A 121896-nucleotide genomic window follows, 5' to 3' on the forward strand; every position below is an offset into this window, starting at 1 on the left:
ACAACTCCCCTCGTCTTACAGTTTACGTAATGGCGGGGTTTAAATTTTTCTCCATTTGGGAGGATAGTATTTGTGCATTTTTTGATCAAAAAATGCACAAATACTATCCTCCCAAATGGAGAAAAATTTAAACCCCGCCATTACGTAAACTGTAAGACGAGGGGAGTTGTGTATCTTATGAGATGCGAGTGCGGATCTTTTTATGTGGGTAAAACAAAACAGGAAATGGGAAAAAGAATCAATAAACATATCCATAGCATGGAAATTTGTAATTTTCATCTACCCTTAGGCAGACATGTCAAATACACCCATAAAAATAAGATGCCTAAAGTATCATTCATCGCCCTAGAAAGGATGCACATACCACAACGAGGAGGCGACTGGAACAAAAAACTTTTGCAAATGGAAATGAGATGGATTAGGCGTCTCAATGCCACAAACTTTCCAGGTCTAAATGAAACTGAAAGTTTCAGACCGTTTCTTGAGGGTTTCGCCTCAGGTAAAACAGATTAATATCTATTTTATTTTTCCTTTGATATATTTTTCTAAAAAATACCAAATGATAGAAACAAAACAATTATAATTATAACTAATAAAGAGATATCCCATCCATCCATCTATCCACCCCAAAAGCTTGATCCAACAACCTCCTAAATAAAGAAAGAAACTAAAAGGACTATATATGATTCTCCACATAAAGAGTTCTCCCAAAAAACCCCCGAGAAAACATCTTTGATATGCCTGACTATTAGGCACACCAATAACATTCCTCATGGAAAAACACTGTGGGTAATTCTCACATTATTACTGCTGTTAAAACTATTTTCATTGTTTATATTATATATCTTTTATTATATATATATATATAGATTACTATATGTTTTGTAACAATTATTGTTTTTTATTTTCAATATATATACTTTGTTTCAAAAGGGCAAAACATCTCCATCCTCAGATCTGCTCCCGGCACGGTAAGCCCCTGTTCCAATAGACAGGGGCTGCAAATGAGACCGGAAGGGTTAACTGTCAACTTCCCATCTGACCGCGGTCAGACGATTCTGCGCCTCTCTCTCCGTGTCGGCGGCCGCAAGTCAGACTGGTCCATACTGCGCGCGCATCACCCAGGCGCCTGCGCAGTATGGGGATGCCACGTCACTGACTAATAAAGCCAAGTACGTGCAGCGCTAACCGCGCATGCGCGAACGGCTTTAAAAGGCTGGGGAGCCGATGTCTCTCCTCACTTCCCTCCAGGCGAGGGAACAGGACGGACGCCGACCTACAGCTCTGGAAGAAGATCACTCACACCATCTCAATTCAAACGTAAGTTATACGGATCTCACTGATCCATACAAAACCATTTGAAGTCACTAATAAATATTGCCAAAACACCCATTGATGTAAAAGCACTGAAACCATCCACATGTACTCTTCTAGAAACATTTTATGAGGAAAGAGCTGCATCCTACCTGTGGCGCTGAAAAACACCTCTCCTTCTTTTACTTGGCAAAAGTAAGTTTATAATGGGCATTTAAAGACCCATAAGAGCTACCTTACAGCATTGATACAAATTATATTATAAATTGGATGCAAAAAGCATCCTAATAAAATAAAATATACATATGATCCTTCTAGAATGAACTTCCTATGACAGTGCTGCAAGCCATTGGGTTACGCTTACATGGACGTATATACTTAATCTGTGAGTAAATGAACAACTAAAATTATATGGTAGAAAACCCCAAAATACAAACTAAACATATATATATACAATATATATCTTTCCAGACCAAGGTACATTACGGTTCCTTGCTGCAGTTGCTGAGGATACAGAGAAAGCTTTTTTTGCTGAAACAAAGTAAACCGATGTATGTACAAATACTTTATTTCTTTCTAATTCATTCTTTTGAAACTTTATTTATATGTATATTTGCAATAACGAAAATGTTATTGTCTATACATTACAGCTGGGTGACAAAAAACTCTTTGAAAAAGGCGATTAACAGCCGAAACGCGTCAGAGCTCGGATGACCTCTGTGAAATATCCTTTCCTGGAAATTCTACAGGAAAACACAGAGATTTTATTCCGATTTATGTCACAAGTTACCACATATGTCACAGATTCACTAGAATCTCTCTTTTTCTTCAATCACATTGGGCCTATACCCAAACACCAATATTCACAATATTGAGATGTATGTTTATATGTATATAACAGAAATAAACCCCAAATATTTTACTTTTTGAATTTAATTTACTAATTGCCCACAAAGTCCCAAACCTTGGCTTGAGACACCAAAAACCCCCTACATTTCAGTTTTCTGGCAGATCTCCAGCTCCTCAGTTTCCCAGCTCAGTAGCACATTCCAAAAATATTAGAATAGTGGGATTCTCCTAAACTCCCGCTCAGGGTACCATTCCATCAATACATTGTTCAGTTGTACATTCTCCCCTCAGCAGTACTGTGGCATTACTTGGAAAGCCTTCTAAAATGGCAGATAATTAGCAAAACAAAATGGTTGATTCTGACAATTCCATTCCATGCGCAGTTTAGACCTCCCTTCTCTCTCTCTGTCTCTTTCTCTCTGTTCTCCTGTAACTATTGAGAATACAGATAAGTGTGAAACCAGGAATGTTAATTGCCATAGAGAAGAAGTTACAGGCAACATCTGTATAGAAAAGAATATGTATTGCTTGCCAAACTAGTTAGGAAAATATGTATCTGTGACGTAACTGCTGATATATATGTGATGTATACTATATTTGGTTACTTGGCAAACTGACTTGAATTGTTCCTAAGTCTTCTTCGCTAGCAAATAAAAAGGTTTGTTTTCCTGAAGTTTGCATCCAGACTCCATTTCTGGTTTCCAAAAACTGTTTGCTGCTACAGTATCCCTCCATTCAATGGCACATTTTTTTCTCCCCACTGTTCAGTAGTACACCCCCCCATGGTCAGTAGTACCCCATCCGCTCAGTAGTACATTTCTCACCTCCCCTACTCAGTAGTACCCTCCCACTTAGTAGTACATTTTCTATACCCCCCCTCCACTCAGTAGTACATTAGTAGTACATTACCACCTCCCCAGCTCCCACCTCAATAGTACCCAGTAGTAGTAGATCCTTCTGATCCTCAATTCTGATGATCTTCTGTTCTGCTGTTTTGATCTCCTGCTCTGTTTATTCTCCGCCGCTCAGTTTCCCACTTGGTCCTCATCCTGGTCCCTACTCCCTTTCCTGTTGTATCACTCCCTCGCTAAACACCATGTGTGATGTCTCCTGACCCCTTGTTCCAGTTTCTACTCACCTTCATGCTGCTCTATGCTGAACACCAGAGCATGGAGGTGAACACAAAGCACAGCTAACTCTGAATAAGTGCCCCGCAACAGCTGCAGGTACGGTTAGGAACTGCTGTCATAGGCTTTATTTACACTTGCAATTGAGGGCAGTTGAGCAACTGAAGAAATGTAAAAATAAAAATTGTTTAAAAAAGTAAACAATATACCTTCCTATCTATTTACTAATGCTAGCAGGATTAAAAATACTTCATGTTTATCGAGAGAGTCAGGGCCGGCTTGGCCTACCAGGATACCGGGAAATTTCCCGGTAGGCTGGCAAGTCCCCCTGCGCTGAGGCTGCTAAAACCTGTAAAAAAAATGGCCGCAGTCGGCCGACATGCGCACTGCGCATGCACCGCCACCACTCAGGAAAGCCCGTAAATGTTCAGCTATTCCTGGGCAGACGGCGCATACGCTGTGACATGTTGGCACCCGGCCGCGCCATTTTTAAATGTAAGGCGCCTCACTAAAAGGTAAGTGAGACTCCTCCGCAGCCCCTGCATCTTCTCGGGAGATGCAGTGCTGCGGGCATGGTACAGGAGATTCTCTTGTACCATGCCCGCAGCACTGCATCTCCTGCACTATGTCCATAGCCCTACATCTCCAGTACCATGTCCACAGCCCTGCTTCTCCTGTACCATGTCCACAGCCCTGCATCTCCTGCACTATGCCCGCAACCCTTTCATCTCCTGTACCATGTCCGCAGCCCCTGCATCTCCTGCAAAATGCCTGCAACCCCTGCATCTCCTGCATCATGCCCACAGCCCCTGCATCTCCTACAAAATGCCTTCAACCCCTGCATCTCCTGCACCATGCCCACAGCCCCTGCACCAAGCCCGCAACCTCTGCATCTTCTGTACCATGTCCGCAGCCCCTGCACCATGCCCACAGCCCCTGAATCTCTTGCACCTTGCCCGCAACCTCTGCATCTCCTGTACCATGTCTGCAGCCTCTGCACCATGCCCACAGCCCCTGCATCTCCTGTACCATGTCCGCAGCCCCTGCACCATGTCCACAGGCCCTGCATCTCCTGCACCATGCCCACAGCCTCTGCATCTCCTGCACAATGTCTGCAGCCCCTGCACCATGCCCGCAGCCCCTGCATCTCCTGCACCATGCCCACAGCCCCTGCATCTCTTGTACCATGTCCGCAGCCCCTACACTATGCCCACAGCCCCTGCATTTCCTGCACCATGCCCACAACCCTGCATCTCCAGTACCATCTCCACAGCCCTGCATCTCCTGTACCATGTCCACAGCCCTGCATCTCCTGCACCATGCCCACAACCCCTGCATCTCCTGCACCATGCCTGCAACCCCTGCATCTCCTGCACCATGCCTGCAACCCCTGCATCTCCTGCTATGTCCGCAGCCCCTGCATCTGCTGCACCATGTCCGCAACCCCTGCATCTCCTGCACCATGTCTGCAGCCCCTGCATCTCCTGTACCATACCCGCAACCCCTGCATCTCCTGCCATGTCCGCAGCCCCTGCATCTGTTGCACCATGTCCGCAGCCCCTGCATCTCCTGTACCATGCCCTCAGCCTTTGGATCTCCTACGCCCTGTCCGCAGCTCCTGCATCTCCTGCACCATGTCCGCAGCCTCTGCATCTCCTGCACCGTGTCTGCAGCCTCTGCATCTTTTCTACCATGTCCGCAACCCCTGCATCTCCTGCACCATGTCCGCAGCCTCTGCATCTCCTGCACAGTGTCTGCAGCCTCTGTATCTCCTGTACCATGTCCGCAGCACCTGCATCTGCTGTACCATATCTGCAGCCCCTGAATCTCCTGTACCATGTCCGCAGTCCCTGCATCTCCTGCACCATGCCCAGAGCCTCTGACATGTCCTCCTATACCATGTCCGCAGCCTCTGACATTTCCTGTACCATGCTCACACAGCCTATGACCACCTCCTGTATCATGTCAGCACTTTTACACCACTTTTAACTGGAATTAGCTTATATATATATATATATATATATATATATATATATATATATATATAAATAAAAAGCCCTATATGCTTTTATATCTGTCTTATCTATGTATAATACACTCTTCAAATGTGCTTTAAAATGCATGATTTTCCATTTTATGAACAAGAAAATAATGGCGTTATGTTGTTGGGTCGGTATAATAATGCTATGAAGCTGGTATGAAATTTTTTCCAGGGCTGAATTTTATTCCCAGTCCGGCCCTGGGGAGAGTTTAGTTCCACTTTAACCACATACAGTATGTGTCCTGTAGTCTTTGATGTACATACAATTTTCAGCAGTCATTTAAAATATCCAGCAGGAGGCAGCATACATTAACAAACTGTTTATTAAGCAGTAGATTAAACAGTAATATATTAAGCAGCAATAGCATTAGCGGTAAAAATGTCTGTCACATGGTGTGATGTAATTTCATGCTGCGCTATCAAATGCCAGGAGTGATCAACTCTAATTAGCAATTATGTATAATAAAAGTAAGCCTAGCATCTAACTGCACTTAAATATGAGCCTAGTGCCTTTAATGCAATAAGTATATCAACTTGGGCAGCTCACCTGTCAGAATATTGTGAGTTTTTCAGTCTGCTGCATCTAATTTGCTTTTTTGACTGAATTAATTGTGAACATTTTGTTACAAATTGGTACAATGATTTTACATTGTATTGGTCAAGAATGATTATAGTACAGTTTATGATATAGTGACAGCATAAGATCACTGCATCTGTTAACATTCTGACAACTGTTCTGTATATTGATACAAAAGTAGGTTTATGGAGTGGGCATCTGATAGATAGTTTTCTTTACAAAATTAAGAGTAATGAAATACCGTCCTGTACTCCTTTGGAACAATAATTGGAAATTACAACTGTGTTATAATCCAATTTGTCTATCTAGTTATCTCAAGCAATGGTGAAATCCATTACATTGCTTTCCACTATTGGACCACATAGATACAGTTAATGGGATGCATATATTGTAAAATAAGCAATAAACTAAGGAGGCGATTGGGAAATGACATAAATCCAGACTTGTGATTGCGGAGTGTATTTGCTTTGGAGTGGCAAGTCGGTAACTACTGATCAGACTAGTTAATAATTGTGGGTCTGCTCAATAATTTCTAAGAGCTTTTGCTGTTCCTAATGTAGGTGATTATTTTAATGTCATGTTACAGAAAGCAAAATTGTTTGACTGACAATCCTGTAACAGTGAACAGTGAATTGAAGAATATTGGCAAGACGACTGTAAAATTACCACACTGTCATCTATTGAATTTCTCCTTCTAAGTACTTTTCACATAGATTGATGTTACAAAAAACCTGTGTTGTGAGGTTTTCTTGCAGTGACAGAACCAATATTCCAAAAAAGATAAGTGCTGTACAGCACCCCACTCCTGCGCTCAGAACCTGGTCCTCAGGCTGCCTCAATCCCGGAACTAGTGCTAGTACTTGGCATCCATTATGGCTAGGCTTTGCTGCCCCTTACGACCGGGGCGGTCGACCAGACACTGTAGATACAAAACAAAGAAAGGGCTCACCAGCCTAGCGCATTATCCTCAGCGAGTTTATTAAATCAAGATAAATATCAGCTACTCACAAACATTAGTGAAATACAAGCACATCAATTCCATAGAGCCGCCTCATAGTAGAGGTCCGATATCTCGTTGAAAGCAGAGGGCTGCTTTCAACGAGATATCGGACCTCTACTATGAGGCGGCCCTATGGAATTGATGTGCCTGTATTTCACGAATGTTTGTGAGTAGCTGATTTTGATCTTGATTTAATAAACTCGCTGAGGATAATGCGCTAGGCTGGTGCGCCCTTTCTTTGTTTTGTATCGACAGAACCAATATCACTGATCTGCTTTCAGCTGTAAATCAAGATTTTGTAAATTAGATGGAAAAGTTCATTATACAGTTCAGCAACTGGAGAATACATTAAATATTAGTCCTGAAATGTATTTGAATGGTCTCCTGCAAATCAACTGTAAATGTCATCCATTTACCTTGTAGGTAGCAATAAGTGTAATAAACCATGTGGCATAGAATAGCTCTAATTGATCAACAGAGGCAGCTTTAACAAGTAAAACAAAAATGTGATAATAGTGTAAAGGTAATACATAAAAGTAGCTTATGCATAAAACTGAAGCAAAGGAAAATAAGGATGTTGCACTTGGGATCTAATTATGAACAACACCTATACTTTTGTTCAGGGTCTTAACTGACAACTCCAGGGCCCATTAAGTTAAACATTCCTCTGTGTACATGTGTAAATAGGTCTCTCTTCAACCTAGAATTTGGTCCTCCATACAACACTAAACTTTAGGTTAGGTCCATTTTAGATGTAACTATACATGTCAAAGGCTACTCTGCAAGACAACCGATTGCCAGGTGTGTGCCTAGAAGAACCTTATCTTATGCTGTTCAGCCTCCATATCTCCATATCCAAAAAGGACTGAAATATAAGGCAAAAGAAGGGCACTGTAGAAAGAATTCCAGATTATGTTCTCACGCATAAAAACATTTTGATGCTAGTTCCTCAAAATTCTGACTCTGAATTTCTAGCAAAGCTGATGTCAAACCGAAATATGTTTTCTGCCTACAGTAGAAAACTCATTAGAGTATATAATATAAATATATATATATATATATATATACTGTGTGTATATATATATATATATATATATATACATACAGTATCTCACAAAAGTTAATACACCCCTCTTATTTTTGTAAATATTTTATTCTATCTTTTCGTGTGACAACACTGAAGAAATTACTCTTTGCTACAATGTAATGTAATGAATGTACAGCTTGTATAACAGTGTAAATTTCCTATCCTCCTAATCATCCAACACACAGCCAACAAAAGTGAGTACACCCTAAGTCAGAATGTCCAAAATGGACCCAATTAGCCACTTTCCCTCCCCAGTGTCTTGTGACTCATTAGCAGTGGCGGCCGATGCATAGGGGCGCCAGGGCGCCGCCCCCCCTGAAAAAAGGAAGAAAAAAAAAAAAGATAAAAAAAAAAAAAAAGATTGCAAAACGAGCAATAAAGTTTGAAAAAAAAAAAATTGCGTTCGCCGCCGCCGCCAGCCGATGTGGAGGGGGTGGGGGGGTGGGGTTACCACCCAGAAGAGGCGCCGATTGGCTGCCTTCTGGGGGGCGTGGGGGGCGTAACCTGGGCGCAAGGCAGATTCCTTGGAAACCCCCACTTCGTGGATTCCTGGCTGTGATTGGTCCAGCCTCCAGCCTGGACCAATCACAGCATCCAGGACATCCAACGCTGACCCCGCTGACGTCACTCGCAGCAGTGGACCGGACCGCGGGCGATGGAGTCGGGTGGACACCGGACGGGAGTGACGGCGGCACCGGAGAGGAGACCAGACCACCGGAGGTCATCTGCTGGAAGAAGACATCACCACCGGTGAGTCCTTGTGGTCCTCCTGTCAGTCCTCCATGACCATCCATCCAGCTTTTCCACCGCCATCCCCCTATGCTCTGCCTCATCCCATGAGTCATGGGATGAGGCAGAGCAGAGGGGGATGGCGGTGGAAAGGCTGGATGGATGGTCATCATGGGCCATGACCATCCATCCATCCATCCATCCAGCCTTTCCACCGCCGTCCCCCTCTGCTCTGCCTCATCCCATGACCATCCATCCATTCCAGCCTTTCCACCGCCATCCCCCTCTGCTCTGCCTCATCCCATGACCATCCATCCATCCAGCCTTTCCATCGCCATCCCCCTCTGCTCTGCCTCATCCCATGACCATCCATCCATCCATCCAGCCTTTCCACCGCCGTCCCCCTCTGCTCTGCCTCATCCCATGACCATCCATCCATCCAGCCTTTCCACCGCCATCCCCCTCTGCTCTGCCTCATCCCATGACCATCCATCCATCCATCCATCCAGCCTTTCCACCGCCGTCCTCCTCTGCTCTGCCTCATCCCATGACCATCCATCCATCCAGCCTTTCCACCGCCATCCCCCTCTGCTCTGCCTCATCCCATGACCATCCATCCATCCAGCCTTTCCACCGCCATCCCCCTCTGCTCTGCCTCATCCCATGACCATCCATCCATCCAGCCTTTCCACCGCCATCCCCCTCTGCTCTGCCTCATCCCATGACCATCCATCCATCCATCCATCCATCCAGCCTTTCCACCGCCGTCCCCCTCTGCTCTGCCTCATCCCATGACCATCCATCCATCCAGCCTTTCCACCGCCATCCCCCTCTGCTCTGCCTCATCCCATGACCATCCATCCATCCATCCATCCATCCAGCCTTTCCACCGCCATCCCCCTCTGCTCTGCCTCATCCCATGACCATCCATCCATCCAGCCTTTCCACCGCCGTCCCCCTCTGCTCTGCCTCATCCCATGACCATCCATCCATCCAGCCTTTCCACCGCCATCCCCCTCTGCTCTGCCTCATCCCATGACCATCCATCCAGCCTTTCCACCGCCGTCCCCCTCTGCTCTGCCTCATCCCATGACCATCCATCCATCCAGCCTTTCCACCGCCATCCCCCTCTGCTCTGCCTCATCCCATGACCATCCATCCATCCAGCCTTTGCACCGCCATCCCCCTCTGCTCTGCCTCATCCCATGACCATCCATCCATCCAGCCTTTCCACCGCCATCCCCCTCTGCTCTGCCTCATCCCATGACCATCCATCCATCCAGCCTTTCCACCGCCATCCCCCTCTGCTCTGCCTCATCCCATGACCATCCATCCATCCAGCCTTTCCACCGCCATCCCCCTCTGCTCTGCCTCATCCCATGACCATCCATCCATCCATCCATCCATCCAGCCTTTCCACCGCTGTCCCCCTCTGCTCTGCCTCATCCCATGACCATCCATCCATCCAGCCTTTCCACCGCCATCCCCCTCTGCTCTGCCTCATCCCATGACCATCCATCCATCCATCCATCCATCCAGCCTTTCCACCGCCGTCCCCCTCTGCTCTGCCTCATCCCATGACCATCCATCCATCCAGCCTTTCCACCGCCATCCCCCTCTGCTCTGCCTCATCCCATGACCATCCATCCATCCAGCCTTTCCACCGCCGTCCCCCTCTGCTCTGCCTCATCCCATGACCATCCATCCAGCCTTTCCACCGCCATCCCCCTCTGCTCTGCCTCATCCCATGACCATCCATCCATCCAGCCTTTCCACCGCCGTCCCCCTCTGCTCTGCCTCATCCCATGACCATCCATCCATCCAGCCTTTCCACCGCCATCCCCCTCTGCTCTGCCTCATCCCATGACCATCCATCCATCCAGCCTTTCCCACCGCCGTCCCCCTCTGCTCTGCCTCATCCCATGACCATCCATCCATCCTTTCCACCACCATCCCCCTCTGCTCTGCCTCATCCCATGGCCATCCATCCATCCATCCAGCCTTTCCCACCACCATCCCCCTCTGCTCTGCCTCATCCCATGACCATCCATCCATCCTTTCCACCACCATCCCCCTCTGCTCTGCCTCATCCCATGGCCATCCATCCATCCAGCCTTTCCACCGCCATCCCCCTCTGCTCTGCCTCATCCCATGACCATCCATCCATCCAGCCTTTCCACCGCCATCCCCCTCTGCTCTGCCTCATCCCATGACCATCCATCCATCCAGCCTTTCCACCGCCATCCCCCTCTGTTCTGCCTCATCCCATGACCATCCATCCATCCAGCCTTTCCACCGCCATCCCCCTCTGCTCTGCCTCATCCCATGACCATCCATCCATCCAGCCTTTCCACTGCCATCCCCCTCTGCTCTGCCTCATCCCATGACCATCCCTCCCACTGCCATCCCTCTCTGCCTCATGCCCTCATCCCTCCCACCGCCATCCCTTTGCCTGATCCCATCTCTCCCACCACCATCCCTCTGCCTGATCCCATCTCTCCCACCACCATCCCTCTGCCTGATCCCATCTCTCCCACCACCATCCCTCTGCCTGATCCCATCTCTCCCACTGCCATACCTCTGCAGGGGGCATGTACGCTGGTCACTGTATTGAAAGGGGGCATGCACGCTGGTCACTGCATTGAAAGGGGGCATGTACGCTGGTCACTACATTGAAAGGGGGCATGTACGCTGGTCACTACATTGAAAGGGGGCATGTACGCTGGTCACTACATTGAAAGGGGGCATGCACGCTGGTCACTGCATTGAAAGGGGGCATGTACGCTGGTCACTACATTGAAAGGGGGCATGTACGCTGGTCACTACATTGAAAGGGGGCATGTATGCTGGTCACTACATTGAAAGGGGGCATGTATGCTGGTCACTACATTGAAAGGGGGCATGTATGCTGGTCACTACATTGAAAGGGGGCATGTACGCTGGTCACTACATTGAAAGGGGGCATGTACGCTGGTCACTACATTGAAAGGGGGCCTGTATACTGGTCACTACATTGAAAGGGGGCCTGTATACTGGTCACTACATTGAAAGGGGGCCTGTATACTGGTCACTACATTGAAAGGGGGCCTGTATACTGGTCACTACATTGAAAGGGGGCATGTACGCTGGTCACTACATTGAAAGGGGGCATGTACGCTGGTCACTACATTGAAAGGGGGCATGTACTGTGTGGTCTGTGCTAGGGGGTCTGTACTGTGGGGTTTGTACAAGGGGCCTGTACTGTGGGGTTTGTGCTAGGGAGTCTGTACTGTGGGGTTTGTACAAGGGGCCTGTACTGTGGGGTTTGTGCCACTCTGTCAGTGTATCCCATAATAGGGCCCCTGCTCCCTATTATGGGATATACTAGTACTGATGGAGCCCTTAATATGTGATATATTGGGAGAATTGGTTCACGCAAGCAAAATACAGGGGACAAAATGGGTGGGGTCTATAAGGGGTGTGGCTTCTGAGAAATGGGAGGGGCCAAAATAGAAGGGCAGGGTCTTGCGCCCCCCCATCTTAAAACTTCACCAGCCGCCACTGCTCATTAGTGTTACAAGGTCTCAGGTGTGAATGGGGAGCAGGTGTGTTAAATTTGGTGTGATTGCTCTCACTCTCTCATACTGGACACTGGAAGTTCAACATGGCACCTCATGGCAAAGAACTCTCTGAGGATCTGAAAAAAAAAAAATTGTTGCTCTACATAAAGATGGCCTAGGCAATAAGAAGATTGCCAAGACCCTGAAACTGAGCTGCAGCACGGTGGTCAAGACCATACAGCGGTTTAGCAGTACAGGTTCCAATCAGAACAGGGCTCGCCATGGTCGACCAAAGAAGTTGACTGCACGTTCTCAGCGTCATATCCAGAGGTTGCCTTTGGGAAATAGACGTATGAGTGCTGCCAGCATTGCTGCAGAGGTTGAAGGGGTGGAGAGTCAGCCTGTCAGTGCTCAGACCATACGCCGCACACTGCATCAAATTGGTCTGCATGACTGTCATCCCAGAAGGAAGCTTCTTATAAAGATGATGCACAAGAAATAGAAACAGTTTGAAGACAAGCAGACTAAGGACATGGATTACTGGAATCATGTCCTGCGGACTGATGAGACCAAGATAAATTTATTTGTTTCAGATGGTGTCAAGTGTGTGTGGAGGCAACCAGGTGAGGCGTACAAAGACAAGTGTGTCTTGCCTACAGTCAAGAATGGTGGGGGGAGTGTCATGGTCTGGGGCTGCATGAGTGCTGCCAGCACTGGGGAGCTACAGTTCATTGAGGGAACCATTAATGCCAACATGTACTGTGACATGGGATAGGCATAAGGCTATCCTTCATATAAGATAGGGCCAGGGACTATTCATAGGATTCAGATATATTGGGCAGACTAGATGGGCCAAATGGTTCTTATCTGCCGACACATTCTATGTTTCTATGTTTCTATGACATACTGAAGCAGAGCATGATTCCCTCCCTTCGGAGACTGAGCCTTAGGGCAGTATTCCAACATGATAACGACCCCAAACACACCTGCAAGACAACTGCCTTGCTAAAGAAGCTGTGGGTAAAGGTGATGGACTGGCCAAGCATGTCTCCAGACCTAAACCCTATTGAGTATCCTTGGGGCATCCTCAAATGGAAGGTGAAGGAGCACAAGGTCTCTAACATCCAGCAGCTCTGTTATGTCGTCATGAAGGAGTGGAAGACGACTCCAGTGGAAACCTGTGAACTCACTTTTATTGCCAGCGGTTTTGTTGCCAGCAGTTTAGAAATTTATGGCTGTGTGTTGAGTTATTTTGAGGGGACAGCAAATTCACACTGTTATACAAGCTGTACACTCACTACTTTAAATTGTAGCAAAGTGTAATTTCTTCAGTGTTGTCACATGAAAAGATATAATCAAATATTGACAAAAATGTGAGGCGTGTACTCACTTTTGTGAGATATTGTATAATCAGAATTTAAAAAACTATATTCATGGTCACATTGTATTCCAATTATTTCTAGCCTACTCCTATTACTTTGAACTACCTTAAAGTTTGTAAACTTGCTTTGTGAAGATCCCTACACTTTTACTTCCTTCTGGAAGAATTCCAGGCATGGTAAATGTTTACATAGTTAGTTACATTGGTCCAGCTTGGATATATATCATACTTGGCCGATGCCACTGGAAGCTGGAAATCACTGAAAGAGATACTACTACTCCACTTGCCTCTGGATCCTGTACTGAGCGGCCGGTATGATGCATTGTAAATACATGAGGTTGGCCGCTCAACACAGCAGCCATTCAAAGAATGCTTTGCATTTTCTGAATAAATGCAAAATGTTCTCTGATTAAATGAGGTGGAGAGGTGGGGCTGTGACATATCGCCTCTCCACCTCGCCCAATCAGAGAATGCTTTGCATTCATTTAGAAGCGCATTAAGCCCTGGATCAGTCTCATGAGTTGCCATCTCCCAGCATCATAACAACCAATGACACTCAAGGGCCAGAATGCACAGAGTCCTTCTTTTCCATGGTTATGGTTCATCTGCACCATGGCAACACATAACTCTGATCCAGGGCAGGGGTGGTATACAGAGCCATCCCCAGGACTCAGAAGAAGTTAGAAGTCTGTCTCCTTCAGTCTTGCTCCACCTCCTGCCCTCTTCTGCACTGTTGGAGCTAAAGGGTAGGGATCTGATGTGAAGAGGGGACTGTGAGATTGGATAGCTCTGTGATGGGGGGCTGTGCGACTTGGGGTAATTTTGTTGGAGGGCCTATGTAAATGGGGGGGCACTGTGATGGGGGACACTCCTATACAGGGTGCCTTTTATGTATAGGGGTGATTCTGATGTAGGGCTCTCTTGTATAGGGTCATCTCTGATGTATAGGGGGGCTCTGATCTAAGGGAGGCTCTAATGTGATGGAGGCCTCTGATATCAAGGGGGACCTCTGATGGGATTGGGGGCATCTCATGTGAAGTTCATTTCATCAAGGCAGTTGTTTCCATCAATGCAGGCTCAGGTGTGACCTATGATTTTGCATACTTTTAAAGGGTGTTGCAATTAAAAAAAAAAGATTGAGAAATGCTGGTCTATAATAACAAGTAATTCCTTTTATGTTCATGTTTCAGCTCCCAGAGGTTGCATGCCCTTGAAAATGACAAGGAAACAATTATAATCAGAAGTCGCTGAAAAGCATTTTCTATATCACTGGAGATCAGAGTCTAAATTAAGTCTGACTAATCCATTACTGAAGTCAGTTAATGTCATTGTGGATAAAATGATATGAAACGTGATTTTGTAATATTGCTATTCATACTGGGTCATGGTCATATGCTTTGTAATTAGTATTTGTTTTCTTCTGGCAATAAAAAAAAAAAAAAAAACAGGAAACCATTACCTGAGTTTCGACCCCTCAGAACACCATGTCCTAAGAAAAGCTGAGGTGGAATGTTCCCATAGATTGATCTAGGTTTAATGCTGTGCTGGAATTAATGTCTGCAGGACATGTATCTCAAGAAACTTCGAGGCTGACTATAAACTTTATAAGATTTGGGTTAATCATTTCTGGGGAATGAAACACAGCCTATTGTTGATTTAAAATTAATCCCAGTGTGATTCATATAAACGACATATAAACGAATGTCAAAAGACTTTGCAATTAACCTAGAAGCAAAACTGGAATGAAAGCAGTTGTACCTCATATGTAAACTGATGATAGATATCACTACACACAGAGACATCACTCCATTTTCCTAATGTATCAATAAAGGGACTTGTTCCATCATCTTCTTCCTCAGCTACAGTCAGTGGTGTATTTTGATTTTGTGCTGCCCTAGGCAGGACTAAATCTGGGCCCCCCCCCCCCCCCCATCCTATGTAAATTTGCCCCACTCCCTTTTTAACAGATGTGACTCCCTTAACAAATTGAAGGACTGAAAGTCCCAGCATGAACTCCTGAGATCTCACGAGAGGGGGAGGGAGTGGGTGAGTTTGAGAGAGAGGGGGGCGGGTGAGAGGAGATGAGAGGGGGGATGAGAGAGAGGGGGGATGAGAGAGAGGAGGGGATGAGAGAGAGGGGGGAGATAAGAGGGGGGGGTGTGTGAGAGAGAGAGACGGGGTTAAGAGAGAGGGAGGGAGGGTGAGAGAGAGGGATGGTTGAGAGAGAGAGGGGGGGGTGAGAGAGAGAGGGGGGGGATGAGAGAGGCGACTCTAGCAACCAGGAGCCAATAGAGTCTCAGGTGGAGGGGGGTGGCTTTTTTTGCTGCCCCCTGCAAAGTGCCGCCCTAGGCCTGGGCCTTGTTGGCCTAGGCCAAAATACAGCACTGGCTACAGTGAGGCAATAAAGCAGCAGTTAAAGTGACCTGGAAGTCTTACTGTCATACTTGAAGGGTCACAGGACTCAGTATAGATCTTTGAACCAAATCTCATTCACAGCTTTGCTGCAAAGAGAAGGTATAAATACTAGCATGGCCGCAAATTCCCACTTTTAGATCTCTGTCTTCATTCCTTCTGGATGGAGATAAGTCACCTACCCTGTTGTTAATTTTATATATCAGTTTATATATGTCATTACATGAGCCTGAGTAACCAATTGTACACTAGCGCAGTGTTAAACTAATAGTTCTCGTTAGAGTTCCCAAAAGTATAATTTAGTACCATGCTATATTGATCCTGATTTGCCCCAAAGTTCTCTAGAGGCCTGAAATTCATCACTTAAAAATAAATAAAAATGTATATTTTTTGTAGAGATGTTAAAGGATGCAGAAGGAATCATACTTCATAGAAAAGTGAAAATGTAAGGATGATCAAAACGAAGAATTAAAGTAGAATTCCAGCCTAAACCTATCTAGTCTTAAAAACATTCCTTTCCCGTTCCTAACACCTATGCTGACTAACCTGTGTAAAAAAAAGATGTATATATTTACCTATTTTCAGCCCGCTTCAGTCTAGCCACATGACCTGGCTCCCCTGAGTTAGCTAGCGCCAGCTGCAGGGGAAAGGAGGGAGTGCCTACAGCGGCTGGGACATGGGCTAATATGGGTGGCATCACTACTCCCAGAATTCCCAGCCATTGTCAAGGTCCCTCTCTTATCTCCTGCAGCCGCTGCTCACTGACAGAGGGGATCACATGATCGGACCAGAGATGGCTTAAAATAGGTAAGCATGGGGGGGCATTTTCAAGCCTAGTTAGATTTAGGTTGGAATTCCACTTTAAGGTGCTGACAAGAGAAAATTTTACAAACCATTCTTATATTTCAAGTTTTAAAATGCAAAGGGAAAAGGTCACATTCTGTAGCAAACATCAATTATCAGGTGCCCAGACAGGGTCTGTCAGACCTCAATGTCAGGTACTCTCAGTGATGTTCTATCTTTAGTCTCTCTTAGCAAGCTGTTGTCAAAATACGAGTGTAATAAATTAGTTCATAAATCTGCTTGGTAATATGTTCCTGGACTCTATCCAACTCTGCAGACCCTCAACCAAGTGACATCAGACCTGTAAAGAGATCTGATTGTTAATACTTTGTCAAAAAATTACCTAGAAATTCAATTACTGCATTAAAATATTTTCTTGTCATCAGTGTTATTTTGGCATCAAATTTCTACTAAAATGCCAATTTAGTTTTAGTCCCATTTTAGTCATCTGCAATTGTTTTTGTTTTAGTCGGTATTAGTCGACTAAAATCTCTAGTACATTTTAGTCAGCTAAAATGTCCAGTACATTTCAGTCGGCTAAAATCTCTAAAGCATTTTAGTCAACTAAAATCGAATGGGTTTAGTTAAATTGTAACGCATTATTTAAGCGTTTCTCTAGAATTTCCAAACTCATTATATACTCCTGGAGTAAAAAATCTAATATCATGTTATTACTTATGGTATTATTATTTGAAAAAACTCTGGATGGTCTGAGGAGGCCTGTAATGCACAGTGCTCTGGACAGTGATCTGAGGAGGCCTGTAATGCACACAATGCTCTAGACAGTGGTCTGAAGAGGCCTGTAAAGCACACAATGCTTTGCACAGTGGTCTGAGGAGGCATGTAATGCAAAGTGCTCTGGACGGTGGTCTAAGGAGGCCTTTAATGCACACAGTGTTCTGGACATGGTCTGAAGAGGCCTGTAATTCACAGTGCACTGGATGTTGGTCTGAGTAGGCCTGTAATTCACAGTGCTCTGTACAGTGGGCTGAGGAGACCTGCAATGCTGCACAGTGCTCTGGACAGTGGTCTGAGGGGGCCTGCAATGCACAGTGCTCTGGACAGTGGTCTGGGGAGGCCTTTAATGCACACAGTGCTCTGGACATTGAAAATATGAGGAGGAGGCCTGTAATGCATTGCACACAGTGCTCTGGATGGTGATCTGAGGAGGCTTGTAATGCACACAGTGCTCTTGAAGATAGTCTGAGGAGGCCTGTAATTCACAGCGCACTGGACTGTGGCTTGAGGAGGCCTGTAATGCTGCACAGTGCTCTGGGCAGTGGTTTGAGGGGGCCTGTAATGCACAGTACTCTGGACAGTGGTCTGGGGAGGCCTTTAATGCACACAGTACTCTGGACATAGAAAATCTGAGGAGGCGGTCTGTAATGCATTGCACACCGTGCTCTGGATGGTGGTCTGAGGAGGCTTGTAATGCACACAGTGCTCTAGACAGTGGCCTGAGGAGGCCTGTAATGCACACAGTGCTCTGGAAAGTGGTCTGAAGTAAGGCCTGTAATGTACACACTCACAGTGCTCTGCACTTAACGGTCATGAGCCAGGACTTTCGGAAAGCCTGTAATGCACAGTACTGCTTTGGAACGGTCATCTGAGGAGCCCTGTAATGCTGCACAGTGCTAACTGCTAAACTGCTACGAACTTGCTTGCTTGCTGGGAGCGTAAGCACTCACAGGCTCTACACAGATGGAGCTCCTGGGAAATCAGAAGTTCATGTGGGTAAGCGTTCCTCCCTCACATTTTCATTTTGTTTTTGTTCGATAACGAAAACTGAATTGATTTTCGTCATAGTTTTAGTCAGTGGAGGAAAATGTGCTGTACTTTTCATTTAGTTTTTGTCACTGTATAAAGGAATTAACACTGCTTGTCACGTGGTATTCTTTTTTATTTATTCACCCGGGTGCAGGCAGCCCCATTCATGTCCTTAGGGACACAGTGGCTGCACAGACACAGCCGCTACTCCAAATGTGGAAATGCTGCAAGTGCACGTGTGTGTTCCCAAAAGCATACTTGCAACCTGCATGGCTTTAAATTTCAAAAGAGCCAACTTTTCTAAACTGCACTCTGTCAGGTCACCTGTGGCCAGGTGACAACTGCACCCTTTTGGAGGCAGGGGTGCAGCGCAAAGTAGTTAACCCAATAGCAGACTGCTGCGGATGGATCGGGACGTGAGCCCAAGATTCCCCAGGGCGCGGAGTCTAAGACCCAGCAGGTGTTCACCAGAGCCTCTAGTGGTGAGGATGGACTTGGCTGCAGCTGGGCCCAGGTGGCGCTCCATAGGGAGAGAAGGGGAGCAGCCACTCAAGACACACGGAATGGAGATGGGTAAGCCGAGGTCGGGGTACCAGGCAGACGAGGGTAACCAAGGGACAGGCCAAAGGTCAGGGTAACAGGCAAACAGGAATAGTCAGAGACAAGCCAAAGTCGGTACACAGAGAAGTAGATCAAGCACACGGCAAACAGGAAACAGGAAACAAACACTGTTGAAAGTCCATGACACACTCTATACCAAAAGATATTAAATGGGATCAAATTCTAGACTCATTGAACACTGAGGAGTGCTTTTAGATCATAATAAATAAAGGTATCAGCCAGTGCATTCTAATGGGCAACAAATATAAAAGAGCTAAGGCTAAACATGGGTGGTTAAACTTTAAAGGACATATTAAAGGGAATAAAATGGCCTTTAAAAAATAAAAGGCAGAGGGGTCATTGTCGGCATTCCAACACTACAAGGAATGCAATAAGTAGTGTAAGAGTGCAATCAGGACAGAGAGACACATAGCGAATGAGAGAAAAAAAAAAAAAAAGAAGATTCCCAAAAATGTCTTAAATATATTCATAGCAAAAAAATGATGCCAGGGTGTATAGGCCGCATAAAGGATGTGAAACTTGGTTACAAATGACAAAGAAAACCCAACTGTTCTAGATGTATTCTCCTCAGTTTTTACAAAGGAAAAAAAGGGTATAGTAATCAAAACTGAATCATAAGTAACACAACACAGAATGCACCCTTGTGACTAACAGAAGCCAGAGCCAGAAAAAGACTTGAAAAGCCTAATGCAAAATAATCACCAGGACCTAGTGGGTTACATCCAAGAGTCCTGAAAGAACTTAGCCATGTTATAGCCAGACTGTTATTCCTAAGTTTTGTAAAAACAACTTAATGATTGGAATATTATCATTTTGGATAGAGCAAGGGAGGATTATAGCCCCCGTCAGATTTTTTTCACCATCTGTGTCCCATTGCGGTGATTTCCCTTCACTTCCTGTCTCATAGCTAAACAGGAAGTGAGAGAAATCCCTGTAAATCAAGGGAATTCCTTGGTATCCCCCAGGTCAAACTAGTTTACCCATTGAAAGATTTCCCCTCTATTACTTTCCTGGGGACAAACCAAAATTTGGGTAATTTATTTTACTTTACTTTTAATGATAATGGTAAACAGGAATATTAGAGAGGGGGAATCTCCTTAACGGAAGCACAGACAACAATAAAAACTGACATATGTTCTAATCCCTCTCCACTCTATCCAAAACTAAAAAATAAGTTTTGCCTTTAGTTATACTTTAAACTACGTAAGGGGCTCCTTACTGTCAGAGTGATAAAGATGTGGAAGTCACTTGCACAATTGGTGTTGTCAGCACTTCGGTTATTGTGCTGAGAGTGTGCTCTCCGGAACACAAGTGCATTGTGTATACATTTACTTACTGTAGCATGTGGGCATTAAGGTCCATCCACCCTGCTGTCATACATATGAAGTAGACAATTGACAAAGAAAAATATTAAAGGCTCACCTTTTCTAGAAAATACCTTATGCAGTCAAGGGGTCCCTGTAGATATTACAAGTCTGTGTAGCTTTGTAAAATGATCATTCATTTTTTTTTTCTTTACCAATTGGCCATTTAGGTCCCCCTTTAGAAGCCTGGCTAAAAAACTTCTGGTTGGCAACCCCCATGTCCTAATTTGTTGCTGGGACATAAAAAACATTGGATGCTCACTCAGCTTTTCAGATCTGAAAACCAATGGCTTTCGCACTCTGGCAGTGAGACGGGATACGGGGGTTGCTAATTTGTAGTTTTTTAATCAGGCTTCTGAAGTAAAAATAATAATTATTTTACAAGGTGGACATATTTTTTAATAAATACAGGGGCCCCTTGACTGCATAGGCAATTTTCTGGTAAAGGGGAATGTAGCCTTTAAAACAGAAGTCATCCACTGTTCTAAGGGAGGTATAAGGAGTTGCAAGTGGACTGGGTCACCTTCTATTCTGAGCGAAGTAAAAAGGGACAGCAAGGGGAGAGTGTTATAAAACTTGGTTTGGTTATCAATGCAATTATTTTTTAATAGCTTGCCAACTGCATCATGAGAATGTACAGAGGCAAAGCAGCCTCGCTGCTCTGGATCACGCATCTAGGATGTGATCTGCATGCTCAGGCAGGGGGTATGCACGCCCACCAGCCCGGCTGTGCTGTGATTCCTTACAGCACATGCCAGTCCCAGCCAATGATTGACTGCTGGCACCCGGTGACTGGCTCTGAGCTTCCCCCGAACATCGCTCTGTGATTGTAAACAACACAGAGCTCTGTTCAGTGACGGGATTTCATTGTTTGTTCATTCCCTGCTAAGCATTGGATGAAAACAACTAGATCCCCAGTAAAAGCAGCACACAGTACACAGATAAACACTTGCAATGCACACATTTAACCCCTTGATCACCCTAGATGTTAACCTCTTCCTGCCCAGTGTCATTAGTACAGTGATAATCCATTCCAAATTAAAAGCACTGATCACTGTTACAACGTCACTGGTGATGTCAATGGCAGTCAGTTAGTTCCCCTCAGCCTCAGTTAGTGTCAGATTGCCCGCTGCACTATCGCAGTCCTGATCGCTGCCATTACTAGTATAAAAAAAATTCCAGTAAATATCCCATAGTTTGTAGGCACTATAAATTTCACACAAACCAATCAATATACACTTATTGGGATTTTTTTTTTTTACCAAAGACATGTAGAAGAATACATTTTGGCCAAAATGTATTAAGAAATTTGATTTGATTATTATTTTTTTTAATGGTCTGCTTTATACCAGAAAGAAAAAAAATATTATTTTCTTTTTTTTTTTTAATTCTCTGTCTTTTTTCGTTTATATAATAAAAATAAAAAACCCAGAGTTGATCAAATACCACTGAAAGAAAGGACTATTTGTGTGAAAAAAAATAAAAATTTTGTTTGGGCACAGGGTTGTATGACCGCGCAATTGTCAGTTGAAGTATCGCAGTGCAACATAGCAAAAAATGATCTGGTCATGAAGGAGGTAAAACCTTCTGGAGTTGAAGTGGTTAACCACTATAGCTCCGGAAGGTTTTACTCCTTAATGACCAGACCATTTTTTGCGATACGGCATTGCTTTAATTGACAATTGCATGGTCGTGCGACGCTGTACCCAAATAAAATTGATGTCTTTTTTCCCACAAATAGAGCTTTCTTTTGGTGGTATTTGATCACCTCTTTGATTTTTTTTTTTTGCGCTATAAACAAAAAAAGGGCCACAATTTAAAAAAAAAAAAAAAAAAAACAATATTTTTTACTTTCTGCTATAAAACCTACCCAATATAAAAATGTAAAAAAAATGGGATTTTTGACGTACCGTAAAATCAATTTCTCTGATGTTCTGTTGATGACAATTGGCGAGTCCCGGCTGGCCATCGCCACTGCCAGACCCGCTGATTGGCTCCCGCTGTGTCCAATCACAGTGGGAACGGCTCCCCGGCGCCCTCGAAATCTCATGCACTAAATCACGTACGTGTACATGATTTTGTGCAGCCGGCCGCCCTGCCACAGTATATATGCGGCAGGTGGTCCGGAGGTGGTTAAAGAGTAAAATCTGTTTCAAATTTGAGGCAACACAAACTTTGCATATAATGAAGAATTTGCACAGGCAGATGTTACCTTTAGTGAAGCCAAATGTCAAAATAATCAGTTAGTTATTTCCTTACATCAGGATACATAATATAATAAAGTCAAGATTTCAGATATTAGTTTAGCTGTCTATACACTATCTCTGCATCTAAAGCAGTGCTTTTTAAAATATGGCCCTGGGGCCAGATGCGACCCTTTGCTTGCCTTATCTTGCTCTTGGGGTACTATTCCATCCAGTGACACCAACAATGGGGCACTCATTTTCCCACTAACACCAATGTAGGGGAACTATTCCATCCAGTGACACCAACAATGGGGCACTAATCTTCCTGCTGACACCAATGATGGGGCACAATTCCTTTCATTAACACCAACAATGGGCACTATTTCTTTCATTGATACCAACGATATGCCACTATTCTCCCCACTGACATTAATAATGGGGCACTATTCTTTCCACTTACAACAATGAAAGGGCACAATTCCTCCTACTGACACCAACGATGAAGCAGAATTCTATCTATTGACACCAATGATGGGGCACAATTCCTCCAACTGACACCAACAGAGGGGCACTATTCCTTCCACTGACACCAACAATGGGACACTATGCCTTCCACTGACATCAAAGATGAGACACTAGTCCTCCCAATCACACCAAAGATAGGGCATTGTTTACTCCCACTGAACGCCAGGACATTTTCCACCTCCACTGGCCCTAGTCTGGCCCCTCTAAAGTCTGAAGAACAGTAAACTCACCCTTTGTTTAGAAAGTTTGGAGGCCCCCGATCCAAAGTAACATTTGCTTATGCTTTTAGTTTTACCATAATACTCTTAGTTGTGTGAGTTTTTACTTTTATTTGTAATGACATTTTTTGATGTTCTTTCATGGGCCTGCAGGGAAGACAATCAGCTACATTTTGAAAATGACTACACACCGATTAACCGCCTTTTAAAAATATCCTGTCCTGATAAACTCTGGAAATATTGTACCAGTTTCTGTTTGGCCTTTCAACATAAGCAGGGCATACTGTCATTTGTTCTGTAATATGTTTGAAACTTTGTATTAGACAGGCATGTTATTTCACAGCATTGGGACATGTTGGATGCTACTATATTACAGCACAGAGGGATCTCAAATAACCAGTCTAAATCACTTAGCAGTGGGAAATACCAGCTACTTAATATAGCTCCTTGCTGAGCACACAGACGTACTGTGGAGCTCCCATTCATGCCCTGTGACAGTTTAGTTATAGTGTGTTGTTTATCTTATGATGCACGTGGTGAATCTAAGAGCACTAAAGTGCTATTCAATGGCATTATGGCCATATAATTAATTCATTTTTTATGAAAATAAAATGTAATCTGAAGAAAGAGGTAAGTTCCAACAAAATTGAGTTCTTGAACTGGTAAAAGCAGGAGTATTTCTTCACCCACTAAACCCATTTTAACCACATAAGCCCCGGAGGATTTGGCTGCTCAAAGACCAGGGCCTATTTTGCGATTCGGCACTGCGTGACTTTAACGGACAATTGCACGGTCGTGTGACACTGTACCCAAATAAAATTGACGTCCTTCTTTCCCACAAATAGAGCTTTCTTTTGGTGGTATTTGATCACCTGTGCGATTTTTACTTTTTGCGCTATAAACAAAAAAAGAGCGACAATTTTGTAAAAAATCTAAATTTTTTAACATTTTAGGCCAATTTGTTTTCTGCTACATATTTTTGGTAAAAAAAAAATCGCAATAAGCGTATTTTGATTGGTTTGCGCAAAAGTTATTGCGTTTACTAACTACGGGAAAGAGTTACAGTGCTTTTCGAAAGTATTTGGCCCCCTTTAACTTTTCAACCTTTTGCCACATTTCAGGTTTCAAACATAAAGATATAAAACTGTAATTTTTTGTGAAGAATCAAAAACAAGTGGGACACAATCATGAAGTGGAACGAAATTTATTGGATATTTCAAACTTTTTTAACAAATAAAAAACTGAAAAATTGGGCATGCAAAATTATTCAGCCCCCTTAAGTTAATACTTTGTAGCGCCACCTTTTGCTGCGATTACAGCTGTAAGTCGCTTGGGGTATGTCTCTATCAGTTTTGCACATCGAGAGACTGAAATTTTTGCCCATTTCTACTTGCAAAACAGCTCGAGCTCAGTGAGGTTGGATGGAGAGCGTTTGTGAACAGCAGTTTTCAGTTCTTTCCACAGATTCTCGATTGGATTAAGGTCTGGACTTTGACTTGGCCATTCTAACACCTGGATATGTTTATTTGTGAACCATTCCATTGTAGATTTTGCTTTATGTTTCGGATCATTGTCTTGTTGGAAGACAAATCTCCGTCCCCAGTCTCAGGTCTTTTACAGACTCCATCAGGTTTTCTTCCAGAATGGTCCTGTATTTGGCTCCATCCATCTTCCCATCAATTTTAACCATCTTCCCTGTCCCTGCTGAAGAAAAGCAGGCCCAAACCATGATGCTGCTACCACCATGTTTGACAGTGGGGATGGTGTGTTCAGGGTGATGAGCAGTGTTGCTTTTACGCCAAACATAACATTTTGCATTGTTGCCAAAAAGTTCGATTTTGGTTTCATCTGACCAGAGCACCTTCTTGCACATGTTTGGTGTGTCTCCCAGGTGGCTTGTGGCAAACTTTAAATGACACTTTTTATGGCTTTCTTCTTATCACTCTTCCATAAAGGCCAGATTTGTGCAGTATACAACTGATTGTTGTCCTATGGACAGAGTCTCCCACCTCAGCTGTAGATCTCTGCAGTTCATCCAGAGTGATCATGGGCCTCTTGGCTGCATCACTGATCAGTCTTCTCCTTGTATGAGCTGAAAGTTTAGAGGGACGGCCAGGTCTTCGTAGATTTGCAGTTTAAATCCGGATTTGGATACAAAAAGATTTCCCAAGCTTTAAACATCCCAAGGAGCACTGTGCAAGCGATAATATTGAAAAAAACCCCAGTAGTGATTAAATACCACCAAAAGAAAGCTCTATTTGTTTGAAAAAAATGAGAAAAATTTCATTTGGGTACAGTGTTGCATGACCACGCAATTGTCATTCAAAGTGCGACAGCGTTGAAAGCTGAAAATTGGCCTGGGCAGGAGGGGGTTTTAAGTGCCTGGTGAGCACTGATATGTGGCATTGGTAGGTGGTGCTGGTGAACACTAGTGGGCACTGGTAGGTGGCGCTGGTGGGCACTGGTAGGTGGTACTGGTGGGCACTGATGTTTGACACTGGTGGGCATTTGTGGGCACTAGTAGGTGGCACTGGTGGGCACAATTTGCGCTCTCTTCTTCGGGACCGATGTCACTCTGACAGCAGCCGGCGATCATTTTCTTTTTCTCCTCACACTGACACTGACAGACTGACCGCCCCCTTACTCGATCTGTAATCAGGCAAGTCTCATGTACTCGCTGATCACAGAGCGAGCCAGGCCGCTACGCAGGGAGTGCGCAGGCCGCTCATGCACAGAAGGACTTCAATCTCCTAGCAATTTAGATCCGCGCTGTAGCCGGCAGGGGGAAGTTAAATATTTTTCACTATATCCACAAAGGATATACCCATAAACAGGGGCGGCGCTACCTATAGGCAAAGTAGAGGACGGCCTAAAACAGTCGGGGAAGCCGCATTGGCAAGGGTGGATTGGGACAGGGGGCAGGGTGGCAATTTCCCCCCCGGGCCACTCTGAGGCTCCGTAAAAAGGCCGTCCTGCTGCCCTCAATATAGCACACGCTGCACTCATACTTGCTGCAGGCTGCTCGCACACATAGTCAGACTGACACACACTCACGAAGGGCTGAGGCGCTGCAGGGGCTGAGGTACTCATTAGACACAGAAAATATGGGAGGGCACGCATTTCAATTGGTTGGGATGTGGTCTGGCCTGCCTCGTTCACAGCCCGCTTTCTTCTCTGGTGCATGTGTGAGGCGAAGCTCTGCAGACAGAGAGAGTGAGAGCACCAGAGAGGTTACTTGGTAAGTTAACTCTGTAGCGGCCGGATATATGCCAGAGCACAGAGGGGATCCATCATATTTTAGTAGTGGCTGCTGATCTGCTGGCTGGTTGCTAAGGTCATTTCATTTATACATAAGCTCAAATGTTGCTAACCTGTAATGCTCAAGCTAAAAATCAATATACTATCCTAGCATGTCCATATACCTGCAGACCAGCTGGCGTGAGGAAGCGTGCCGCCACTATATGTCTTCAGGCCAGAGGCAGAGGTGCGAGTCTGCGGACAATGGCTGAAGAAATAGGTGGAGAGGCGCCCTAAAAATCGACACTGTATACATGGGCAGGGCAAAGGTGGTGGAGTCAGGTGTGGAGCCAAGGGGGGTGGCAAATAAGGTTTCGCCTAGAGTGGCAAAAGTCCTTACACCAGCCCTGCCTGTAAATCCACCTTGTCTGACCCAAATGACTTTGCACATCCAGTTATTACCTTTGTAAAATATGACATCATCGCTGTGCTGTACATAGCCTGCAAAGAGAGCAGAGCTGTGGGAGGGGCCCAGCACAACCTTTGACTACAGGCTGTCTGCAGAAAACTACAAGAGGGGGTGGAGACAAGACCAGTTACTGTTCACAAAGAGGGAGAGCACAGAGCAACAGTGTCGGGACAAGGTCATCCAGCGCCCAGGGGAAAGATTCCAAACTGTTAGGGTCAGGGTGCCCCCATCCTTGCAATAAACCATTGTGCCCAGGGCAGCCGCCCCCTCCTGCCCACCCCTTGTCCCAGCCCTGCAGAGCAGCAGTGATTGCTTCTTATGACAGAGCTTATGTTTCACACTGAATTACTGAAGAGACCTTGAATACAGAAAGCACAGCGAGATTGTGATAAAAATACACCTTTGTTTTTAGACAACTTTTGATTATCCCGGAGTTCAACTTTACATTTCATTATGTCCTTGAAAAGCCGACAGTTTGTTTTCTAAGTCGTGATTGTAAGGACTCATTCACAGGGGAGCAATAGTCTGTACATTCTGTACATTTGATATTGATTACATGTGACACTATACCCAAATTATATTTTGTTAAACTTTTTTTTTGGGATTGAGTGGAGAGGAAATAAAACCCATGTTAGACTTGTATTGCTGTCTGTGCCCCCGTTAGTGCTGGTTCCATTGGGGCGATGCGGGAACCCTGCGAATCCACTGCGGATTCCCGCATCACACCCCACTCGCAGGCAGTTCACACTGCCATATGCAAACTGCTGGGAGTGTCAATACAAAGTTAACGACACCCCCAGATCAGTTCACATATCGCAGTGCGAACTGTCAGTTCAGACAGGAATTGGATCGCATAGGTGTGAATACCCATGCGATCGGATTCTGGTGCGGACCAAAAAAAGAGTCCTTTGTGACTTTGACCTGAATGCGATGCAAATTCAGCCATGCAATCTGTATGGCTGAATTCGCATTGCACAGACTTCGCATGTAATTTGTACTGCAGTGCGCTGCGAATCACATGCGATGTCTGACATCGCATATGTGTGTACCGGCACTTAAGGAGATTCACACTTCCTATTTGTCCTGTTTATCATTATCATTGAAAGTGAAAGTAAAGAAAATCCCACATTTTGAGTTTCCCCCCCCCTTAAAAAGTAATAGAGGGGAACATCTACCAATGGGGACACTAGTTCTGGTGACCTTGGGGGGGGCCCAAGAGATTTCCTTAATTTGCAGGGATTTCCTCTCAGTTCCCGTTTGGCTATGGAACAGGACGTGAAGAGATATCTTTGCAATGGGGACACAGTATGGCGAAAAAAGACCAGACTGGGTTATAACCCTCTTCTCTTGCTCTATCCAAAATGAAAAAAAAAAGTTTTGCCTATGGTTCTATTTTAATAACCACTGTTTTTTGTTATTTTTTACTGTGTAATAATAACACTGAAAACGAAAAGATAAAAACCAAACAGTATCCCTTAGCCCCCGTTCACATTAGGTCGCTCCGACTTAGGGGGCGACCTGTGAAGTCGCGTGCAGCGCGACTTCGGCGTGACTTGCACGGACTTCATAACATGAATGTCTATGCAAGTCGCCTCCAGGTCGCCCCGAAGTAGTACAGGACCCTTTTTCTAAGTCGGAGCGACTTGTGTCGCTCCTATTAGAACGGCTCCTGTACTACACAGTGGGAGCGTGAGGACCGCGACTTGTCAGGCTGACAAGTCGCCTGACAAGTCGGATCAATGTGAATGGACATTTACTTTCTAGAATAAAACATTGCAAATAAAAATGCCAGGAAAGTACAAACAGCCCCAAATAACCCCTTTTTGGAAAAGTGGACACTTCAAGGTCATCCCACTTTTGACACTTTTTGTTTTAAAATCTCCTCATTTGTTCGTTCAGTTTGTTTCCCCCCTGCATTTGAAAGCAGACAGATTCATAATTGTTAGGCCCCTATCAAACTGGCAGAGTCCACCAGCGGATCTGCCAGCTCAGCAGGGGATCTCTCTGCTGAACCCACTTAGCAGGCAGATGACAGGTCCACTTTCCTCAATGGGCCATCGTCTGCCTTTCCGTTGTCATCTGAACCGAGCCCCCAGGTGATGGGGAACAGATCCTCACTCTTCTGTTTTTGGATTGGATGTCGGCGGGTGTCAACGGACACATGTCCATTGACATTATGCCGTTTCATAGAGAGCAATGGATGGTCCCATCAGATCCGCCTGAAAAACTGACAGGTGGACCGATCGCTCTGTCAGTGTGAAAGGGGCCTTAATGTCCTAGATCCTGCAGAAAAGCCCTGGGATTTTGGACACTGTCCATGCACAACATATTCGCACATTATCCGCTTGCCAACCAGCCACCGTTGTTTTACTGTGGCAGGTCAGCTCTGTCCTGCGAAACAACGTACCTGTATGCTGCTTTGAGGGGCAACTGGTGGGGGCACGCGTGTGCCGCCTGGTCCCAGGGGGAGTCAATTAATGGGTCTGGTGGCCGCAATGTCCGCCGGGCATCTGCGATCGCTCCCTGTGGAGACAGAGTGGCGGTCTGCTGTTGTAAACACGGCAGACAGCTGTTATGTCAGTAATGAATACAGGGATCCTGTGTTCCTCCTTTGTAGGAACACAGGTCTCTGTGTTCATTCAGAAAGCCCATCCCCCACACAGTTATGGAAATTTTTAACCCTTTGATCGCCCCTGGTGTTACCCCCTTCCCTGCCAGTGTCATTAGTACAGTAACAGTGCATATTTTTAGCACTAATTAATGTAGTAATGTCACTGGTCTCCCCAAAAGTGTCAAAAGTGTCAGGTATCCGATCTGTCCGCCACAATGTCACAGTCCTGCTAAAAATTGCTGATCGCTGCCATTACTAGTAAAAAAATAAAATAAAAATGACATAAATATTTCCCGTAGGTTGTAGGCACGATAACTTTTGCGCAAACCAATCAATATACACTTACTGTTTTTTTTTTTAACAAAAATATGTGGCAGAATACAAATTGGCCTAAAATGATTTAAAAATTCGATTTTTACATTTTTTTTATTGGGAATGTTATATAAAAGAAATTAGGGCCGGGCGATATGGCTGAAAACTGTATCACGATATCAGTGTTTCATATCGGTCGATATCGATAATTATTGATATTTTTTATTACCCATTTAAAATAAGGACCCTAGGGTGAGAATGCAGGGCGGCGGGCATGGTACAGGAGAATGCAGGGTGACTGGCATGGTGCAGGAGAATGCAGGAGAATGCAGGGTACTGGCATGATGCAGGAGAATGCAGGGTACTGGCATGATGCAGGAGAATGCAGGGTACTGGCATGATGCAGGAGAATGCAGGGTACTGGCATGATGCAGGAGAATGCAGGGCACTGGCATGGTGCAGGAGAATGCAGGGTACTGGCATGGTACAGGAGAATGCAGGGTACTGGCATGATGCAGGAGAATGCAGGGTACTGGCATGATGCAGGAGAATGCAGGGCACTGGCATGGTGCAGGAGAATGCAGGGTGACTGGCATGGTGCAGGAGAATGCAGGGCACTGGCATGATGCAGGAGAATGCAGGGTACTGGCATGGTGCAGGAGAATGCAGGGTACTGGCATGGTGCAGGAGAATGCAGGGTACTGGCATGGTGCAGGAGAATGCAGGGCACTGGCATGGTACAGGAGAATGCAGGGCACTGGCATGGTGCAGGATAATGCTGGGTACTTGCATGGTACAGGAGAATGCAGGGTACTGGCATGGTGCAGGAGAATGCAGGGTACTGGCATGGTGCAGGAGAATGCAGGGTACTGACATGGTACAGGAGAATGCAGGGTACTGGCATGGTGCAGGAGAATGCAGGGTACTGGCATGGTGCAGGAGAATGCAGGGTACTGGCATGGTGCAGGAGAATGCAGGGTACTGGCATGGTGCAGGAGAATGCAGGGTACTGGCATGGTGCAGGAGAATGCAGGGTACTGGCATGGTGCAGGAGAATGCAGGGTACTGGCATGGTACAAGAGGATCCGGGGTTGTGGGCATACTACAGGAGAAGCAGTGCTGTGGGCATGGTACAGGTAGACCATGCCCGCAGCACTGCATCCCTTGTAGTGTGCCCGCAGCCCTGCATAATGGCAGGTAGTGAAGCTGTTTCACTTACCTGTTCCAGAGGCGCCTTCATTTTAAAAATGGCGCCGCCCGGCGCCGCCACGTCATCGCGCATTTTTAAAGCTTAAACCCGTCGGAGCGTTTATCGTTCACAGTGTTGTATTGCTATCGATCCCCCGACTATCGCGATACATATCGGTATCGCTTTATCGCCAAGCCCTAGAAGAAATTAAAAAATATTGTTTTTTTTTTTCAGAATTGTTTATAGCACAAAAAATAAAAATTGCACAGGTAATCAAATACCACCAAAAGAAAGCTCTATTTGTGGGAAAAAAGGGCATCAATTTTATTTGGGTACAGCGTCGTACAACAGCACAATTGTCCATTACACAACAGTGCCGAATCACAGAAAATGGCCTGGTCATTAAGGTCCAGAAGTGGTAAAGGAGAATGTATTTGCCAATGCACCATTCCTCCAGCAATGTACCAGTTGCAATCTCCATCATTGCTGACATCCTTGCTCTGTCTCCATTCGGGTGCCCTGCCTTCAGTAATCTTGATTGGTCAGTCCATGACAAAGTACATTTTGCACATACACATAGGAGTTTTTTAACCCCTGTACACAAGGCATGCTGAGACTATATAATTTCATGAGCATTGCTGACAGGCAGAAGAGGAGCACAAGGAAATTGCAGCTATCACTGTAATAGCTAAATCTGCTACAGTAATTTAGAGCTTCCACAGGGGCCCATTGGGTATCAAACATGCATACTTGCATGATACCAAACTGGCCCAGAGTATGCCAAGTATATAATCCCTGGGGTTCATCTAGTGTCCAGTACACTGATACAAGACATAGCAGGCAACAACTCCAAGAGGGAACATGTGATACGCAAACTGACCCCACTAGCACAGATCTTCTTCAGTGCTTGGCATGGTGAGATTGCTACAGAAAAAAGAGGGACTGGCAGGATCCCCAGGTGTTTCTAAAGTTCCTCACATTGGAAAAAGATCTTCTCACTTCCTGTTCAATCTACAGGACAGGAAGTTAAAGCGGAGCTCCACCAAAAAGAGGAAACCCCGCTTGTCGTCCTCCTCCGCCCCCCTCTCTGCTGCCGCATCTGGTTTTGACAGGTACCCACTCCCACTTCTGACTCAGTTAGCCACGGCAAACTGAGCCAGAATTTTGGCCCCGCCACTTCCTGTTTCCCTTAGTCAAAATGGCGGGCCTGCACCAAATAGAAAAATCTGCTCGGATGAGGACAACGCTGAATCCCTAGACAGCTAAGTATCCTAATATTAAAAGTCATTAGCTACAGTGTTTGTAGTTGCTGGATTCTAATTTTATTTTTTTTTTTTTTTGGGGGGGGGGAGTTCTTCTTTAAGGGAAAAAGGGAAATCTGCCCAATGAGACATAGATAGCCCAAAAAAATAAAAACCTGACAGCAGTTTTAACCCCCTCCTAGTCTATCCAAAAAAGAAATAATAAGGCCCCTTTCACACGGGCTTTTCTGATCAGGTCTGCCAGTCATTCTTTCAGGCAGACCTGATTGGATCCTCCATGCAGCCCTATGGATCAGCAGATGTCAGCGGTGACATGTCCGCTGACACCCTCTGCTATCCGATCTGATTACTTTTATATTTTGTATCGTTTGCTTCCTGGTTAGTATGGCGGCTGGAGTGCTCCTGCCAGGGCTGGCCCAAGACATTGTGCTGCCTGGGTCCGAGAATGAAATGCTGCCCCCCCCCCCCCCCCCCCAAAAAAAAAAAAAAAAATTCACGCCCTCCAAGAGGCCCCCACATTCTATAGGACTATGAAAGCAGTCAGAGGGGTGTGAGTGTGTACGGAGTGACAGCAAGAGCAGGACAGAGCAGTTGACACTGGGCAGATGAGCGCACCAGGCTTTCTACTGTCTATAATGCCACAGTGCCCTGCAGGGCTGCGGGAATGGTACAGGAGAATGCAGGGCTGCGGGAATGGTACAGGAGAATGCGGGGCTGCGGGCATGGTACAGGAGAATGCAGGGCTGCGGGCATGGTACAGGAGAATGCGGGGCTGCGGGCATGGTGCAGGAGAATGCAGGGCTGCGGGCATGGTACAGGAGAATGCGGGGCTGCGGGCATGGTGCAGGAGAATGTGGGGCTGCGGGCATGGTGCAGGAGAATGCGGGGCTGCGGGCATGGTGCAGGAGAATGCGGGGCTGCGGGCATGGTACAGGAGAATGCGGAGCTGCGGGCATGGTACAGGAAAATGCGGGGCTGCGGGCATGGTGCAGGAGAATGCAGGGCTGTGGGCATGGTGCAGGAGAATGCGGGGCTGCGGGCATGGTGCAGGAGAATGCGGGGCTGCGGGCATGGTACAAGAGAATGCGGGGCTGCAGGCATGGTGCAGGAGAATGCGGGGCTGCGGGCATGGTACAGGAGAATGCGGGGCTGCGGGCATGGTGCAGGAGAATGCGGGGCTGCGGGCATGGTGCAGGAGAATGCAGGGTGCGGGCATGGTGCAGGAGAATGCGGGTCTGCGGGCATACTACAGGAGATGCAGTGCTGTGGGCATGTACCATGCCCGTAGCACTGCATCTTCTGTAGCATGCATGCAGCCCCACATAATGGCAGGTAGTGTGGCTGTGTATGGAGCAGTCTCACTTACCTGTTCCTAAAGGGCGCCTTAGGTTTTAAAAATGGCTGGGGAGGCGGAGCTGGAGTTCAGAAGGCTGGAGGAAGCTGGAGGGGCGGAATCCATGTGTGCTGGGGAGGCGGAGTTCCGATCAGAGCCGAGTGCCTGGGGAAACGAACGTCGGCACAAGGTCCGCGGCTGGCCTGACATGCACACTGCGCATGTGCCGCCCGCCGCCGCCGCTCGGTGAAGTCCGTACATGTTCGGCTATTCCCGGAAATAGCCGAACTTTTACGGGCATTTCCGAGCGGCGGCGGCCGGCGGCACATGCGCAGTGTGCATGTCAGGCCAGCCGCGGACCTTTTTTTTTTTTTTTTTTTAGCAATAGCCGAAGAGAAGAGGCGGCCGGGGGCCGCCCCTCTCTAAGTGCCGCCTGGGTCCCATGGTCCCACCGGGACCCATGGTAGGGCCGGCCCTGGCTCCTGCGTTCCAGACCGTCGCTCTCGGCTCCTTCCCCTGCCTCCTGATTCCTAATTGGGTGTTCAGTGTGAGGCTTGGTTTCCAAGTGGTCTGCGCATGAGCGCACGCCACTTCCAGTCCTCCATGACGCGGCGGCGTCAGGGGGCGTGGCCTTACGGCTCCCGGGAAATTTAAACAGCTGATGGAGCTGTCATTCTTGGGATGTCTGTGGGCTTTTGCGGCGGCCTCCCCACGCTGTGTCTCTGCCTGTGTTTGGTAAGTCCTTTGCTGGGTCAGTCCTGCTTGAATGGGAGAGGGGAAGGGCGGCTATTGGAAGGTAAGATTGAGTTCTTACATCCTTCCTATTGCAGGTTATCTCGCTGTGATTTTCAATGGATACCTCACCGCCCCCCGGTGGCCAGTCCCTGCGCAACAGGTGAGTTTTTAGCTTTAAACTCTCGCTTGTCTGCCAGCTGGCTTACTGTAGCCTGAGCTTTCTTTCCTTTGTTTTTCAGCCCATTTAGGTCTGACCAACGTCCTGCATCAGGATCAAAGGATAGATCACCTTCAGGCCATCACCATGCATCATCCAAATCCAGGCACCGTAGATCCAGGTCTAGGTCTAGGCGCCATGAAGATTGTCCAAGCCGGTCTTCCCGCCATACTGACCGCCCCGCACGCAAATCTTGCTGGGGTTGTAGGGCTGTAGTCCCTGAGGATAGATCCTTGTGTGATGCCTGCTATTCTCAGGCAATCAAGGAAAAACAGGTCCCAGATCAACCAGTGGAAACCCTGGTCAGGCGGATCGTGCAAGAATCCCTAAGGGATTGGGATACCAGCCGGCTGTCTGGTCATACAGCTGATACTCCAGTTCCCCCTCAGAGGGAAGACTTAGAGCCAGGCACTTCCCAGCCGAGTCGCTTCTCGGAAGATTCCTCTGAAAGTGAGGATGACCTAGAAGACCAAAGTTCAGGCTTTGATTTTGCCATGATCTCTCCGCTAGTGAGAGCGGTAAAAGAGGCGTTAAAATGGGAAGAGCCAGCAGATTCCCCAACAAAACAGAAGAAATACTTTAAACACCTCAAGAAAGAACGGGATCATTTCCCTTTTCTGAGTGAGCTGGGGGAAATCATTACAGACGAATGGCAAGGAGTTGAAAGAAAGAATTCCTTATCGTCCAAGTTTTCCAGGTTATATCCTTTTAAGACCGAAAAAGTGAATCATCTTGATTCGGCACCTACAATTGACGCAGCCTTAATGAGGCTAGTCAAACACGTTACCCTGCCTTTGGAAGATTCCGTCTCATTTAAAGATGGTCTGGATAGACGAATTGATACAGATCTCAAAAAGATCTATCTGTTAGCTGGTATGACCTGCAAGCCAGCCCTGGCCCTAGCAGCCACATCCAAAGCTATGGAGGCTTGGGTAGATAACGTGGAGACCACACTGCAAAGTGTCTCAGAGGAAGCAGCCAGAAACTCGGCTGTGTATGAACTAAAGTTGGCAACGGCCTTTTTGGGAGAGGCTTCCATTGATATCATTCGCCTGGTGGCGCGGGTCATGCTCTCTTCTGTCACGGCCAAACGTGCTTTGTGGTTACGTCCCTGGCTGGCCGATCCTGCTTCCAAACAAGCCTGGTGCAGGATTCCGTTTGAGGGTGCGTCCAATTTTGGCAACAAACTGGACAGTGCCATTACCCGTGCCACTGGTGGTAAATCAGGTTTCCTCCCTCAAGATCGCCGTTTGCTTGACCGCAGAAGATTTCAGCACAAACCAAGTTCGGATCGATCCAGGGAAGCCCGCTCTTACAGGCCTGGGCGTGAGTTCAGGAAGAATTGGAAAAGATCTCAACCTACAGGTCAGAAGTTCAACAAGGGGACACCTTCAGGTGGTCGGGAGACCACAAAGTCTTTTTGATATCGGGCCTGCTCAAGCGTTGCAAGTAGGCGCTCGTCTACGTCAGTTTGCGCACGTTTGGGCAGCCTCGATTACAGACCAGTGGACCGTCAAGTCCGTGTCTCATGGTCACGTTTGGTCTTTCGAAGAAACTCCAATTCTGCGGTTTATTCCTACGGCTCTACCTCGCGTGGAAGAAAAGAAGTCAATTCTGTCATACGTAGATTCCCTGATCTCTCAAGGTGCTGTCATCCCAGTCCCGGACGTAGAAAGGTTTCAAGGCCTTTATTAACCTCTATTCATGGTGCTAAAGAAAAGCGGTTCCTGGAGGCCGGTCATAGACCTGACTCATCTAAACTCCTTCATAAGGAAAGAGAGGTTCAGGATGGAGACACTCTTCACTATCCGCCAAGTGGTGCAACCAGAAGATTGGATGATCTCCATAGATCTAAAAGATGCCTATTTCCATGTCCCAGTGGCAGCAGAACTACAAAAATTTCTTCGCTTTGCCGTGGGTCAAGTGCATCTCCAGTTTACCTGTCTCCCTTTCGGGCTTACCACCTCACCTCGAGTCTTTTCAAAGATCTTACTGGCTATTGTAGCCCTGATCAGATCGAAAGGGATCCGACTGTTTCACTACTTAGACGATCTGCTTCTTCTTTCTCAAGACCAAGCACAGATTCTACAACACAGGTCTCAGGTAATCTCCACCCTTCAAGAATTCGGGTGGCTCTTGAATCTGGAGAAAAGCCATCTGGATCCGACAAAATCCTTGATCTTCCTGGGGGCACTCTTCAACACCTCCAGAGGCACTATCTCTCTTCCAGTGGAGAAGATTCCGGTGATCGGCAGCAGAATACAACCGGCATTGTCAATCCCTTATCTTCGGGCCTCACAGTGTCTAAAAATAATAGGGACTATGGTCTGCACGGCCCCCATGGTCAAATGGGCACAGTGGAGGATGAGGCCCTTTCAAATCGGATTCCTCCGTCAATGGAGCTCCGGGAATCCAGACACTCCTGTGCGGATAACATCCTCTATGAGGGCGAGTCTGTTTTGGTGGCTACAACGGGAAAACCTCCTGAATTGTCATTCGATCGTTCCCGTTCCTTGGATCGTTGTAACATCGGATGCCAGCCGGACGGTCTGGGGCGCACACTGCCTGTCAGAGGTGGCCCAGGGCAGGTGGGACTTTCCCACCCTTGGGTTGGTCTCAAATGTCCTGGAGCTTCGGGCAGCTTTTCGTGCCATCCAGGCTTTCCGTCACTTGGTGAAAGGGTCCTCGGTCCTCCTACGGCTAGACAATACGACGGCAGTCGCATATATCAAGAGACAAGGGGGCACCCGCAGTTCCTCCCTTCTGGAAGAAGTGAAATCGATCATGGCATGGGCCCAACGGAATCTTTCCAATCTATCAGCTACTTATCTTCCAGGAGTCCAGAACGTTCAGGCAGATTTTCTGTCAAGAACCAATCTAGACAACAACGAATGGTCTCTTCATCCAGAAACCAAGTGGGTCATCTCTCTGGGGATTCTTCCGGAGGTAGACCTGTTTGCCTCTCCAAACAATGCCAAACTGACGAAATTCTACTCGAGATGGCGTTATCCCCAAGCCTACGGGTTAGATGCTCTGTCGGACCACTGGAAGTTCCACAAAGCATATGCTTTTCCCCCAGTCCCAGTGATATTCAAGTTCCTGCAGAGACTCAGGAGAGAGAGGGTAGAAGTCATAGCAATTCTTCCGTTTTGGCCAAGGAGGCCCTGGTTTCCCCTATTGTTCCAACTGAGCTTTCGGGATCCTGTTTCCCTGCCATTCAGGCCAGACCTTCTATCTCAGGGTCCAGTGCTGCATCCATGCCCAGCGCAGTTACATCTCATGGCATGGTCCTTGAGAGGGAAAGACTAAAAGCTCTTGGCTGTCCAAGTGCGGCAATGTCCACAATGATGAGTGCCAGGAGACCGGGCACCAACAAAGTCTACGAGAGGATCTGGTCTAAGTTTGAGGATTACATGTCTAATGAGTCTGATTCCATCACTAATCCTAAGATCCATCACATTCTGGGGTTCCTCCAGACAGGCTTAGACCTATCTCTGGCTGTTGGCTCTCTCAGAGTCCAGATCTCAGCAATCTCTGCCTTCACGGGGACCTCATGGGCAAAACACCCTTTGGTCCGGCAGTTTTTCAGAGGTGCGTCAAGAATGAGACCTCCCAGGAAACCCAGGTTCCCCAAATGGGACCTTCCACTAGTCCTTGAGTTCCTCTCAGCAACAGTTTTGGAACATGGAGATTCCTTCTTCCTTAAGAATCTGTCTATGAAGACGGCCTTTTTAATAGCCATCACATTGGCTAAACGTGTCTCTGAAATTAGTGACTTGGGTTGCAAAGAACCATTTCTGACATTTTTTCCTGATCGGGTCGTCCTGGTCCATATGCTAGGGTCCAATCCGAAGGTAAACTCAGTTTTCCATGTCAACCAAGAAATTGTTTTACCTATATTCAATTCTCAAGATGACCAGAGTACCCATCCGTTGGATGTGGGCGAAGTCCTACAAACATACTTGAAGTTCACAGCTTCCTTTCGCAAGTCAGACTATCTATTTGTTCTCTTTTATGGAAAGAACAGAGGCAAGAGGGCTTCTTCCAGAACTATTTCTAGTTGGATAATTAGAAAAGATAAATTCGAACTCTGTGTTTTAAACCTGGGATCTTGCCAACATCCCTAATGAATATGGAACAAAGATAACCCCTGGGGATTGGGACTTTCAACGGCAAGACCTCTATGGAATCCAGAACGTGAGACCAAAAGGATGGGCCTTGGTGAAGCGCGCCGCCATTACTCATACGCACAGACCTACACAGGCTTGACATATTTCATGTCAATAGGGATGCATGGCTGGATACGTCCCAGCATCATAAATCCATCGGGCGACAGACTCATTCTACTACTATTTTACAGATGACCTGTGTGTTTTTGACCTGACTCTGGAGATCCTCGTGGGATTTTCTGTCCGTGGAGCTCCTTTCTCACTGTCATTTGCCATACCATTGTGTATTTGGCTTACAAGTATTGATATTCCCCTTGGAAACAAATATAAATATCAACATATTGCTTTAAGTCTATCCTGTATAGATCTGACTTGATCAGCATATACTTTTTGCGGCCATAGTCAATTGAAGGCCTTTTTTTCATTCACCAAGGCCCATCCTTTTGGTCTCACGTTCTGGATTCCATAGAGGTCTTACATATCTGTCTGAGCTCTGGTGTTTTGTGGACCATTGAGAAAGGCATTTGGACCGAAACGCGTCTAGTCCGATCCAGACACCTCAGACCCTCCTGGTTCCAAGACGTATCTATGACCTTGTTTTTATTATATACTTCATATGTGATTATGTATAATCTATCTTTATTATATGTGTAATAAAATTTATATTTTCATACTCAAGTCCTGATTCTTGCCATTTCTAGTTGGATAGTTCCGACCATCCAGTGGGCATATAGAGCCAAGGGACTGGCTCCTCTGGAAGTGGTGACGGCTCATTCCACCAGAGGGATTTCTACGTCATGGGCGGCTTCCCTTCACGTTGCACCGGATGTCATTTGCAGAGCGGCCTCATGGTCCTCAATGAACACTTTCATGTCACACTATTGTGTTGAACCTGCTTCTTTATCCTCAGTTGATTTTGGTTTAAAAATATTGTCTGTTGACGGTGCAAATTAAACCTATTTCTGTTTGACCAGCAGTTGCCCACCCGGGTGTGTATGGCTACTTATTTCCCATACGTGTGCTGCCATGGAGTCTGTCAGGAAAACTGAAAATTTATATCAATACTTACCGTAATTTTCCTTTCCTGATAGAACTCCATGGCAGCAGGAGTTCCCTCCCATCTGCTGGAGTAGTCTATATATGGAACACGGCTCCTGGCTCGGAGCAAAAATTTATGGGAGTAGGGTCCTATAGGGTAGGAGAGGAGGCGGAGCCTAACCATACGTGTGCTGCCATGGAGTTCTATCAGGAAAGGAAAATTACGGTAAGTATTGATATAAATTTTCCGTTTTCCATCCGTCTGGAGGATCAGATTGGATGAAAATGGACAGGTGGTCTGTTTTCATCCGATCTCCCATAGAGGAGAGCGGGGATCTGATAGGTCTGTCTCTGCAAAGTAAGCGGAGACGGAGCTGTCATCCACCTGCTCTGTGGGGATCGATCCCCCGCTGAGCAAAACAGAGTCCGCCGGGCGGAAAGCCCGTGTGAAAGGACCCCAACAATACAAAAACTTTAGATACACTTTAATTATTTTCAAACGTTCTTGATGTTTAAAACATTTTAAAACTGAAATATTATAGACTTGTCAGGAAACAGTTACAAACATTTAGAGTAAAGCTGATAGAGTGGAGAGTCATTCAGAACGCCTGTCAGGTCTGTATCTGGGTCCCTGTTAGGGAGATTTATCCTAATTGCCATCTTTTAACATTTTCACCTAGATTGAAAGTAAACAATAATCCCAATTAATAGATTCTCACCAGAATAGGAATAGAAGGGCAATCTTCCAATGGGGACACTAGTTTTAGTGACAGCCGAAGAGCCTGTCCCTTGTTAGGAATTTCCTCTCATTTCCTGTTTTGGCTATGGGACAGGAAGTGAAGGGAAATCTCCCCAATGGCCAATGTGACACAAATGGCAAAAAACAAACTGACAGGTGTTATAACCCTTCTTACTCTATCCAAAATGGAAAAGAAAAGGTTCTGCCTTTAGTTAGGCTTTATACATATGATAACGTGCTATAAGGCACGTTCAGCAGTGTGGTGCCCACAGTTCCATGTAAATAGTAATGAGTATAACCGAGCAGTGTACAGTATAGTAGGCATAGCCCTGGGCTGCCAGCCTCTGACCCTTGTAGGGTTTCCCTATGCCGACCCCTCCCCTCATGTGACGTCACTAGGAAGTGCCTGTCTTCTTATACAGGCGCCGCTCTCCGCACAGACAGGCACACACGTACTGTTCGCTATGGCTCCGGCTCTGTCACTATTAGGAGGCTGCTGCCGGGTGACCCTGACTGCGGGGAGGAGGCTGGCGGGTAGTCCCGGGCCACCTCTCTGGCTGCATCGCCTCTCGGCTAGTTATTCCAGCGGCCCGGAGAACGGCGACATGAGGAGATACCTGAGCGAGCACTACAAGGAGGCGAGGAGAGGCATCAATGGTGAGAGAGAGCAGAGCGCCTGGCACCTCTCCCCGGGTGACCCTTCCCCTAGTGGCAGCTGTGTGTGTGAGTGAGGAGGGGGGTCACAGGAATGACTGAACAGGTGAATGAGTCCCTAAGTGTGAGCTGTGTAAAGTGACATCACCCATAGCAACCCTTCTCTGTACAGTGACATCACCCATAGCAACCCTTCTCTGTACAGTACATCACCCATAGCAACCCTTCTCTGTACAGTGACATCACCCATAGCAACCCTTCTCTGTACAGTGACATCACCCATAGCAACTCTTCTCTGTGTGATCTCTGTACAGTGACATCACCCATAGCAACCCTTCTCTCTGTGTGATCTCTGTACAGTGACATCACCCATAGCAACCCTTCTCTGTACAGTGACATCACCCATAGCAACCCTTCTCTGTACAGTGACATCACCCATAGCAACCCTTCTCTGTACAGTGACATCACCCATAGCAACCCTTCTCTGTACAGTGACATCACCCATAGCAACCCTTCTCTGTACAGTGACATCACCCATAGCAACTCTTCTCTGTGTGATCTCTGTACAGTGACATCACCCATAGCAACCCTTCTCTCTGTGTGATCTCTGTACAGTGACATCACCCATAGCAACCCTTCTCTGTACAGTGACATCACCCATAGCAACCCTTCTCTGTACAGTGACATCACCCATAGCAACCCTTCTCTGTACAGTGACATCACCCATAGCAACCCTTCTCTGTACAGTGACATCACCCATAGCAACCCTTCTCTGTACAGTGACATCACCCATAGCAACTCTTCTCTGTGTGATCTCTGTACAGTGACATCACCCATAGCAACCCTTCTCTCTGTGTGATCTCTGTACAGTGACATCACCCATAGCAACCCTTCTCTGTACAGTGACATCACCCATAGCAACCCTTCTCTGTACAGTGACATCACCCATAGCAACCCTTCTCTGTACAGTGACATCACCCATAGCAACCCTTCTCTGTACAGTGACATCACCCATAGCAACCCTTCTCTGTACAGTGACATCACCCATAGCAACCCTTCTCTCTGTGTGATCTCTGTACAGTGACATCACCCATAGCAACCCTTCTCTGTACAGTGACATCACCCATAGCAACTCTTCTCTGTGTGATCTCTGTACAGTGACATCACCCATAGCAACCCTTCTCTCTGTGTGATCTCTGTACAGTGACATCACCCATAGCAACCCTTCTCTGTACAGTGACATCACCCATAGCAACCCTTCTCTGTACAGTGACATCACCCATAGCAACTCTTCTCTGTGTGATCTCTGTACAGTGACATCACCCATAGCAACCCTTCTCTGTACAGTGACATCACCCATAGCAACCCTTCTCTCTGTGTGATCTCTGTACAGTGACATCACCCATAGCAACCCTTCTCTGTACAGTGACATCACCCATAGCAACCCTTCTCTGTACAGTGACATCACCCATAGCAACCCTTCTCTGTACAGTACATCACCCATAGCAACCCTTCTCTGTACAGTACATCACCCATAGCAACCCTTCTCTGTACAGTGACATCACCCATAGCAACCCTTCTCTCTGTGTGATCTCTGTACAGTGACATCACCCATAGCAACCCTTCTCTGTACAGTGACATCACCCATAGCAACTCTTCTCTGTGTGATCTCTGTACAGTGACATCACCCATAGCAACCCTTCTCTCTGTGTGATCTCTGTACAGTGACATCACCCATAGCAACCCTTCTCTGTACAGTGACATCACCCATAGCAACCCTTCTCTGTACAGTGACATCACCCATAGCAACTCTTCTCTGTGTGATCTCTGTACAGTGACATCACCCATAGCAACCCTTCTCTCTGTGTGATCTCTGTACAGTGACATCACCCATAGCAACCCTTCTCTCTGTGTGATCTCTGTACAGTGACATCACCCATAGCAACCCTTCTCTGTACAGTGACATCACCCATAGCAACCCTTCTCTGTACAGTGACATCACCCATAGCAACCCTTCTCTGTACAGTGACATCACCCATAGCAACCCTTCTCTGTACAGTGACATCACCCATAGCAACCCTTCTCTGTACAGTGACATCACCCATAGCAACCCTTCTCTGTACAGTGACATCACCCATAGCAACCCTTCTCTGTACAGTGACATCACCCATAGCAACTCTTCTCTGTGTGATCTCTGTACAGTAACATCACCCATAGCAACCCTTCTCTCTGTGTGATCTCTGTACAGTGACATCACCCATAGCAAGCCTTCTCTCTGTGTGATCTCTGTACAGTGACATCACCCATAGCAAGCCTTCTCTGTACAGTGACATCACCCATAGCAACTCTTCTCTGTGTGATCTCTGTACAGTGACATCACCCATAGCAACCCTTCTCTGTACAGTGACATCACCCATAGCAACCCTTCTCTGTACAGTGACATCACCCATAGCAACCCTTCTCTGTTTGATCTCTGTACAGTGACATCACCCATAGCAACCCTTCTCTGTACAGTGACATCACCCATAGCAACCCTTCTCTCTGTGTGATCTCTGTACAGTGACATCACCCATAGCAACCCTTCTCTGTACAGTGACATCACCCATAGCAACTCTTCTCTGTGTGATCTCTGTACAGTGACATCACCCATAGCAACCCTTCTCTCTGTGTGATCTCTGTACAGTGACATCACCCATAGCAACCCTTCTCTGTACAGTGACATCACCCATAGCAACCCTTCTCTGTACAGTGACATCACCCATAGCAACTCTTCTCTGTGTGATCTCTGTACAGTGACATCACCCATAGCAACCCTTCTCTCTGTGTGATCTCTGTACAGTGACATCACCCATAGCAACCCTTCTCTGTACAGTGACATCACCCATAGCAACCCTTCTCTCTGTGTGATCTCTGTACAGTGACATCACCCATAGCAACCCTTCTCTCTGTGTGATCTCTGTACAGTGACATCACCCATAGCAACCCTTCTCTGTACAGTGACATCACCCATAGCAACCCTTCTCTGTACAGTGACATCACCCATAGCAACCCTTCTCTGTACAGTGACATCACCCATAGCAACCCTTCTCTGTACAGTGACATCACCCATAGCAACCCTTCTCTGTACAGTGACATCACCCATAGCAACTCTTCTCTGTGTGATCTCTGTACAGTAACATCACCCATAGCAACCCTTCTCTCTGTGTGATCTCTGTACAGTGACATCACCCATAGCAAGCCTTCTCTGTACAGTGACATCACCCATAGCAACTCTTCTCTGTGTGATCTCTGTACAGTGACATCACCCATAGCAACCCTTCTCTGTACAGTGACATCACCCATAGCAACCCTTCTCTGTACAGTGACATCACCCATAGCAACCCTTCTCTGTACAGTGACATCACCCATAGCAACCCTTCTCTGTACAGTGACATCACCCATAGCAACCCTTCTCTGTTTGATCTCTGTACAGTGACATCACCCATAGCAACCCTTCTCTGTACAGTGACATCACCCATAGCAACCCTTCTCTGTACAGTGACATCACCCATAGCAACCCTTCTCTGTACAGTGACATCACCCATAGCAACCCTTCTCTGTACAGTGACATCACCCATAGCAACCCTTCTCTCTGTGTGATCTCTGTACAGTGACATCACCCATAGCAACCCTTCTCTGTACAGTGACATCACCCATAGCAACCCTTCTCTGTACAGTGACATCACCCATAGCAACCCTTCTCTCTGTGTGATCTCTGTACAGTGACATCACCCATAGCAACTCTTCTCTGTGTGATCTCTGTACAGTGACATCACCCATAGCAACCCTTCTCTGTACAGTGACATCACCTATAGCAACCCTTCTCTGTACAGTGACATCACCCATAGCAACCCTTCTCTGTACAGTGACATCACCCATAGCAACCCTTCTCTGTACAGTGACCTCACCCATAGCAACCCTTCTCTGTACAGTGACCTCACCCATAGCAACCCTTCTCTGTACAGTGACCTCACCCATAGCAACCCTTCTCTTAGTGTGATCTCTGTACAGTGACATCACCCATAGCAACCCTTCTCTCTGTGTGATCTCTGTACAGTGACATCACCCATAGCAACCCTTCTCTCTGTGTGATCTCTGTACAGTGACATCACCCATAGCAACCCTTCTCTCTGTGTGATCTCTGTACAGTGACATCACCCATAGCAACACTTCTCTGTGTGATCTCTGTACAGTGACATCACCCATAGCAACCCATTTCAGTGACATCACCCATGGCAACCCTTCTGTGTGTTCTGTATAGTGTCGTATGAGGATCTGTGTGTCACCCATAGCAACCCTTCTCAATGTGAGCTCTGTACAGTGACATTAATCATAGCAACCCATCTGTGCGTGAGCTCTGTACAGTGACATCACCCATAATAAATCCTTCTAGGTGTGAGCTCTGTACAATGACCTCACCAATAGCAATCCTTCTCAGTGTGTGAACTCTGTACAGTGACATCTCCCATGGCAACCGTTCTGTGTGTTCTGTATAGTGTCATGAGGATCTATGTGTCACCCATAGCAACCCTTCTCATTGTAAGCTTTGTACAATGACATCGCCCATAGCAACCCTTCAATGTGAGCGTTGTATGGAGGAGCTGTTTTCCTCTCCCATAGCAACCCTTCCCTGACCAGTTTGTGCAGGTAAAACACAAGATGCTATTGGTTGCTAGAGGCAGCAAACACATCTGTCAGAATACCCCACCCCACATGAAGACTAATCCTGCAGAAATGAAGGTACTTTCCATTGTACCATGAAATAAAACGACTAGTCATGCTCAGGCTCCTGTTTCCAGCATATGAGTGCAGTGTATAGGTATCCAGCACAGCAGGAGCGCCATTGTTGTGCTTTCATTTAGAATGCATGCGCTCAAGCTTTTAATTGGGGTTTAATTGGAAGATGTGTCTGTCATCTGAATTGCTGCACGCATTTTACATTTACTTCTGGAGCAATCCTATCTCAAATAGTGCCGTGCAATATCATCTCCTAGCATGACAAAATCCAACAATTTAATGCTGTGTGTAATCTGGTAATAAATACTGGAACATGAAAAATAGTAACAAAAAAAATTCTGAATAAAAGCAATTTTTGCATATTATTAAAACGTAGCAATGGTGGGGGAACCCTCTCACCAATTCACTGAAGAACTCACTTTTCTAACCTAAAATCTTGTGTGTGCCTGTTATACAGCAGTATTTGGAATTATTTTTTATTCACTTATGTGACACAATTGTAGTAAATTACTTTTATTTAAGATTTTCTTATTTTTTGTTTATCACATTGATTTCAGTATTTATTACTTGATTAGACACAGCAATAATTCATTGGATTTATTCAAGGAATGAGATGTTTCAGTGGCACTATTTGATATTTGATTATGGTTTGATGTAGAAAGACAGCACAGTGTGAGCAGCCACATTAGTACATTAGGAGAATTTGATTTACCTATCATTGATTTATTTTTGGCATAGCACTTTATTTGTGGTGCCAAGATCACAATTTACTAGTATTTGTTTGTTTTTCCCTTTGGAGCAATATTACTTCGCTTACTTTACATCTTACCTCAGGGCATTTAAAAAAAAAAAAAAGTTTGCTCCAGATATCAATTTCTTATTTCTTTCTTATTTGTTTGTTTGCATTTCTACATGCAAAATACTCAATAAAAATTATTGAAGTAATAAAAAAATAAAAAAAAAAAACATTTGTTGTCCATCCCACTCTTACAGATGATGAGGAATTCTGTGCTCATTTTCTAGATGATGATCCAATGGGGAGGAATACAAATCCATGGTCCTGCAGCCTTCCTAACTGCCAATTCCAGTTGTGATGACTGGTCTTGTTGCTAAGTTCTGGACCAGCAACAATCTGTGATCCTGCATTGTTCCATGGTGCCAGGTGGAAAGTATTCCTCTCTATTAGCTGATCACCTAGTAAAATTAGCATTTTTTTATTTGGTATAGTTCATTTTATAGTGCTGACCATTTATGCAACATTTTACATATGTTGTACATTAACATCAGTCCCTGTCCTCCAGGGGCTTACAATCTAAGGTCCCTACCTCATGTGCATCATACACATAGTAGGCCCAATTTATTGCAAAGCCTAAATATTTTTTCCTTATCGCATTTTTTCTGCATTAAGGTTAAAAAAAAAAAAAAAAAAAAAAATCCTGTCCCCCCCCCCAATATTTACCCCATCTTGATCCAGTGCTGTGCCTGTCTGTAGCAGCTTTCACCTCTTTCCACTGACATGCTGTGATGACCCTTTGGGCTCTTTCACACGGGCGTTCCGTATGTCCGTTTTTCATCCCATCCGTTTGCGGATGAAAAACGGACATAATGTATCTCTATGTAAATACGGATGTCATCGGATGATCATCCTCTGACATCCATTTTTTGTCAGTTCAGTTCAGTTCAGTTTTTTTGAACGGAGGAGAACCCTATTTTTTCTTCCTTTCAAAAAACGGAAGCAAAAACGGATGTCAGTGGTGTCATCCGCTGACATCCGTATTTACATAGACATGCATTATGTCAGTTTTTCATCCGCAAACGGATGGGATGAAAAACGGACATACGGACCGGATGACACAAGTGTCATCCGTGTCCGTTACAAAAAAAAAAAAAGGACCTGATCGGGCAAAAAAAAAAGGAACGCCCGTGTGAAAGAGCCCTTTAATTAGGGCTTTTGTTCCTTGGGGATTTGGGTTGGTAGGTGTCTAGATTCTTCTCTTGTTCAATGACAGCTGGTGCTACATGCTGCCTCTAGCTAGCGGACCGTTCAGATCTGCCTGTCAGTTTTTCAGGCGGATCTGAACGGATGCCCCATGCATCCCTATGGGGCATCAGATGTTAGCGGAGACATGTCCGCTGACATCCGATCCGATCCTGTCTGTGAAATCCGGACGGATGGAAACCCTATTTTCCATCCGTCGATCGGATGGGATTGGATGAGAACTGACAGGCGGTCCGTTCCCATCCGATTCCCCCATAGAGAAGAACGGGTACCTGACAGCTCCATCTCTGCACACAGAGCGGAGACAGAGCTGCCATCCGCCTGCTCAGCGGGGGTTCAGCGGATCGATCCCCCGCTGAGAAAAACGGAGTCCACCGACAGACTCCAAGTGTGAAAGGGGCCTTAAAGGGAAGCTAAATACTTGTTTTAAAGGATGCATGCTCTGGAGCTGTATTTTTTGTCCTCTTGTGACAGCAGATATGCACTTATTTTTCCAGGTCAGTGATTCAACAAGTATTGAAGGATAAGGTTCCTTTAAAAAAAAAAATTGGGGCTTGTTTCATTAGGGTGATGGATTTGCTTTGCAGTATACTACAAAAGTTCAAGGAGGCTGTTTCTATTTTCTGCGGTTTTCAATTCAAACCAAGTGAAAGACCTTAAAGGGTCTGTAAAGTCAGAAGGTTTTTTTTTTTTTTAATCTTAGGAAGAGAGAGAGATGAGGGCGCTCTGGTGGTGGTGGATGGCTGGGCTGAGTAACGGTGGGGTGGGGGGGGGGGGATGGCACTTCAGGCAGCACTGATGATAGGAGAAGCAACTCTAAAAGATCATGAGAAAGGCGCCTCAAAGTGCAATATTATTATTATTATTATATAGGATTTATATAGCGCCGAGGGCCGACACTATAATACACTTTAATACAGTAAGAATCAGAGGGCCCTGCTCCTTAGAACTTGCAGCGCTTTTACAACTTGAGGGTAGACAGTACAAATATAATACACTTTAATACAGTAGGAATCAGAGGGCCCTGCTCCTTAGAACTTACAATCTAAGACTTAAAAGGTTTATTATAGATGGGGTTTAAAAATACTTACAGGTTTGTGGTTAAAAAAAGGCATATCATAAAAAAAGTTCTCCTAGAAAGACGAAGGACAAGCAACTTGCATGAGGACTTTTCTATGATATGCGTTCTTTTAACCACGCTCCTTTAAGTGTTTAACCCCTTGTGCTCTATAATAAACTTTTTAGTATTGCACGTAGAGGTGCCTTTCTCTCTCTCTCCCCCTCTCTCAATAAAAAAAAAAACTTACTGCATTCTATGCATTAGGATAAAATGCATTCTGTGTGCAGCAGCCCCCCCAAATACTTGCCTGAGCCCCATCTCTATCCAGCGATGTCCAGCCTTCCGGAATACTCTCTACTGATTGGCTGAGTTTGACTGACAGCAGCAGGAGCCAATGGTGCCGCTGCTGTGTCTCAGCCAATCTGGAGAGAGGGGGTGGGGCTGAATGGCAGCTCTGTGTCTGAATGGATACATGGGGCTGCAGCTTGACTAGGTTGCCCCCATAGCAAGCTGCTTGCTGTGGGGGCACTTAACAGGAGGGAGACGCCAGGAGCTCCAGCCAGGAACCCGAGAAGAGGAGGTCCTGGGCTGCTCTGTGCAAAACCACTGCACAGTGGGAAGTATAACATGTTTGTGTGTGTGTGTGTGTATATATATATATATATATATATATATATATATATATATAATAAAAAAAACACCCCTTGCAACATGGTAAGCCGTAAATTGCAAGTTTTACAGGCATCTCTATGGCATCTGGTGTGAATGAGTCCTTTAACTGTGCACCCCTGCTAGTTTTCCCTTCATGTCGTCTGTTTAGGACTAGTACTTGACTTGAAGTGTGTTCATTTGCCAGTAATCCTCAAATATGTATATGTAATGTCTCAAAAAAACTTAACTGGAAGTCCAAGGCAAAGCATTGAATACAAAGTTTAAGTATGTATCTATTTCCTGCCCATGTGTTTGTCATTGTATTCTCAGTCACTCCTTCACCACCTTGCCATGCTGCAAAGCCAAGCGGGTGATTCTGTTTCCTGTTGCAGCTTCCCAGGGCCATCTGCCTGATTATTTTATGAGTGAGCATTTGGACATTGTTGATAGTTCTTCCCCTCCTTTGCCTCTGATTTGAATCAATGAGCCAAAAACTATTTGATTTGGTTTGTTTGTTATTTTTCTCTCTGCTTTATTCATACATTAATACCAATGACTTTGAGTTAGACCTGTTGGGTCTTCTCTAGCAAAAATCCAGTAATTGAAAAAGAAACATGATTGCTTGCTGCTTAAAGTGGAACTTGCATTCCACATTAATAATTATGCTACCAACATTGGTGTGTGCTGTAAATTACCTCCAGCATTGCTCCTGTTTCTTCTTGCTGAATTCCAGAGCCCCTGAACAGCAATAAATCATAAAGCAGAACTAAACCTAACAGTTAAAAAAAAAAAAAAAAAAAGTTACATTCCTGGAATTCCGAGATTGCTAGCTGTCACATTTGCTTGTGTCCTCAACCAAACTGTCAAACCATCAAATGGCTGGTATCGTAACTGATCACATGTGCAATTGCAGATCGAATGGAAGCAGCGTCCTTGGCTTGTACAGGATAAAATGGTATAATTCTGCTTTAAGGCTGTCAGCAGACCACCCTCTACAAATTTGACAGTGCCTAAAAATATAGAGCAACTGAGCATGTGCAGAGCAGGGTGAGACAGTGTATTACTGGATTTTAAGCATCAGACACTTATTTTTAATGTTTTACCTGCAAAAAGGGCCAGTCTGACGTGATCTAGCAGGACCTAATTTTTTTGAGTAAAGTTCCACTAAATGAGTTCAAAGTCCAACTTCATTTTAAATAAAAATAATAATAATTTGCCCTAAAGCTGCAAAAAATTGAAATTTAGTATTTGAAAAAAGCTGAGCCTTTACAACTTCTTTTAAAGTGCATCTAAGGCAAAAAAGTAACATATTGCAGCATATCAATACTTAATGTGGTGGCTGCACTAGTTTTCTGTTTTTCCTTTTTATTTTCACCTGGTCATCTGGTCTGTAACACTTGTCTTTGGGTGGCTCCACACTATGGAGACCCATTTGGACAGCAGTATTTGTCATCCTGGGGAGAGGGTAGTGTTAGATGTACTATTAGATTGGTCTTTACTAACAAATTGAATCTGAACTCCAGCTAGCACTGTTTAAGCAGTTACAGAAAACTAATTTACTAATTTTTTGTTGTCCTTTTTGGATAAAGATTTTGCATGAATGAATAAAAGCCGATAATTTTAAGCACCCATATCAGTGTTCAAGCAGAACTGAAGGCTTAAAACATACCTGTTCAACTGTCCTTAACCAATGTGGGTCTTTTTCTGCCTCTTCATTGGCTGGTGACTGGATGACATCACTCCTGTGCATACCAGAAGGTTATCAGCCTGACATACAGAAACTGGTCCGGCACTGTAAGTTGAGATACACATGTGCAGAGAAGACAGCAAGCAGTCAGGTCTGTGGATGTCTCTTCTGCAATAAAGCATGTCTGCTTGCTGTTTATTACAGTGGAACTTTACTTCCACTTTAAAAGAGAAGTATGCTTGTTGAAAAAATCCCACAGTCATACTTGTCTAGGTGGATGCAGCATTGATATGATGCGGCATCTTTCCCCTAACGCCTCCAAGACCGAGAACTGAGCGATCAAAGACCGTTGACCACTTAGATCTCAGACCTCACTGAGAAGAGAGCCGGTGACTGTAAGTCATCAGTAAACTACTCCGGCTGGTCGGTAAGTGGTTAAAGACAATAGTATATGTTAAATTAGCAGAAAAGTCCCCGCAAGCAAAGAGTAGAATATGTGATGGTGGATAATCTCCAGACACACTACCATAGATGTTGGAACACGTTTGTGATATTACTCCTAAATCATAAGGTGTTGAATGGACATTCAAAAATTGCTCACAAAGTGTAATCCAGGAATCTATTCAAAGAGAGAAGGAAATCTTCCATTTGGGATGTGCCCTGAAACTTGCAGTAATCTACTTCTCATGGCCCCAGTACTGGTATTTGTAATATTGTCTCGCCTTTCCTCAAGTCTTTTCATTAATTAATAATAGTCTCTTTGTTTTGTGTATGAGCTGCTCCTTTAGTAACATATTACACCCTGAATATGGTGAAGTTATCCTTAAGGCTCCATTCACACCTGGGCGTTTTTGAGCGTTTTTCAGCTCCAAAAACGTTCCAAAACGCCCAACAAGTAAAACCCCATTCATTTAAAAAGCTGCTTGCTGTGGGGGCACTCGACAGGAGGGAGGAGTCGGGAGCGCCGGCGAGGGACCCGAGAAGAGAAAGATCTGGGCTGCTCAGAGCAGGTAAGTATAACACATTTGTAAAAGGAAAAAATATTAGACTTAAGTATTCCTTTTTATTTTGTTCCTCTGCTTTCCTGTGGTGATTGAAAGCTGCTAAGGAAGTCTTAAACTTGGTAGTTGCCAGATTGCAGAGTGTAGTATGTTGGTTTTCCCTGTACATAAAATAAACCTTTTTTTGTTTTTTAAGTCTTCCTTGGCAGGTAAATAACCTTTAATTTTATAGCTTAGCAACCCTTTTTCATAAATGATGAATTAAGTGAAAATATTAGAATTTTGTTCAGTAGTGGTAAAATTATCCAATTTTTGCTTCAAGTAATTGTAAACCCTTGATGTGTTGTATTTGTTTGCTTTGTTTATTTTGAAAATAGCAAACCTGTTGTACTTGGCTGCTCTGTGCAATGGTTTTGCACAGAGCAGCCCTGATCCTGCACTTCTGTGGTCCCTCATTAATGCTCCAGGCCAGAGTGCCCACCATATCAAGCCGCTTGCTATGGGGGCACTCGTGCAGGCTCGCTCCTGAGCTGGCTCTGTGTCCATTGACACAGAGCGTGGCTCAGCCGCTCAGTCCAGCCCTGCTCACTCCCCACTGACTGGCAGCAGCATTAGCTCTCACCCGCTTATGTGAAGAGAGAGCAGGCCTACTGCAATTGGGGACATCACTGGAACGAGATGGGACTCTAGTAAGTATATGGAAGGGTAGGGGAACAGGTAGTGGAAGATTTTATGTTCATGCAGGGAATGCAATAAAGTGGAACTTTACCCATAACAACGTGCTAAAAAAAATGTTAGCAAGAAACATACATTCCGCATTAATAATTATGTTCCAAAATTGGTATGCTGTAAATTGCCTCCAGCATTGCTCTTGTTTCTTCTGTCTGGAGGCTGTCATTTTGCTGAAGCTCAGAGCCCTAAGCAGCAGTAAATATTTAGGCTGTCAGCAGATTGGCCACTATGTTTCCGGCACAGTGCCAAAAAATGGGTGGGGAGTGAGACAATGTCTATTACTGGTTTTTACGGTATAGGCATTTTACATAGCTATACCTGCAGAAGGAGCCAGCATGACGTGATCTAGAAGGACTTAGTTTTCTAACTAAAGTTCCACTTTAAGGTTAAAAAAAGTGTTTACTTTAGAACCACTTTAAAATTTGCACCTATCATTCGAGGTTTTCTGTAGTTGTCAATGGAGTTGGCTTCAAAGGGGAAAAAAAAATCTTCTGAATTCCATGTTCAATTTGTCCACTCCTGTGCTAGCTATATGCCCATTGTCTGATGGCCAGCATCATTGGGTCCTGGTTATCTTGGTCCAGCTTTTGACTGGACAGGGAAAGGAGTAGTAGCAAATGATGAGCTCTTCTGTCAGTCGGCCGCCTTCTCCTATCAGCATGCTATTTTTCAGCCCTTGGGTGATTGGCTTTGTACTGCATCTTCCTCTTACATTCCATCCTTGCTGTAGAAGAACTGCTAAAGGTTAATACCAGGTAAAATTCAGGTACTTGCATTGCTTACATCCAAAAATATGTTTGAGTGGCAAAAATGTGTCTTTTATATCTACTTTGGGTTTAGCTTTAGGTTTTGCTATGTTAATAATACAACTCTGTCTTTCACATAGCTCTCCATATGTTTGCTTTAGTTCAGTCTCCTAATTCTGAATTCGAGGAAAGCTTAATGGCTTATTAACACCAGCTGCATTGGGCAGCATTGCCCATCGCAGTCCCCTGAAGATTAAATTACTTTATGTAGTATGACTTGAGTTCACTCACACCAGTTTGTGCTATTAAAAAAAAAAAAAAAAAAAAAAAAAAAGTGGGACATGTTGCGTTTTGGTGCAGTGCATTCTAGCATGCTGTATGACATTGTGACAGGTTGCAGCGTGTAACATTTACCGCACAGATGGGAAAAAGAACAAGCGCTATATTGCATCTTGACAACCCATTGCAGTGCGCATGTTCTATGCACTTTAATGCGCATCCACCTGATGGTATGAATGAGCCCTTAGAGTACTTTGGAGTAAAAGGCTTTGTAATTCTAAGAAGAAAATTCTATTTAATTTTGGGTCTAATATTGATTTTTTTTTTTTTTTTTTTCTTTTGCAGAAATCATTCCCTCCATTTCAAGCAATCTGTTCAATCCAAGTGCCATCTTTGCTAACAATGAGATGAATCTTGCTGACATTGAAATTTATGGCTTTGATTATGACTACACATTAGCATTCTACTCTAAAGATCTTCACAGCTTGATTTTCAATACTGCTCGAGATCTCCTAATCAATGAGCATCGGGTAAGAGTTGACTGAGTAGGTTGGAGAGGGTGCGCTGATAGTGTTGGGTTAAAGCCGCTACCTGTATTCAGTGCCTGAATATGTGTAAATGATGTGTTAAAGAGGTTGTAAACTCGTTTAAACATTTTTTTTTTTTTTTTTTACAACCTGCAAGAGAGAGACATAATGAGCTAGTATGCATCGCATACTAGCTCATTATGAAATACTTACCTTAAAACGAGCCCCCGCCGTGCCGCTCTCTTACCTGTATGACTGGCGACATGACATGTCGCCCGTCTTCCGGGATCGCGGCATCCGGTCATCTGATTGGCCGGAGCCGCGGTGACGTCACTCCCGCGCGGGAGCCGACGGTCACGGCACGGGGCTCTGAAGGAACGGCACGATCAGCCGTTCCTTCAGAGCGCATGCGCCAGTGACGTCACTGGCTGCATTAAAGGTAAATATCTCCTAAACGGTACATGTTTAGGAGATATTTACAGTACCTATAGGTAAGCCTTATCATAGGCTTACCTATAGGTACAACTTCCTGAGGAGGGTTTACTTCCTCTTTAAAATAAAAGGTGCGCTAAAACAAATGCTGTGATCCAAAATATGCAATAACAACAATATGGATATAAATGGGTGGGGATGTGCAAAAAAGTCCAATGTATATCTCTTTAAGTGTCCATGATAAATCAAACGAATAGGTACTCAACAGCAAAGATATATCTTCGACTTCAGTGCAATAACGCCCACCACCAGGTGAAATTCCTCCTTACCAGACGGAAGATAAGGTGTGCACAATTTAACAAAAGATTCACTGCAAACGTGGATACTGTCACACTCCGCGTGAACCACCCAAGATGGTCCCTTACCAGATAAAGTGATAAAAAGCGCAGAATATCGGATTCAAAAATCCCCTTCCACTTCCTCCGTGTATATGCTACACCGGGGTGCCTTTTCAGTCAGCCACTGGAAAGCGATCTGGTTCCGAGTAACTCCACTAATGGTTCCCTCACTCTGGACCTGTATCCGGGAGGCAGTGACCAGAGGCCAATGCCCTCCAGTTGCGGGGTGCAGGAAATAAAGGTCGCAATAGTGTAATACCTTCTAAACCAGTTTAATGTGAGCAATAAGTTACACTTACAGTTATGCAGTTCAAAATCGGCTTGTTGAAAACCTATGACAGAATTTCTTAAGGGTAGGCTCGGGTCCGGCTGCAGCACGGACTCCGATCGGTCGTACGTGACGGTAACGCCTCCTCTCTGACGCGTTTCTTCCTATTTGACATCGACCGAGATAGGAGTGGCTTGCGTACCGTCACTTCCGCCTTTTAATACATGCGAACTCAGTACCTCACTTCCGGTGTCCGCACAGGATGTATTACACTTCTCATCTCATCAAAACGCAGATGGAACTCAATTTCTCTTATAAAATGGGTCAAGAAGTCCAGTCTAATAACAGGGCAACCCCATCTCTTACTAGCGCACTGGTATAAACGAAATTAGATTCCGAGATAGTGCCGATCCAGTGTGCCTGCGATGACACCGGAAGTGTGATCGGTCGCAGTTCCTGTTTATCTTCATCTCACTTAGAAGCATATAATTAAAACTATTACAACAAATTATATACAGAATATGCTAAAACATCTACTAAATCTCTAAAACCATCACAAAATGCTAATATATACTCAAAGGTCTATTCGCCTCAAATACAAAAAGTTGCAATGTGATGTAATTATATAAAAATATAAAATATAGTATATTTAATAAAAAGGCAAGGGCCTAATTTAAAAGAATTAATAAAACAAATAAAGTGAATAAAGACTAGAGTGGTGTTTAGCTGTTGTTAATGTGCGCATTTATGTCCCACTCTATGTTGTGTCCTAGGGGTCTATAGCATCTGAGTTCGTATATCCAGTAAGTTTCTCTCCTGGATATACTTCTTCTCAGATTGCTCCCCCCTCCAATGTGGCACATATTTTTCTATGGCTATGATTTTGAGGTTTTTGGGATTTTTCTTGTGACATTTGGCGAAATGTTGGGGCACACTGTGTCCTGGAAAGCCTTTGTGTATGTTGGCCACATGTTCGCCAATCCTTATTGAGGCTGTGCGGATGGTTCTGCCTACGTACTGTAATTTACAGTCACACTCCAATAGGTACACCACCCCTTTGGTGTGACAGGAGACAGGAGATAAATTCTCTAATGGGGTATTCTTTCCCTGTAACTGTCGACCGAAATTTCTTGGTTCTGACAGTATTGGCTTCCTTGCAAATTCTGCACCTTTTGCAAGGGAAGAAGCCCTTCCTGTCTGGGAAGATATTTGACATGTGCGGCTTCTCCACAGGATTCTGTGCTATCGGATCTTTCAAGTTCCGAGCTTTTTTGTAAATGACCTTGGGAGCACTAGGTAAGTGGGGGCCTAAGATCTTGTCCCCTTGTAGGACTCCCCAGTGTTTCCGGAAAATGTGGTTCAGCCATTTGTAGTGGCTCGAGAATTGTGTCAAGAAGGCAAATTCAAAGGGTTGATTGTTTTTCACCTTCAGTGTCTTCTCTATCGGGCCTACCAGGGTCCCTTGTTTGACCGAGCACAGAGTGTGGATCTCTTTTTTTCAATCTCTTCCACTTCATATCCTTTTTCTAGAAATCTTGCTTTTAAAGTTGATGCCTGGTTCAAAAAATCAGTATCTTCTGTGCAATTTCGCCTGATCCTCCTGAGTTGTCCCTTGGGTACTGCTCGTAGCCAGGTCGGATGGTGGCAACTATCCATTGCTATGAAGCAGTTTCTATCTGTAGGCTTGAAATAGGATTTAGTCTGGAAGCCTGAACCTCTTCTCATGATCGTGAGGTCAAGGAAGTTCACTTCTTTGGGGCTGTACTGGTATGTGAATCTAATGCCCCAATCGTTGCAGTTCAGATCTTCCATATACCTGTGTAGTGATTTTTCGTCAGTCGGAGTCCCAGAATGCGCCTGCACCGGCCCTGCTAGTCACTTCCGGGGCAGGCGCGTCTCCCTGCTAAACAGCTTCTGGGCATGCCCAGAAGCTGTGCAGGGATGACGCGCCTGCCCCGGAAGTGACGAGCAGGGCTGGTGCAGGCGCATTGACTCCTGGGAGCGATGACGCTAATGTCCCAGTAGTCAATGCAAGCATGAAGAGACCGTGTGGGCCGTGGCCGCAGAGTGAGGAAGAGGAAGGAAGGGGAGTATATTTTTCTTTAAAAACAAGGTAAGTAAATAAAAAAAAATTAAACTATCCAATTCTTTTTCAGGAAAAAAAAAGAAAGCGGATGGTGCAAAGTTTGAGGCCTGAACTCCGCTTTAACCTTCTTGGGCATGGAGTTCACCAGAGCTTTACAGGTTGCCACTGGAGTCCTCTTCCACTCCTCTGACGACATCACGGAGCCGGTGGATGTTAGAGACCTTGCGCTCCTCCAACTTTCGTTTGAGGATGACGCTGATGATGTGCACTCAACTTCTTTGGTTGACCATGGCGAGGCCTGTTCTGAGTGGATCTTGTCCTGTATGGTCTTGGCCACCGTGCTGCAGCTCAGTTTCAGGGTCTTGGCAATCTTCTTATAGCCTAGGCCATCTTTATGTAGAGAAACAATTCTTTTTTTTCTTTCAGATCCTTTAGAGCAGTGGTCCTCAACCCTGGCCTACAGGGCCCACTAACAGGCCAGATTTGCAAGATAACTGAAATACATCCCAGGTGATATCATTTGCTGCTCAGTGATTGCAGTACTCTAGTCTGCATCTCCCCAAGGTAATACTTAAAATCTGGCCTGTTAGTGGGCCCTGAGGACCGGAGTTGAGGACCACTGCTTTAGAGGGTTATTTGCCATGAGGTGCCATGTTGAACTTCCAGTGACCAGTATGAGAGAGTGAGAGCGATAACACCAAATTTAACACACCTGCAGCAAATTAACACAGGAGACCTTGTAACACTAAAGTCACATGACACCGGGGAGGGAAAATGGCTAAATGGGCCCAATTAATAATAAACCCATGTCAGAATGTTTTTTTTTTTTTTTTTTGCTGTCTGTGTCCCAATGACTAGATGTCCTTTCACATGACAGATTTGTACCCTCTAATATTTGGTTTAGTGACCTTGAATCTAGAAATATAAAATAAAAAAAATACTCAGCAAACCGAAAAAATTTTTGGCTTAAAAAAACCATTGAAGCATTGTTTCTTTAGATAAGAATTTTTTTTCTGGCCTCTGCCCAAAGATGCAGGTAATTCAAATGGCTTATTTTATAATGGCTAGAAGAATTGAATTACGAAAGCATGTTGTTCAGGATAAAATATACAGTTATAACTTGGATTGCACCCATGATTTCAGTTTTCTGAAAATCTGGTTTTGCAACTTTTGCAGACCAGGATTAATGAACAGCTTGTATCAACCCATTGCATTTCTGTTTTGCTTGGTTCTCTTACAGTATTGTAGAACATTATGTTTTTACATTCTTCTGCACATTTGTTACACTAATGCTTTTATTTTAGTGCCATTGTGTGTTAGAATTCCCAACCTCAGATGGTGCTCAGCATGTGTAGCTTGTGAGTGCTCTTATGAAATCTAACCAACTCTTCTTCTCCTTCTTCTTCTTTTTTTTTTTTTTATTCTGAAGAAGTGTGTGTGTTTTTCCCCACATGGACACACAGTCTAATGGGAGTGGTTTCATAATTATCAGCTGTGCAACGGCAGGGCTCTAATGAGGAAAATTGCAGGGTCTGCATCCCTTTTTAGCCATGATTTCCTAATGGAAGTGTATCACCAAAAAATGAACAAACTGTGCAAATGACCGAATTCCAGTCGTTTTCTCGTATATGGCCAGCGTCAGTGTAGACTGCCGGGAAACTTGGTGAGCCAATCACACAAGCTGCAGTTATGGTTCTGGAGGGCGTTCTGAACATATGTTGCAAGAGATGCATGCTTACATGCTTCCATAAACGTATATATTGCATATATGCTTAATTGCCTTTAACTGCATGCATATATGTTTAATTACCTTGATCCTTAGGGATCCAGCAGATATAAAAAGTTGTAATCCCTACTTAAAGCTTCCTTTGCTGTCGCTGGCTCTGCTGTTCAACCAGCTATAGCGGCTATAGGTGTTTGCCAATCCTTTAAAGGATCGCTTTAAAAGGCTGACTAGAAGTCTGCCAAATCTTTACAAGATTCTCCCTGAATAGGCAGAGTTCTTTTGCGCTTTGTGTTTTGTGGTAGATGCCCTTAAGGATTCTAGTCAACAGATTTCCTGAGTTGTTTTTCTCTGCTCAGAGTTTTATGGCTTAAGAATTGGTCCGCAGAATTACCTAGTGGCCGCAAGGTTTTGCAGGCTGCTGTTTTCATAAGAGAATGTTTTTTTTTTTCTTCTTCTTCTCTCTTAGGGGTCTTTTAACCTTGGTGAGCTCATGTTGTTTTGGTTGAGCTTCATTTTACCCAGTTGGCTAGGTTTAGCCTTTGGAGTTCATGTTACTTTCTGGTTGCGTTTTTTTCCCACTGCTCATGCCTATACTGCTTTGGGACGTCCCACGCAGCTCATGAAGATGAGGCTGCTTCTGTCAATGAACGATAGAGAAAATTTGATTTTTGTAAGATCTTACCGTAAAATCTTTCTCTGATGTCCATTGACAGAGGCAGCATCTGCCCCTCTGATGGGGATGTTTTTTTTGTCTTGACTGCAACTAACCTGTGTCTGTGAGGGTTATATCTGAAGGGACAGCCCTGTGGGCATGTATATGTAAAAACTTTATTAACGTACTGCCTCCTAGACTACTCCTGCAGGTGGCAACATAACCCACACAGCTCATGAAGCGTCTGTCAATGGACATCAGAGAAAAAGATTTTACGGTAAGATCTTACAAAAATCTTTTTTTTTTTTTTGCCAGTAACATGGAAGGTTGTAACCACAGACGCCAGCCTGATTGGCTGAGGGGGTTGTCTTGGAAGGTTTTTCTGTCCAGGGGACTTGGGTCTCGGGTAGAGAGACTCTTGCCTATTAACATCTTGGAAACCAGGGCAGCCCGTTTGGCGCTGTCATTGGACAACCAGGTTGTGGGGATGTCTGGTCAGGATTAAGTCCGACAATGCGACTCTGGTGGCTTATATCAACCATCAGGAGGGCACCAGGAGCTAATTGGTTCAGAAAGAGGTGAATCACATACTGACATGGGCAGAGAGGTATGTTCCATGTTTGCCCGCTGTATTCATTCTGGGTGTGGACAATTGGCAGGCAGACTTTCTAAGTCGCCAGCAACTGTGTCCAGGGAAATGGTCCTTGCATCCCAAGGTGTTTCAGCTGATCTGTCAACATTGGGGTACCCCCCACGTAGATCTATTGGCATCCAGGTTCAACAACAAGCTGGACATTTTTTTTTTTTTTTTTTTTTTCTTTTGTCCAGAACCATGGATCATATTGCCATCCGAACAGATGCCTTAGTGACCCCTTGGTCACAATTCAGCTTGATTTATGCATTTCCTCTAATCCAATTTCTGCCACGGTTATTAAGCAGAATTCAGGTGGAAGGGAAGCCGGTAAACCTGGTGGCTCCTGCATGGCCTTGGTTCATAGAGATTGTAAGATTAGCCGTGGTAGAGCCATTGTTGCTTCCATTTCGACCAGATCTGCTCTCCCCAAGTTCCCATATTCCATCCTGCTTTTATGGTCACTGAATTTGACGGCCTGGCTATTGAAATCAGAATCTTGAAGGATCGGGGGATCACAGGCTCGGTTTTGGCTACATCGATTAATGCCAGAAAACCCGTCTCTAGGAGAATCTATTATAGAGTTGGGAAATCCTATATCTCTAGGTGTAAATCCAAAATATGGCTTCCTCCTAAGGATGTCATTGGTAGAATTCTTGCTTTTCTTCAGGTAGGGGTGCTCTTAAAATTGGCATTAGGGACCATTCAAGGTCAAGTCTCAGCCTTGTTGGTTTTTTCCAGAGACCTTTAGCGACGCAGACGTTTTGGCAAGGAGTGATTTGCATGGTTCTGCCAATTAAGCCACCCCTGTGTCCTTGGGATCTGAATCTTGTACTTTCAGCGCTGCAGAGGCAGCACTTTGAACCTATAAGGCAGATTCCCTTGGTATTATTGGTATGGAAATTGGTCTTTTTGGTTGCTATAACCTTGGCCAGGAGGGTCTCGGAGTTGGCGGCTTTTTCCTGTATAGGGCCATTTTTGATCCTTCATCAGGATAAGTGGTCTTTCGGGCCTCATCCATCCTTTTTGCATAAAGTAGTATCTGGTTTTCACCTAAACTAGGATATAGTTCTGCCTTCCTTTTTTTTCAAATCCTCAGACTCCAGAGGAAAGATTGTTGCATTCAGGCCAGGTGGCAACTACTTCCACTATCTCTAGGTGGATTTGTCAAGTCATTGTTCAAGCTTATGCTTAAAGTGTAAGATTCCGCCTTTTAAATTAAAAGCACATTCTACTAGAGGGGTAAGTGCTTCTTGGGCAGTGCAGATGGCTCAGATTTGCAAAGCTGCTACTTGGTCTTCAGTTCATACATTCACAAGGTTTTATCAAGTGGTTGTTGGAGCACGATAAGGGGCTCAGTTTGGTATTAGCGTGTTGCAAGCAGCAGTTATGGGATTCTGTGTCCCTCCTCCCCTGAAGGGCATTGCTTTAGGACATCTCAGTCAGTCATTATTACCTTCTCTGTGTCCCGTGATGTACGATAAAGAAAATAGGATTTTTCCTACAACTTACCTGTAAAATCATAGTTGCATAGTTACATAGTTAGTGAGGTTGAAAAAAGACATCTGTCCATCCAGTTCAACCTATGATGCGTGTGTGTGTGTTTGCTTTTAACCGTACATTGTATACCCCTGTATGTTGTGGTCTTTAACCACTTAAGCCCCGGAGGATTTGGCTGCTAAAGGACCAGGGGTTTTTTTGCGATTTTTTTACTGCGTGACTTTAACGGACAATTGCGCGGTCGTGCGATGCTGTACCTTAACGAATTTGACGTCCTTTTTTTCCCACAAACAGAGCTTTCTTTTGGTGGTATTTGATCACCTGTGCGATTTTTTGATCACGCGCTATAAACAAAAAAAGAGCGTAAATTTTGCAAAAATAACAATATTTTTCACATTTTTTTATATGAAATTCCCCAAAAAAAAAAGTAAAAATCAAAATTTTTTAACATTTTTCGGCCAATTTGTTTTATGCTACCTATGTTTGGTAAAAAAAATCGCAAAAAGCGTATTTTGATTGGTTTGCGCAAAAGTTATCGCGTTTACTAACAAAGAGAAAGATTTTTGTCATTTTTGGTGTTTTTTTTTTAACGCATAATGGCGGCGATCTGCGATTTTTTTTTTCGGTACTGCGACATTGCGGCGGACAGATCGGACCCTTGACTGACATTTTTGACACTTTTGGGGTTACCAGTGACATTACTGCAGTAATCAGTGCTATACATATGCACTGTTACTGCAAAAATGACACTGGCAGGGAAGGGGTTAACTTTATTGGACAGGGAGGGGTTAAGTGTGTCCTAGGGGCGTGCTTTCTACTGTGTAGGGACATGGCTATTGGTGTAAAAGCAAAGATCAACCGTTCTACATAGTAGAACGGTCAGATCTTCACTTTTACACAGGGAGAACTGACAGGCAGCTTGTTTACACAAGCTGCTCTGTCTTTCTCCCTTCACAGCAGCGATCGTAGTGTGGCCGGCGGACATCGAGTCCGCCGGTCACACGCACTGACTTGCCTGTGAACGAGCCGCGGCGGGCGCGCGCCTCGGCGGGCGCGCGCCCGCCCGCGATAGGCTCGCAAGTCAGTGACAGGCGAGTGACGTATCGATACGTCACTCTGCCTGGCCGGGGCTGACCGCCGCAGTATATAGTCGTGCGGTGGTCGGCAACCGGTTAAGGTGTCCATCTAATAGTTTTTTGAAACTATCAATGCTCCCTGCTGATACGACTGCTTGTGGAAGAGAATTCCACATCCTTACCGTTCTTACAGTGAAGAACCCCTTACGCACTTTAAGGTTAAACCGCCTTTCCTCAAGTTTTAGTGAGTGGCCACGTGTCTTATTGTATCTCCTTTCTCTGAATAGTTTGTTCCTTATGCTCGGGTCACCAGTACAGTATTTGTACATTGATATCATATCCCCCCTCAATCGTCTTTTCTCCAGAGAGAAAAGGTTCAGTGCTTGTAGTCTTTCCTCATAGCTGATGTCCTCCCATTCCCCTAATTATTTTTGTTGCCCTTCTCTGGACTTTCTCCAATTCCTGCACATCCTTCCTGAGGACCGGTGCCCAGAACTGGACAGCATACTCCAGATGTGGCCGGACCAGAGTCTTGTAGAGTGGGAGAATAATCTCTTTATTTATGGAGTGAATCCCCTTTTTTATACATCCCAGTATTCTGTTGGCTTTGCTTGCGGCGGCTTGGCATTGCATGCCACTGCCAAGCTTGTTGTCTACCAGTACCCCCAAGTCCTTTTCCATCCTAGACTCACCCAGAGGTTCCCCCCCTAGTGAGTAGCTTGCTTTCTGGTTTCTGGCCCCCAAGTGCATTACTTTACATTTATCAACATTAAACCTCATCTGCCATGTAGTTGCCCACCCCGTTATTTTGTTCAGGTCTGCTTGCAAGGTTTCCACAATCCTTTTTTTTTGGAGTACATCACAGGACACCGAGGTCCCTCCCCTCTTTTTCTGGGATCTTCATTGCTTGCTTCAAAAACTGAGGTTCTTCCTGTATGGGTGGGGTTATATGGGAGGAACTTCCTGTCTATTGGTTGCCAGTGTCCATTCACCTAAAGGTAGCGTATAACCCAGATAGTCGTCATTACCTGCTGTGTCCCGTGATATACTCCAAGAAAAGGATTTTACAAGTAAGCTGTAAAAAAAATCCTATTTTTCAATATTCTTTAATAAACATGACTTGTGTAGCAATTTTATACACTATATTATTTTTTTAAATTTAGCCCCCCCCCCCACCCCCCTCCTGAACGATTGGAGCTACCCTTTTAATGGGTCTCTCAGGGTACAAAATACCATAACCACATGTTTTATAGGTATAAATGTACAGTGTAGGAAGATCCACATTTGCAAAACTGTAACGGGGTGAGGATGAAGTGTTGATTTCCCCAATCCTCTCAATTTTGTATAGGAGGTGGAGATGTTGTTGGTTACCTGATTCTATAGGTATGTTATCGGTTTTTGGACCTTTTAGCAACTTGTATAACTGTAATTTTCATACTTTGAAAGTCCCAAATAAGTGGAATTTTGGGATAACACTTTTTAATTTAAAAATTGCTTCCACCCCCCCCCCCCCTCTTCTAACACCCATACGAACTATCCTGTGGAAGAAAGATGCATATACTTACCTATTCTCAGGCTGCTCTGGTCCAGTCACATAATCTACCCTGTATCAGCTAGATTCGATTAGGAATTTTTACTTTTAAGTATTTTTTTTTTTTTTTTATGTGCCTAAATTGTCTATTAACATGACCTTGTTGGCAGCATTGGGAGGATTGTGTTATGAATAATTGAATGAACAGAGGTGTATTGTATCGCTTATCCTTCTACAACATCGCTGCCAGAGCTTCTTGTTAGGAAGGATAACTGCCATTGTGCAGAGGAGCCAAGAGAATAGTTTTAAGGTTTTGGCATGCTGGCTGTACATGCTTACTCTCCTGGATAGTGTTGTGGTATTACAGGGTTTTTTTTTTTTTCTTTGGTCTTAAACTAAGTTAGGAAGAAAACTACACAGTTGACTTTGCAAGTAGTTTCACTCTGCTAGGGAATTTTCCCTAGAGTTTATTGAATGTGATGTGAAGCTTCACTTAGACAGAATATCCATCATGTGCAAGGAAAATTTAAAACCAAACATCACCTCATTCATTTAAGGGTAGAACTTGATTAATTAAATTTTTCCAAAGATCAAGAGGGACCTTATCCGTATGTATCCACTGCATCACCACCGTCTTCCTGGCATAAAACAGGAGTCTAAGAAATTGTTTCTGGCGAGACCGAAGATCAACGTCTCTGAGAATCCCCAATACACACCATTTGGGGTTACATACATTAGGCAAGCCCAGAGATGTGGAGATGGAAGTGGGTAACCTGCGACCAGAAGGGTCTAATTTTAGCACAGCCCCACAGCATGTGAAGTAAATCACCAGGCGCCCTGCACCATTTATTACGCTCCGGGCCGGGTCTCTGTTTCATCAAAAACAACCTATAGGGGTATAGTAGGTTCTATAAAAGATACGCAACTGTATCAGTCGATCCCAAGCAGATCTTGGTGTCCTGAAATACATTTTGAAGCAATTCTTCCCAGTCATCATCCGAGAGATCTGGGATTTCCTTCGTCCACCCGGCCCTTATAGCATCCAATCGAGACGGCACACTGTGAATCAGTATACTATAGTAAGAACTAGTCCATTTGGTATGCGTATCCTGCAACAACTCCTTCTCCAGCAGAGAGTTGACAAGAGAGACTGGACCGGGCACAAATTGGGCTATGGCCGCGTGCCGCAATTGGAAATAATGGTAATGCCAGGAATCGGTTATCCGAAAGTCCATTCGAAACTGCTGAAACGTCTTAAAAAGTCCCCTCAAACAGTTGGTGAGCATACTTGAGGCCCCTCCCCACCCACAGAACAGCGTCTTGAGATTCAGAAAAATTAGGTAAACTTGGATTACACCATAAAGGCTGATTCGGAGTAAAGAGTTTCAATGGTACCGACAACAAAGCTGTTGATATATTTATATTTAAAGAACTTTTTAGGGTTCTTTTTACTTTTCCTCTGCTATTTGTCTCTCGAAGTTGATTTTAGCCATTTTGATTTTGTATTTACATTTCTTATTTGATTCCTTGTATTGCTGGAAAGCCTATAATGTGCCCTCCGATTTTTATATTTCTTGAAAGCATTTTTTTCACTAAAATCTTTTTTTTTTTTTTTTTTTTTTTTTTTTTTTTTTTACATTACGGTTAAGCCAACCAGGTTTGGCTTTGGCTGTTCTAAATTTATTTCCCATAGGAATGCACTGTGAGATGCTATTGTTTAATATGTTCCTAAAGCATTGCCATTTTTCCTCTGTAGTCAGTGTTCCTAGGGTTTGGTCCCAGTTTATTGTCTCTATCATTGAGCACAGTTTGGGGAAGTTTGCCCTTCTGAAGTTTAGGGTTCTTCTGTTCCCCTCTTGCCTTGTTGTATTGTTATTTACGCTAAATGTGATCATCCTGTGATTTTATTTTATTTATTTTTTTCAGTATCCAAGCGAGTTAAAAAAATATGAATACAATCCAAACTTTGCAATTCGGGGGCTACATTATGATGTCCATAAGGTAAGACTTTCACCATTAACCTTGTATAAATTGAGCTGATTTTTAAAAATGTATAAAGTACAGTGGGGCAGATTTTTGATTGTGTGCTAAATCATCCATATATCTCCAAAGCAAAATAGCCAAGCCTAAATTCTCAGAGTGTTACAGCATAAGCACTACATATAACAGGCGCCACTGTGCAAAAGTATTTCACTCTTTGTATCAATTTTTTGCATGTATGTGTGTGTGTGTGTGTGTGTGTGTGTGTGTGTTTCTACTTGCCTATAATCATGAAAAGTAATCCAGTTAGCTGTCTTCCAACACCAGTTACCCCATATTGCATTAGAGATATTCACCTGTAGTAAATGTTTGAATGTAAATTCACCATTTTAAATATTCCCTGTGTCTAATACCCTATGAGGTTGATTTACTAAAACTAGAGTGCGCAAAATCTTGATACGGCTTCCCAGGGTTTTTTTTTTTTTTTTTTTTTTTTCACCTCGTAATCTGACCAGTAACACACTTGTATTAGAGTGTCCCCATTCTGGGTGAAGGAGCACCTTGTGGACAGCAGCATTGTTAATCTAAGGGAAGGGGAGTTTGTACTAGCAGATTTAGATACACTAAAAAATGAAAGCCAAACTCCAACTCATGGTTCAGAAGCAGTTACAGCAACCGTGTTTACCCCCCTGTCCTTTTGGATAAAAGTTTTGCATAAAGAAGTATAAAAGCTGATCATTGTTAACGACCCTGTCAGTGGTAAATGGTTTGTCTCATCCCAGTAACTGGGAACGCAGCAACACCGGTATCGGTACTGATATTAGCCATTTGCACGAGTATCGGTACTCGTGCAAATGCACTGATACCGGAAACCGATACTTTCAGGCTAGGTTATTTTAGCTGTCAGTGGTATTCTCCACTGACAGCAAAAATGTTTATATTAGAAAAAAAAAACGCAACGATCAGTTTAGGAGCAGGGCTGCCACGTTCTTAACAACCGATGACTCATTCAGCTGTCAGTGGAGTTCCCCTGTTGACAGCTGAAGTGTTAAAGCAGTCCGGAAATTGGAATTGTCAATAGCAGTCAGGGGATGTTTATCAGCAACATTGCTCAACCGCTGAAACACTTAGGCTCCGTTTACATGTCAGCGTTTGGATCGCGGGCAGAACCGCCGCGGTTCCGCCCGCGATCCGGAGATTTATTGCAAATCGCGGGACGCCTAGCGTTGCCGGTTGATTTGCAATAGCCCCCCAAACGGCGAGCGATGTTGCCGCGATTTCCGCCTGCCGAATCGCGGCAACATCGCGCAAACAAAATCGCGGGACGCAATACGGTCCAAAGAAGCTCTTGTACTTCTTTGGAGCGTATTGCGTCCCGTGATTTTGTTTGCGCGATGTTGCCGCGATTCGGCAGGCGGAAATCGCGGCAACATCGCTCGGCATTTGGGGGGCTATTGCGAATCAACGGGCAACGCTACGCGTCCCGCGATTTGCAACAATCTCCGGATCGCGGGCGGAACCGCGGCGGTTCTGCCCGCAATCCAAACGCTGACATGTGAATGCAGCCTAAGATAAAAATCATTTTTCTTTTTGGATCTGTCTGTTTCTTTATCTACAGATCAAAGGGATGAACTTCGATCTGCAGATGAAGTCAGTTTTTAAAGCAACCTGTCGGTAAAAAAAAAAAGTATTTTTTTTTTTTTTTTTTTTTACATGCTCCTCTGTTTAACCCCTTATTAACCCTTAATATACTATAATCAGCCTTAATTAACTCCCTATACTACATTTATTTTCCTGCTGATTATTTTTTTTTTTTTTTAATATTTTTACACCTTTAACCTATATTTACACATTTGACATTTATAAAAAGCGCAAAATGTAAAAAACAAAAACAAAAAAAATCTTAGTTCATTTGTAAATAACTTTTTCAATGCTTTGTAACATTGCCGACAGCTGAAGTGTAAACAAAACAGTTGCAGTAAGTATCCGTAATTGGTATAGGCGAGTAAAAAAAAATCGATACTCGTAAAAAAAATGATATCCGTACATCTGCAGGAGAGCTTTTGAAAAGCAATGGACTTACTGGCCATATAGTCAGGTGAATAGAAGAAAAAGAGAACCTAAAAATTAAAAGCGCCACCACTACATCTAAGGATTGATAACCTGCAATATAATACATGTTGGCTTTTGAAATCAATATTGTTTTAACGTGTGTGTCCTTGAAATGTGTACCCGCTAATTCAGCCTCTCTATTTTTGCTGTTGGCCATTGTCATATATGATGAATCTAAATTATTACAGTTTAGTAGAAGTGGATGGAAAATCTTACAGTGGGGACCCCCAGGGACAAATGTCTAAGGCAAGATCATCCCTCACTTTGGGAGCATGTCTGCTTATTTGTGTCTCTGGGATTGGAATTTAGGAATAATCTCCCCCAATCGGGCAAAAGCAAAACTAGATGGGTATTCTAACCATTCTTCCCTATATCCAAAACTAGAGGCTTTAGATACACTTCATGAACATGTAAAGCTGGCCATATACTGTACATGTGGGACTGGCTGATTTTTGATCAGTGTGGCCATCCCTGTTAGACAGAAGTCTATCTAAAGCTGGAAAGCTTTAGCTGATCAACAGCTGTATATGGCCAGCTTTACCACTGGCAGTATGCTGGCAGAGTAAGGACTGGCTAGAAAGGGATAACTTTTTTTTATGAAACTGGTCTAGCTTGAGTGTATGTCAAAATAATGTAACCAAGAATATCTTTTTATTGCAAAACCTGTTAAAAAGTGTTAGGGTGTCTACTACTGTGTGTGTGTGTGTGTGTGTGTGTGTGTGTGTGTGTGTGTAACTAAAATTGTATAGTTTGAGAATCCAGGCAGATTTAGAAAGCAGACCAATATCCAAAGAACTACTGATAAAATTGGGCCAGTTGATCAAGATGTACACAAATATTTTGCAAATGATATTTCGAGCTGCCAGGCTGGGCTTCTTTGTTGATGAGCTCATTAGAAAAATATAGCTGGTCTCTGACACCAATTTAACATTTTGTTTGTCACATATTGTGTTACAAGGAAATTCCAATGTAATTCAAAACAAAAATGGTTTAAAATGAGGAGCAATTTAAATCTTGAAACATATCCACAGTTTTCAGCGACAAACCAGCTAATTTGCAGCCTTGTGCCTACAGGCCCTTGATTATTCCTGGACGCAATAACTCCAGCTTATAGTCAATAAGATAATCTTTATAGTGTTGCTGTTTTTTTTTTCTCTCCATAGAAGGGTTGACTAGAAAGCTTTTTGCACCGTATCACTGAAGTTCTAGTTAGAAAACCTTGCCAGTGATGTTTATTATAACTGGTTGCCAGATTTTTCACAATTTTATCTTCTTCTAAAAGGCGCTGTTGATGAAGATTGACTCCTTTCATTACATTCAACTTGGAACAGTGTATCGGTAAGTTAAGGATAACCCTTTCAGTTCCAACACTTGCAACATGTAAATTCTGGAATTAAATGCATGCTTTTGATGTATCACTTATAGCTACTACTAATATTGCTATCCTCAAAGACTAGTTATCAACTGACTGGTGGAAGAGCAAGAAGGGGGTATAATGTGTAAAAATAAAAATAGGCTGACTGGCCTATTGATACTACTGGTACCAGAACATTTAGGATTCCCTGTATGTTGGATTGTGCCAGCCTGTGGTTCCAAACAAAACCTTGAAAGCTAATAATTAGAAGGACTAGCGGAATAATGGTGTATATTTAAATAAACATTATGTTGTACACTTTCTGCTGCATCTAAAGGTGCTTGCTGGGGTAATCATTTGTAGTTAGTGGTTCTAAATTCTTAAGGCAACCTTTTACTGCAGATGATCACCCCAGCCCCTCCTTGTACTTACCTGAGCCTGATTTTGATCCAGTGCTCTGCACAAGAGAAGCGGCTCTTCTGACTCTGTCCCTCCTCTCCTCACTGGGCAGATTGATAGCAGCGGAAGCCATTGTCTCCCGCTCCTGTCAATTGAATCCTATGATGAGGGGACGGGGCCGATCCCCGTTGTCTGTCTCAATAGATGCAGATAAGGAGGCTCAGGAGGAAGTGCGCACGAGCGCCAGATACTTGGGAGGGAGTAGCCAGGAGCACCAGCGGGGGACCCAAGAAGAGGAACCATTGCACAGAGATGGTAAGTATAACCCATTTGTAAATTGGGGGGGGGGGGGGGCACCATGTTAAGCTCTGTAGATTTTGTTAATGATTGCTCGGTGTTCCGGAAAGGTCACCCATGCACTTCATGCTAACTATAACTGATGTTGCATTTAAGGTTAGTTCAGGATCTCTCGGGGGTCACTTCATGCATGTATCTGTCTAATGTGATTTACTGTTCTGTGTATGCTGAAAACTTTAAATACTTTAAAAAACAAAAAAAAAAACAAAACAAAAAAAAAAGCTTAAAACCACCGTGAAATAACTTGCATTGTCAAATTGTTCATTTTCAAATTATTTTTTTCTTTGAACTGTTAGAAATGAGGATTGGAAAACTGATTAAAAATGCAGCGTGCAAACCAACTAGCAGGGAGAAAACTGGAAAATGTACTGTGTATTGCTATAGAAACAGTGTGGACAAGCTGGAAAATAAGATTGTGCTGCAGTTTTCTTTGTTCTTGGAAATAAAAAGCATAAAACTAAACTCTTATAAAAAGTTTAAAAAAACACGAGGTAATGCTAGTGAAACTACTTGCATTTGACATCATAGCTTCCTGTAGTCCCCTGTACAGAAGCACTTGGACTGGGGGAGGAAGTGACAACACTGGAGGCCAATCCAAATGCGCTGCATGTATCAGCTTACTAGGAAATACTGGCAAATAAAAGGTCAGAGTGAGCGGAGAAGTAAACCTATGTTACTCATTTCCCGTCTAACCCCGGCTGGGGGCAGAGAGGTGACCTAGCTTTATTGCAATAAAGAAAAATCGGGATACCAGCCTGGCTTTACAGTTTTTGATAGGGCTTTGCAAATCACAGGAGTGGATGGACAGAAATACAAATCATTTGGCAGGTAAATAGCTCCCATATATTTCATCGGTGTATTCATCAGTTTGCCTGAACCTCCGCTTAAAAACAGATTAGGATACCCAAGTGCATATTTCTTAAAGCTAGAGTCACACAAGTCCTGTGCAAATTTCCCCCCCAGTCTTAACTGCAAATTTCCAAAGCAGTGGTTCAGCTGCGATTTTAGATACGGTTCAAATGCAAATCCCCAAAATCCATACCACACCTTTAGATCTGGTAAAGATTTTTAGGGGAATCCCCGTGGCATAATAAAAGAAATTGGGGTGCCCCCCCTCCAAAATCCATACCAGACCACATACACAGCATGCAGCCTGGTAGGCCAGGAAAGGTGTCAGGGGGTCAGCGAGCACCCTCAACATGGGGAATGCGTTTGGGCTGGGGAGGCTCTGCCTTCCCCACTCCAAACCACCTTATCCCCATGTTGATGAGGGCAAGGGCCCCTTGGCCAGTGGTTGTGGGGGCAGGGGGCTTATTGGAATCTGGAAGCCCCCTTTAACAAGAGGGGCCCCTCCCCGGTCCTGTTCTGCCTATGTGAATGAGTATGGGGCACATTGTTCCCCTACTCATTCACCAAAAAGACATACAAAAAAAGACTGTTTTTTGACTATTCCTTTTATTGAAAAAAAAAAACAAAAGAAAAACCATGTTCCCTGGTCAGATCCAATGGCAATCATGATAAACGCCACCATCTGACAGTTATTAAATAGCTAAGGGGTGGGGCCACCCAGCAACTTCACCAGGTGGCCCTGCCCCCCCCCCCCCCAGTGAGGTCATTGACCGGTGCATACTGGGTCGATGATGTAGTGAGTTTACAGCTTGTCTAACAGTGTACATTTTGAACTCCTCTCAAAATAACAACACACAGCCATTAATGTCTAAACTGCTGGCAACAAAAGTGAGTAGACCTCTAAGTAAAGGTGTCCAAATTGGGCACAATTAGCAATTTTTCCCTCCCCGGTGTCATGGGACTCGTTAGTGTTACAAGGTCTCAGGTATGAATGGGGAGCAGGTGTGTTAAATTTGATGTTATCGCTCTCACTCTCTCATACTGGTCACTGGAAGTTCAACATGGCACACTCCTCTCTGAGGATCTGAAAAAAAGAAATTGTTGCGCTACATAAAGATGGCCTAGGCTATAAGAAGATTGCCAAGACCCTGAAACTGAGCTGCAGCACGGTGGCCAAGACCATACAGTGGTTTAACAGGACAGGTTCCTTTCAGAACAGGCCTCGCCATTGTCGACCAAAGAAGTTGAGTGAACGTGCTCAGCATCATATCCAGAGGTTGTCTTTGGAAAAAAGACAAATGAGTGCTGCCAGCTTTGCTGCAGAGGTTGAAGGGATGGGGGGGGGGGGGGGTCAGGCTGTCAGTGCTCAGACCATACGCCGCAAATTGCATAAAATTGGCCTGCATGGCTGTCTTCCCAGAAGGAGGCCTCTTCTAAAGATGATGCACATGAAAGCCCGCAAACAGTTTGCTGAAGACAAGCAGACTAAGGACATGGATTACTGGAACCATGTCCTGTGGGCTGATCAGACCAAGATAAACTTAATTGTGGTCACACACTTGACACCATCTGAACCTACCAGGTGAGGAGTACAAAGACAAGTGTCTCTTGCCTACAGTCAAGCATGGTGGTGGGAGTGTCATGGTCTGGGGCTGCATGAGTGCTGCCGGCATTGGGGAGCTACAGTTCATTGAGGAAACCTGTGAATTCCAACATGCACTGTTGCATACTGAAGCAGAGCATGATTCCCTCCCTTCAGAGACTGGAATGCAGGGCAGTATTCCAACATAACGACCCCACACACACCTCCCAAGATGACCACTGCCTTGCTAAAGAAGCTGTGGGTAAATGTGATGCACTGGCCAAGCATGTCTCAAGACCTAAACCCTATTGAGTATCTGTGGGGCATCCTCAAATGGAAGGGGGAGGAAAGCAAGGTCTCGAACATCCACCAGCCCTGTGAGGTCATCATGGAGGAGTGGAAGAGGACTCCAGTGGCAACCTGTGAAGCTCTGGTGAACTCCATGCCCAAGAGGGTAAGGGTAGTGCTTAAAAATAACGGTGGCCAAACAAAATATTGACACTTTGGGCTCAACTTAGACATTTTTACTTAGGGGCGTACTCACTTTTGTTGCCAGTGGACAATAATGGCTGTGTGTTGAGTTATTTTGAGGGGACAGCAAATTTACACTGTTATACAAGCTGTACACTGACTACATTACATTGTAGCAAAGTGTCATTTCTTCAGTGTTGTCACATGAAAAGATATAATAAAAGATTTACAAAAATGTGAGGGGTGTACTCCCTTTTGTGAGATGCTGTATAATTTTTTTTTTTTGGGGGCTGTAGCAGCGTTCATTATGATTGATGCTAGATCTACACCAGGGGACTTTTTTTTTTTTTTTTTTTTTTTTTTTAAAGGAATTATTAAAAACTGTTTCTTTGACACTTTATTTTTTTTAGTGAATGAGTAGGGTACCCCATACTCCTTCACATGGGGGATCGGGTTCCTTTAAGCCCCCTGCCTGCAAATCCCTACCACCAGCTAGGGTTGTGGGGAAGGGGCGCGTGCTCCTAACCGCCCCCTAATCCCCACACTCCCCCCCCCCCCCCCCCCCCCCCGCTTGGATAAGGGTCTGGTGTGGATTTTGCGGGAACCCCCACACTGTTTTTGTTTTTCGTTTTTTCCTTGAATTCATGATAAAAACTGATGAGATGTGAAATTCAGATGTGTTCCCATAGAAGGCTATGAGTCAGGAATTCACATCTGAATCGAAGTGCAGTAAACAGAAAGTGTACAGGACTCTTTTAAACATTTGCAGTGAATTCAAACTGCTGCTGCACCGCATATATATGAATCGGCTCCATAGAAAGCTGGTTTGGTTCACATATCATGCGAATAGGATGCTGTTCAAAACGCATCCAATTTGCATATAATTACACAGAGCTTAAATCATGCTGATTTTTCAGCTTCCAGAATTACAGCTGAAAAAAAAAAACATTCTTCTTTTGAATGCTACTAAATACCTCTATGTAAATACATTATAATGTAAATCTATTAGACATAAAGGAAATATACACTGTTTAAAGTAGTTAAGGAAAGGTTTTGAAATGCTGGTTTAAACCATTCTTTTCCGGTTTCCTAAAGAATTTTAAAATGGTGATATGAAGTCCAGTTGGTGGTTTCATGATAAGCCCTTATGTAAGGGTACAAGAGTACGTTATGCAACCATTTTAGCTATTTCTTCTATTATAGATTACTCCTGCCACAGTTGAGTGGAATAGGATTGCAAAATAGGTTGTATCTTATTAGTATTGCTAAGCCACTCTTGGCTATAAAATGAGGTCTGAAGTAAACTTAACTGGCAGTAATTGGCGTCAGCACATTCTCATTTGCACTCCCTAATTAACAATTGGCTAGTATTGAAGTAATCACTTCTAATCTGCCATTTGAAACAATTTCAGCTTCGTTCCACAGTTTTGTTATCTATTAATGTTGAAATCACTTTTACAGTATATTATACACAATGACCAATCATGCATGTGTTCTAGTGATACTTGGTGAAAAATTAAATGTTGCCATACTGAAGAACATCAAGCAAAACGAGAGACTGAAATTAAAAAAATAAAGCAATTCTGTTGTGAAAAAATGTAATTCACCAAGATCCTTTATGAATATGAGTCAATACAGCGCTAAATAAATAAAACCATTGTCATTGCATACGCATTCAGAGTCACTTTGGGGTCTTTAAAATATCCTGACTTTAGGATTAACCGGAGAGAAGGCAATAGCAGCCTCTTCTGCATACTGTCTGATGCCTGTTGTTTTTTTTTTTTTTCTCTGGAAACTTGGTTTACATTTCTTTATACTTCTTTTTTTTTTCTTTTTTTTTTCTTTAATTTTTTTTTCTCCAGTTAAGGTTTTTTTTTTTTTTTTTAAATAGCAATTGACTGAAGAAGTATTAAGAAACCTGATCTACTAATTGAGAAAAGGGATCTAACCACTCAAAACACAAATGTAATCGCAGTCCGTACACCAGAAACTATGTCCTCCCATTTACTTTTTATTTTTTGGAAATGTGGAGTTGGTCATTGCTGCAAGATTGATGGCAACTGAAAGTATAAATGATCAATAATCATGTTCTACAAAAAAGTTCAAACATTTTTTTTTTTGGCTATTCTAAAGCTCACGCTTGTGACTAAATGAAACCTGACCCTGGTCACTTAATTTTTTGTCTGTTTATAGTGGAAATCTGTCTTGCCTTCAGTAATAAATCTGTCTTCTAACTTTGCAAACTGCTGCACTAGGCTGCTTAGGAATACAGTAATCCCCCGCTCCATCGCGGTTCAGTTTTTGCGGTCCCGTTAATTCGTGGTTTTTTTTGTAATGTTATTTTACTATATAAATCATTAAAAATTGAATATTTTTGTGTTTTCCATAGCTCTTGCTATGTCTCTCAGTATCTTTTATGTGTTTAAATGAGTTTCTATTGTGTTAAAAGTGTGTTTAAAGACCTTAAAATGTGTCTACACGTACAGTGACCGTAAAATAAACATGCCTACAATGCATTTTAATAGGGTTTTTCTATTTCGCGGAATTTCACTTTTCGCGGCTGGGTCCGGAACGTAACCCCCGCAATGGAGGGGGGTTTACTGTAGGTCTGTAAATCTTTTGCAGGGACTTTGCTGAAGGAGACACAGCTTGATTTGGGACAAATTGTATTACTAAATTTACTAGACTTACTTTGAATGATTAGACCTTAGTTTAACTAGTTACTGACTATAGCTTGGTGCATTTTTAGAATGAGATGCAGTGCAAGTGAAAATCATGTTTTTTTTTATATTTTGCCTTGGGCATTCAATGTGAACACTGCTTCACCTCCATTCACATACCCTACTCCTTTAGTACATCAACCACTAAAAATAGTATCTTTTTTTTATTTTTTTTTTTGTAAAGCTTCATGAATTGAGCCTTATAAGTGTAATTTGTGTGACTTATTATAATTTCATTAAACTTGGCAGAAAGTTACTTTTAAATCGAATATATAGCATATCCCAACTGTCATGTTTCAGATGATTGCATAGTGGAATTAAAAAATATAAAATGTGCAAATATATAATGAAAGGACATTTCCGTTTTTAAATGGGTGTTGGCATCTTCTGTGGACCCAGAGTTCAACTCTACTCATCTGCTATATAATAAAGATAAGCTCTCACTTTCCTGCTGGTTTTATCTAATGATGTCCAAGTGAACTTTCAATTTTTTTAAATCAACTGAATGCATTCTAGATGCTTCAAAACAAAAGGTGTGCAAAGTTTTCCAGTCTGTTTTCTTCAGAAAACAGCCATAACCTGCATAGAAATGCCTATTCCCTGCCATAATACTGCAGGGATGGACCCTTGCTTGGTGTGAAAGCAGTGGCCTCTCTGTAAAGGTCTGACCCTTCCTCTGATGATTCAGAGCTAGAGCCTTCCAGAGACTGAGGTTCCTCCTTCATGGTGGCTGTTTGAGTCAGGAAGGCTGACTGGAACTTTACTTGGTATTTTGGGACAGATACTATTGTTCTGGAGCTTCCAAGTTGCGAGACCTTCCCTTGGATATAAAGACCAGCCCTTTTTTTTATCCATTTTCTTTTTTTCACATGTCAAGAATACAGAGGTAGAACCAGGACTGCTCAACTCCTATCTGTGTCGCCACTTCCTGCGAGTATACGTATCGGTTGCTTGTTCCTATTCTGTCCACGGTCTATGAGTTATGGATAAGCCTATATGGTTTGGCCCACTTCTCTCCCATTTATTGATTGTCTAGATGTACTTCTATTTTTATCTGTATAATAAAAATTTACATGTCAAGTTTTTAGATAGATATCCACACATGTCTGGACAATTCCTTTTTAACACTGGCGGACCACCCTAGAACACCCTTTCAGTTAGTGCATGCACTACTTGCAATGCGATTTCAGCCCATTCAAAATTAATGGGCTAAAATAACTGCACAGAACACAACCACACAGCAGTTCCTAGTGTAAATGGGCCCTTATACTTACCTGAGCCCCATATAGATCCAGCGCTGTGCAATAGAGCAGTGGCTCTTCTGGGTCTCTCTCGCTATCTCTCATTAGCCAGTGAGGAGAGAATGAGGACGAGCCCTGCTCTGTGTATGTCAATGCACATAGTGTGGCTCAGGAGTATGACTTCATTTTTTTTTTTTTTTTTATAAACAAACACTTAAATGTAAAAAAAGGAACATCTGTGCTTAGGTTCTAAGAAACCAAATCAAAGGCTCAAGAAGTGTGGCCCTAAGCAGATATGTGTATAAGTAAAGAAAAATGTATGAATACAATGAATCCATGCTAATAAAAATATAATGTAATACACTATATTGCCAAAAGTATTGGGACACTTGCCTTTACAGACACATGAACTTTAATGGAATCCGAGTCTTGGTCCATATGGTTCAATAATGGGTTGGCCCACTCTTTGCAACTATAACCGCTTCAACTCTTCTGGGAAGGTTGTCCACAAGGCTTAAGAGTGTGTCTATAGGAATTCACACTTGTGACGTCCATGCTTTGTGCACTGGTGCTCAGTCATGTCGGAAAAGGAAGGGGGCATCCCAAAACTGTTCCCACGATGTTGAGAGCATGAAATCGTCCAAAATGTCTTGGTATGCTGACGCCTTAAGAGTTCCCTTTACTGGAACTAAAGGGCCAACACCTGAAGAACAACCTTAAATCATAATCCCCCTTCCACCAAATGATTTGGACCAGTGCACAAAGCCATGGATGAGTGAGTTTGGGATGGAGGGACTTGACTGACCTGCCAAGTCCTGACCTCAACCCAATAGAATACCTTTGCCATGAAATAGAGCCGTGACTCTGAGCCAGGCCTTCTCATCCACATCAGTGCCTGACCTCACAAATGCGCTTCTGGAAGAATGGTCAAACATTCCCATAGACAGACACCCCCCTAAACCTTGTGGACAGCCTTCCCAGAAGAGTTGAAGCGGTTATACAGTTGGGTCCATATATATTCGGGCACAGGCACAACATTCCTACTTTTGGCTCTGTATGCCACCAGAATAAAATAAAAACCTAACCATCCAAATTAATTTGAATTGCAGACTTTCAGCTTTTAATTCAAGGGTTTGAACATAAATATCAAGTACAAATTTTGGGAACTGCAACCATTTTTATACACAGCCCCCCCCCCCCATTTTTAGAGGCTCAAATGTAATTGGACAAATGAAAATAATCATAAATGTTTATTTTTAATATTTTGTTGATAATCCTTTACTGGAAATGATTGCCTGAGGTCTGGAACCCATCAAGGTTACCAAAGACTGGGTTTTCTCCTTTCTGATGCTTTGCAAGGCTCTAACTGCTGCTGTCTTCAGTTTTTTTTCTTTGTTTGTGGGTCTTTCTGCCTTTTTTGCCTTTTAGCAAGTGAAATGCATGTTCAAATGGGGGCGAGATTAGTTGATTGACTCGGCCATTGCAGAATATTCCACTTTTCCTTCAAAAGCTCCAAAGTGTGTTTTGGATCACTGTACATCTGTACTGTGAAGTGCCATCCAATCAACTTTTCTGCATTTGGCTGAATCCGGGCTGACAGTATCTCTAAACACTGCACAATTCATCCGGCTGCTTCTGTCTTCTGTCACATAATCAAAAAACCCCAATGACCCAGTGCCACTGGAAGCCATGCATACCCATGCCATCACACTGCCTTCTCCATGGTTTACAGACGATGCTGTGTGCTTTGGATCTATTCGATGCCTTCTCCACACTTTTTTTTCTTCCTGTCATTCTGGTACAGATTAATATTAGTTTCATCCATCCAAAGAATGCTTTTCCAGAACTGGTCTGACATTTTTTTTTAACCGCTTGCCGACCGCCGCACTAGTACTACGTCGCTAGCCTGTGAGGGTCTAGGGAGCGCGTGCGCCCCCACGGACCCCCCCCGCGCGTGTGACTCGGCGATCGTCGGTGCAGAGGGAGAAAGGCAGGCGGCTGATGTAAACAAGCCACCTGTCATTCTCCCCTGTGTAGAAACAGTGATCATATGGTTCTACTATGTAGGACCGTTGATCACTGTTCCTACACCTCAAGCCACAGCCAATCACAGTAAGAATCACGCCCCTAGGGACACACACCACCCCTCCCTCTCAAAAAAAGTTAACCCCTTCACTGCCAGTGTAATTTTACAGTAACCGTGCATATGTATAGCACTGATTACTGTAGAAATGTCACTGGTAACCCCAAAAGTGTCAAAAATGTCAGTCAAGGGTCCGATCTGTCCGCCGCAATGTCGCAGTACCGCAAAAAAAATTGCAGATCGCCGCCATTACGCGTTAAAAAAAAAAAAACCAACAAAAATGACAAAAATCTTTCCCTTTTGTTAGTAAACGCGATAACTTTTGAGCATACCAATCAAAATACGCTTTTTGCCATTTTTTTTTTTTTTTTTTTTTTTTTTTTTTTTTTTTACCAAACATATGTAGCATAAAACAAATTGGCCGAAAATGCATTTTTTTGGGGGGAATTTCATATAAAAAAAATGTGAAAAATATTGTTATTTTTGCAAAATTGACGCTCTTTTTTTTTGTTTATAGCGTATGATCAAAAAATCGCACAGGTGATCAAATACCACCAAAAGAACGCTCTGTTTGTGGGAAAAAAAGGACGTCAAATTCGTTTAGGTACAGCGTCGCACGACCGCGCAATTGTCCGTTAAAGTCACGCAGTGCCGAATCGCAAAATAGGCCCTGGTCAGGAAGGGGGTAAAATCTTCCGGGGCTTAAGTGGTTAAGAGGTTTCTTGACAAAGTCTAATCTGGCTTTTCTATTCTTCAGGCTTATGAACAGTTTACTTGTGTGAATTCTTTGTGACATTTGTTTAGATGCACAGACTTTTAAGCGCTGCTATTGCTTGTTTAATGAATTCATTCTACAGCAACTGTTGTTTTTCTTATGAATAGTTTGCACCTTGTGGTGAACCCTCTATATTTGCTCTCATGAAGTCTTCTCTTGATTTGTAGACTTTGATAATGATACGCCCACCTCTTAGAAAGTGTCCTTCACTTGTGAATGGGTTTTTCTTTACCATAGAAAGGATCCTGCGATCATCCACCACTGTTGTCTTCCGTGGATGTCAAGGCCTTTTTATGCTGCTGAGCTCACCAGTGGATTCTTCTTTCCTCAGAATGTACCAAACTGTTGATTTGGCCACTGCTAATGTTGCTGCTATCTCTCTGATGGATTGGTTTAGTTTTCAAAGCCTTGCAAGGGCCTATTTCACCTGCATGGACTGCTCCTTGGAACGCATGATCTAGGCTCACAGCAATAGATTCCAAATGCAAATACCACACTTTAGAATCCACTCCAGACCTTTTACCTGCTTAATTGATAAAGAAATAACAAAGGAGTAGCCCACACCTGGCCATGAAACCGATTTTGATTAAATTGTCCAATTCCTTTTCGTCCCTTGAAAAAGGTGGGATGTCCATTCTTAAGAGCTGTAATTCCTAAACCCTTCCTCTGATTTGGATGTACATACCCTCAAATTAAACCTGAGAGTGTGCACTTTCAGTCCCTTTATCCATTATATAACAATAGCTTTAAATATGCTTTGGTAAATACCTGGAAAAAAACTAAAATTGGTGCCTGTGTAAATATATATTGACCGAACTGTAGCTGCAAATGATGGGCAAACTCAATATTGAACCCTACGGACTAAGACTGGGGTACCATTAAAGTTCATGTAATGGCCGGCATCCCAAAACTTTTGCTAATATAGTGTATGTGACATCATCAGGGGTATGATGAAATGTGTTGGACAGAGCTAGGATGCACGTAAGTCACCACGTATGCCAGCCACTGGAATTCGTCTCTTTACAGCGCTGTTTATTACCGTTACTACATAAGTGTGTAATTTTTTAATAAAGTTTTGCCTTGCAATATTACACTATTGGGGTTGCTTCTCTTTCTGTTTTTGTATTTTCATGCCGTTTTATTCCAAGTGAGTATCATTTGCAGGTTGGCAGAGGGGTTTATATAATTGCTATGGATTTTGAGAGCAGAGCTCTTCATTGAGTAGCTGACCTGCTTATTGGAAATATCAGAAAGCCTTTTTATGCCATTTTATGTTGCTTTTGGAGCTCTTTGGTATACCAGATTTTTATGATCACCCTTTTGTAGGGCGTCATAATCCTCATGTAAACAAATTAAGGGTGTGGACTGCAGCTTTTTAATTTAGAGTGGAGTGCAGCTAGTATTTGTCCTACAAATACACAGACATGTTAGAAATGGCTGCTGTCATAGGCTCAGTTCTTCAAGCATAACGGCCATTTATTTTCAGTATATAATAGCTACAAATCAAAATTTTAGGCAAACGGTCATGCTATACTATTGTGATTTGCCTCCAGAGCATTTAAAGAGGCCAACATCACAAACTTTAAATATTTCAGGTAAAAGCACAGAGAACATGTTTTGGTTTTTTTTTTTTTTTTTTTCCAATAAAATATTTTCTATTTATTTGCAATGTACTTTTTAAACTTATTAGAAAAATGTGCCTAGTCCATTCCCTAGTATAACTCCCTCCCTCCTTGCATGGCATAGCCACCTCTTTTTCTGGAAGTGTCTACTTACTGTCTGTGCTGGCTCCACTCCTCCCTGTTCTTCCTATATAATCCGTTGTGTAGCTGCTGGGGGAGAAGTGAAGGGGAATACCATAGGGTATCACAATGCATACAAGTCATACATGTCCTGATTGGGGAAGATGTGAGGAGACCTCATTTAAATCTAGCGTTGAAACCTTGACTCTCTTACAGAGGATTTGATGTTGTGCAAGATTCAGAAGTCATTGAAATGTACCAAGGTTCCCATGTACCATTGGAGCATATGAGCGATTTCTATGGAAAGGTAACACTACAATAATGGCTTGATATTCTGTGTCTGTGTTTTTTATGCTGTAGGATTAATTATTTTTGTTTTCTGTTGGCTATTTTTTTTATGACTAGCACAGTGGTTTTTTACATATTTCCAGTAATTTTAAAAAAGAGATAAAAGCAAAATGTGTTGTGTGGTTGGTTTTTTAAGGGATGGTTAGAGGGTTATAACCCCCTGTCTTTTTTTGGGGCATCTGTGTCCCATTGGGGAGATTTCCCTTCACTTCCTGTCTCTAAAACCAAGACAGGAAGTGGGAAATCTCTCCAAATTGAGGGAATTTTTTGTTGTCCCCAGGGTTAGGAAAACTAGTGTCCCCATTGAAAGATTTTCCTCTCCATTCCTGTTCTGGTAACAATCCAAAATTTCGGGATTTTCTTTCCCTTTTGTGCTGATAACAGTGAACAGGACAGATGAAGAGCAATAAAAACCAGGCAGGTATTCTAATACCTCTCCTCCATTCTCTCAACCAAAATTAAAAAAAAAAAAAAAAAAAAAAAAAAAAAAAATGCCTTTTATACTTTACCTGACTGAAAAAAAATCCTAACCACAGTAAATATGATATAAAGGATATGAATATTGTGTTGTGGTTTTTATTTTTATTTATTTTTTATACCAGCCAGATGGTGGAGTTCTAGGCTTCTCTTTACATGGTATGTAATTACTTATGTTTAGGTTGTTAAAGAGGCTGGCATTTACAGAGATCAAAAGTTACCACTGGTGTTAGTTGATTTTGTATCCGCATGCTGAGATGCATTTTAGTAAAAGGGTTTGAAAAGTATGCTGCTTAATGTGTTAATATACCCAGGAGCCTGCATTCACTATATCTGGTCTTCCACAGTACACCGAACATGGAAATGCAGTTAGTTATTTTACTAAATCTAAACTCCTAAATATCTTTTCTCATCAGCATTATATAGCAGTCTTGTGACTTCTATAAGTGTCTGGTTAAAGCTTGTAGGAGGAGTATTCATTCTCCTCTGACTGTCTTATAAGGCTGCAGGTCCCCTGACCCTTTGTCTGGACAGTGCTGATTGGCCCTGTGCTGATCACATGCACCCTCCCAAAAGAAAACTCTGGCCATACACACCAAACTGAGCATGTGCAGAGTGCCCCCCAATACTCGGTTTTATCAGGAGATGGATTGGGGACAATAAAAAAAGGGGAGAATTAGAGAAGACATTTTTACACAATGTGGAGGATTAACCCCTTCGGTCCCACAGTGAGTATAACAAGTACGCTTTTCTGCATATACAGACTGCTTTTACTGTTGTGGGTTTAGTAACAATTTAAACAGTCACTGCACCTTGTATCAAGCAATTCTTAAATTGTTTACTTTGGTTGTATTACAACCAATCCTAATAAATACCAGTGCAAAGATTACCCTTTTCAGCATTCTTCCAAGATGATTCATGGTTTTGGTAAATATAGAGTAAATTGGGTAAAATTTACACCTTTCTCTTTAACTCTACAGAGCTCTGAAGGCAACACGTTGAAGCAATTCATGGACATATTCTCATTGCCAGAGATGACTCTTCTCTCCTGTGTCAATGACTACTTTTTAAAAAACAACATTGATTATGAACCAGTTCACCTATATAAGGATGTCAAGGTATGTGTACATAATTTGAAAGTAAAGATGGCTGATCATCAAGATGCAGTCAATGGTAAAAGTCACTGCAGAGTTTTCAAGTTTGAGAGTTGCAGAGTACAGTAATGGTCTTGTAGAGAAATTGGTATTCCTTTTTATTCTCTTTATGAAACAGAGATAGTACTTCATGGATGCCCATGATAAAATTATTTGGATAGAACATGTACTTAGCGATGTAATCTAGGATTAGTTTTATAAAGGCAAAAATATGGACAAGAATTCTGTGTTGTATTGAAGGGCTTCATTTTTTTTTGTCTTGATAATAATTGTGCATGCCCGTTGTATGGCTTGTTAGCCGCCAGTGTTTAAAATGTTTGTTGTAGAAGAGACATGCACTCTTTTCTGCAATATGATGCCCCTACCTTCTGCTCGCTAACTTTTCCGGCACTCTGAACTGAGCTTTGCATGCGCATTTCAGCTTACAGCGACTGGTTAGTCTCTGAGTGTCTGGAGGACTAGGTCCTGTGCATGTGCATGAGGGACCTCATCCCCCGCCAGCCAAAGAGGAGGCCAGCATCGGTGAGGGACCATTGGACAGGAAAGTATTCACCATTTAGTTCTTCTTTAAAGCGGAGTTCCACCCTAAAATAAATTTTAAAACTAAAAATACCCCTAGGACAGTCAGGGCTAGTGCATTTATTCAACGATAGCCTCTGAACTGTCCCCTGTTTAGCTTACCTGTAAGAAGAAAAACTTACCTTGAAAATTTCTTGTCCAGCGCTGCCATCTGCATTGTGGGCAGCTGAAGCCGTAGCGTCCCTCTTTGTGTCCTCTTCTGTGATGTCGGAGTCCCAGAATGCCCTGCTCGTCACTTCTGGTGCAGGCGCGTCATCCTGCAGCTGGTTCTGCGCATGCCCAGAAGCTGTTCTAATATATTCAGCAGGGAATGGTGCGCCTGAACCGGAAGTGACGAGTGACACTGGTTCAGGCGCGTTGACTCCTGGGACTGATGACGCTTATCTCCCAGGAGTCCATGCAAAGGAGGAAATTACGTCGGGGGGCGCGGCCGCAGAGGGAGGAAGTGGAAGGAAGGTAAGTTAATTTTCAGAAAAAATAAGGTAAGTGAAACAAAAAAAAAAAAATAACTATCCAATTCAGGTTGTGTTAAGCTAACGGAAGGTGCAAAGTTGTAAAATAGGGTGGAACTCCGCTTTAATGTTCCGCATCATCATATTGGTAATGGCAAAGATATCTAACTTTCTAACTGAAAAATACCATTTATTTTTCTTTGCACCCGAGCAAGTATCGGTTTGCTATGTTTTTAACATTTACACGTCGCAAGTTTATCTGTCTTTTCCGGCATTTCATACAGCAGAAACCTTAAGCACGTGTTAATGCAAAATCGCTAATCTGCAGCTACTCTGGCAAGACCTGATCTCATTTTGAACATGAGCTATGCAGCTAGAAATTTGCAGCAAAGTCTGATAAAATCCTTTTGTATATTCCATATTGGGGATGGTTGGTGTTTAACTTGTGCTTCCATGTACAGTATATCACAAAAGTGAGTACACCCCTCACATTTTTGTAATATTTTATTATATCTTTTCATGTGACAACACTGAAGACATTACACTTTGCTACAATGTAAAGCAGTGTTGTCACTTGAAAGATATAAAAAAAAAAAATAATTACTAAATTGTGAGGGGTGGGTGTACTCACTTTTGTGAGATACTGTACCTGACTGTGTTATTACTATATGGGCTGTCTGAATGCAGTAAATGATTTGCTAAGAATCTGGTGTGTTTAAGTTTTGCTGTGTTACATTTATGCTTTCCACGTGTTTTTGTTTTTTTCAATGTTTTCTACATTGTTGTATAAGATTACCTAAACTATATTGAATTTCCTAAAATGACCAAACCTGTTTTGCATGTAGACACTATATTTATTTTTATTTATTCATTCACTAGGATGCAATTAGAGATGTCCATGTGAAAGGGCTCATGTACAGAGCAGTGGAGGCTGACATTGGTAAGACCTTTTTTCTTTGATGGCAACATTTTACTTTTACTTTTTTCTTTTAGGCCTTATGCACGCAGGACATTTAACTCTCCTAGAAGCCAGCAGCGTTTTTGCAAAAAAAACAAAATAAATAAATGACACTTGTAAAAGTCTAAAGCTTTTAGGAGGTTTTGCAGGCGTCAAGCTCCTGGGCGTTAATTCATTTTATTGGCCAGAACAACTATTTTATTCTGGCAATTAAAATGAATTGATGTTTAACCACTTGCCAACTGCTACAGCGCGGTTGCCTTATTCTGGAAGGGCATCCCCGAAAGTGTCAGTGCTTGCCGGGTTCAAGCGACCTGGCGCATCAGGGATCGTAGTAAAGGGCCAATGACAGCTGCCCTTTACCGTTTAATGACGGCGCAATCAGCTGTCAACAAACTGGCGCATGTCCCATTTAGTTCTCTCCTCACCTCCTGTACTGATCACTTTTTTTGGGTGTAATTTTTGCTATGTCCATGAGATATAGATATATATATATATATATATATATATATATATATATATATATATATATATATATATATATAAATAATAGTGCCTTGCGAAAGTATTCAGCCCCCTTGAATGTTGCAACCTTTTGCCACATTTCGGGCTTCAATCATAAAGATATAAAACTGTAAATTTTTTGTGAAAAATCAACAAGTGGGAGACAATCATGAGGTGGAATGAAATTTATTGGATATTTCAAACTTTTTTAACAAATAAAAAACTGAAAAATTGGGCGTGCAAAATTATTCAGCCCCCTTAAGTTAATACTTTGTAGCGCCACCTTTTGCTGCGATTACAGCTGTAGGTCGCTTGGGGTCTGTCTCTATTAGTTTTGCACATCGTGAGATTGAAATTTTTGCCCATTCCTCCTTGCAAAACAGCTCGAGCTCAGTGAGGTTGGATGGAGAGCGTTTGTGAACAGCAGTTTTCAGTTCTTTCCACAGATTCTCGATTGGATTTAGGTCTGGAGTTTGACTTGGCCATTCTAACACCTGGATATGTTTGTGAACCATTCCATTGTAGATTTTGCTTTTAGGTTTTGGATCATTGTCTTGTTGGAAGACAAATCTCCGTCCCAGTCTCAGGTCTTTTGCAGACTCCATCAGGTTTTCTTCCAGAATGGTCCTGTATTTGGCTCCATCCATCTTCCCTTCAATTTTAACCATCTTCCCTGTCCCTGCTAAAGAAAAGCAGGCCCAAACCATGATGCTGCCACCACCATGTTTGACAGTGGGCATGGTGTGTTCAGGGTGATGAGCTGTGTTGCTTTTACGCCAAACATAACGTTTTGCATTGTTGCCAAAAAGTTTGCTTTTGGTTTCATCTGACCAGAGCACCTTCTTCCACATGTTTGGTGTGTCTCCCAGGTGGCTTGTGGCAAACTAAACTACACTTTTTATGGATATCTTTAAGAAATGGCTTTCTTCTTGCCACTTTTCCATAAAGGCCAGATTTGTGCAGTCTACGACTGATTGTTGTCCTATGGACAGAGTCTCCCACCTCAGCTGTAGATCTCTGCAGTTCCTCCAGAGTGATCATGGGCCTCTTGGCTGCATCTCTGATCAGTCTTCTCCTTTGTATGAGCTGAAAGTTTAGAGGGATGGCCAGGTCTTTGTAGATTTGCAGTGGTCTGATACTCCCATTTCAATATTATCGCTTGCACAGTGCTCCTTGGGATGTTTAAAGCTTGGGAAATCTTTTTGTATCCAAATTCGGCTTTAAACTTCTCCAACAGTATCTCGGACCTGCCTGGTGTGTTCCTTGTTCTTCATGATGCTCTCTGCGCTTTAAACGGACCTTTTGAGACTATCACAGTGCAGGTGCATATATACGGAGACTTGATTACACACAGGTGGATTCTATTTATCATCATTAGTCATTTAGGTCAACATTGGATCATTCAGAGATCCTCACTGAACTTCTGGAGAGAGTTTGCTACACTGAAAGTAAAGGGGCTGAATAATTTTGCACGCCCAATTTTTCATTTTTTTTTATTTAACAAAGATTGAAATATCCAATAAATTTCGTTCCACTTCATGATTGTGTCCCACTTGTTGTTGATTCTTCACAAAAAATGAGTTTTATATCTTTGTTTGAAGCCTGAAATGTGGCAAAAGGTTGCAAGGGGGGCCGAATACTTTCGCAAGGCACTGTATGTATGTATGTATGTATGTATGTATGTATGTGTGTGTGTGTGTATAATATATATATATATATATATATATATATATATATATATATATATATATATATATATATATATATATATATATATAACAACTTTGTGTAAAACAAAAAAAAAATGCATTTTCGTTTTTTTTCTTTTCACATTTTCCAAAAACTTGTTTAAAAAAAATTACATGTTTCAAAGACTCTTAATGCCTCCTAGATTATGTGTTGGGGTGTTTGCTTTCCAAAATGGGGTCATTTTATGGGGGGGGGGTTCCATTGTCCCGGTGCTCCAGGGCCTTAAAATGTGTGATAGGTTGTCAGGAAATTATATGTGTAATGCATGCTCCTAGAAAGCCTGGATGTTGAGCATCTGTATGTTGCCAGGCTGTGTAAAAGTCTCACACAAGTGGTATTGCTATGCTCTGGAGGAGTAGCAGAAAATATTTTGAGGTGTTGCTGCAAGTATGCCTATACAGTGCGTGAGAAATAACTTTGTAATATGACAGTTTTTGTGAAAAAAAAAAAAAAAACAATTTGCAAATAATTGTGGGAAAAAATTACAACTTCAAAAAACTCACAATGCCTCTTACTAAATACCTTGGAATGTCTACTTTCCAAAAAGGGGTAATTTGGTAGGTATTTGTACTTTTCTATAGGATGTTAGTGTCTCAAGAAATGAGAGGCCGTCAGTACATCAGGTGTGATCAATTTTCAATGATTGGCACCATAACTTGTAGCCTATAACTTTCACAAAGACCAAAAAAGGTTTATTGTGGTTATTTTTTTTTTGCCAAAGATATGTAGCAGTATAACTTTATGAAGAAAAATGACTAAATTTGCAAAATTCTAAAACCGAAACTAAGAAAAATGCATTTTTTTACACAAACTTTTTGGTCTTTTTTAATTTTTTATTTTTATAGCACACAAAAAAAACAGTGATGATTAAATACCATCAAAAGAAAGCTCTAGTTGTGTGAAAAAAAAGACGGAAATTTCATATGGCTACAGTGTTTCATGACTGAGTAATTGTCATTCAACAATGAGAGTGAGAGCGATAACACCAAATTTACCACACCTGCTCTCCATTCACACCTGAGACCTTGTAACACTAACGAGTCACATGACACCGGGGAGGGAAAATGTCTAATTGGGCCCAATTTTCTCTTAGGGGTGTACTCACAATTGTTGCCAGTGGTTTAGGCATTAACGGCTGTGTGAGTTATGTGTAAAGAATAAATGGGAAATGATCTGAAGCATCACAGCAACCATCTCCATCCCTAATATTGTGTACAAAAAGGGGGCATGGGGATAGCGGGACTTTAAATGAGGTAGGTTGCTGTTACAAATCTCCAAATGGAAATAAAATAGTTTCAATATATTCATTTATTTTTTGCTGCACGGTAAAAATAAATCCTGCAGCAATAGTCCGTAAATAAAATCTACATATTCATAGTACAAATACAGACAATCCAGGTATGGACATGTAAAAGATAATAAAGGAATTGTTTTGCTAGGCATATAATCCTAATGAATAGATATATAATAGCAGATAAAAATATCAAACAACGGCTTATATATATCATCAAATACATAGCAGGGATACATCCAGTGGCTCAAGGGCTCTTTTATAGGTAATGCATAATCCATATCCTGATAAATCTTCATATTTCATATTTAATGGCTCTACGCGTTTCGTGGGATTATCATCCACTCTTCAGGAGTTTGGTGTACATTTTCTGTAAATAAGGACTAGTTTGAATTCAACAAATCACATAAGGATAAGGAAACACACCAATAAAGTCCCTCAAAAGTTTTCAAAAATCTGAGATTCTGATATTTGCATATTAAAAACACAAAAAGTCGCAGAAAAAAATCGCATCATCTCCCGTCGCTGGGTGCACTTGTGTGGGTATACGCCTGATCCGGGGCTGAGGCAGGTAAACGCCAGATGGTCCACATGGTCCAGATGGGGGGGGAGGAGAGAGGGAGACAAAAATCCCACAGAAGAAATGAAGGAACCAGTGATTTCATCACATCAGTGACCAAGTAATCTAGTCAGGGGTATAACATTTAAATATGTATGTGTTCGTATTTCTTCAAGTCTCGTTCAGATATTGGTGTTATATGTGATAAAAGCAGGTGAGAGGACAAAAGAAAGTAAGTGGAAAATATCTGTGCAAAGTGCAGCATAAATGAAAACCAGCAAGTAACCCAGCAGAAGCAAAGGAAGAAAAGGAAAAAAAAAGAAAAAAACAGGTGCAGAGCATAAATGAAATAGAAGTGTAAAAACTAGTAGGATGGTAATCTTACCAATAACAAAGATGTGAAACAAGAAGCAACCGTGCTACAGGGATAGTCCTAGTGCAGTCAGAGCTGGAAGGAAAGTGTCCAGAAACTCCCTAGCTATATATCCCCATGGGCCAGGGCGGATCACCGCCAGCGCCATGTGGCCATCGCAGAGAGGTGTGGTGAAGGAGTGAACATGGTATCCAGCTGAATGCTAGAAACCAATCACCACATAAAACACCCCCAGCGATCAGAGATGGAATACCAGCCCAAATCAGGTGATCCACCCAAGGATCACAGGCTGAGCTTAACATGACGCCGATGCTCAGCGTGACAGCCCTGCCCTCCGTCCAAAACTAGGGAGCAGAGGACAGGGCGGCAGACCAAGCATTGCAGCCCCGGAAACAGGCAACCACACAGTGATCTCAATCCTATAAGGCCGACGGCATGAAACACAAAATTATAAAATATCATACAAAGTATGGTTTGTTAAAAAGCGATAAAGTGGGTATACGTTAATATGCATCAGGTACAAAATTGGGTGTGTTAACCAGATGCTACAGATCAAAAGGAGGGGTCGGGTGTCTTCCACCCTATTGACATGTGTAAAGAATAAATAGGAAATGATCTGAAGCATCACAGAAACCATCTCCATCCCTAATGTGTAGAAAAAGGGGGCATGGGGATAGCGGGACTTTACATTTTTATAGCACACAAAAAAAAACCTCACCATCCCTCTTACTAAATACCCTGGAATGTCTACTTTCCAAAAAGGGGTAATTTGGTAGGTATTTGTACTTTCCTATAGGATGTTAGTGTCTCAAGAAATGAGGCCGTCAGTACATCAGGTGTGATCAATTTTCAATGATTGGCACCATAACTTGTAGACTATAACCTTCACAAAGACCAAAAAAGGTTTATTTATTGTGGTTATTTTTTTTTGCCAAAGATATGTAGCAGTATAACTTTATGAAGAAAAATGACTAAATTTGCAAAATTCTAAAACCGAAACTAAGAAAAATGCATTTTTTTACACAAACTTTTTGGTCTTTTTTTAATTTTTTTATTTTTATAGCACACAAAAAAAACAGTGATGATTAAATACCATCAAAAGAAAGCTCTAGTTGTGTGAAAAAGACGGAAATTTCTTATGGCTACAGTGTTTCATAACTGAGTAATTGTCATTCAGCAATGAGAGTGAGAGCGATAACACCAAATTTACCACACCTGCTCTCCATTCACACCTTAGACCTTGTAACACTAACGAGTCACTTGACACCGGGAGGGAAAATGTCTAATTGGGCCCAATTTGCTCTTAGGGGTGTACTCACAATTGTTGCCAGTGGTTTAGACATTAACGGCTGTGTGAGTTATATTGAGGGGACAGCAAATTTACACTGTTATACAATCTGTACATTCACTACAGTGTAATTTCTTCAGTGTCACATGAAAAGATATAACAAAATACTGTGTGTGTATGTATGTATGTAATATATATGTATGTATGATATATTAGTGTGTGTATGTGTATGTATATATATATGTATGTGTATATATATATATATATATATATGTATATATATATATATATATATATATATATATATATATATATATATATATATATATATATATATATAATTACCTGCCAGTTCTTACTTACAGGATTTGCATTGTCTTTAGAAACCATCTAATACAGGTGCTTCAGTGTTTATCATAGATGTCTTGGAGTTGCTTTACCACCATCTTTCACCTTATGCTGTATCACTGCTTTTTTGCCTCCCTTGTATTTCCAAATAGGGTTAGCTTCCCCAAAATGGCAATTAAACCTAAAGCAGCAGCTTCTTGTTGCTTTCTTAAAAAAAGAATTGCACATTTTAAGTCAGAATATCCTATCTTATCCATTTATCTATCTCTCTTATCCATCCATCTCTATCCTTGCTTGTAACTAGCTTTTAGGAGAAAAATCTTTAGTGAACAGTTTATATTATAGAGAGGCCTCTATTTCTCTATCGTCCATCGACAGACGCAGCCTCCTCTCCATGAGCTGAGTGGGTTTATGCTCCTCCCAGGAGTAGTCTAGGCAGGAAAATTTTAATACACACTCCCAGGGGGCTGTCCCTCTAGGCATAAACCCCCACTGCACAACCCAGCACATCAGTTTTTCTGCCTAGAGAAGGAGTAGACCTAGGTTTCCTGTTGGGACTCCGATCTGTTTTTTATTCTTTTATTTTTCTTACTCACTTGCTAGTTAGTGTTGAGGGAAGAATTTCCTGGTGATCTATAAGAAACTATGCCGGCTGGGGCCTCGTACTGGATCATCTAGATCCTTATGGTCCCCCCAGTCTGGCCTATGAGAGTGAGCAGGTTATAGTTCCGACCTAGGCCTAGCCACGACGGTGCCCCCTTGTGCGGAGGGGGACGAGCCTGCGAGCGGATGCCTCGCCGGGACACAACGACCTAGAACACCCTGAGTCGCAGCATACCCCTTGGCTGGCAGTACCCCCACTTCAGGTGGGAGGCAGTCTGCCTGGAGCGAGCCCACCCGGTTCATGGTATGGTGAGTAACTGTGCCCCCCTTGCCCCTGCTGGCCTTGGGGGGGACGTGGGCCCTTCCCTGGGGGATGATGGGCTTTGTGCCTCTCAGATTCCCCTGGTCTGCTCGGTCTGTGTGTCCTTCCCTGTCCCTGCGGGGACTGTGTCTGGAGTGCTCTGGTGCTCAGGGGTGGGGGGTTACATGGTACCTTGGGCTTGCTGGTCCCTATTGTGGTTCCTCAGGCCTTCATGTGTCGGTTCCTAGCCTCATGGTGCGCCGTGGGCGCCGCCATCTTAGGTGTGGGCAATGGAATTTTTTTTTCCCCATAGACTTGTATGGGGCAGCCATTTTCCCTGCAGCTTCCTATTGTTTTGTATGGACATCCATCCTGTGTAGCCCTGGTGCTATACTTGGCAGTGTATCCCTATCAGGTGACATCACTTCCCATGTGGTCATTTCCTGCTGCTGCGCAGAGGTCACTTCCTGCTTTTCTCTCCATGCTGTGGAAGATTCAGGAGGCTGTGTGTCTGAGGTGTTAAAGTATTGAGGGTCCCTGCGGGCATATCCTTGCACTTTCTGCTATCAGTTTGGCTTAATGGGGCTCCCTGCAGACCGCTGCGATCAGTGGTGGATACTGTGATCGGCGTTCTTAAAGCGGAGTTCCACCCTGGTTATACATTTTTTTACAAAAAAAACCCCAGGACAGTCAGGGCTAGCACATTCCACAATGGCTAGCCTCTGATCTGTCCCGGGTTGCACTTACCTTTCAGGAGAAATACTTACCTTGAAATTGTCTTCTCCAGCGCTGCCATCTCAGGTGTGGGCAGCTTGAAGCCAGCACGATCCTCTTTGGTCCTCTTCCTCCTCCTTCGGTCCCACGATGCACTGCACCGGCCCCGACGTCACTTCCGGGTCGCGCGCGTCATCCCTCCACAGCTTCTGGGCATGCCCAGAAGCTGTTTAGAAGGGAATGACGCGCGCGCCCCGGAACTGACGTCGGGGCCGGTGCAGGCGCAATGATTCCTGGGAGCGATGACGTTCAGCTCCCAGGAATCATTGCAAAAGCCAGGAAGTGACGAATCGCCGTGGCCGCCGAGGGGAGGAAGAAGGAAGTAAGGTGAGTATATTTTCTCTAAAAGGTAAGTGAAAATAAAAAAAAAATTGCGATTATCCATTTGTTTTTCAGGTGACCGGGAGCGAGAAGATGGAGGTAAGTATAAATTTCGGGTGGAACTCCGCTTTAAAGTTACAGTAGTTTTTTTGCAATTTGCACTATGGAGTTCCCAACTGGAATTTCACGCTTTGTGCAACTCCCGGACAGTCCAGATCTCAGTCGCTGGCCACGATTTAAGCTGCACTGGAAAGCCTGGCGACTAAAGTTGATTTAGTCATTAAAAAGGTTGATAGCTGTAAACGGACGCTGCCTTCTCCATGTGGAGGTGTCCTCTGATTCAGAGACTGATGTGGTTGCCCTGGATACTCTCCTTCCTGAGGGGTCGCTGTCCTCGCAGTCAGGCGGCGAAGAGGATCTGTCTTCAGCTGCAGCGCGGGAACGCTCTTTGGTGGAAGCCCTGATTATTTCAATGTGGGATACTTTAAAATTGGCTGAGTCCATGCCGGCAGGGATGCGGGTGGCTTTTGGCTCCCAGAAATGTCCCGACACTTTCACGATATTGTGAATGACCGATGGCGCATTAAGCACGTGTTAGTGGTGCCAAAACACTTTAAACACCGGTATCCTTTTGCTAAAAAAGGTTTCCAACCGTTGGACGTTGCCACCTAAAGTGGACCATCCTGTTTCCAGATTAAACAAATCTACTCTTGTGCCTGTGGAGGATTCCCCAGTTTTTATGGATCCAGTGGAAAGGCGGGTGGAATCCCTTTCCTGCCATCTTCACGTGCTGGTGAGTTCTGTTTTGAGACTGTTTTTTGTGTCTGTGCTAGTCTCAGACAGTGACGGAATGGATTAGGGGCTTGCGGGAGTCTTTGGACCCCAAGACTGTTCTTCCAGAACAGCTGGAACTGTTGGACCAGGTGATCCAGGCTCTGGTTTTCCTGTGTGATGTCTATGGATGCTGCTCCCCTGATGGCTAGGGTCTCAGCCGTGGGCATTGTTTTAAGACATGATAAAGAATGGGTAGTGCTGTGCTAATCAGATAAATGATGAAAAATGGTGTCTAAAAATTAAATACTGGATACAAGATGAGTGAGCCAAATTATCTTTCGTGAAATAAATAATCAAATGAAGAGAGGAAAACTCCTGAATGCACAGATGCTTGATCTCCAGTTGATAGGGGGGGAAGAGCTAAAATCAGGTGTTTGAAAGTGCACAGTGACCTTTTTATATAGATAAATATATAATGTAAAGAATAAATAGGATTCTAAAGTAGAAAATTATTAAATAACCCGGTAAGTGCAATAGGACTTCTGATGGTAATTAAAGCAAAAATAAAAGAAAACCATATAGCCAAAAGCCAATCTACAGTGGACAAAAATGCAAGTAGCTTGGCTTTTGGCTGTACTGTTTTCTTTTATTTTTGCTTTAATTACCATCAGAAGTCCTTTTGCACTGTTTTTACCGGGTTATTTAATAATTCGCTCTTTCCGCAGTCCACATCCCGGGTGTGGAGAATTGGCAAGGGGATTACCTAAGGTCGCAGGTGTTGGATTGGGGGGAGTAGTCCCAGCATCCAGAGGTGTTTCATCTCCTGTGTGTCCGGTGGGAGACCCCAGACATGGATCTGTTTGCGTCTCGCCTCAACAGGAAAGTTTAGAGGTTTGTCGCCAGGCCTCGGGATCCTCTGGCCGAGGCCACAGACGCTTTGGTGGCTCCTTGGAGTCAGGATCTCCTGATCTTTGCCTTCCCTCCGCTCATTCTCCTGCCAAGGTTTCTTTGCAGGGTGGCGATGGAAGGCGTTCTGGTGGCACCAGACTGGCCTCAGCGGTCTTAGTACGCAGAGCTGGTAAAAATGGTTGTGGATCCTCCATGGCGTCTTCCTTTGTGGGAAGATCTACTATCTCAAGGACCGATCTTCCATCCTGCGTTAGTCACTGGCTTTAACGGCATGGCTGTTGAGGGTCTTTCTGATTTGGTGATTCCTACCCTTTTGAAGGCCAGGAAGTCTTCATCTAGGAAGATCTATCATCGTACAGGTGCACCCTCGCTTGTTTTCTATAGCTAGGGTTTTAACCTTTATTCAAAAAGGGGTTGAGCAGCGCATGGTGTTGGGTACTATCAAGGGCCAGGTTTCGGCCTTGGCTATTTACTTCCAACGTCCGTTGGCTACTCAAAGTTTGATTCGCACCTTCGTTCAGGAGGTGCGTCATCTGGCTCCTCTGAGGAGATCCCCGTTACTGCCGTGGGATCTTAATCTGGTTTTGTCTGTTCTTTAAAAAGCCTCCTTTTGAGAATATTGGGGAGATTTCTCTGCTTTCTTTGTCGCAGAAGGTGGCCTTCCTAGTGGCTATCGCTTCTGCATGCAGAGTCTGAGTTGGCAGTCTTGTCCAGCGTTGTCCTGTCATTTACCTTATTTGGTGATCCTCTGACCTAATCCGTCCTTTTCTTCCTAAGGTGGTGTCAGATTTTCTCCTGAACGAAGACATTGTGTTGCCTTCCTTATGTCCTAAGACTAAACATCACAAGGAAGTTGTCTTGATGTTGTTCGGGCGATAAGGGTTTATCTGACGGTTACTGAGTCCTTCAGGAAGTCGGACTCTTTGTCCTTCCGGATGGTCCTCTCAAAGGTTTGGCTGAGTCCGCTGGGACCATTTGGTTCAGGCTTATTTGATAAAGGGTCCGGTTCCTCCTTTCCCTGTGAAGGCACATACTACTAGAGCGCTGAGTGCCTCTTGGGCTTTTCGCATCAGGCCTCTGTAGTACTAGTTTGAAAGGCAGCGACTTGGTCGTCGGTGCACACCTTTACCAATTTTACAAGGTGAATTTATTGGCTTCTTCGGATGCCTCTTTTGGCCGCAAGGTTTTGCAGGCTGCTGTTTCATAAGAGAATGTTTGTTTGTACTTCTCTTCGGGGTCTTTTTATCTGGGTGAGCTCCTGTTGTTTGGTTGATCTCCATGTTGGCTACCTTTTTAGCTTTTTGGAGTTGACATTACTGTCTGGTTGTGTTTTCCCACCCCCTCATGCCTATATTGCTTTGGGACGTCTCATGAAGACGAGGCTGCGTCTGTCGATGAATGATAGAAAAAATAAGATTTTTGTAAGATCTTACCTTAAAATCTTTTTCTCTGATGTCCATCGACAGATGCAGCACCTGCCCCTCTGTTTGTTTGAGGTTGGTTCTGTTGTCTTCACTGCTTTTAAACTAAACTGATGTGCTGGGTTGTGCAGTGGGGGTTTATGCCTGGAGGGATAGCTCCCTGGGTGTGTGTTCAAATTTTCCTGCCTAGACTACTCATGATGGGAGGAGCATAAACCCACTCAGCTCATGGAGATAAGGGTGTGTCTTTTTACAGTAAGATCTTACAAAAATCTTATTTTTATGTAATCAATCAAATAAATTTTTTTTGTGCACTTTTAGTAACTTTTAAATAAGAAAAACAAATGTGCAGCGCTAATAGTAATGATTAGAGTCCAGCAAAAATTGAAAATGTCCCATGTGAAAATCTCATATGAATGGTGATGATGGAAAAAAATCCAAATTGCAAATAAAGACTAATTGTGCAGCAAATCCCAACACCAGTGAAGATAAAAGTGAATTGCGCTCACTTAGTGGAGTCTTGGTGGCTGTACCTGGTCCGAGTGCATGTCTTCAGATGCCAGTGTGTGGTTACAACCTATGCTGTTTGCATTGCAGCTTTCAGTGGAGATTCTGATTGATCATACCTGTCAAGGGTCCATACATCATCCATCGAGGTCGGTGAATCCTGCTGGGACACATCCTTACTCTCTCAAGCTTGTTTGACCCCCATACTATATGGTATTGGGGTCCCATCCATCTGGTGAGCGCAATTCACTTTTATCTTCACTGGTGTTGGGATTTGCTGCACAATTAGTCTTTATTTGCAATTTGGATTTTTTTCCATCATCACCATTCATATGAGATTTTCACATGGGACATTTTCAATTTTTGTTGGACTCTAATCATTACTATTAGCGCTGCACATTTGTTTTTCTTTTTGCATTGTTCATCACTTTATTGTCTAGTGATTGGTGTCAGCCGCTTTTACACTTTTTCAGTTAGCGCAGTAATTTTTGCTTTTGTATTGTTTAGTAACTTTTAGATCGTTATTTGCTTTATTTCATGTGTGTTTTTTGTTTTTACCACAGTGTAAAACCTAATTTAGTAATGCTAACATTCCACAGCAAAACATTATTTTGTACTATTATTTTGGGCATCTAAAGTTACAATTCCTTCACAAAATGAATCTTATGCCACCTTTTCTTCTTCTAATATATAGCATTTCCTATAACTTTTTTTTTTTTTTATTTTAATGGCCAACTTCACATTTTAGTAACATGTTATACCCATATTTACTATGTTACTATGCACTCACACCCATCCTTGCCCCCTCCTAATCCCCCCCCCCCCCCCCCCAACAGCAGGTTTTGTTTTTTTCCCAAACATGCTGTCACAAATTTTTTTGAAAACAGAGCGGCTGTGCAGAGATCTGCCCACCCAGCTGTGTCATTCATTCACAGCAATCTGTGAATGAACAAACTACAGCAATCTGTGAATGAACAAACTACAAGTTCCATCTTCCACTGCGGCAGACAACTTGTAGTTCTCAGTGAACTGCAAGGGTGCTGGTGAGTGCTGTAGTAGTTCATTAACACTTCCTACAGATTTCAAACACAAAGCCTGTACACATCTGCTGATTGCAGTGCTCTGCAATAAAAAAATACATGCACATTTTCTTACCTGCACAACGTGCATTTATTATTATTTTTTTTCTAAAGGTGAACTTGGCCCTTAACTATGGTCCATGTCTGATGCTGGCTGCTATTTTTGGAAAAGTTGTTTCCAAATGGGCTTCTGCTGACTAATAATAAATAGAAGCCATTAATATATTTTTTTTTTTTTTTACTGATTTTTCTATAGAAAGGTACATTCGCTATGGGGAGAAAACGCGAGCTGTGTTGGCAAAACTGGCAAATCATGGCAAAAAGATGTTCCTTATAACGAATAGCCCCAGCAGCTTTGTGTAAGTACGAGGCTTCAGTATACTTTTAATTTATTTTCCAAGCTTACAATAGGTGTGACGGTTCATTTGGAATATCTTCAAAATACTGTAGTTGAATTTACCTGTTTAGGAATTTCTGCATTAACAGCTGATGATTGTTCTATACACTCCATTATATTAGGTATATATTTTCATGAAAATTAGATTTTTAAGACTTAAATGTCCAAGTTTTTAAAAAAATTTGATTTTAAATTTCCAAGCGCAGTATAAAATTGTCATGTAAGCAACTGCCACTTATTTTATGATGCAATTTTGGGTGTGTGGGGGTTGTTTTTTTATTTCTTTCCTTTTACTGTTCTGACAATTCTGTTTACTTTTATATGTTTTTAAGACTTATTAGCCAAATAATTACCATGATTTCAAATTCAGAATTTTCTTTTTTTTTTTAACAGCGACAAAGGAATGAACTTCATTGTTGGAAAAGATTGGAGAGATCTTTTTGATGTTGTTATAGTTCAAGCTGACAAACCAAATTTTTTCAATGACAAGAGGAGGTAAATATTACTGAGTCGTTCCCAGTAACTCCAGATCATAATATTTTCTCATAATAAATGTTTGCCTTATGCAGCTGTCCTACTTAAAAGTATTGTTGTAAGTGGCCTGAAAATTGCAAGCAAAACTTACAATTGAGGCAAATCTAATATTTTTATGCTCCATAGGCAGTAGACAGTCCCATAAGTGGTTGTAGGTTTTTTAATGTGCAATATCGTAGCCTGTTTCACACTGGCTTTCTGATAATGTCCGCCTGTCAGTTCTTCAGCCTGACCTGATCAAATGCTCCATGTACCTTTTTTATGGCACAGTGGATGTCAGTGGTGACATGTCCGCTGACTCCCGCTGCTTTCGATCTGACGTGGTCCGTGAAATCCAGACGGATGGAAACCCTATTTTCCATCCGTCTGGAGGATCGGATGATCAATATTGCAACAATTGCCATTTTATTCTGTAGGGTCTCTGCTAAAAAATATATAATGTTTGGGGGTTCGAAGTAATTTTCTAGCAATAAAATACTGATTTTAACTTGTAAGCAACAAGTGTCAGAAAGAGGCTTAGCCTTCAAGGAGTTAAAGGTTCCCCTTCAGGTTTCGGTTAAGTGTTCTGGATTCATTTTTCTGAGCTAGGTTAAGTTTTTAGGGTTCATGTAAAGGAAAGGATACGTGTTAAGGTGAGCAAATAGATCAGGTGCATTTTGACACCAGCTTTTCTTTTTTTTTTTTTTTTGTGTGTGTTTTTGTTTTCAACTTCATTTGCTTTGTGCCAGAAACTGACATAGACAATTCTTTGTTCGGAGGGATATATAAAATTTTTTTACAATGTTTTGCCTATTCGGTTATGCTTGATTTGTACATTTGGTGGAAATGATGACTGAATTTGAATTTGAAACCACTCCAGATTGTACCAGCTGTAAATTTCATTAGGTAGATCGATTTGATCTAACAAGCTCAGTCCCATTTCTCTGGTCCTTACACAATATTGCAAAAGCATAATATAACAGGTTCTTAACCACTTCTCCCTGGGTGGACGTCATATGACGTCCGTAAACTTTGCGGGGGTATATCGTTTTGGTGCCTCTAGCTAGAGGCACCATCCCGGTACCGTGGTTTAGAGCCGACGGTTGGCTTTCCGTCGGTACCGACCGATGCGGCCCGGGAGCTGCTCGATCGTTACCCGGGGGGGCGGGAGGGGATGTCCCCCCCCCCCCCTCCCGCCACCTTCCGTGGCTTTTACCGGGGCTCCCGTCCCACCGGGAGCCCCGAGCACCCAGCCGGCGCGTCCGCCGGCTGGATGGAGTCCCGATGAATGCCGGAAATGGCTTCGATCGGGTCTCCAATGACGCTTAACCCGGAGGTGGCGTCCATGACGTCACTTCCGGGTTAGTGTGCTGCAAAAAGGCGGCAAATTTGAAAAACGGCTGTATGCAAAAACTCAGTTTTCGGCGTTTTGCATACAGAGAAATGTAGTGGCGGGGTCTAGGGTCTTTTAGACCCTTGATCCCTCCATAAAGTGTACCTGTCACTGCATATTGCTGTCACAAGGGATGTTTACATTGCTTGTGACAGCAATAAAAGTGATCAGATTTTTTTTTAAAAAAAAACTGTAATAAAGTTAAAAAAATAAATAAAATAAATGGGAAAAAAAAAAAAATTTAGCCGCCCCCGTCACCGTTGGCTCGCGCACAAAAAAAACGTATACGGAAGTCAAGCCGCAAATGAAATCGCTGTTCAAACCACACATGTGAGGTATCGCCGCGATCGCCAGAGCGTGAGCAATAAGCAATAGCTAAAAAAAAGGGCTACACTCTAACTCTAAATTGGTAACCGTTAAATAAATTTAAAGCGTCGCCTATTGAGATCTCTATTGACCGTAGTTTGTCGCCATCCCACGGGGGGGGGGGGGGGCATAATTTTAAACCGTAACATGTTGGGTATCTATTTACTCGGCGTGACATCATCTTTCACAATCTACAAAAAAAAATGGGCTAACTTTACTGTTTAGTATTTTTTAAATGCAGTGAAATGTGATTTTTCTAAATTTTTCCAAAAAAATGGCGTTTTAAAGACCGCTGCGCAAATACCGCGTGACAAAAAATATTGCAATGACCACCATTTTATTCTCCAGAGTCTTTGCTAAAAAAATTTATATAATGTTTGGGGGTTCTAAGTAGTTTTCTAGGAAAAAATACTGATTTTAACTTGTAAACAAAAAGTGTCCGAAATAGGCCTGGTGGGTAAGTGGTTAAAGTAAAACTGTAGGCAAAAAAAAAAAAAAAAATTTTTCGTTTTGGATAGAGCAAGGGAGAGTTATAACCTCTGTCAGAATAATTTTTCTCTATTGTGCAGATTTCTCTTAACTTCCTGTCCCATAGCCAAACGGGAAGCGAGAGAAAATCCCTGCAAGTGAATGGAAATCTTTGGGGAACCCCTAGGTCACCAGAACTAGTGTCCCTGTTGGAAGATTTCGACCTTATTTTCTGGGGACAACCCAAAATGTGGATATTCCTTTTACTTTCACTTTCAATGACCATGGTAAACCGGACAAAGACGGCAATAAAAACTGACAAGTGTTCCAATCCCTTTCTACTCCACTTTATCATCTTTTAGCTTTTGCTATTTGGCATCATCATCTCCTCCCCCCTGTCATTGGTAGAAGAGCAGAAGGCTCGAATACAAGAAATTCAAGTTCTCAATTTCTTTTCCTCTTTCAGACCATTCCGTAAAGTTACCGACCGAGGGGTTCTACTATGGGATAAAATTCACCAGCTTGAAAAAGGCAAAATCTATAAGCAGGTTTGTTGTGTATAACGGTTTTTACTTTTTCCCCATACAACTGTTAACAAAATGTTCTTTATAGAGAACAACCTATACTGCATTGCATACTTGTACATTATAGCACACTCATCTCTGTGTTGGCCTTCCTCCAGTGCTGACAGTTCAGAACTTTCCATCCCTTCATCTGTCACCATCTTCTATCTCTTCTTTCGGGTTCGGTGTTACTCAGTTTTAGGCATGCGTGCTGGAGCTGCATCGTCCCGACAACTTACTCAGTTGTCAGCATCTTAAAGAAAATGGGAATGGGCCAGGAGCGTAGATTATACTGCATATGTGCCTCAGGCAGTTTTTTGCACTAGAAAAAATTCACTAGGAACAATACAATGTTTTTTTGGCAAAGCGACATGTAAGCCTAATTGCCTCCTCTTTGGCTGTCAAATGCCCACTGAAAAGTTATCCACCGCAGATTGCTTTTTGGAGGGGTGGCAGTATATAACCACACATGTGAAAGAGCTTCAAGTTTCACTTTAAGCTAGGCATACACAGCCATTTTTTCTTGGCCAGTTCCACAAGTTAAATTTTGTGTAGTGATTGGGCTGATTTGAATCCCTGTAGATAAATGGGATGACATGTTCATACTTATAGAAATTTCAACAAATTTGGTTACCTAATTACTAGCCAATGAAATGTAACCCTTTCATATTCTTCTTTTTTTTTTTTTTAGCCCTCCAATATTAGGCCAGGAACATGTTCTTCATAGAAAATGTATTCTTTATTAGCACAAATGCGTATTACTAAATATTAGTAATATAGGCTTCTCTTAAAAGGGAGAAATTTGTTGATTTTTTTTTTATATATATATATATATAATATGCTAATCTAGTTAAGCTATGTTATCTTTACTTGAGAGATCTTAAAAAAATAATAATGTATATCATTGCCTTTTTCTCATGATTGTTTTTACACATTTTTTTGCAAAAATAATAAATTGGGTTTGAATGATAACACAGGTCTATTGAGTTTAACCAATAGAAAAAGAGTGAAACCTTTTTTAAAGCTGCATCCATAAAACCCTATAACCACAGTTGGTCCGGCAGAAGGCAGAGACCCCTAATAAAGCATGCTTCAATTTGCTGCAACACAGAAAAAAAAATCATCCCCTTATCCCCTATGGCAATCACATCTACTACTTCCTGGATCAACAATCTCTGGTGTTATTTCTTATAAATTAATAACTAGTTCTATTTTGTGCATTAAAAAAATCACTCCGATTTTTTTTCTTTTTTCAAAACCGATTTCTTTTTTTCAAAACCGTCCTTAGTTGGATAGAATTGGTCTTGTTGAAGTCTGTTCCACATTTTAACAGCTCTTACTGTAAAGAAGCATTTCAGTAAGCTGAGATTAAACCTCTTTTATCCATGCATAAAGCATGACCGCTTGTGATCTGCATTTACCTTAAAGTCAGTAATTTAGTGCCAAGGTTCCTATATGGATCATTTATTTACTTTTACTTATACAATTTTTAATACAAGTTAATTTATAGCTTATTTTTAAATGCATAGTTTCTAAGAAAAATAATTACATTTTAGTTAAGCTTTTCCCATAGCTGGAGTTTGTCTTATCGCTTTAGTTACTCTTTGTAATCTCTCTAGTTTTGCAAAATCCTAAAATTGATTCCCAAAACTATACAGCAAATTCAAGATTGGGGGGAAAAAAGCAATAGAGATGTTTAATTTTATGAATGTCCAAAACATTTTTTTACATTTAGGGTACAGTAGGTAAGGGTTAAAATCTGATAGGATTTTTTTTTTCTATCTGTGTTAGGTATTAGGGAGATTTCTGTTTACTTGCAGTCATGTGGGCAAAAGAGGAGACGAGAGGCAGAGTTTCTTTCTTATTCCTCTTCTTGGAACAACTCAATGTTGGTCTTCTTATTCCTTTTCTTAAAACAACTCACAATGTTGGTCTGCCCTTCACTTTTTTATTCTCCATGTCAGTGGTCACCAGGAAAAAGAGTGCATCTCTGTAGCTAGAGCACAGGTAGCAATAAGAGCAGTGATTTAAACATTTCCCTTCTAAACAAATTTTGGTAGATGCACATTACCATTTAAATGTTACATGACCTTTATTATTTGCTTTAAATATCTGCAAATGTATCCTACGATTGCTATCTTACATTCATGCCTTCTGTTTTTTAGGGAAATTTATTTGAATTTCTGAAGCTTACTGGCTGGAGAGGATCAAAAGTGTTATACTTTGGTGATCATATATACAGTGACTTGGCGGTAAGGCTCTATTTTAATCTATTTTACATTTTGTGTAACTTATATGTAGAGGGTTTATCTACTGGATATATAGTGTAAGAACACGTGAAACTATAAAATAATGCTACATTAAAGCGGAGTTCCAGCCTCAAAATGAACTTTTTCCCATCCGCTTGCTCTAAATTACCTAAAGAAAAAATTGGATAATTACAATCTTTTTTTTTTTTTGATTCACTTACCTTGTTTTTAAAGAAAATATACTTGCCTTCCTTCCACTTCCTCCCTCTGCGACCGCGGCCCGTGCCGTCACTTCCTGCTTGCATTGACTCCTGGGAGCTGAACTTCATCGCTCCCAGGAGTCAATGCGCCTGCACCGGCCCTGCTCGTCACTTCTGGTGCAGGCGTGCCATTCCCTGCTAAACAGCTTCTGGGCATGCCTTTCTGGGCATGCAGGGCTTTCTGGGACTCTGATGTCACTAAAGAGGACTCTCCGGCTTCAGCTGTCCACACCTGAGACGGCAGTGCTGGACAAGACATTTTCAAGGTAAGTATTTCTTCTAAAAGGTAAGTGAAACGGGACAGTTCAGAGGCTATCATTGCTTAAATGCACTAGCCCTGACTGTCCCGGGGGTGTTTTTTATCTAAATATTTTTTTTTCAGGGTGGAACTCTGCTTTAAATGCATATGCCATCTAAAATGTCACAATCGTCATCTCGTCCAATTGGAAATTTTTTTTTTTTTTTACTTGCCTAAATCTATGGTTGTGATGTACCAGTCCCCAGTCTTTTATTATTCTCTTGTCTTACTCTATTATACATGTACAGGAGGCAGGGTCCTTCTTCGGGTATCCGCATCACTGTCTGCATGATCTGTACACTTTCTGTTGGTGGTCCAGTGGGTGGGGTACTTTCAGGATCCAGCTAACGATGGGTGGCTGGCGCAGGATTACCGGTCCCCTCACACCTAGAAACTGGGTCTGTGAGAAACATGAAACAGAAATATGTAGTTTTCCCTGTTAATCAATTGGACATTTGTCCTAAAATAAATGCAGTGTAGCACCACCTCAAAATCCACTTATAAAAAAAAAAATAATCAAAGTCCAATAAAATGATAAATGTCCTAAAAATATAGTATAAATAAATGTATCCAATTATTGAAAAATAACGTGAATAAAATAAAACACCCAGTGTCTTCAATCTATATAAATGGTGCCTTCTTACCTTAATGTGATGAACAACATGCTCATCACACTCCAAACCTGGATAAATGATGTCTCTTCCTTGAATCCCAATAGATCAGTCCTCTGTCTGAAATACTCCTCCAATCCAGCTAACATGTCATAAGGAAAAAAGGGCACAGACATGGTGTACTCTATTGGATTCATTTATTAAATACACTTACAAGATGATAAATTCAAAAGCGCTAAAAGAATCTCCAGCTGGCTCACCACAATGTACGGCTCATTCCCAGCGTGACGTCACAGGCTAGGCTCTTCCCTAGACACATTCCTAGATCGGTGTTCTAATCACTCGCCACTCTTTTCAACACTTTGTTTTTTAATTCCATTTTGATTTACTCTTTTAGGCTATTACCTTTTTAATTTTTTTCTATAGCTGTACTTAAAATTTATGGATACAAAACACTTCCCTATTTCAAATTCAGTCTTGAGACAGGTTACAATACACAATATGCATTAAAGTTATCAGGCAATCGAATCTGAACAGTATTCTTATTCTCTTGTCTTGCTCAACAGGATTTGACATTAAAGCATGGGTGGAGGACAGGCGCTATTATTCCAGAACTGAAATCAGAGCTCACAATTATGAATACAACAGAATATATTCAGACAATGGCCTGGCTTCAGGGATTAACTGGGTTACTTGAACGTATGCAGGTATGTTGAATGAGTAGTATTGAATTAAAAGTGCTTTTATTAACAATCATGGGACTGCATGTCCTGAGAACTAAAACTCCATCGAGGACACCTCTGTACCTGAATAGCTGTTCTAGAATGGCAAAATGTTCTGATAAGGCCTGAATGGCCACATTCTTCCCCCACGGTGAAGAGAAAAATTGATTCACATTTCATTTGGTATGAAGTTTTTTTTTTTCTCCAAAGATTGGACCTTCCATATTTCTGCATTGATGTAATATTTCTGAATTTTAAACTGCTGCCCTAGAATGCAGATCTGGTTAAGTACCCATGGTTGGATTATGATAGCTGTAGAGCATTTATGGAAACCTGTACCAAAGAAATATATAGGCAGCTATTGCTGGCCTCCTCTATAAAATGTAATTGTTGCCTTATTGGCATGCTTGTCCAAAGGCATTAATACGTTCTAAGGCACATGTGTCAAACACAAGGCCTGAGGCCCCAATCTGGCTCTCCAGGCCATTTCATGTGGCCCTTGCAAACAGGGCTTTTTTTCAGCCAGGAAGTGACGGGACTCCATTCCACCACCTCTGGCTCTCGCCCTCTGCTCCCCACTCACTACTATCACTTGTAAACACAGAAGCCTTCTGTGTTTACAAGGACAGATTTCCTCTTGGTGGCTCTCTCATATACCTGCATGCACTAATGGCGGGGACAAATGATAACCAATGATCTCCCTGCAAGTGAGAGAGAGAGAGGCCCGGCCACCTACACTGTCGGGAGGTACTAGAGCCGGACTGGGTGGGAAGGATGCTAGCAAGCTTTTGGGGGGGGGGGGGTGGGTGGAGATGAGGGCTGTAGATGGAGATGTGTGCAGAGGTGGGGGATGGGGGAGAGTGGTGCAGAGGTCAGAATCTAGGGGGAGGGGTGGAAATTAAAAGTGGACAACCTGTGAAAGAGACCTTAACCCTGCACCCTTAAACCCTGCACTCTGTATGTAGTGGACTCCTCAACTCTGCACACTGTAAAGAGTGCACTTCTTACCTCTACAGTCTGTACACAGTACACTCCTTAACTAACTCTGCACTCTGTACATAGTACACTTCTTTATACAGTGCATGCCTTAACTCCTTACACTCCGTACACTCCTTAACTCTGCACTCTGTATGTAGCACACTCCTGAACTCTGCACTTTGTACGTATCGCGCTCTGAATGCTGCACTGTGTACACAGCGTACTCCTGAACCCTGCACTCTTTTTCGGATGTTTGGCAGCCCTTGCTGCCCCTCTGAAAAGCTATCCAAGATGGTTCACTTTTCAGAGAGTTTTTGACACATATGTCGCCTCCTCACCGTCTGTGTTAACTCTGAAGGGACCAAACCACTGCGCCTCCCGTAACCATGTGCATTGCACACACTTGCAGGGTGGTCACAGCGCTGCCCCATTTATCCAAAATAAAACATTACGGCCACGTCCTATATACAGCCTTGAGCGGCTTCATGTGCTTGTGGGCTCCTGTGTGTGTGTGTGTGTGTGTTTGTTTTTTGAGTTGTAGCCAACTGTTTTGTTCCCATTATGAGGAGTGCTGATAGATGCATGCTTGGACTGTGTATATTATTGCGCTTGAGAACACTGCCAGCTTTGGTTAGCTGCATGTTTGTAGGATTATTTGAGAAGAGGCTTAGCGAGTCTATTTTTGTCTTCCATTATGTAGCTAAAGATCTTCTAGCTTGGAAGGCTGTAACATTGATGATACAGGATACACAATAGACCTTTCATATAAATATGTTGTGAATGACAGCACAGAACAAATGGAGACGGACGTTAATGGCATATTTGAAAGGACACCTGGCTAATTCCAATTTAATTTATCAGTTGCGCTTTCTTAAAATTGAGAAATAGATATTAGAATATTTTTTATTTTTATTTTGATGCATGTGTTTTTACAATTACAACAAAGAAATGCATACAAGATCACCTGTAGTGCTGGTCATGCACATGGCTATTTTGTGAAAAATGTAAAAGATTTTTTTTAGAATTATTGACAAGTTTCTGCTGATTGTTTGTCTGTCAATGTAAATGTCACATTCAGTTATAGATTGCTTTTCTTGCAGTGTGCCCTATTAAACCATACTCCTTGGCACTCGGTTTAAATTGCTTACAGATGTGATATGTCTTCACACCGCTCCTCTCTATACAATATACTGTACAGTCTTCAACAAACATGGCTCCACATTATACACTCTTCTATATATCATGTACCCCACACTCTCTTTCTTCTGTCCACTTAGGTCTGTGGATGATGGTGTCCCAAAATATGTATGTATTTATTTATTTTGTAGGTATACAGAGATGCTGAGTCACAGATGATTTTGCAAGAATGGATAAAAGAGAGACAAGAAATGAGGTCTGTATTGGTTAATGTATTATCTGTAACCTCAGGGGTCCACAGTCATTGTTCAGTGACTTGGGTTAATGATGTGGTTATTTTCCGAAGAATGTATTCTGACAATTGTGGCTCCCAAATAATTGTTTACGTTCTTATTTTGGTTCTGACCTGCAACTTCTGCACCTCTACATAAAAAGCGGCTCTTCAGTCGTTTTTTCATCTTTCCATCTATTAAACCCTCTGTCCTTGTTTTAACTTTGGATAATAAAACATTTCTCTTACGTCCTCCGACAGTCGCCGCCTCTTCATATTCGTCACATATGGGGTATTAGACTTTGCTCCGAAGGAGTAGCTAGGCAACAGAATATGTTAACAATAAAGCTTTAACATATTCCACCCTCAAGGGGTGGTCCCCTCAGTCAATACCCTCCTACTTCCTGCAACCATATCTCAGTTTTAATGTCTAGCTTGTCAGGAGTGGCTGGCTCTCTCTGTGCTGGGACTTTATGTCCCAGACTCTTTCTTCTTTTTAATATTTTATTTGAGTTTTTTCTCTACCTTTACTTAGCTGTTATTTTTGTCAGCATTAGTTAGTTCTTCGGACGAAGAGGATCATGCGGACTGGGTCTCGGGCTGATCCCCCTGATCGCAGGTCGTGGGTCAGTGGCTTCCCAGTCTGCCATCGAGCGTTCAGCCAGGTAACGCTCCTGGCACGGTGAACGACCCATCCCTGTTCGGTGCAGGGATGATTGGTGAGGTGGCTACCTCACCGGACGCTGTGCGGTTTCTTAACCGCCATTGTGTGCGTCTTTAATTGCGACTCTCCCTGCCTCATGTGCAGCGGCTTGTTCGCCTGTGCGGGTTCCCCACGCCATGTGAGGTAAGTGTATCTATGTGGGGACCTGTCTGTCTGGGGGGGGGTCTCAGTCTGGGACTGTGTAACCTGCCTTTAAATCACACTGCTTGTCTCCCTATCTCTCGGCTGCATGCTGTGGGCTGCAAGGGGGGGGGGGAGCTGTATGACACTGTGTGTGTCAGGCTGGGCAGTGTGGGAAGCTGTGTGCTGTGGGGCATGTTTTTTAATGGCATGTTGGGGCATATACAGCAATCGCTGCGGCGATCTAACATGTATCCATATAATGGGATGAAATTGTGTGTGTTTTTATGCACTGTGGAGCGGCGATTTCGGCGCCAAACGACGCCATTTTACCGGCGCCCGCTCCGGCCGCATGGTTTACATGCACGGCGGCCATTTTCTTGTAGCCTCCATAGGCTTACATAGAGCGCCCTGGCAGCATCACTTCCTCTTTCCTGGAACACCGATCGAGGCAGCAGCAGCAGCGGGGTCTCCTCAGGTTTTATCCTTCTATTCCTGTTGTCCATTGCCTGTATTCAGTCTGTATATTCCCTGTGGGGGTCTCATTGTGCCTGAGTGTGTGCGGTGGGCTGCGCTTGCCGCGCTTGCTGAAAGGGGGCAGTTAACCCTTGGTTGTCTGGCATACAGGGGCAATGGATTCTCAGGAGGGCAAGTTTCCCACAGTATTGGTGGAAAGCCAGGGGACCGCTGTTTCCCCCCCAGGGGGGGATTTAGCCACTATTGTGGCTGGCCTTGCTGCCCAGGTGCAAATGCTGGTGGCTGCTCAATCTACTAAACGGCCCAGAGTTGCTCTGTCCTCCGATTCTGAGGGTGAAGGTGATGGGGCTGTTCTGGCAGGGACCCCCCTATCGGGGTCCCGCTCCTCTCTTGATCTAGTGGGGTCTGAGGTAGAGGCTGAGGTTGAGGGGGTTGATAATTCTCCCCCTGGCTCGCCTGAAGAGCTTGCAATCATGGATGAGTTGATTGCTTCCATTAAGCAGACGCTACGTTTGCAGGACGAAGTGTGTCCCCCCGCTGCCTTGGCGGCTTATGGGACGCAGAGAAAACGCAGGACGCCGCAGGTTTTTCCCTGCAATGCTGATTTTCAGCGCGCTGTAAAGGATCAATGGCGCGATCTGCGCAAGCCTTTTGCGGTACCAAGTAAATTCAAGCTGCGTTATCCTTTCTCCCCTGCCACTGATGAACGGTGGTGTGTGCCTCCGCCAGTGGATCATGCAATTGCGGTTTTGAACAAAGCCACTGCGATTCCTGCAGAGGGATCCCCTGTTTTCCGTGATGCCACGGATAGGAGACTGGAGTCTCTTGCCCGTCATACTTATTCTGTTACGGGTTCTATGCTTAAGGCTCTGTTTGCTTCTCTCATGGCGGCCCAGGCGATCGCAAGTTGGACGCAGATGCTTAGGCGCGTCCTAGTGGCCGATTCGGCCTCGGCGGCGACCCTGGATATGGTGGATCAGATCCACCAGGGTGTCATGTATCTGTGTGATGCGGACCTGGACCTGATTCCGTTGGCTGCACGTGTGCACAGCGTGGCGGTGTTGTCTCGCCGCCTGGTTTGGTTGAAATGTTGGTCGGTGGACCAATCTTCACGTAAAACCTTAGCCAATCTGCCTTATGATGGGTCTCGCCTTTTTGGGGAGTCCCTGGATGTGTTGATTAAGGGGATCACCGGGGGTAAGAGCACTCTCTTGCCCCATTTCCCCAAGGCTAAGGGGGCTTCTGGGAAGAAGCATGCGAATTTTCGGCCCCCTCAGGGGTCCTTTCGTGCCTTTCGGCCGCACTACAAGGGCAAACCGTTCAAAGGCCAGGGCTCTCAGAAGAAACCCTGGTCTGGGAAACAGAAGTCCGGCCAATCCGGACCTGCGGCCCATAACAGTTCGGCCTGAAGGGGCGCCCTCACCCAGTTTTGGGGTGGGGGGACGCTTGCTCGGTTTTCTTCAGCCCTGGTTGGCCCGTGTGCGGGACAGATGGGTTCTGGAAATCGTTCGATCTGGTTACAAGATCGAGTTTCTCTCTCGGCCGGAGAGCAGATTTTTTCCCTCAAATCTACAACTGTCTCCAGAGCGCCTGCGGGATCTGCACCTGGCGGTGCGGGACCTGAGGGCTCAGGGAGTGGTGGTTCCGGTGCCTCATCGGGACAGATTTCGGGGGTTTTATTCCAATCTGTTCACCGTGCCCAGGAAGGAGGGCAAGGTTCGTCCGATTCTGGACTTGAAAGCTCTGAACCGCTCTGTGCGGGTTCGCAAGTTCCGCATGGAATCCCTGCGCTCGGTGGTGGCTGCCCTGGTTCCGGGGGAATTCATGGCCTCCATCGATTTGAAGGATGCGTATCTTCACATCCCCATATTCGAGGGTCATCAGAGATACCTTCGATTTGCCATTGCGGAGGATCACTACCAGTTCGTGGCGTTGCCCTTTGGGCTCGCCTCGGCTCCGCGGGTCTTCACCAAGGTGCTTGCACCGGTTCTGGCATTATTGAGGGCCCAGGGCATTTCTGTCCTGGGGTATCTGGACGACATTCTGATTCGGTCTGCGACCAGTCAGGGTCTGGAGAAGGACCTGTCTGTCACAATGCAAACTCTGCAGGAGTTCGGTTGGACGATAAATGTTCCAAAGTCGACACTGAGTCCGTCGGTTCGTCTTCCCTATCTGGGAATGATACTGGACTCGGTGCAGGCAAAGGTCTTCCTGCCGGAAGACAAACTCAGGACTCTTCAGGAGGAAGTCAGGTCCCTCAGGGACGTTCCACACTCGTCTCTGCGGACGTGTATGAGATGTCTGGGATTGATGGTCTCGGCTTTCGAGGCGATTCCTTTCGCGCAGTTTCACACGCGGGGTCTCCAGGCGGAGATCCTGTCCAAGTGGGACGGGCGACCTCAATCTCTGGATCTTCAGATCTCGTTGAGTCATCGCACCAGGGAAAACCTTCTGTGGTGGCTCCAGTCCCCGTTGGTGTCCGGGGGCAAGTCGTTTCGTCCGATCTCGTGGACGATAATCACCACGGATGCCAGCCTGTCGGGCTGGGGTGGTGTTCTGGGCGTTCTGTCCGCCCAGGGGACCTGGTCGGAGGGGGAGTCTTCCCTCCCGATCAACATTCTGGAATTGCGTGCGATAAGGCTCTGTCTTCATCGCTGGACGGACCGGCTGCAGGGCTGTCCGGTTCGGGTGCAGACGGACAATGCCACGGCGGTGGCCTACATCAACCACCAAGGGGGCACCAGGAGTGCCCGAGCGGCTCGAGAAGTGGCCGACATTCTGTCTTGGGCCGAGACTCATGTCCCGGCGATAACGGCGGTTCACATTCCGGGAGTGGAGAACTGGCAGGCGGACTATCTGAGTCGCCAGACCCTGGATCAGGGGGAATGGTCTCTCCATCCGGCTGTCTTCCAGATGTTGTGCGCGAAGTGGGGTCTTCCAGATGTGGACCTGTTCGCGTCTCGCCTCAACTACAAGGTGAAGAGGTTCGTGGCAAGGACGCGCGACCCTCGGGCAGACGCGTCGGACGCGTTAGTGGCCCCGTGGCATCAGTACAGGCTGATGTACGCGTTTCCACCGATTCAGTTGCTGTCCAGGTTCCTTCGCAGGTTACACTCGGAACGCAGCACGGTGATTCTTGTGGCACCGGACTGGCCTCGCCGGTCCTGGTACGCAGACCTCGTGAATCTGGCGGTCGACGCCCCCTGGCGTCTGCCTCTTCGAGACGATCTACTGTCTCAAGGACCGATTTACCATCCTGCTTTACAGTCGCTGGCTTTGACGGCCTGGCTGTTGAGACCGAGGTCCTGAAGGAGAAGGGTCTCTCTCCAGAGGTTGTTCATACCTTGATCAACGCGAGGAAGTCTTCCTCGGGAAAGGTTTATTACCGTACTTGGAAGGCCTATTTTGCCTGGTGTGAGTCCAGGGGGTTTTCACCCCGCACGTACTCGGTTTCCCGTGTGCTGTCTTTCCTTCAGACGGGTGTCGATCAGCGTTTGGCGCTGGCTACGATAAAGGGTCAGGTGTCTGCGCTGGCCGTTCTGTTTCAACGTCCCGTGGCTTCCAACTCCTTGGTTGGCACTTTTATTCAGGGTGTGCGGCATCTGGTTCCTCCTAGGAGGGATCCTTTGCCCCCTTGGGACTTGAATCTAGTCCTATCTGTGTTACAACGTGCTCCTTTTGAACAGATCAGGGAGATCTCGTTGTCTATGTTGTCCAAAAAGGTCGCCTTTTTGGTGGCGATCACTTCGGCTCGCAGAGTGTCGGAACTGGCGGCTTTGTCCTGCAAGTCTCCGTACCTGGTTGTTCATTTGGATAAGGTGGTCTTGCGACCTAATCCTTCTTTTCTGCCGAAACGAGTTTCGGAATTCCATCTTAACGAGGATATTGTTTTGCCTTCGTTGTGCACGAAGCCTAAACATCCAAAGGAAGTGAGATTGCACTCTCTGGATGTTGTTCGGGCGATAAGGGTTTACCTTAAATCGACTGAGTCTTTTCGTAAGACGGACTCCTTGCTTGTTCTTCCAGAGGGTCCTCGGAAGGGCATGGCGGCTTCGGCCTCCACCATCGCCAAATGGATCAGGCAGACCATTGAACAGGCCTATGCCTTGCAGGGGAAGGTTCCCCCTGTGCCTGTGAAGGCGCACTCTACTAGATCTCTGAGTACGTCTTGGGCCTGCCGTCATGGGGCTTCTGTAGCCCAGGTGTGTAAGGCGGCGACTTGGTCGACCGTGCACACTTTCACAAAATTCTACAAAGTAGATGTTCAGGCATCGGCGGATGCTTCCTTTGGCCGCAAGGTTCTTAGTGCGGCTGTTCCATAGGGTCCCTTGTTGGGGACTCCTGGCTGTTGGGATAGTTTTTTGTATCCCCTGGTTTTTTGTCTTTTCCTGGGTTGTTGCTCCTGTTGAGCACTTATTTTTGCTGTTGCCCAGCTGGTTTCCTTCCTTTGGTAAGGTTCCTTTCTTTGATGTGGAGACTGCGTTGCCTTTCGGCGCGGATGCGTTTCCCACCCCTCATGTTTGCACTGCTTTGGGACGTCCCCATATGTGACGAATATGAAGAGGCGGCGACTGTCGGAGGACGTAAGAGAAAACGGAATTTTTGTAAAATCTTACCTGTAAAATTCCTTGCTCTGAGTCCTCCGACAGTCGCCGCCCCCGCCCCTCTTTTGGGGTTTGAATGTATACTCTACTGCTATTCCACTAAAACTGAGATATGGTTGCAGGAAGTAGGAGGGTATTGACTGAGGGGACCACCCCTTGAGGGTGGGATATGTTAAAGCTTTATTGTTAACATATTCTGTTGCCTAGCTACTCCTTCGGAGCAAAGTCTAATACCCCATATGTGACGAATATGAAGAGGCGGCGACTGTCGGAGGACTCAGAGAAAGGAATTTTACAGGTAAGATTTTACAAAAATTCCGTTTTCTTCTGCCAGTAAATACCTTCTACAGCCCACTCCCTCTTTCTTCTCTGGTCATTAGCCTAGGCTAATGACATCATGCACAGCTCTCTCTCTCTCTCGAACTCTCGTGAGTTTGCCAGGGAGGGAGGGATTATTCATAGGATTATTCATAGGAAAGCCAATGGGAGCTGGAGGGGGCTGGATGAGGGCGGAGATAACAGGTGACTTCAGAGATCCATGAGTATTCATCCAGAGGAGAAATGTGCAGGCAAGCAGTGGTGTGAGTGTGTATGTATTATACATATACATATACACATATATATATATATATATATATATATATAATTATAATATGTGTGTGCGTCTAGCTTGTAGAGGTCTGTGTGTCCCTCCCATGGATATGCCTCCCCAGACCATTACTGACCCACCACCAAGCCGGTCATGCTGAATGATGTTATAGGCCACATAACATTCCCTGTGACTTCTCCAGACCTGTCAATTCGAGCTCCATGGTGCCTGGCAGGGAGCACAGGGTCCACTAGAGGACGTTGGGACCACAGGCCACTCTCATGAAGTCTTTTTCTGATTGTTTGGTCAGGGATATTCACACCAGTGGCCTGCTTGAGGTCTTTTTGTAGGGCTTCTGGTAGTGCTCATCCTGTTCCTCCTTGCACATACCGGTCCTGCTGATGGGTTAAGGACCTTCTCCGGCCCTCTCCAGCTCTCCTGGAATCCCCCTCCATGCTCTTGAGACTGTGCTGGGAGACACAGCAAACCTGGCAATGGCACATATTGATGTCCCATCCTGGAGGAGTTGGACTATCTGTGCAACCTCTATGGGTATTGCCTCATGCTACTAGTAGTGACACTGACCCTGCAAAGCTAGTGATAAACAGTCAGAAAAAATGAGTAGGGGGAAAATTGCCAGTGGCCTCCACCTGTAAAACCATTGCTGTTTTGGAGGTTGTCTCATTGTTGCCCATCTAGTGCACCTGTTAATTTTATGAACACCAAAGCAGCTGAAAATGCTTAACAACTCCCTCTGCTACTTAACTGACTAGCTATCTTAGGAGTCTAATTGGCTTGATGCTATACTCTGATTAAAAAGTGTTCCTTTTCATTTTTTTGAGCAGTGTATATACAGTATATCACAAAAGTGAGTACACCCCTCACATTTTTGTAAATATTTTATTATATCTTTTCATGTGACAACACTGAACAAATGACACTTTGCTACAATGAAAATTAGTGAGTGTACAGCTTGTATAACAGTGTAAATTTGCCGTCCCCTCTAAATAACTCAACACACAGCCATTAATGTCTAAACCACTGGCAACAAAAGTGAGTACACCCCTCAGTGAAAATGTCCAAATTGGGCCCAATTAGCCATTTTCCTTCTCCGGTGTCATGTGGCTCGTTAGTGTTACAAGGTTTCAGGTGTGAATGGGGAGCAGGTGTGTGGAATTTGGTGTTATCACTCTCACTCTCTCATACTGTCACTGGAAGTTCAACATGGCACCTCATGGCAAAGAACTCTCTGAGGATCTGAAAAAAAAAAATTGTTGCTCTACATAAAGATGGCCTAGGCTTTAAGAAGAATGCCAAGACCCTGAAACTGAGCTGTAGCACGGTGGCCAAGGCCATACAGCGGTTTAACAGGAAAGGTTCCACTCAGAACAGGCCTCGCCATGGTCGGCCAAAGGGGTTGAGTGCTTGTGCTCTGCATCATATCCAGAGGTTGTCTGTGGGAAATAGACGTATGCGTGCTGCCAGTATTGCTGCAGAGGTTAAAGGGGGTGGGGGGAGGTCAGTCTGTCAGTGCTCAGACCATACGCTGCATACTGCATCAAATTGGTCTGCATGGCTGTCATCCCAGAAGGAAGCCTCTTCTAAAGATGATATACAAGAAAGCCCGCAAGCAGTTTGCTGAAGACAAACAGAATACACTATACTGCACTCATGCAGTCCCAGACCATGACACTCCCACCACCATGCTTGACTGTAGGCAAGACACACTTGTCTTTGTACTCCCCACCTGGTTGCCGCCACACACGCTTGACACCATCTGAACCAAATAAGTTTATCTTGGTCTCATCAGACCACAGGACATGGTTCCAGTAATCCATTTCCTTAGTGTGTGTGTGTGTGTGTGTGTGTGTGTGTGTGTGTGTGTGTGTGTGTGTGTGTGTGTGTGTGTGTGTGTGTGTGTGTGTGTGTGTGTGTGTGAGAGAGTCTGTGACAACCCAGGAAGTGAGAGTCCACAGATTTTGCTGCCCACAGTTGAAATGGCTGCAGCCAGATTTAGTGGAGGAAGATTTCGTACGGAATCACATTGTATATAAAATAGAATGCAAAGGGGTTGGGGGGAAGCTTCAGAATGGCAAAGATGTTTTTAATACAAATTATGTGAGCAGACTGCAGTTCCTCTCTAACCATTTTGACCTCTGGAAGGTTGTTCCCCCTTCATGATCGGAGCATTTTTTGCTATTCAGCACTGTGCTACTTTAACTGGCGATCATACAGCACAGTATGCAAATAAAATGTTATCTTTTTTTTTTCACACAAATAGAGCTTTTTTTTGGTGGTATTTGATCACCACAGTGTTTTTGTTTTTTTATTTTATTGATTTATTTTTTTCGTGGCATAAAGGAAAAAAGACTGAAAATTTAGAAAAAAAAAATATTTCCCTAATTTCTGGTATAAAACACAACCAATAATAATAATGAAAAAAAATCTAATCTCTTCATACATTTAGGACAATTTTATTTTGCTTTGTCTTTGGTTAAAAAAAATTAAAAAAAAAGTAATCCCAGTAATAAGTAGTATATTAATTGGTTTGTGAGAAAGCTATGGTATGTATGCTTGAATTTACACAGCTGTAGACGCTATACTGTAATTGCAGTGATCAGCAACTTGTAATGTGACTTTGATAGGCTGGTGGACAATCTTGTGCTAGGAGACACTATCTGGGAATGTCTCCTAGATTAACGGACACTGACATCTCTAGTGACACCAATGCAGTGCTCATTGATAATGTTGTACACTAACACTGGGCTAATGACACTGGCTGTGAAGGGGTTAACATCTAGGGACAATCAATGGGCTAACTGTGTGCCGAACAGTGTATAATGTGTGCTGTTTTTACTTTTATTATCTGTTTTTTTTCATCCCTGCTTTGCAGTTAGAAGAAATAGCCAGGTTGCTGTTCCCTGGACACAGAGTTCTGTGTTTTTGTAAACCCAGAACTCAGTGTGTGATTGGCCACAGCACGTATGCATGCCCCAAACCCGGAAGAAAGGCTGCAACGTGCCAGTACGTAGCCCGGCCACAGCTGCCACCCTCCCGCAGCACAAGTACTGTGGGCGGATGAGAAGTAGTTCAGGAAAGGTGGTTGAGAGACTTCACCTCTGCTATTTCTTACTTCTTTTTCTGTACTATAGGGACCTGGCAAGGAAAATCTTTAACCCTCGTTTTGGAAGTATATTCAGGACGAATCATAATCCAACCTATTTTTTCAGACGGCTGGCACGTTTCGCTGATATCTACATGGAATCTCTTAGCTGTTTACTGAACTATGATCTGCATTACACTTTCTATCCAAAGAGGACTCCTCTACAACATGAAGTTCCGATGTGGACCGAGCAGCAGCACTCTGGAACATTTGGTATCCCGTTCTTGCAGGAACTTGCCCAACTTAAATGAATCTCCTTTTTGTCACTCTCACGTTCTGCATTGGTATGGCTAATGTGGACGATAACCTTTTCATAGACGATTGCTTATAGTAGTTTCATGTGGATCATTGTTTGCAAACGTGTTTTGCAAAATACTACATATCTTCAGAACTGAAGGTGATTGCTGGGTGATACAGCTTTATTTTTGAAGATGTTTTAGGCTTTTTAAGTCCATTTTAGACACTCTTTAGATTGTCTGTTTGTTTTCATGAAGCAGCTACTTTTATGTATGTAGTTGATTCAGTACAATGAAGTATGGAAGTCCATATATTGGTTTCTAAAATATTTTGCAGCTTGTTTCATGAGTCTTAACTGTTCTTACAGTTTCTTTTTCTAATGTAACTAGTGGACTAGTTTATCCTTTTTAGTGCTAGATCAATTTCTGTAACCAGCTAAAAAAAGACAGGTACGCAAACTGTATGCTTTCATTTAGATGTAACGCATAGTAAACAAACACATATTTCCGTTGCGTTAAGGTAAAAAAAAAAATAGAAATGCCAGGGCATTATAAACACCCCCCCCCCCTTTTCACTGCTAGGAAAGTGGACACCCCCCAAGGGGATCTTATTTTTTATTCTTTTTGGCACAATTTAATTAATAAATCCTCTTTCACCTTCCTCCATTGCGAGAGGAAGGAGTCGGTTCTCCCATGTAAACAGAACTACTGTTTACATTTTGTGATTGCTGTGGTTGTTTATCACAGTGATCACAAGGCACAGAGCTGCTCTGATCAGCTCAGTGCCATTTGTCCTATGCTGTCAGTTGTCTGACAGTGAAAGCAGCAGCATGGTGGGTGCACCAACATAAAAAAACAGTTTTTGAACAGCCTATCAGAATGACCACTCTCTCCCTAGCTATTGTTTATACTATATTAGCTGGCAGTGGAGTGGTTAAGATTGCAGTTGCTTACCTTTTTACATGTGAAAATGCTATAGTTGCATGGCTGGCATGCCTGTTTCTTCAGTCCATTGAGTCACAGGCACAGACTTCATTCTGGCATTTCTAATCTGTATACTTGTTCCAGGTAACTTACTGAAAGTATTAAAGCCATAGAATTGGCCAAATAGCCATCAACTAACATTTTTTGAAGGGTGTCAGCACTAGAAGCTCCTTTTTTTTTTTTTTTTTTTTTTTTTTCCATTACAGATGTACTTATATTATATGTTACCCCTGCATTTCATACTCCTGATATGTCTGTTGTACCTTGTACTTGTATTAAAAAGTATCCTTTTCTCTCTGTATTTCTTCCTTTAGTATGAAATGCCTGGTGATACTTTCAGTCCACCTTTCTTAGTTCACACTGACCACACTAGGCAAGGAAGCACATATTTCCTAGTCGCTTGACCTCTGGAAGATTTACCCCCCCCCCCCTCATGACCAGGCCGTTTTTTGTGGCTATACGCGACTTTGTTACATTAACTGACAATTTCGCAGTCATGCAACGCTGTACATAAATGAAATTTATGTTCTTTTTCCCCCCACAATTTGAGCTTTCTTTTGAGGGTATTTGATCACCTCCTGGGTTTTTATTTTTTGTGATCTAAACAAAAAAAGACTGACAATTTTGAAACCAAACGCAATATTCTTTACTTTCTGCTAATAAAATAGATCCATTAAAAAAATGTAAAAAAACTAATTTCTTTATAAATTTAGGCCAATTCAGCTCCATCTTTTTGGGTAAAAAATCCTAATAAGTGTATATTGATTGGTTTGCGCAAAAGTTATAGCGCCTACAAACTATGGTGTATATATACTGGAATTTTGATGTATGTATTCATTTATTTTTTTTTATACTAGTAATGGTGGCAATCAGCGACTTATAGTGGCGCTGCGATATTGTAGGGGACAATTTGACACTGACACTTTGTGGGAACCAGTGACACTAATACAGTGATCAGTGCTAAAAAATATGCACTGCCACTGTACTAATGACACTGGCTGGCAAGAGGCTAAACATCTAGGGCGATCAAAGGGTT

The 121896-nt window shown here is 43.7% G+C and overlaps 1 protein-coding gene across 1 annotated transcript; it reads left to right on the forward strand.

The window, feature by feature from the left end:
• The first annotated feature begins 41288 nt into the window (after positions 1 to 41288).
• NT5DC3 (5'-nucleotidase domain containing 3) lies at positions 41289 to 120269 on the forward strand. The gene is made up of 14 exons (XM_082252690.1): positions 41289 to 41548; positions 54822 to 55006; positions 67230 to 67304; positions 70678 to 70733; positions 83185 to 83275; positions 84774 to 84911; positions 86858 to 86918; positions 99994 to 100096; positions 100528 to 100629; positions 103341 to 103422; positions 105603 to 105689; positions 107422 to 107562; positions 109884 to 109948; positions 119630 to 120269. The coding sequence occupies exons 1-14, from the start codon at positions 41356 to 41358 to the stop codon at positions 119889 to 119891; spliced, it is 1641 nt and encodes a 546-aa protein (XP_082108816.1). The 5' UTR covers positions 41289 to 41355; the 3' UTR covers positions 119892 to 120269.
• Positions 120270 to 121896: the final 1627 nt, after the last annotated feature.

The sequence above is a fragment of the Pelophylax lessonae genome (genome assembly GCF_965119305.1).
Source record: "Pelophylax lessonae genome assembly, chromosome: 4".
Lineage (NCBI taxonomy): Eukaryota > Metazoa > Chordata > Amphibia > Anura > Ranidae > Pelophylax > Pelophylax lessonae.

What these genes read in the sequence shown, in the direction of transcription:
- NT5DC3 (XM_082252690.1), top strand. Translation starts at nt 41,356, where the DNA reads ATGGCTCCGGCTCTGTCACTATTAGGAGGCTGCTGCCGGGTGACCCTG. An exon ending in TTTTTCAATGACAAGAGGAG is followed by an intron (nt 100,630 to 103,340) that starts GTAAATATTACT and finishes TTCCTCTTTCAG; the next exon opens with ACCATTCCGTAAAGTTACCG. An exon ending in GGTTACTTGAACGTATGCAG is followed by an intron (nt 107,563 to 109,883) that starts GTATGTTGAATG and finishes TTTATTTTGTAG; the next exon opens with GTATACAGAGATGCTGAGTC.